Source organism: Notolepis coatsorum (genome assembly GCF_963971535.1).
Source record: "Notolepis coatsorum genome assembly, chromosome: 2".
In the NCBI taxonomy this organism is placed as follows: Eukaryota; Metazoa; Chordata; class Actinopteri; order Aulopiformes; family Paralepididae; genus Notolepis; species Notolepis coatsorum.
In genome coordinates, this window is record NC_140166.1 from 214,307,537 (window position 1) to 214,451,715 (window position 144,179).

The window sequence follows — 144,179 nt, forward strand, 5'->3', positions numbered from 1 at the left end:
GCTGGGTCCCTAAGAGTACCAGTATGTTGCCACGTGACTGGCTGGGTCCCTAAGAGTACCAGTATGTTGCCACGTGACTGGCTGGGTCCCTAAGAGTACCAGTATGTTGCCACGTGACTGGCTGGGTCCCTAAGAGTACCAGTATGTTGCCACGTGACTGGCTGGGTCCCTAAGAGTACCAGTATGTTGCCACGTGACTGGCTGGGTCCCTAAGAGTACCAGTATGTTGCCACGTGACTGGCTGGGTCCTTAAGAGTACCAGTATGTTGCCACGTGACTGGCTGGGTCCTTAAGAGTACCAGTATGTTGCCACGTGACTGGCTGGGTCCCTAAGAGTACCAGTATGTTGCCACGTGACTGGCTGGGTCCCTAAGAGTACCAGTATGTTGCCACGTGACTGGCTGGGTCCCTAAGAGTACCAGTATGTTGCCACGTGACTGGCTGGGTCCCTAAGAGTACCAGTATGTTGCCACGTGACTGGCTGAGTCCCTAAGAGTACCAGTATGTTGCCACGTGACTGGCTGAGTCCTTAAGAGTACCAGTATGGTGCCACGTGACTGGCTGAGTCCTAAGAGTACCAGTATGTTGCCACGTGACTGGCTGAGTCCCTAAGAGTACCAGTATGTTGCCACGTGACTGGCTGAGTCCTTAAGAGTACCAGTATGGTGCCACGTGACTGGCTGAGTCCTTAAGAGTACCAGTATGTTGCCACGTGACTGGCTGGGTCCCTAAGAGTACCAGTATGTTGCCACGTGACTGGCTGGGTCCCTAAGAGTACCAGTATGTTGCCACGTGACTGGCTGGGTCCCTAAGAGTACCAGTATGTTGCCACGTGACTGGCTGGGTCCCTAAGAGTACCAGTATGTTGCCACGTGACTGGCTGGGTCCCTAAGAGTACCAGTATGTTGCCACGTGACTGGCTGGGTCCCTAAGAGTACCAGTATGTTGCCACGTGACTGGCTGGGTCCCTAAGAGTACCAGTATGTTGCCACGTGACTGGCTGAGTCCCTAAGAGTACCAGTATGTTGCCACGTGACTGGCTGAGTCCCTAAGAGTACCAGTATGTTGCCACGTGACTGGCTGGGTCCCTAAGAGTACCAGTATGTTGCCACGTGACTGGCTGGGTCCCTAAGAGTACCAGTATGTTGCCACGTGACTGGCTGGGTCCCTAAGAGTACCAGTATGTTGCCACGTGACTGGCTGGGTCCCTAAGAGTACCAGTATGTTGCCACGTGACTGGCTGGGTCCCTAAGAGTACCAGTATGTTGCCACGTGACTGGCTGGGTCCCTAAGAGTACCAGTATGTTGCCACGTGACTGGCTGGGTCCCTAAGAGTACCAGTATGTTGCCACGTGACTGGCTGGGTCCCTAAGAGTACCAGTATGTTGCCACGTGACTGGCTGGGTCCCTAAGAGTACCAGTATGTTGCCACGTGACTGGCTGGGTCCTTAAGAGTACCAGTATGTTGCCACGTGACTGGCTGGGTCCCTAAGAGTACCAGTATGTTGCCACGTGACTGGCTGGGTCCTTAAGAGTACCAGTATGTTGCCACGTGACTGGCTGAGTCCCTAAGAGTACCAGTATGTTGCCACGTGACTGGCTGGGTCCCTAAGAGTACCAGTATGTTGCCACGTGACTGGCTGGGTCCTTAAGAGTACCAGTATGTTGCCACGTGACTGGCTGGGTCCCTAAGAGTACCAGTATAATAATTGTTAGACTAGAAGTCTTTATTTGTCATGCAGTTTTAACACACACACGCGAGATGGGCGACCCACAGGAACACACACACATGCACTGAGTCGCCGATGAAATGTCTCTCTGCACTTTTCCCATCCCGTTGTCCTTCCCCCCATGGGCAGCCGGGAGCAGATAGGGCGTCAACGTGAGCGGCGCCCCGGGGACCAATCCAAGTGCGCCTGTCCGTCTTCGTCAAGGACGCCACAGCGTTAGCGATCTGTTGTGCATGTTTTTCCATTGGGTTTATCTTATCGGGGGGGAAACCCTTGCGAGCATGCGGAGAACATGCAAACTCCACACAGAAAGGCCTGGGAGATACCCCACCTGGGTACCTGGCATCATGGAAACCTGGTCCCCAAGCGGGAATCGAACCTTGGACCTTCTAGCTGTGAGGCGACAGTGTTAACCACTACACCACCGTGCCGCCGTATGTTGCCACGTGACTGGCTGGGTCCCTAAGAGTACCAGTATGTTGCCACGTGAAAGGCTGGGTCCTGGGGCGAGACTACCACACTACAGAAGGTCAACCCTTTCACTACCAAACACGGTAGTAAAGGGTTAACCTTCTGTAGTGTGGTAGTGAAGGGGTTAACCCCCTTTGTCGTGTGGCAGTGAAAGGGTTAACCATTTTCGTAGTGTGGTAGTGAAAGGGTTAATAATATACTCAATTTGGGTCCCATGCTAGAAGGGTTTATGAACCAAGTGGATCCACTCGGGAGTCGGGGTCCTGAAGGCACTGAGGCCGCATGTCTCTGTAGCTCCGTCCCCCCGTGGAGCTCCAAGTCTCTAGTGCGAGTGAATGACTGGAATTCCTGGACGTTTTTACCTCAAGACTAGTCCTCTGGCATCTTGACCGGGTTGTAGTCTCCACGGTGTTACAATGGGTGGTGTGTAGAGCGTTCGTGAACACACGGAAGGAACCGGTGAGAGGAGGTGGCTTCTTTTTCCGGAATGGACTCTCCTCACCGGCTCCTTGGGTTTCCTCACCGAGGGAAGTCCCAATCGCACCGCGGTTTCCAGTCCGTCTCCTCTCCTCGCCAGCGCTCCTCCTCTCCGCGAAACCAAACTTGATTGTACTAAAAACTAAAGATGAGAAGAAGAAGATAATTAAACGCTAAAGCGATGAAGTAATAACTACGTGTATACACTTTCTTTCAGACGTGATACGTTGAGAGTAGCCGTTTTGGGTTCAGTTTGAGTTTCTTCTTTCTCTGGAGTTCATGGAACCTGGTCAGTTGAGTATTACCCTGTACTAGGGCTGACCCCTATTAATCGATTAGTCGACTAATCGGTCGAAAGGAGCCGTAGTCGACTGGCCAACCTCTTAGTCGAATATAATAAAAAAAAAATTAATAAATATTATTATTATAATTTTTTTTATCATTCTTTCCAAAAGAAAAGAGGCCTAGAAGCGTGGCTAACGCTAATGGCACGCATACCAGAGGCTAACTGCCTAAGAAAACAGGCACAGAGGCACTGAAAGAGGATTTCACCCATCTAATGAACACACTAGACTAGACAAATATCAAGATGTATCCATCAGTGGACCAATTGCATGCTTTTGCAGAGGACAAGAAGCCTTCAGTCGACTCCTTCAGACATTAAGCACCCCCACAGTCCAAATGGAATGATGATAAAAAAAAAAAAATTTTTAAATATTATATATATATATATTTTTTTTTTAAGTCGACCAATAGTCGACTAACGGCAAATTTTGGCCAATCCAAATCCTTAGTCGGGGACAGCCCTACCCTGTACAGTGTTTGTAAGATAAACATTTTGTGGATTTAGTTTTTAAGTACTACTTGTGTAAAGGTTTTCCATTCTGTCAGGATTCTGTCCGTCTTTGTTTTCAAAAGGTTTGCAGGGGTGGGTTGGTCCTGACCACAGATATAAGGGCAGCACTTTGTTTTTCAGTTTGTTAGTCCATTTTAGATCCTCTACATATTATCAATAAGCAGGTCAGTAACCGTCAACAGGGTCGTCACATGTCGGCCAAGCTGCAAAACTGTACTGTCATAATCTTATTGTTTGTTTATAAACCTCTCCCATACCTTAATCTACTTTATACCTTAACTTAATCTACTTCATACCATACCTTAATCTACTTTATACTTTACCTTAATCTACTTTATACTTGACCTTAATCTACCTTATACTTTACCTTAATTTACCTTATACTTTACCTTAATCTACTTTATACTTTACCTTAATCTACTTTATACTTTACCTTAATCTACCTTATACTTTACCTTAATTTACCTTATACTTTACCTTAATCTACTTTATACCTTACCTTAATCTACTTTATACTTTACCTTAATCTACTTTATACCTTACCTTAATCTACTTTACCTTACCTTAATCTACTTTATACCTTACCTTAATCTACTTTATACCTTAATCTACTGTATACCTTACCTTAATCTACTTTATACTTTACCTTAATCTACTTTATACTTTACCTTAATCTACCCTATACCTTACCCTAATCTACTTTATACTTTACCTTAATCTACTTTATATACCTTACCTTAATCTACTTTATACTTTACCTTAATCTACTTTATACATTACCTTAATTTACTTTAGACCTTACCTTAATTTACCTTATACCTTACCTTAATCTACTTTATACCTTACCTTAATCTACCTTATACCTTACCTTAATCTACTTTATACTTTACCTTAATCTACTTTATACTTTACCTTAATCTACTTTATACTTTACCTTAATCTACTTTATACTTTACCTTAATCTACTTTATACCGTACCATAATCTACTTTATACCTTACCTTAATCTACTTTATACCTTAATCTACTTTATACCTTACCTTAATCTACTTTATACCTTACCTTAATCTACATTATACCTTACCTTAATCTACTTCATAATTTACCTTAATCTACTTTATACTTTACATTAATATATTCTACATTAAACCCCCTTTCATGCATTCATAATGAAACATAATACCTATTATATACATTTGATTTGGAAATAGTAGCATGTCCAGGGATGAAACACCAATGATTTTAGTAGAATTCACGTAGCGCCCTATAAAGCTTTCCAGGAATTAGCCCGGATCACTCCGAAATTATACTTATATTCACCACGGGATAACGCGCGAACGTATACATGAACATTTTTTAAATGTTTTGCATCTTGGACAGAAGATAGTTACTGTCAAATGACCATAGTATTGTATCCATAGCTATAATATAGAATATAGATATAGCTCTACAAACAAGGTGACGCACCCCTATCTTTTAAGCGTGGCCTAGCTAGAACAGGATGAGGAAAATCCCCGGCGCTGAATGAGTTAAACGTTCCCACCAGCTAGAAGTTCAAAATAAATAGTCGAAACTACCCTGTTGATGGTGTGCTGATGGTCAGTTGAAAGTCAGGATTACTACCCATAGTCAACTGACGGTCTGCTGATAAGATGTAGATGGTTTGCACCGGACTATCAAAAGAAAGTGTTGCTGCACGATGTGAGAAGGACCGGGGACTCACTGTCAGACCGACTGTACAGATGTGGGACTCAGGCCTGTGTCCTTAAATTAGAGGACACATCAACACCAGGCGGCACACACCGGTTCCCCGAGCCGACCTTCCGTCCATCCCGGAGGAGTTTGTGCCGCTGCCACGGTGAGGCTCCCGTCAGTCACTGTGTTGTCAGCGTTATGAGGGTCATGCGTTTGCTGGGACAATACTCTCATGCATACACACACACATACATACATACATACTGTACATACATACATACTGTACATACATACATACACAGTTTGCCGTCTGCCACTTGCATTTCGAGAGACACGAGAGTCCGAAAGAGGGGACCAGATTTTTTCAGTGTGGTGAGGGCCAGCGTTTGAAGGAATTGAGAAGCTCAGCCTTGAAAGCCGCTAGCAGCACATACCCTGAGATCAGCACAGACCCTGAGAGCAGCACAGACCCTGAGAGCAGCACAGACCCTGAGAGCAGCACAGACCCTGAGAGCAGCACAGACCCTGAGAGCAGCACATACCCTGAGAGCAGCACAGACCCTGAGAGCAGCACAGACCCTGAGAGCAGGATGGACCCTGAGAGCAGCACAGACCCTGAGAGCAGGATGGACCCTGAGAGCAGCACATACCCTGAGAGCAGCACAGACCCTGAGAGCAGCATGGACCCTGAGAGCAGCACAGACCCTGAGAGCAGGATGGACCCTGAGAGCAAGATGGACCCTGAGAGTAGGATGGACCCTGAGAGTAGGATGGACCCTGAGAGCAGGATGGACCCTGAGAGCAGCACAGACCCTGAGAGCAGCACAGACCCTGAGAGCAGCACAGACCCTGAGAGCAGCACAGACCCTGAGAGCAGCACAGACCCTGAAATTAAAAAAAAATAAAATAATTTTTTATTAAATTTTTTGCTAAATCAACTCTGCCTCTCTTTGTTAACTACAGTACAACAAGCAATGCTGTTTGTTATTTAAGATGAGGTCGGACTCGGCACCGACAGATTTGTGTTCATTGTGCTGCTTTTCATGAAAGCAAAGTGTTTCGTTTGTCTAAGATTTAAAAAGGTTTAAACTTTACAGCACTGACAAAGTTGAACAAAGTGCTAAATTGTAATTTTTTTTATGTGTGTCTAGAAGCTTCGTATTAAAATCGAATCTCGGCCCCGGAGCTTCGGATGCCAAAAGAAATTCAAAGGTCAGCCCTAGAGAGCAGCAGCCCAGCAGTATCAACTCGGTCAGAAGCCGCTGCAGGCCTGCTGTGGTGCTTTGTGATTTGTGCTCTATAGCAAGCTGCTTAGGGGAGAAGGGGGGTGTGACATGTGGGGAGGGGTGAACAGCTGTTTCTGTGTGTTGGTATGTGCACATGTTTGTGTGTGTGTGTTTGTGTGTGTGTGTGTGAGGGGGGGGGGGGGGGGGTGCGACTTGCGTACACTTACGTTAGAGGATGAGTCCACCGGGGACAGGGGGATGAGTCCACCAACCAAAAGGCCTTCATCTCGTATTTGCCTTTGTCCCTCACGTCATTCACGTACATAACTGTCAGGGAACAGGCTGTGCTGGGAGGCCAGCTAGAGAGAGAGAGTGTGTGTGTGTGTGTGTGTGTGTGTGTGTGTGTGTGTGTGTGTGTGTGTGTGTGTGTGTGTGTGTGTGTGTGTGTGTGTGTGTGTGTGTGTGTGTGTGTGTGTGTGTGTGTGTGTGTGTGTGTGTGTGTGTGTGTGTGTGTGTGTGTGTGTGTGTGTGTGTGTGTGTGTGTGTGTGTGTGTGTGTGTGTGTGTGTGCGTGCGTGCGTGCGTGCGTGCGTGCGTGCGTGTGCGTGTGTGTGTGTGTGTGTGTGAGAGTGACACAGAGTGAGCAGGAAAGCAGCCTCCAGAGAGGCTGTGGTGTCGTGACGTCACTGTACTGCAGCCCTTGCTGCCGAGTCAGGGTGACTCGTGACCGGGGGACAGGTCACGTGTCCCTGGAACCCCATCGTCAACGGAACTGTCAATTAGTCAGTGTGTGTGGGGGGGGGGGGGGTTGCGGTCGTGCACATTTTAGGGGGACAGAGGACTGAAGACAAAACAAGCTACTCCCATAAATAACAGTGATTTAAGTGGTGATGATGATGATGATGATGGCCTTTTTCTTTTACACAATGACTCACTGAGTGAGCGGTATGAAAGGGGCAGGGCCTGGAGCCTCCTGTGGATCCGAGCTGTGCACGCGCCTGTCCGAGCTGAAGGCCGTTACGGGGCAGAGGAGATACCGTTTTAGGAGACGTTTCGGCTTTCGTTGAGGATCAACTCAGACCGTTATATACCAGGGTAGGAAATGAGCTTTGAGGAACGTATTTCAGCATTTACCCCTCGCGAAAAAGCATCATGGTAGTGTTTTAGTTTTGTTTTTACCAAGGCACCAGCCATTGTATAAATAACTTACCGTGGTAAAATGATGCATCGCAATGGCACCACTTTTGTACTACCATAACACCATGGTATAATCCAGGTTAACCTTCTGTAGTGTGGTAGTGAAAGGGTTAACCTTTTGCCGTGTGGCAGTGCAAGGGTTAACATTCTGTATTGTCGCAGTGAAAGGGTTAACCCTTTGGTGGTGTGGTAGTGAAAGGGTTAACCCTTTGTCATGTGGCAGTGCAAGGGTTAACATTCTGTATTGTCGCAGTGAAAGGGTTAACCATTTGGTAGTGTGGTAGTGAAAGGGTTATAATTAGGTTTTTCAGGGGCGTTTCTAAGCCCTGTTCATTTCCTACCCTGATGCATATCCAGACTCCTCTCCGAGATTGTTTCAACCTGCACTGTTTTGTAGTCTAGTTTCTGGGCCCGTGGGAGACATGGGTTGTCCTGGGGACTTGGGTAATGTAGTGCACAGCTATATTCCTGAAATAAAAGGGGTAGAAACACAGAAAGGGTTACAACCTGTAGGGCGTTATGTGTTAACTTGGGTATGCAAGCAAGCAAACACACACACACACACACACATGCACATATTCACACACACGTCACGTACATACACAAACATGCACATATTCACACACACACACACGCACACACACACTACATAGTTTCCCACCCCTAAACTCATGACGTTGTTTGCGGCCAAAACTCTGAAGTTTTTTTTTCTTTATAATTTTTTTCCCCCCTCCTGTTCAGGCAGATCAATCAGAGAGACAACCTATCGAAGTCATTGGTTGGTTGATGTTTCATCTGATTGGTCGGTTGTTTCCTTTGTTTTATAGTGGCGTATATTGTGTTAAGGCTGGTTTTAGGGGCGTCAGAGTGACTGAGTGAGCGGGTCTTCTGAGAACACACGGCTCAAGATAGGACTCCCGGAGCGTCTCCATATCATTCGGTGGAAACGAGTGCCCTGTAAAATTCACCTCTGATCACGTGGGGAGAGTCGAGGCTCCTCATTGGTCGGACGTCCGTATCAACCAATCGGCTCTGAGCCCCGCCTGAGACTCATCTCTTGTGTTCTGATCTCCTGTGTTTTGCATACAGTATATGTCTCTTTTTGCCTTGATTGATTATGAAGAAAATATATCTATTTTTTGTAACTGTTCTTCTCTGACGTGCCATAATTCATGTTTTCTTGCACACTGTTAATATTTGTGGATATTGCTGTTAAAAAAAGATGATATTGAGAAGTAGATAACATTAATAAAAATATGATATAACTCATGCTTTGGGTCTTTGTCTAGTAATCCCCCCCCCCCTTGATATTGTTATACTTATATTATTATTATTATATTATGTTATACTTATAATGTGCTTATATTCAGAGTTAATTATATTGTTTACACTTATTTTTATCTTTACTATAATTGTATTGCCTATATTCATGTCTTTCTACCATTACCCTGCCCATACCTCCCCTCCCCCATGCTGCTATGACACCTGCATTTCCCCAAGGGGGTATATCTTACTTCCTGCATGGCAACAAGGGAGGTAGGAGGTTCTGGCCCTGTGTCACACAGTACTGACAAACTGACTGCTCAGGTACATTACTGCACAATGATCAAACAGGTACATAATGTACTCATATGCTGAGGGCCTGACGGACAGTAACAAAACTGTTGAACAAAACACTTGACAACAAAGAGTACGTTTACTCCAGACATAAATCACCGCGAGACGAGACATTAAAACTAAGGCCCGACTGAATTCAGTCATTAAACAAATAGTAATAAATAGTAACTTGATGGAAATATATATACATGTGAACAAAGGTGGATTAGAGAACTTCCTACATTCCTAGTTAAATAAAGTGACGGATTACAACACCTGGGCCTCATTGTGCCATTATATTTCTCCTTCCATCAGGTTGAACGATGAGATAGTTGAAACACGTTGGCAAGGACAGTGCACCAAACCTTCAGTCTCCTATACCAAACCTCTGTACTCAGTAGAAAACAAGGGGGATAAATAAACTCCTATTTTCCTTCTATCAGGTTGCAACGTGTTGGAAGGACAGTGCATCCCAACTCTTCAGTCTCCTATACCAAACTAGTGTACTCCACTGGGGGAGACGTATGAATAACCCTGACCACAATACTACAACTAACTAAACCTCTAGTTGAGATATATACAGGGGCTTATTAGATAGCATTTGGGACACTAAAGTATACTACAAACTACAGTGAGTACACCACTACAACAGTTAGTAAACTACAACTACAGCTAGTACACTACAAGCCGACACTGAACCCCATGCTGAGTCTCACAGCAGTGATGTCACCAGTGCGCCCTGGTTGTGATTTGACATCACTCTTGTAAAAAAAGACATACCAAGAGCTTGACCACAGCATTTCAATGAATGATCATGGATGTTGCCCTTCAACTTAATGCAATATCTGTTATCAGACAGCTTCTTTTTGAGTCACGTAATAGTAGAAGTAGAAAGCTTTATTGTCATTGCACAATACAGTACAAGGTAAAATTTGTTTGTGCAGCACCTAAAATAACAATACCTACATACACTCCAATAGCCATCTTGAAAACTGGCGGCCATATAGGAATTAAATTGACACCATTGAGTTCTTCCAGTCAGAATATTCATTTTTTTGCATTTGCATCTTGGATTTTCAGCTGGATAACGTACACCCTGGACATAATTTGTGCCAGATTTGATGCTTGTACAACCAAGTGAAAGATTCTTATGGAATATTGACTTAATCTGCCCCACTATAAAAGAACATGCAAAAAAAAAAAAATTCCTCCCCCCTCCCACCTGCAAAATCTTGCGCCTCCAATGCAACGGACGTCATACACCTCATGAACTCCGCCTCTCTTTGTTAACTACAACAAGCACATGGAGATTCCTCATTAACTCCTCTGTGTTGAATACAACTTGCTGCTTTTATAAAGCCTCAAATGACTGCTTACAATATTTCATAAAAGCAAAGTGTTTCGTTTGTCTAAGATTTAAAAAGCTTGGACCGTATTTGAAAAAGCTTGTTAGGCCGTATTTGGCCATTGATTGATTGATTGATTGATTGAAAAGTTTATTAACAGATTGCAGAATGGGTACAGTACAGTACAGCTCTATACATACAATTGTTAAGGGGATGCAGACCAGAGAAAGACTTTCGTCTTGTTTACATCAGGGTCCCCCATTTTCAATTCATCATAACATATATGACATACATGACATACAGATAGACAGTACTGCTACATCTATACATTTATGACATATCAGATTTGCAAATACAGTACTGTTTGTGATACAAAAGTGTCCAGAAAAGGAGTGTATATACATTTGGCGTAGAAACTGTACATTGGAGGAGGTTGGATGGGTGGGGTGGGGTTGGGTGGGTTGGGTGAGGGCTGTACATTGGAGGTGGGGGTGTTTTTGAAAGTGGGTAGTGATTCACATTCCTTTACAGCTTTAGGTAGGGCGTTCCACATTGATGTGGCATAGTTGCGAAACGTGTTTAGTCCCTTGTTTGAGCCGAATCTGGGTTTTACATGATTTGTGGAGCTCCCTCTGGTGTTGTGATCGTGCAATACTGACCTTTGGGAAGTATTTTGACATGTACATGGGTACCTTGGTCGCGTAGTGTATCTTGTAGACCAGGCCCATTGCAAGTTGCTGTACTCTGTCGTCTACTCTAAGCCATCCTAGGTTGTCAAAGTGGGCAGGGGTGAGGTGGGTTCTAGGAGTCAGGTCAAGTAGTAGTCTGACTAGCTTGTTTTGAGATGTTTGTATATATTTGAACAGAACAAAGGTTATGGAGAGGGCTTCAGCGTTCTTATTTTGTTTCAGGTAGGTGCTCTTTGGATTAAATCCGGGGTAGGATTCGCTTATATAAGAAAGGTTGAGATCCAAGACAGCTCTACAGTTTTTAAAAAGCCTTTAATAAGTGGCTTACATTATTTAGAAAAATCTTTTAAAAGTCCAACATGTTTCGGCCTACATGGCCTTCTGGTACCAAAGCACCTCAAAGGCGCTAAAAACAAAATTACAAACATCTCAAAACAAACTGGTCAGACTACTGCTTGACCTTACTCCTAGAACCCACCTCACCCCTGCCCACTTTGACAACCTAGGATGGCTTAGAGTAGACGACAGAGTACAGCAACTTGCAATGGGCCTGGTCTACAAGATACACTACACGACCAAGGTACCCATGTACATGACAAAATACTTCCCAAAGGTCAGTGAATACCACGATCACAACACCAGAGGGAGCTCCACAAATCATGTTAAACCCAGATTCGGCTCAAACAAGGGACTAAACACGTTTCGCAATTATGCCACATCAATGTGGAACGCCCTACCCAAAGCTGTAAAGGAATGTGAATCACTACCCACTTTCAAAAACACTCTCAAAAAACACCTAAGGGAGACTGCAACTCGAAACTGGCCCCTGTAAATGTCCGAACACAACCCCCTCCAATGTACAGTAAATTACCAAGTATGGTCTTGTCAAAAATCCAATGTACAGTTTGTTATGGCGTTTGTATATATTATTCGTGTTATGGGCTTCTCCGGCTCGGGTTCAACCTGGTTGTCAAAGAAGTTGTCTGCGTAGTTCAGCATCTGCTCCAAGGCACTGAGAAGCAGGATGTCCATGTCCGGGTTCAACTCCAGCTCCTGGCTGTAGTTCTTCACCGGCAGGATGCAGGACAAGGGGATGCCCAGAGAAACACTCAGCTCCTGGGCCTGAAAGACAACGGCAATGTTAATTTTGTCAACGAAATTGATGACGAAAGATCTTCGTCAACAAAGCTTTTTCCCGCGACGACAACGAGATGTGACGTCACGTTATTGAAGACCATGTGACGCTAACGTCACTAAATTATTAATTAAATATCGTTGACCACAACTGAGGACACAAAAATTTAGTTTACAAAAACCATGACGAATTCTCTCTTAACCCATTCTCCGCCATTGACGGATTAAGACGTCATTCCTCGCCATGCTTAATCTGCCAATGACGGATTACGCCGTCATCGAGATCAATATTTCAACCATTTTCGTCATGGTATTCACATTTCACCCACGGAGTCATGACTGGTGCTATAGATCTCCACTCAACTCTCCAGCGCTTCAATACCGCCACCTGGTGGCCGATCGGCGAGTTGCCAAACCGGAAGTGGGGCCAGAAGTGCTTGGTGTCACCCCTATTCCGTCCGCCACTCGCTATCGCTCGCGGGACTCCATCTGGACACACTGGATAATCGATCCGTTGCCATAACTCGATAAACAACATTATTTGGACATAATAGCCATACAACATCCCATAATAGCGATCTTTTTGCTCCAGTATCATCCCCCATCGCTACGAGGAAGCTGCGGTGAGTTTCAGCGTTTTTGATTATTATTATCCATACAAACTGCTATGATCAATATATCACCCATACTACATGATTCATTTAACGTCGGTCATTGCATTATAAACCCCCCCCCCCTCCGGTCAACCGCGCATGATGAGTCATAACGTCTGGGACCTTGTACAGTTGAAATTTTTAATCTGGCGTCAATCGGTATCAAATTGCATTTGATGATGTAATATATGCATTTATGGCTATAACTCACATTCTATGAAATACTGCAGAAAACGATGAAAACATATTTATACTCTAGACTGCATTTTTTTATGAATATGTGAATGAAAAAGTAAAACTTTCCTACATCCTGAACGATAGCTAATCGATGTTGAATGGGCCATTGTAATGTCAATTTAGCAATACAATTTAAAAAGTTATAGCCCTGCAAAGTAGGTGAACATCTCCATAGACAAATAGAGCTGGCAGAGGATGGTATAAGAAGGGTACAATGCCTGGCGAAGAATGGGTTAATTTATGTTGACTAAAACAAGATGAGACAAAATAATTATAACTTTTAGAATAAGTCACGTTATTATTTCAGCATTTCCCATTTCAGTTTCCGGGTTACGCTCAGCAGTAGGAATGTCCGATATTATCGGCCTACCGATATTATCAGGCGATATCGGCATTAAAATGTGATATCGGAAAATAGCGGTATCGGTTTTCAATTTTTTTCTTTTTTTTTTATATTTATATAACCTTTATTTACCCAGGCAAGCAAGTAAGAACAAATTCTGATTTTATTTATTGTCAAAAGTATGCATAATGTTGTGTTAATTCCACAACAAGAGATATGTAATGTTAATTACCTGAAATTATTCCATTTTGGGGGGGGGGGGACCCTGCATATATCGGTATCGGTTGATATCGGTATCGGAAATTAAGAGTTGGACAATATCGGTATAGGTCAAAAAGCCAATATCGAGCATCCCTACTCAGCAGCGTTTATGGCTAAAAGCCAAGCTACATAACATACGTGAGGCTAAAAACCGCATCCCCAGGTCTCTCATGACTACAGCTTATACCAATAACCATGAACGGAATCTGCTACTCTCTCAACACTCCTGCGGCAGCCGAACAGTTCTACCAAAAGAACATAGCATTTAAGACGACAGAGGCTGAGAGGATGGCTAGGCTGCCAGAAGAGCTAATAGCTAATAGCCTGGGAGTCGGGACCTATATCCCAGACACAGACTTGCTCTCTTTCATCTGTGTACACCCACTACTATCAACATTACACATGGATACAACAAGGACAAGACCACGTTCACTTAAAAGGGTAATGTTGGTATGAAAAGAAAAGACACAGACGAGTACTAACACTGAGATTGACCCTGCTATAAGTTATGAATCCCTTTAGCGCTTGAAGTGCACTAAAACATCGTAATGACTTTTTATTTTTCATATAATGTTGGGTACATGCTCAGTAGAGTTAGAACGCTCCCAGTCTTAGGGGCTGTGATATTTTGTAACCACACTTTATGCACATAGAAGTGCGGTGGCAGGTTCGCTAAGCTAATGTTATTAGCCGAATGCTCTGATGGGGGCCGCCATTATAAGTTTAAAGTGACGTCAGCGATCTACGGTACGACTCGAGGGACAAAAGGGAATGTGTGTGTGAAATTTGTACAGTAGGTCCCAGTGAGAATTGCAATCAGTGTGTACTGTGTATTTACACTATCCTAATGTTCCTTTGTTGGTTAAAAAAAAATAAGCAATTTAAATCAGAATATGTTCCATTCCAAGTCTGACTATTTCTGAATCTATTGACCATTTCAAGGAATGTTTGGTTACTATTGGGCTTCTAGCCTTCTACTGAACTTATTGTGAATCAGCTGATAGGGTTTTGGTTAGACTATACTTAATAAATAGAATTGCATTATTTACAATATAAAAATATAAAATGCCTTTTTTTCATTAGTGAAAACTAGACAAAAATCATCAGTTTTCTGCGACTAAATCTAGACAAAAACAAAAAAGACAAAATCGAGACTAACACTGACTAAGACTAAAATGCTCAGACATTTAGTTGACTAAAACTGACTAAACGAAAAATAAATACAGATGATTAAATATGATGAAAATAAAAAAGGAGCACTTGACACATGACTAAGACTAAAACTAAAATGAAAATAGCTGCCAAAATTAACACTGGACAACGGGCGCCTTTACTAACTCCTCCATTCTACATTTAATATACACTTTAAACACTCACTTTAAACACTTTTGAAACACTACACCATATTTTATCTACTTGGCAATAAAGACCTTTCTGATTCTGACACAACACCCTCATGCACACGCTCACTTTAAACATTCACTCACTTTAGACACTTTTTAAAACACTACACCATATTTTATCTATTTATTCTAGGGCTGACCTTCGAAGCTTTTTTTGGCAATCGAAGCTTCGGGGCAGAGCTTCGATTTTAATTTGAAGCTTTGAGAAAAAAAAAAATGTATTATAATATTATTATTATTATTATTTTTTATCTTATGTTGTGGGACTTGTACAGCACTTTGGTAAACTTTGTTGTTTTTAAATGTGCTCTATAAATAAAGTGGATTGGATTAATTAATTAAGTAGCCCCTTTCGTGACTGTGACGCAGCCAACAAGGTTTCACTCGGCTGCGCTGCCTGGGTGCAGTGGGGCTGCTCTCAAAGCCAACGACATGACATTACATAATTATGTTGCAACCTTTGTCTATCAAGCAAACAATTATATAAATATTTATATGTAGTTGATAGAGACAAAGGCAGAATTCGACTTAATTAAGCACGTTTTATTAAGACATATTTTTATATGGGTCGGGACACTTTAAAAAAGCAGCACAATGAACACAAATCTGTCCGACATAGTCTTAAATAACAAACGGCATTGCTTCGCTTCTTCGTCGACATGTCTGCTGCACATGTCCTTGTTGTTTTCAACACAGATAATCTCCACATGCTTGTTGTAGAGAGGTGGAGTCGAGGCGCCGCTTACTTTCGTTTCATTGGAATGGAGGCGGGAAGGCGCCGCTTACTTTCGTTTCATTGGAATGGAGGCGGGAAGGCGCCGCTTACTTTAGTTTCATTGGAATGGAGGCGGGAAGGCGCCGCTTACTTTAGTTTCGTTGGAATGGAGGCGGGAAGGCGCCGCTTACTTTCGTTTCATTGGAATGGAGGCGCAAGATTTGAGAAAATAATATTTTTTTTTTAGCTCGTGCCATCGAACGAAGCTTTGAAGTATTTAAGACAGCCCTAATTTATTCCTAAAATATTTGCACTACCTATTCTACCTAATTTTTGCATTTAGTTTCTTTGCATTTTGTACATTTTAGTTTTGTATATTGTATATTTTGTATTTTATTTTACCAGGAAGGTCAATTAAGAACAATTTCTTATTTTCAATGATGGCCTGGCAAGAGGACAAAAGGTCCCCTCGAAGGGTAACCGGGAAAGGGGACAAATAAAATAAATAGAAAAGAGACAGATGGTACATAGTACATACATCACAGAAGTAAGGGAAATAATTAAACACATCAAACAACCACATACAATTACAAGTAGGGATGTCCGATATTATCGGCCGACCGATATTATCGGCCGATATCGGCAGTAAAATGTGATATCGGAAAATATCGGTATCGATAAAAAAAATAAAAATAAATAACAATTTTTTTTTTTTTTTTTTACATTTATTTAACCTTTATTTACCCAGGCAAGCAAGTAAGAACCAATTCTTATTTTATTTATTGTCAAAAGTATGCATGTTGGTTTAATTCAACAACAAGAGATATGTAATGTTAATTTAAACTTTTTTAATGATCATATTTTGCACAGATAATGCTTACATTTAGAAAGCCTTTTGAATGCATCCAGTGAAATTATTAGTTACCTGAAATTATTCAGTTTTTTTGGGGGGAAACCCTGCATATATCGGTATCGGTTGATATCGGTATCGGTATCGGTATCGGAAATTAAGAGTTGGACAATATCGGAATATCGGTATCGGTAAAAAAGCCAATATCGAGCATCCCTAATTACAAGGTATGTAATACATGAAATTACAGTTTAAAAACAACTGGGTGACAGTTGCAAGTGTGTGTAAGCAACTCTGCAATAGAGTCCTTAAAAGTAGTGAGGGGGATCAATGTATATTTATAAGACCAATGTATAGTGTTTGGTCTTTACTCTTTTTGACTGTATGAAGCACAATCTTAGGAGGCTCATACAGAACCAAGCATTTCACTATAATGAAACCAAACCCTGGCAGCACATCCAGGGCGGGTCTTCACGGAATGCGCGTCGTCTCTTTCAGTCCGAGTCAGAGCAGAGAGTTGACAGCGCATCTACAGTAGCCTCGCTCCCAGTTTTATCTCCGTGAGATAAATCTAGCTAGTAGCCTAGTTTCGCCAGCAGGCAGCCAGCAGAAAAATATGGCATGTTCAAAGATGGCCAGTAAAAGAAAAGTCGACTGCAATTCAAAGGTGAATGGACTGAAAAATATGCGTTCATCCTGAGTCCCAGCACCAAACCAATGTGACTAATATGCCAAGAAACGGTAGCTCTTGTGAAGAGTGGCAATTTGAAACGCCACTATGAAACAAAACACAGTTATTTTGATGCAACCTTTCCTCAAAATTCAGTGCCAAGAACCGCAAAAATAAATGGAATGAAATCATCATATCAAGCTGCAAGCAGAATTATTGTTAAATCTATGTCACAACGAGAAAAAGCAACCAAGTCCTCACTCAGTGGCATGGGTGTTGGCTAAACACAAGAAGCATTCTCTCTCTCTGATGCATACATAATAAAATAATGTATGACTGAAGTGATGGAGACCATGTTTGAAGGAAACAAAAGCAAATCCCCCTCAGATCGCACAGCAACCAGAATAACTGAAATACTGGGTGGTGATTTGATTAAACAGCTTTGTGATAGAATAAAAAAAATGCACAGTGCATTTCCATAGCTGCATGTGTGAGTCCACTGACACCACTGAGAAGCCTATGTTCTGAAGAACCGTTCATGTTCTGAAATGTTATTGCTAAAGATTGAGAAGATTGGATCAGTTGTACTTTTTTTTTGAATACTTGAAACCCTTTTTTTGTGGAATATTTGATGCGGCCCAGCCTCACCCAGACTCTACCTCCAGCGGCCCCCAGGTAAATTGAGTTTGAGACCCCTGTAGTAGAGTGTTAGCGAAAGGACCCAGTGGTTTTCAGAGGGATGATTATGTCTAGCGACTTTCAAGTTCAAGTTGTTTCATTTGTCACATATATGTACATTACAGTGAAACGCTTGGTTCTGTATGAGCCTCCTGAGAATGTGCTTCATACAGTAAAAGAATAAAAAGAATAAAGACCAAACTCTATACAAAATATACAATATACAAAACTAAAGTACAAAATGCAAAAGTGCTCAAATTAGGTAGAGATGTAGTGCAAATCTCTTAGTAATAAATAGATTAAATGTGTGTGTGTGTGTGTGTGTGTGTGTGTGTGTGTGTGTGTGTGTGTGTGTGTGTGTGTGTGTGTGTGTGTGTGTGTGTGTGTGTGTGTGTGTGTGTGTGTGTGTGCATATATCCCTCCTCCCTCATCATGTAACCACTCCCCCTTGGTAGCTTTAAATACCAGTGTGTTCCATGGCAACCTGCTTGGTTGAGTAAGGGTTAACCCTTTCACTGCCACACGACAGAAGGTTAACCCTTTACTATCACACAACCAACGGAGGGTTAACCCGGCTGTCGTGTGGCAGTGAAAGGGTTAACCTTCTGTGTATTGTCGCAGTGAAAGGGTTAACCGTCTTGGTAGTGTGGCAGTGAACGGGTTAAAGGCCCAACCCTCAACCCTCAACCCAGACATAAACAAAACTCCCCAATATGATTCTTCAAATTTAAATGAAATCATTGTCGTCATCACTTTGCGTGTGTTTATTCTGTGGGAGAGATTACCTTGCTCTTGATGTATTGGCTGTTGTAGATTTTCTTTATGTCCTCTGCCACTAGGGGGCACTTGTCAACGTTGGTCATCAGGACAAGCTGGGGAATGCCTGGGAAATATCAAGAAAGAAAGAAAAATGACAATACAACAAAACAGAATAGCAAAATGGAAGACAACACAGTGGGACGAACAGAACAGTGCAGAGCAATGCAGAACAGAACAGAGAACATAACAGAACAATGCAGAACAGAGAACAGAACAGAACAATGCTGAGCAATGCAGAACAGAACAGAGAACAGAACAATACAGAACAGAACAGAGCAATGCAGAACAGAGCAGAACAATGCAGAACAGAACAGAGAACAGAACAATACAGAACAGAACAGAGCAATGCAGAACAGAACAATGCAGAACAGAACAGAGAACAGAACAATACAGAACAGAACAGAGCAATGCAGAACAGAACAGAGCAGAACAATGCAGAACAGAACAGAGAACATAACTGTGAGGTTCGCCTGTTCCCTGGACCTTTAATTCCCTGTCTCCTCACCTCTCCAGCCCCCACCCTCGCGTTCGTTTACTCTCCTCTGCTCTTCAGCAGCCCACACCCTTGGACTACCTTTCACAGCTGTGTTAAGTTATGATTAGCGCCCCAGAGGGCTTTAAATACCTGGACTTCCCCTCCAGTCCTCGTCGGGTCGTTCCGTATCCGTATCTTATCTGTATCTGTATGCTGGTTCTTCTCCGGCGTGAGACGAGGTGCCAGCCATCGCCACCTGTCGCCGTTTGCCTGGAGTGGGACACAGCCGGTGCGCTCTCTAATTCTCTACGGGAGGTTTTCCAGTGTCCCACTCCAGACGTCTAGCCGGCGCGCTACTACTCCAGACGCGCATCGCTTCCTAATCCTCTACGGGAGGATGCGTCTCTCCGAGCCGGCGTCTCTCCGAGCCGGCGCGCTCTCCGAGCCGGCGCGCTCTTCAAGCCGACGCGCCCCACTCCAGACCCCGAGCCGGCGCGCTCTCCAAGCCGGCGCACATCGCTCCCTATCCTACGGGGGGATGCGCGCTCTTCAAGCCGACGCACCCCACTCCAGACCCCGAGCCGGCGCGCTCTCCAAGCCGGCGCACATCGCTTCCTATCCTACGGGGGGATGCGCGCTCTTCAAGCCGACGCGCCCCACTCCAGACCCCGAGCCGGCGCGCTCTCCAAGCCGGCGCACATTGCTCCCTATCCTACGGGGGGATGCGCGCTCTTCAAGTCCGACGCGCCCCACTCCAGACGTCTAGCCGGCGCGCTACTACTCCAGACGCGCATCGCTTCCTAATCCTCTACGGGAGGATGCGTCTCTCCGAGCCGGCGCGCTCTTCAAGCCGACGCGCCCCACTCCAGACGCGCATCGCTTCCTAATCCTCTACGGGAGGATGCGTCTCTTCGCTTCCAAGGAGGATCTCCTTGCCAGGCCTCCGTCGTCTGAACCCTGCCATCCCTGTAAGCAGCTCTGGCCCTCGCCCTGTCCAAGGCCTTAACCCTGTTTTTTCTGTCCCTGTCTCCAGCCCGCCTCCGCGGGCCTCTGTCCCTGTTCCCCTCTCCAGTGCCCCTGTTCCTGCCCTGTCCTTTGCCCTGGCCCTGTCCTTTAGCCTTAGCCCCTTAGCCTGCTCGCCTCTTAAAGGCACAGTGCCAATTTTCCCTAATTCTTGTTCCAGTATTTTGTGTTCTCCCTTAAAGGGACAGTGCCGCTTTTTGTTTGTATTCAATAAATGCCCTGTTCTTGGCTTACTCTCATACCGGTCTTGTGTTGTGCGATTGGGGTCGGTTATAAACCATAACAATAACAATGCATAACAGAACATAACAGAGCAATGCAGAACAGAGCAGAGAACATAACAATGCATAACAGAACATAACAGAGCAATGCAGAACAGAGCAGAACAGAACAATACAGAACAGAACAGAACAATGCATTACAGAACAATGCAGAACAGAAAAGAGAACAGAACAGAACGGAACAATGCAGAACAGAATGTAGAGCAATGCAGAACAGAACAATGCATAACATAACAGAACAATGCAGAACAGAACAGAACAATGCAGAACAGAACAATGCAGAACAGAACAGCACAATGCAGAACAGTATTAATAGTTAACTCTGATCTAATTATATTTAATTATATTTTAGTCATTTTAATTTAATATAGGTATTTGCTGTCCCATAAACATGTATTTGAAGTATTTTGCTAACATTGCTCAGACTTTGAAGATCATGTATTCCAGCATCCTCTATATACCTCTGTTTCAGTCCTGTTCTCATTCTAGCAGCCTCTCTACCTCTGTTTCAGTCCTGTTCTCATTCTAGCAGCCTCTATAACTATGTTAGTCCTGTTCTCATTCTAGCAGCCTCTATACCTCTGTTTCAGTCCTGTTCTCATTCTAGCAGCCTCTATAACTATGTTAGTCCTGTTCTCATTCTAGCAGCCTCTATAACTATGTTAGTCCTGTTCTCATTCTAGCAGCCTCTATAACTATGTTAGTCCTGTTCTCATTCTAGCAGCCTCTATAACTATGTTAGTCCTGTTCTCATTCTAGCAGCCTCTATAACTCTGTTTCAGTCCTGTTCTCATTCTAGCAGCCTCTATACCTCTCTGTTTCAGTCCTGTTCTCATTCTAGCAGCCTCTATAACTGTTTCAGTCCTGTTCTCATTCTAGCAGCCATTCTAGCAGCCTCTATACCTCTCTGTTTCAGTCCTGTTCTCATTCTAGCAGCCTCTATACCGCTCTGTTTCAGTCCTGTTCTCATTCTAGCAGCCTCTATAACTGTTTCAGTCCTGTTCTCATTCTAGCAGCCATTCTAGCAGCCTCTATACCTCTCTGTTTCAGTCCTGTTCTCATTCTAGTAGCCTCTATAACTATGTTAGTCCTGTTCTCATTCTAGCAGCCTCTATACCTCTGTTTCAGTCCTGTTCTCATTCTAGCAGCCTCTATAACTATGTTAGTCCTGTTCTCATTCTAGCAGCCTCTATAACTATGTTAGTCCTGTTCTCATTCTAGCAGCCTCTATAACTATGTTAGTCCTGTTCTCATTCTAGCAGCCTCTATAACTATGTTAGTCCTGTTCTCATTCTAGCAGCCTCTATAACTCTGTTTCAGTCCTGTTCTCATTCTAGCAGCCTCTATACCTCTCTGTTTCAGTCCTGTTCTCATTCTAGCAGCCTCTATAACTGTTTCAGTCCTGTTCTCATTCTAGCAGCCATTCTAGCAGCCTCTATACCTCTCTGTTTCAGTCCTGTTCTCATTCTAGCAGCCTCTATACCTCTCTGTTTCAGTCCTGTTCTCATTCTAGCAGCCTCTATAACTGTTTCAGTCCTGTTCTCATTCTAGCAACCTCTATACCTCTGTTTCAGTCCTGTTCTCATTCTAGCAGCCTCTATACCTCTGTTTCAGTCCTGTTCTCATTCTAGCAGCCTCTATGCCTCCGTTTCAGTCCTGTTCTCATTCTAGCAGCCTCTATACCTCTCCGTATAGAAGCTCCTTCTGAGTCTCTCTGTACTGCCCATGAGACTCCGGTATCGCTTGCCTGACCGCAGCAGTTAAAAGAGGCAGTTGTTTGGATGACTAGTCTTTGATTATTCTCTTAGCCTTGGCCCTGCAACGCTTGTTGTAAATGTCTGTGTGGAGGGAGCAGGGGGAGAGAGAAAAAACAGCAGCTTGTAGGCAGCGCTAGGGCTGCCGCGGTAGTGATTTTTTCCTTACCACACAAATTTGCGAAGCTATTCAAACTGCCGTGGTAACCGCAAAAAAAAAAGGGTACAATGTGAGGCTCACTCGAGGTAGACGGTGGACGGGTCTGTTGAGGAGCTGAGGCGCACGCCTCTCTCCCATTCCCGTCGACCAAGAGTGAATACCTGTAGTCCCCAGGGCTCTGTCCCGACCGGTGTCCGGATCCCCCCCGAAAGGATGGGTGGGCCGGGGAAGACCGGGCGAGCCCGACTTAACGAGAACCATAAAACCTGAGCGTGGGGTGGCTAACGTCGGGACCTGGCTGATGCTGGCTAACTAACGTGGCTAACGTTCTGAGAGCTAACGTCGGGACCTGGCTGATGCTGGCTAACTAACGTGGCTAACGTTCTGAGAGCTAACGTCGGGACCTGGCTGATGCTGGCTAACTAACGTGGCTAACGTTCTGAGAGCTAACGTCGGGACCTGGCTGATGCTGGCTAACTAACGTGGCTAACGTTCTGAGCGCTAACGTCGGAACCTGGCTGATGCTGGCTAACTAACGTGGCTAACGTTCTGAGAGCTAACGTCGGGACCTGGCTGATGCTGGCTAACTAACGTGGCTAACGTTCTGAGAGCTAACGTCGGGACCTGGCTGATGCTGGCTACTAACGTGGCTATCGTTCCATGATTTGTTTACTTGGTAACACAGGCTGCTAAGGAATTTAGGTTTAAGGTTGAAGAAAGTGCACTTTTAGGTTTAGGTTTTTAAATAAAATAAAAAAATAGCTGTGATGCGGTATTCAGCTTAACACTATGATCGCCGGGAACGAGTTTTCACGTCATTCCGAGCCATGCTCATTCTGCCGAAGACGCCGTAACTCGTCTTTGATGTCAATATTTCAAAAATCTGTCATCGAAATCATATTTCCTTTCCGGAGCCCTCAGACACACTGCTGATCTCCTCTCAACTCTCTAGCGGTTCAAGAGCGCCATCTGGTGGCCGATCGGCAGATCGCCAACCGGATATTAACCTTTGAACCGGTAGTACTCATCCAAATGTGGTCCGGCCACTCGCTATAGCTCCCGCGACTCCATCTTGAAACACTGGATAATAGATCGCTCGCCCTAACTCAATAAACAACGTTATTTGGACGTATATACTATTATACAACCTGGAAATGGATCGGGCATTTCTACATCCCATAATAGAAAAAAATCTGTTCCACGCTCATCTGCCAGCGGCGCGAGGAAGCCACGGTAAGATTCAGCGTTATTTTCTAACGTATTCTATACTAACTGATCTGATGAACATATGACCCACTCTGGATGAATCATCTAACGCTGCCCACGGAATTATAAACGATCCCCCGCCCATCCAGTCATCATCAGATGATGCGTAGAAACGTCTAGAACCACGTCCAGTTGAAACTTTTTATCTCGCACAGATTCCTACCAAACTGTATTTGATCATCAATATAATGCATTTAGGGCTATAAATCACGTTCTGAAGAAAGCTGCAGAAAACGATAAAAACATACTTATACTTTAGACCATATTTTAGTATGAATATGTGAATGAAAAAGTTTAACGTTGCTACACCCTGAACAATACATATAGGACATTGAATGGGCCATAATAATGGCAATGTAGCAATAGAATTTAAAAAGTTATAGCCCTGCAAAGAAGGGGAACTTCTCCATAGACAAATAGAGCTGGCGAGGGATGGTAAATTATGAATTTAACCCATGGCGATTAAAGTGTTAACTCTGCGGTGGGCGTGATGTAACAGTGATACCGCTGTAATGCGGTAACCGCGGCAGCTCTAGGCAGCGCTACAAGTGGAGGAGAGCAGAGCAGAGGTACCTGACCCAGACTGGTAGCAAGCAAGCAGGCAGGCAGACTTCGCAGTTTACCACGCCCCTTTATAGTAGTATAATAATAATAAAGGCAAGTGAGAAAAAGCTAAATTTGGGAATTTTCTTAGTCTAACTATCAATTGTTGCATGAATAGAACAAAAGACTGACCACATCATATAATAATAATAATAATAATAATAATAATAATAATAATAATAATAATAATAATAATAATAATAATAATAATAATAATAATAATAATAATAATAATAATAATAATAATAATAATAAGCTACATGTTTTATGTCTAATTTAAATATAAATATATATATATATGCATTGTGACTGGACTTGGGATTTGGATCGGCTGCTCCATTACCAGCAAGGTCTCCCCTACGGGAACATGGCATCACAACATTCTGTCTGAACGCACACACTTATACTGTCTTGCTAGGTTCAGTGTGGACAGCACTTATACTGTCTTGGTAGGTTCAGTGTGGACAACACCTATACTGTCTTGCTAGGTTCAGTGTGGACAACACTTATACTGTCTTGCTAGGTTCAGTGTGGACAACACTTATACTGTCTTGCTAGGTTCAGTGTGGACAACATTTATACTGTCTTTCTAGGTTCAGTGTGGACAACACCTATACTGTCTTGCTAGGTTCAGTGTGGACAACACTTATACTGTCTTGCTAGGTTCAGTGTGGACAACACCTATACTGTCTTGCTAGGTTCAGTGTGGATTACCCAAAGCCGGCCAATTGGGGGGGAAAAGAGAATCCATATTGTGGTATAATGCTGTGAGTTCTGTGTGAAAAGGGCTCTAAAATTGTCCCCAAACGCCTCGTAACCCCCACCCTTGGTGGCCAGTGGAAACACTCCTCACAGCCAAGCTCCTTTAACCTACATGTACTTTGCATGTGTTTCACTATTAAAATATTGATCATGAAGAGCCGTCTACGACCATAATTGATGAGTGCGGTTCCACCAAAAGTCCCTTTAAGTTTAAGTGAGAATTGTCTGTATCCTCTCACCCATCTGGTTGGTCTTCTTGCGAATGGCAGCTAACTTCTCCAGTGTGCTGGAGGACAGGAAGGAGGCACTGCAGGTGTCAATCACATATACCACACAGTGAACCTGCTCCTTCAGGCTCGCATGCTTCCTGTAGCCACGACCATCAGCCTGCAGGGGCTGGGAGGGGACAAACTGAAAAACAAACACAGCATGGTGAGGTTGAAGGCCGTTATAATGCACTGGTCTCTCTCTCTCTCTCTCTCTCTCTCTCTCTCTCTCTCTCTCTCTCTGTTTACAAATCTATGGAATGACCTTAGAAACCATGTTGGCCAACATAAACCTTAAAGGTCCCCTATCTTATAAATTGCCTTTTCCAGGGGTTTGTATTGTTTTCTAGCAATGTGGGGTTGTACCAACACTGACTAGGTGTGACACTCTCATTCAGGCGCATTCCTCCAGTTCAGCTGTGACAAGATCCTCCTCCCCCAGTGAACTACATTCAGAATTGCCTCGCTTGTCTACGTAGAGATGCTGATTTGCATATATCAGCTCCTTCTGTGGTTGTAGCCACCGCCCACAATCAACATTGACCAAAACGGAGCGAGTGAATATAATGCGGAAGTGGTTTCCTTGTCAGACACTTGCACTTCCCCAAAAGAGAGAGAGAGAGAGAGAGAGACTCATATGGGGGGGATCTCTCCTCTGTCTCTCCCCCTGCATTTGACACATCTCTCTCTCTCTCCCGCTCCCTCTCTCTCTCTCTCTCTCTCTCTCTCTCTCTCTCTCCCCCAAAGTTATCTGCGAGTATGGGCGGAGCACAGCCAAAAACAGCTTGGAATCTTGAAGTGCAGAAAGTGGTGCTCTACAGTACTTGATTAGAAATACAAAACAATGATTTTTTTTAAAATACCTTACAGATGTGTTCCATAGACTCACAGGAATTGTGTAAAATTGCCCAAATAGTGAAAGAAATAGCAAAATAGTTCCCCTTTAAACAATGCTACTATTAGGGGTCGGAATCACCAGAGGCCTCACGATACGATATTATCACGATACTTAAGTCACAATACGATAGTATTGCGATTCAAAATATATTGCGACATGCTGAGTATTGCGATATTAATATTGCGATATATTATTTATTACCTTTTTTTAAACTGCAAAGTAAAACTTTGTCAACATGTTTTATCTAATAAAATAAAGTTTTCAGTCTGTTCATCTCACTTCAATAATTTGTATTGCAGCAAATGGGATTTTCTCAAGCAGACAGATGTCAACACTGTAATCTGTGTTGCATGTACCTGACAAACTGAACTGTTTGTATTACATATTCCAACTTAACTGAATGCACACGTGTGCGTGTGTGTGGGGGGGGGGCTACTGTACTATTACAGGTATTGAAATGAACAATGCAACTTCCTTATACAAAAAATACAAATAAAAAATAATAATAATAATTTGCATAATAAAATATCGATACTTGGCGTCCTTGTATCGATACAGTATCGCCACGCAAAGTATCGCGATACTATACTGTATCGATATTTTCCCCCACCATTAGCTACTATGTACATGTTTTGTAAATGTGATAGGTAGGTAGGACACTGGATCATTCCAGATACATGATACAGTGTTCCAGGGATTCAGTTTTCCTCTTGGGACACTTTATTTATTCAGTACTAATGATATATCATAATCTATTTAATCCGAGTTGTCGAAGCAGTTTTCTTCAGTGTTGGCCTATGGCAATGGTTCCCAAACCTTTTCAATCAGGCCCCACTTGGGTAGTTGGACGTATAAGCCCCACCTACCCTGGTCCCCACCTAGATGTAGGCTAGAATGAATTTTAGGCTACAAACATGCCATTTCCCCTACTACTAAAAAGACAAGATTAACATAATACAAAAAAATGTATCCACTTTTTCTCCTCCTTTTTCTGTGTTTTTCTCCCATCCCAATTTCCTCTCATGCCAATTCTCCCTGTCCTGTCCTGATCGTTGCTCGCATGTGCCCCCCACTGGCCGGTCGTAGAGAGGGTTGATAGATACTATCGCATGTCCCCTCCGATACATGCAGAGTCAGCCAGCCACTTCTTTTCACCTGCCAGCGCGGACTCTCATTGGCGAGGTGTAACGTGTGGGAGGCTCACACTACCCTCGCCATCTCCTGTCCTTGCTGTGCAGGCGCCCTGACCAAATCAAATCAAATCAAATCAAATCAAATTTATTTATAGGGCCCGACAACACACGTTAATGTCCCCATGGGCCGTACAGGTCTTCTTTAAACAGGTCAAGAAGACAACATAACAATAAGTCAAGAACAGAACAAGAACACCATAGGGTCCAAACATTTTTTAGATGAATGCAAATAAATGAAAGAATGCAAGCACTCCCAGACATACCCCACGCGAAGGTAAGGAAAAACTCACTAAAACCTAACAATAGGGAAAAAAGCTCCACAGGCAGTGTGGAGGAGAGAAACCTTAGAAGGGCCGTTCAAGGGGGGATCTCCCTTCTTAGATGTTGGTGATAGTAGTGTTGCAGACGGACAGTTGGTAAGCATGCACTCATGTGTGTGGTGAAACAATTTGAAAAATTAAAGATAGAGCTAATAGCGATAGCAACTGAACATTTTGAAAGATTAAAGATAGAGTTGATAGCGGATCTATTTGAGGCACAGGGGCGGCGCAGAGAGGGTCACGTCCTCCCCGTCTTAGTCACGGGACATTGAACACTCCGGTCGTTGCTCAGGGACAGCCGGAGACAGGGAGATAGGGGGTGGCGCAGAGAGGGTCGCGAACTCCCCGACATCATCGCGGGACATCCGGCACTCCGGTCACCACTACGAGACCTCCGGAGACAGGGGGGCACGCAGAGGGGGTCGCAATCTCCCGGCCTTCGTCACGGGACGTCCAACACTCCGGACAACACTCCAGGACAGCAAGTCATAGGAAGACAGGGAGACGGGACAGGCGTTAGACAGCTCATGAGATTGTAGTAGGCGGACATAGCAATAGATACAAGTGGTAGGCATATATGTGAATGGAGTAGATATATGAAGTAAGCGTATTATGTGAATAGAATAGAAGTACTTAACCCAGCAATGAAACCGCGTTGACTGTTAATCTGTTAACAGTCTGTTAATCAGTTGACAGGACCACGGACAGACGGCGGAGAATAACTGATCCAAGGCCTCGGAGGTGCATGTAGAGCAGTCACTACAAGCTTGGCCAAGACCCCGAGGCATCCATCACCTTGGTCAGCGCCAGGAGACGGGTACTCAGAGAGAAGGGGGAGGGGGGGGGGGGGGGAGAGGGGGGGGGGGAAGAGTTAGAGAGTTCCCATGTTTGTGGTGCTGCAAAGGAGCAGACATGTAGTACCCTGTAGTGCCATGTAGTACCCCGTAGTGCCATGTAGTACCCTATAGTACCCCATAGTGCCATGTAGTACCCCGTAGTATCCTGTAGTACCCTGTAGTGCCATGTAGTACCCTGTGGTGCCTTGTGGTACCATGTAGTACCCCGTAGTGCCATGTAGTTCCATGTAGTGCCATGTAGAGCTATGTAAGCCATGTAGTACCCTGTAATGCCATGCAGTACCATGTAGTACTCTGTGGTACCATGTAGTACCCTGTACCCTAACTAAACTACCCTATAGTAAACTACCCAGTGGTACCATGTAGTACCCTGTACCATAACTAAACTACACAGATTAATCTAAAGGTCAGGACCAGGTGAGATCAAGGTAGGTTGAAGGAGAGAGAGAAAAGATGAGTCTTAAGCAGGGATTTAAAAGCTTCGACAGAGCAGGCGCCCCTGATGACGGCAGGTAATTTGTTCCACAGGTAGGGAGCGCGGTAGACAAAGGCTCTGTGGCCGGCGGATTTCTTTTTAACCCTAGGGGTCGATAGAAGCCCCGCATTTTGTGAGCGCAGAGCACGAGCGGGCGAGTATCGGGAGATGAGATCGGATAGATAGAGCGGTGCAAGCCCATTTAACATTTTGTAGGTGAGGAGTAGCACTTTAAAGTCAGAGCGGGCTTGGATAGGAAGCCAATGTAGGGCGGACAAAACTGGTGTGATGTGATCAAATTTTCTAGTTCTAGTTAGTATCCGTGCAGCCGCATTTTGCACGAGTTGAAGATTTTTGATGCTTGAATTAGGTAGGCCTGAAAAAAGTGCATTACAGTAGTCCAGACGTGATGAGACAAAAGCATGAATCAGGGTTTCAGCATCAGCCAGAGTTAAAATGGGGCGTATTTTTGCGATATTACGAAGATGGAAGAATGCAATTTTGGTGACATTTTTTATATGTGCATTAAATGAGAGGGAGGAATCAAAAATGACTCAGAGGTTTTTTATGGTGGAGCTCTGGGATACATGACAGGTATCAAAGTTGAGGGAGATGTCCTGAAACAGGCCTCTGTGGTTTGGGGGGCCAACAATTAACATCTCAGTTTTATCTGCATTAAGGAGTAGAAAGTTTTGCGACATCCATTTTTTGACGGCAAGCAAGCAGGCCTCAAGGTTTTGTAGTTGGGAGGAATCATTTGGCTTAATAGGTATATATAATTGGGTGTCATCAGCGTAAAAATGAAAGTTTATGCCAAATTTGCGTATGATATCGCCGAGGGGTAGCATGTAAATCGAAAATAGCAAAGGGCCCAGGACAGAGCCTTGTGGGACACCACATTGCACTGGGAGGGTCTCAGATGTTAAATCATTATAGACCACGCAGTGTGTTCTATCAGTTAAATAGGATTTAAACCAAGCTAGTGCGAGACCCCGAATGCCAACATGGTTCTCAAGCCGACCTAGAAGAATCGAGTGATCGATAGTGTCAAAGGCTGCACTGAGATCAAGCAATAAGAGCACAGAGGTGAGGTTTGAGTCAAGAGACCAACCTGTAGGAGTCGCTGTTTACAATGACCAGATTACCACCCACCGACTCCTCCCGCTGACTCTGCCAATCGAGCCAGGCCGGAGGCACCGCTGACAGCCGGATTCGATACCAGTGTCTCTCGCGTTGGTGACGAGCGCAATGTCCGCTGCGCCACCCAGCCGCCCACACAAAGACACAATTATAAGTTTTATATTTTATTTGAAAATGAACAAAAGCTTGGCAACTTATCCTGTGCCACTGTGAAATAATTAGGCCTAATTAAAAGTGTAGTTGTAGGCCTACAGTAGGATAGGGTATTTATTTTCATTCAAATAATAATAATTTGCCACCTTTTGTGGCAAAACTAATTTAGGCTTCTGAATGTGATCTGTATAAAGAATAACACATGACAGTCAGTACATTTTTGTTGACATTGGCATTTATCAGTTTTGGTAGGCTAAATTCATATTATAAATTTTCCGCGCCCCACCACGGGGCTGCGCTGCACACTTTGGCTACACACTGGTCTATGGTGATGTAATGATGCATGCTGTGGCCTCAGCCCTTAAATCCCTGGGTCCTCATTTATCAATAATGCGTAGAAAGTGTTATATTTTCGTTCCAACGCACGGAATTTAGAATGTCTCTACGCACAGAAAAATCTGGATTTATCAACCGTGCATGCACAGGTTGTACGCTCACTCCATGTTGATAAATACCAATTGTTCTTACCATCTATGCTCGTGCACGATTGTAAGCATTTGCATACAGACCACCCCTAATTAACCATATGGTAATGAAACACCCCCATGAGAAGGTTGGTTGGCCCTCTCTGACAGAGGCGCAACAAACACAATTTTGTACGTTTTTAAGGTCCTTATTGATAAGCTACCTCCTTATACTACATCATTATTGGAATGGAACCAACCTATGGAACCCGTTCTAGTGACTGGCTGGTCCTTAAAGGGGAGATGAAGCATAGCGATAAACACATAGTCATAGCATCAAATTAGTATTTAGATAAACCACAGAAAAAAATCACGTTATAAAAATAAGGCGTTTCTAAGAAAAAACTATTTGTAATGTCCATTTATGTAGCATTTATGAACATGTGCGCCGCCATTTTGTTGCTGACGTCACGGTGTTGGTTTGGTGTATACACTGCTGGTTAGCTGCATAGTAAACATGGACTGTCGGGTCAGTCAAATGTTGCCTATCAAACAACGGGACCGCGTGGTTCTTTTTGTATTGCTCCTGGCTGTTCAAACTAATTTTACCGTGTGAAAGAGAGAGGAAAGTTGGTTAATTTCCACAAACTACCAGTGAAAAAAACAGTGTTGTTGGCACGTTGGCTCAGGCTGGCTGCACTCAGGCGGCACGATCAGCCTGTTGGACAGGGAATGAAGATCTTCAGCAAACACTTCATTGCCTCGGATTATGTTGTTGGGGGTGGGAGGTTTGTCCAGAAGACCACTAATCAGCTGAAGCCTGATGCGGTTCCCTCGGTCTTCGACAGACAGACCGGCGCAGGCAGTTCAGCGTCGGGAGCATTTAGCCTGCTGGCTACCTAGCTCCAGTTCAACCAGCCGAGCGTCGGGACCATTTAGCCTGCTGGCTACCTAGCTCCAGTTCAACCAGCCGAGCGTCGGGACCATTTAGCCTGCTGGCTACCTAGCTCCAGAGGGAGCTCCACAAATCATGTTAAACCCAGATTCGGCTCAAATAAGGGACTAAACACGTTTAGCAATTATGCCACATCAATGTGGAATGCCCTACCCAAAGCTGTAAAGGAATGTGGATCACTACCCACTTTCAAAACCTCTCTCAAGGGACACCTACGGGAGACTGCAATTCAACACTGGCCCCTGTAAATATCCTAACCCAACCCCCTCCAATGTACAGTCATTTACCTAGTATGGTTTTGTCAATAGTCCAATGTACAATTTTGTTTGATTGTACAGTGTCTCCCCCCCCCCCCCCCTCAATGTACAGTTTTGCTTGTTTATACAGTGTGCCCCCCCCCCCCCCCCCAACCACCTCCAATGTAGATTACCCAGTATGGTTGTCAATATCCCAGTGTACCCAACCCCCCCCCACCCAACCTCCTCCAATGTACAGTTTCTACGTCAAATGTATATACTCCCTTTTCTTGACTCCTTCTGTATCACAAACAGTACTGTATTTGCAAATCTGGTATGTCATAAATGTATAGATGTAGCAGTACTGACTATCTGTATGTCATGTATGTCATATATGTCCTGATGAATTGAAAATGGGGGACCCTGATGTAAACAAGACGAAAGTCTTTCTCTGGTCTGCATCCCCTTAACAATTGTGTGTATTGAGCTGTACTGTATTGTACCCATTCTGCAATCTGTTAATAAAGTTTTCAATCAATCAATCAATCAATCTCCAGTTCAACCAGCCGAGCGTCGGGACCATTTAGCCTGCTGGCTACCTAGCTCCAGTTCAACCAGCCGAGCGTCGGGACCATTTAGCCTGCTGGCTACCTAGCGCCAGGTACCAGCGTTAGCTCCCGGAGCGATGGCTAGCTAGTTAGCACCAGCCGGGTACCTGCTGGTACCTGGGGATCACCACCATTGATTGTGTAGTAGGGGGTACTTTAGGTTGGCTTGAAATGCTTTGGGGGTACAGTACTCAAAAAAGGTTGGGAACCACTGCCCTAGAGGATGAACCCTATTGATTTTGGTTACCCCATGACCTTTATTCTAGTGCCGCCATCAAGCCAAACCTTCAATTTTAGAATTGGTGTATCTTGAATACCTTTTGTTCTAATCTTTTACAATTAGCTGTGGACCTTCATTACCCCTATACGATGAACTCTTATCGATTTTGGTGACCCCATCAGGCCAAACTTTCAATTGGTTTATCTTGTGATCGTTAGTCATACAGTCATGGAACTGGTATCCAGAGATGTGTCTCCTTACATCTCATAAGGACCTAGTATGAAGTCCACCGTACTGGACCATGTCCTCCTACTCCCCATGTTCACTTGATGGTCACCCGATGGTCACCTAATGGTCACCTGATGTTCACAAGATGGTCACCTGATGGTCACCTGATGTTCACCTGATGGTCACCAGATGTTCACCTGATGTTCACCTGATGTTCTCACCAAACCTGCTATGTGGAATCTGGTGACTAACATCTTCAAATGTGTCATTGAGATAATTGATTGGCCAAACCATGTGATGAACAGGAAACGATTTGTTACTTGTGAACGCTGTCTGATATCCACCAAACTTGACTAATGTGTTTGCCTTACAATAGCAAGGACTATGAGTCAAGGAGCAAGGAGGCCCCCCCCCGAAAACAAACTACATAGGACAGCTCTCATTCTGAGTTTCACTGTTTCCACATTCAAACCTCATAGCGATCTTCTATGTGGCCTTTGCAGATGTTGATGAAGTCCTCCATGTTGAGGCCAGTGTCTTCCTGTCCATCGTCTGCCAGCCCCATGGTGTCACACAGGACGAAAGGGAGGGGTTCACCGCCCTTCTTGTTCTTGATGGTAAAGGTGCGGAACTGTGAGAAAGAAGACTCAGGTGAGACGCAAGCGTGGAGGCTGAGGAAGGGCTCACTGTTTTCAGGCTTACAATCTAAAATAAATCTGACTTTTGAAGAACTGAACATTCTAACGATGACTGCCGTATCACAATGGCTACCAGTCATTAAAAGCTATGGAGTTTGAGAATTCTAAAATAGAATTCTGAGTAACATTCACCATCTTCTCCAGAGTATATATATATATATATATATATACGATGAATTGAAAATGGGGGACCCTGATGTAAACAAGACGAAAGTCTTTCTCTGGTCTGCATCCCCTTAACAATTGTATGTATTGAGCTGTACTGTACTGTACCCATTCTGCAATCTGTTAATAAAGTTTTCAATCAATCAATCAATCAATCAGTCAGACAAGAAGATATATGCCAATTTCCTCTCTGTTCATTCAGTAGAAAGCTATCTGGCTGCAAGCTAGCCTATCTTAACACAAATTAATGGAAGTGGATACAGACCACTAGTCTAGCTAGGCTAGTGGTCCGTATCCGCTTCCATTCATTTGTGGTAAGCTAGGCTAGCTTGCAGCTGGATAGCGTTCCATTGAACGCAAGACAAGACATCATAGAAACAATTGACCTCATTCTCAAAACGTTTCTTAACCTCTTAAACATCAGACGGCCTGACGACAGACCGTCACACGCGTTTTTGCCGATCAACCAATATATTGTTGGAAAGTTGAATTTGCCACCTTTCAATCGGCACCCTACTCGACCTATTGTATACTTCCAGTCTCGGGTTACAAGACCAAACATCCAACGAGTGTCATTTGACCAGCCATTCAGACAAGTGACCACAAACCAGTCACCTCTGATGGCAAAAATGATCTACAACATTTGTAGCCAATGAAATTCTGGAGCCAAGGGTTGTCATGGTCCCAGCCAGGGACCCTACCTGAACAATATGAACAGTGGTTTTCTGCCGCCCTCTGGTGGCCAAACGCAGCAGCAACTCCAGATACTGAACCTCCTAGGTTTGCTGGATAATATTAATTAATTAATTATTATTATTGCCTCTGTTCATGTTGTGTGTCCCCGTTTTAGCTTGTGTTTAAAAGGTTTATCTTTTCATGTTTCCTTTAAAGGTTAATCTCTTTTACATTATGTTTCCTTCACATATGTTTCCTTTAAGGGTTCGTCTCTTTACATATGTTTTCTGTAGGTGTTAATTTCTTTACATATGTTTACTTTAAGGGTTGTTCCTTTACATATGTTTTCCATTTAGATAATCCCTTTACACATGCCTTTATTTTTTATGTGAGTTTTCTTTTGCTAATGCTTTGTGTTCACCAGTCTTGGCCATGCCTGGTCTTAAACCAGCTGGCGCTCATTAGCAATCACGGGCAGTATTTGTACCTGCCTGTTTCTCACATTCATTGTCGCGCCATTGTTTGTCATTGTTTTGTTACCCAAGTTGTGTTCGGTCACATACTCACCTTTGTCACCTTTATTTCCCAGTGAGTCCGTTCCTTTCTTAGTCCATTTTTTCCAGCTCTGCTGAGTATTGTTTTCCGGCTTTTACAGTTAGTTTTGTTTGCTACCGTTTGTAATCATTGTTGCTTGCAAACTGTCAAGTAAAAGCCTGTTCACTTTCATTCCGTCGTCTCTGCCTCTACTCTCTCTGCTTGTGTCCTGCATTTGGGGTCTCCTCACCTATTCCCACACCCAACCCTCACAAGGGTATCCCACGTGAGGAGTGATTGAAACGAGAAAGACAAAGAAGGAGCTGGAAAAGTTCTTTGTTTTGACTAGCGTGTCAGAATCAATGGCAGCGGATGGCCACTTTGGATAATCATGCTGAATTATTCCCGGTACACACGTTACAAAAACCTTTGTAAAACACACGTTTTATGTGTGATTGTTATTAACTTTGGACCTGTTCACAAACATAGCCACAACACTGGTAAACAAACTACCCTCCCACTCAGGGCATTATGGGGTAGAACACATAGTAGCATACTACAAAAACCTAGGGGTCCACAAAGACGACTTCAAACTTGAAATGGTAACAACCGATGAGGTACTCAAAAAATTGACCGCCCTCCAACCTAACAAGGCCACTGGCCATGACAACATCCCCTCCAAATTCCTCAGAGACGCAGCAGCCGCCATCACCCCAGTCATCACACACATAATAAACCTCTCTATAAGACAGGGGCACGTCCCCAAGGACTTCAAAATTGCGAGAGTGACCCCTCTACACAAAAAGGGCAGCAAATTAGACCCAGGCAACTACCGCCCTGTTTCTATTCTTACCTCCATCTCGAAAGTCATGGAGAAAATAGTCTACGAACAGGTCGAAAAGTACCTGGCGGAAAAAAACCTAATCTACGAATTCCAATCTGGCTTCAGAACGTCCCACTCCACTGACACATGCCTCCTCTATTTGAACGACCACATCAAACAAGAGGTGGACGCGGGCAAATACTGCGGCATGGTCATGCTGGACCTACAAAAGGCCTTCGACACTGTCAATCACTCCATTCTAATGGACAAGCTAAAAGCAATTGGTTTTGATAGCCTATCAGTGAGCTGGATGCAATCCTACCTGGAGGGGAGAGAACAGATGGTAGAGGTAAACGGTACTCTATCCCCCCCCCTCACAGTGAGCTGTGGTGTTCCACAAGGAAGCATACTAGGACCGCTACTCTTCCTAATTTATGCAAATGACATGTCGTCAGCCTGTGACTGCAACTTGTTCCTGTTTGCGGACGACTCAGCCCTGCTGGTCTCTGACAAGAACAAATTGCAGGTTGAAAAAACCCTCAGCACGGAACTAGGCAAAATCTGCATATGGCTCGCTGATAACAAACTATCATTACACATGGGCAAAACAGAGTCCATTCTCTTCGGTTCAAATAACAAACTCAGCAAGACCGACGGATTCTCAGTTACAGTGGGTGACAATATTGTCACAAGGAAAGACGAAATTACCTACCTGGGTTCCATCCTAGAGGCAAATCTTTCCTGTGACAAAATGGCATCCAATGTAATAAAAAAAGTCAACCAACGAACTAGATTCTTGTACCGGATCTCCTCTCTGGTAAACAAGAATACCCTGAAGACTCTGGCAGGAGCACTCATTCAAGGGTACTATGACTATGCGTGCACCTCATGGTACCAAAGCACCTCAAAGGCGCTTAAAACAAAATTACAAACATCACAAAACAAACTGGTCAGACTACTACTTGACCTGAACCCCAGAACCCACCTCACCCCTGCCCACTTTGCCAACCTAGGATGGCTTAGAGTAGACGACAGAGTACAGCAACTTGCAATGGGCCTGGTCTACAAGATACACTATACGACCGGGGTGCCCATGTACATGTCAAAATACTTCCCAAAGGTCAGTGAATACCACAACCACTACACCAGAGGAAGCTCAACAAATCATGTTTGTAAGAGCCAATTTACATGGTTGTAGTGCCATATGTTTTATTTTATGCATTTGTTTGGATTTATGTATTTATGATAAATTCTGCCTGTAATACATTGTGCCTGCCAGCCTGCCAAATTGAGTTCGTGGCATCAGTTCCCGTTGCTCACCAGTAGGTGACATACGTAGCTACTTAATGAGTAACGGGACTGATGACAGGCAGGTGCGTTTGGTTACCGGTAGAGCCAAACAGTTTTTGACCGTCAAGTCGTCAAGTCGTCAAGTTGTCACGTCGACACGGCACGTTGTTTGTTATCGTTTTGTTTGTAGGGTAAAGTGTTTTGTTTGTTCTTTTGAAAGGTATCGTTTGGCAATTGCGTTGTATCACGTTTGTGTGGTAAATAAACCCATTTGGGGTGTTATTGGAACGAACCTTGTGGACATTCATTCCTTTCACCAGACGGTTACAACAGCGGCCACAGACGCGTCAATTATAGGTTTTTAGCCGGTAGCAGCCTCCTCAAGGGCTTATAGATTTATTGTTTTGTTAAATCAAGTTTGGCCCTTATACAAGTCAAAAACTAGTGCTCGTTGAGAACACATGAAGAGCAAGTCAAAAACTGGTGCTCTTTAGTATAAAGGTGGATTGAGAACCACACCAAGAGCAAAGCAAGTCAAAAACTTGCTCATCAGTAAAGTGGATCAGCCAGAACCACAGCAAGACGAGCAAAGTAGGTTTAAGCTTTGCGCAACAAGAAACGTTGAGGACAGCGGGGAAGCCATTCAGCCTCGCTTTGATGCGCGCGCGGAGCTGATGCGTTGAGGACTGCGTGGGATTTGCGCAGTTCCAGCTGTTGGATGTCAACATAGCCAGGAGCTGAGAAGCGCTGAACGTCAACCTACTCATCAGAGCTCCGACTACAACCAACGGTACCCAACGTCAGCTGCCAACATTTTCATTGGTAGGCTACAAGCCGAGGTAAGGTAGCGCTACCCCTTTTTTTTGGCCATGGTAAATGTGTGCACACAACTCTTACGTTTTGCGAGCATAAAGTCCAATGCATTGGTAGCTGAAAATAGACTGCGCGTACCAGTCTACCGTTAACTTTGATTTGTTTGTGCGCGCCACCGTTGGCGTTGAATGATAATCCGTTATGTGCGCCACGCACAACTATCGTTGACTGTTTGAATCCCTTCGTGCGCGCCGGGCATAACGTTATTGCTTCAATCATTGCACTGCTGATTGTCAACATGAGCGTTGCGGATGACAATCAAGACATTAATAATGAGCAACTCGTCGGTGCAGAGGCGGCTGTGAAAACTGTCACAATGGAAAAAAGGGAAATTAAACTGACCTTAAAGGCTGTAATGGAAAAATTGGGAAAATTGGAAAATAAAAGATCAGATATATTAAATAAGGCACAAAAGTTGTACAAAATGATGGAGGTATTTATGCACAATGCTGACGTGACAGGGGTACAAGATGTATTATGTGAATATGTAAGGCTGTGTGAGACAGCCAAATCTGTACAAAATGAATTTATGAATACGTCAACTATGTCCCCGGACGAAAATACATTACAAACTGCCTGGTTTGGGTCAAGAATAAACACGTTGGAAAGCTTCCACATGCTTGTTGAGAGTTGGCTGGCACAAAATATGGCAATTACAAATAGCCAGGGTGAAGTGCACTCAGAACCTGTGCACACAGAGGATGTGCACACTGTCTGTGTAGACACAGAGGCTGTGCACACAGAGGATGTGCACACAAGGGAGGTGCACACTGTCAGTGCACCCACAGAGGACGTGCGCCCAGACAACATACAAACAGTGGTTGATGATGTGAAACCAAATGACAGTATTTCAAATATCTCCTTTGGACGCTCACAAGGCAGCAGAAAGAGTGGTAGCAGTGCCAGCTCTGAACGCCTCATAGCAGAGGCTAAAAGAGCATCACTGCTGGTGAAAGCAGCATACTTAAAGGAGAGACAAGCTCTGGAGGATCAAGAGGAAGAGTTAAGGAGGAATAATGAGGAGCAAGAGCAACAGTTAAGGAGGAGCAAGGAAGTGTTAAGGAGGAAAAAGGAGCAGCTTGAAATGGAGGCTGAGTTGGCTGTATCCACTGCCCATTTGGCTGTTATGCATACTACGTCAGATGCAGGGAGACGGTCACGAACCTCTAGCCAAAGGCATGTGGGAAATCACACTGGACCCCCTCATTCAAGCCATACTGTGCTAAATCCAGCAGCACAGCAATTCAGTACTCCTATGCCAGAGCCTGTTGTCAAGCCAAAGGTTAAACCTCACCTCTTCCACATGCCCTCACAAGGTGGAGCTGCTGCACAACCACCCCTCTTCCACATGCCATCACAAGGTGGAGCTGCTGCACAACCACCCCTCTTCCACATGTCATCACAAAGTAGAGCTGCTGCACAACCACCCCTCTTTCACATGCCACCACAAAGTAGAGCTGCTGTCCAACCACAATTGTATCAACCTTTTCAAATGCCACCACAAGGTGGAGCTGCTGTGCAACCACAACTGTATCAACCTTGTCAAGTACAACTTCAAGGAGACTTGAGTACAGTCCTGCAAAGGCAGAATGAAATCACTAATGCTCTTGTGCAACAACAGCTCACAATGTCTCTACCATCCAGAGACATCCCTGCCTTTGATGGTGACCCGCTTCACTACAGGAGCTTCATAAGATCCTTTGAGCACAATATTGAAGCAAAGGCCAACAAAGCTGATTGTTTATATTTTTTGGAACAGTTCACAAAAGGACAACCACGTGAGCTGGTAAGGAGTTGTCAGCACATGATGCCAGACCGTGGTTATGACATGGCCAAAGGTCTCCTGAAAGAACATTTTGGGAATGAATTTAAGATCGCTACGTCATATATCGAAAAGGCCCTGGCCTGGCCCGCAGTTAAGGCTGAAGATGTAAAGGCACTACAGGACTATTCTCTGTTCCTGCGCAACTGTTGCAACGTGATGACAGAGATGCAACACATGCAGGAACTTGACATGCCTACCAACATGCGCATGATTATAACCAAGCTGCCCTACCGATTTAGGGAAAGATGGAGGACAACAGCTTATGAGCTACTTGAGCGACGACATCATAGAGCTGTTTTTAATGATCTGGTCACGTTCGTGGAACGTCAGGTCAGGATCCTTTCTGACCCACTTTTCGGTGACATCCAGGATAAACCAACCATAAAGGATGGATTGAGCAACAGGAGCAAGTTCCAGCCTCAGTCCAAGTTTGGCAGAGCTGAAGGCAACAGCTTTGCTACAACTGTCACACGTCTGGACTCCAAGGACCCAGACTCAGGCTCTGTCCATAGGGGACAGGATAACGGAGCATATTCAGGCTCTGTCCATAGGGGACATGATTCCAAAGCCAATTCAGGCTCTGTCCATAGGGGACAGGATAGCGGAGCATATTCAGGCTCTGTCCATAGGGGACATGATTCCAAAGCCAATTCAGGCTCTGTCCATAGGGGACATGATTCTAAACCAGACTCAGGCTCTGTCCATAGGGGACAGGATAGCGGAGCATACTCAGGCTCTGTCCATAGGGGACATGATTTCAAAGTCAATTCAGGCTCTGTCCATAGGGGGCAGGATTTTGAAATGGAGAAATCTGAGTCTTGTGTATGCTGCTTTCAGGATCACTCTCTGTCAGAGTGCCCGCGGCTGAAAGGCAGGAACCACAATGATAAAATTATCTTCATAAAGCAAAATAGGATTTGTTTCGGATGTTTGTGTTCCGGTCACATGAGTGCTGGTTGCGACAAGCGCCTAACCTGCAAGGTTTGTGAGAAAAAACATCCAACCATGCTTCACATTGACAGGCCTTACCTCAGCACATACCAGCAGCCTAATTCATCTGCAAGTGTCACTTCAGCTGTCAAGTCAAGTGTCACTATAGCCACGCAGACGTGTGGTCTTACTGGGGCCGGCGGAGGAAATTGTAAGCTGTCCATTCTGCCAGTCCAAGTCAAGTCCACAAATGGAAAGATACTGCAAACATACGCCTTTCTCGACCCTGGCAGTTCTGCAACATTTTGTTCTGAACATTTAATGAGTGCATTGGATGTGACTGGACCACAGACTAGCTTCCTTCTGCGCACTTTGAGCCAGGAGCAGGTGGTATCAAGTACCTCACTGAAAGGTTTGGAGGTCTCTGGTCTCAATGGGGACACTTTCTATAGCCTCCCAGAAGTCCTTTCACAAAGGAAAATGCCTGTGACAAGTGACAATGTTGTATCACAGGAAGATTTGCTGAAGTGGCCTTACCTGTCCCATGTCCAAATTCCCAGCATAAAGGCAAATGTTGATCTATTGATTGGTACCAATGCTCCCAGGTTATTGGAACCTTGGGAGGTGATCAACGGCCGTGGAAATGGTCCGTATGCTATGAGAACTGTTCTGGGCTGGGTGGTCAACGGCCCCCTGCAAGAAAATAACGGTCCTGAAAATGGGATTTCAGTGGCCACTGTCAATATGATTTCTGTGAGCAGATTGGAAGAGACACTGAGCAACCTGGGAACTTCGCTGAACAACCAGATTTCGGTGTGCCATCCCTTGAGTTTCCTTGGCCCAGTTACACTTCCTGCCAAGTCCATGCTGCTCAAACTGTGGAGAAGAGTGTGCAGCTGGGAAGAAAACATTCCCAATGACATTGAGCGCCAATGGACAAGATGGCGGGAGATTTTATCACTTCCTGCCAAGTCCATGCTGCTCAAACTGTGGAGAAGAGTGTGCAGCTGGGATGAAAACATTCCCAATGACATTGAGCGCCAATGGACAAGATGGCGGGAGATTTTATTGACATTTGCAACTCTGCAGCTCCTCGGCAGAGTTTTTAGAGGCCTTCCCAGACGAGAACGGCTTGGGGTGCTCGGTGCTTAAAGCCAAGACATTGATCTTGGAATGACCATTGACCGGGCTTGGTCCTAAGTTTGTTTTTCACGAGGCGATAGTCTCAAATATTTGATTTGTTTTGTGGTTATATGGCATTGATTTGTTTTGTGGTTATATGGCACACTTTGGCTCTTTTTGTTTTTCATTTTATGTTATAATTGTTATATGTTATGACATTTAACAATTAGAGGCCGGCGTGTAAGAGCCAATTTACATGGTTGTAGTGCCATATGTTTTATTTTATGCATTTGTTTGGATTTATGTATTTATGATAAATTCTGCCTGTAATACATTGTGCCTGCCAGCCTGCCAAATTGAGTTTGTGGCATCAGTTCCCGTTGCTCACCAGTAGGTGACATACGTAGCTACTTAATGAGTAACGGGACTGATGACAGGCAGGTGCGTTTGGTTACCGGTAGAGCCAAACAGTTTTTGACCGTCAAGTCGTCAAGTCGTCAAGTTGTCACGTCGACACGGCACGTTGTTTGTTATCGTTTTGTTTGTAGGGTAAAGTGTTTTGTTTGTTCTTTTGAAAGGTATCGTTTGGCAATTGCGTTGTATCACGTTTGTGTGGTAAATAAACCCATTTGGGGTGTTATTGGAACGAACCTTGTGGACATTCATTCCTTTCACCAGACGGTTACAACAGCGGCCACAGACGCGTCAATTATAGGTTTTTAGCCGGTAGCAGCCTCCTCAAGGGCTTATAGATTTATTGTTTTGTTAAATCAAGTTTGGCCCTTATAATGTTAAACCCAGATTCGGCTCAAACAAGGGACTAAACACGTTTCGCAATTATGCCACAACAATGTGGAACGCCCTACCCAAAGCTGTAAAGGAATGTGAATCCCTGCCCACATTCAAAACCGCCCTTAAAGAGCACCTACGGGAGGCTGCAATTCGAAACTGGCCACCGTAAATGCCCAAAACCCCCACCACCTCCTAATAGACAGTCTCCTCCCCACCGCATGTATATATTCCCTCCCCGCCGTATGTATATTTCCCTCCCACCCACCCACCCCCTCCTAATGTACAGTCCCCTCCCCATCATATGTATATACTCTGTCAGGATCTAGGGGTAACAGTACTGTATATTTGAATACCGCCTATGTCACAAATGTATCAGTACTAAATACCTATATGTCCCTATGCCATAAATGTCATGTATGTTGTGTATGTCATAAATGTCTATATGAATTGAAAATGGGGGACCCTGATGGAAACAAGACAAACGTCTTTCTCAGGTCTGCATCCCCTTAACAATTGTATGTATTGAGCCGTACTGTATTGTACCCATTCTGCAATCTGTTAAATAAAGTTTTCATTCATTCATTCATTCATTCATTCATTCATTCTAGATAAGACTTCAGGCTATGGAACCGTTATCTTCTCCAGCTCCTACCTCTCAGCTGGAACTTAAAAAGAGGCATCTGGCAACCAGGAAACAGAAATGTGAGTACATAAATCTTTTACTTGAGTGTGTTCAAACCTCTGTAACTCTATTTCATTAGCACTCAAAGTGATCTTTCTTTTTTTGTGTGAGAAACTTCAGAATGTTACCTTCCAAAAGAGACCAGACTCATGCATGTGCTATAAGTACAAAGTATAAAAGAAACTAGCCCCATTTTTGCCCGATGCTTAAGTGGTTAAATTAGGTATACAATATATAAATATTACTGAGTAACAGTGCTCATCAGATGTATGTACAGAGTTGTAGTATTCATCTCTTAAGCCCTAGCCATATTGTCTGAAAATTTGCCTAAAAGTACATACATTCCAAGTAAATGGAAGATTGCTCCACTTTGCATCTAGGTATCTAGGGACATCTATGGACCTCAGGGAATGTATTCCCAGTGTTAGAAATATTGTGTCTGTAAATTATAATGAACCAAAGGGGAATATCAATTATTATTATTATTTTATTAGATTCCCCCCCCCCCATCTTTGATGGTGAATAACACCATGCTAACATTGACCAGAAAATTGGCAAATTTTCAGAAAATATGGCTAGGGCTTAAGAGTTTAATCTATTTATGACGTGAAATAAATGTTGGCCCGGTCGGGTTAATATGTACAGTGATACAGGTATGAAGACCCTATGATAGTAAGTCATTCTGGCCAGCAGCATAACTAGTAAGAGTATGTAAGGGATATGTACAGAGATATAGATATAGTATCTACAGATGTGTAAAACAGATTATATGCACTTTTATGCATTATATTACTCTTACGAATGTAAGAGTAAGACAAGGAGTAGAACATAAGCGTGACATCTTATTTAGTAGTGTCAAAAAGAAGCGGCATGGGACGAGATAACAGGTGAGGTTAACGTGGTGTCAGGAAAGACGGTATATGGACTATTAATAAAAGATTGCAAATATATAGCCTACATGAAAGGAATGGGATGCTCTGAGAGCACAGTGTAGATGTGTCCATTCTATTCCACTATAGCTATATCCGGGCAATTGAGTTTAGTGCTTATTTATTTGCTAAATGTATTTTTTTTTTAATATACTTTATCGTGTCAAAGAAAGTCATTTTACATTTAGGTATAGTATGTGTACCCACATACACATACATAACTGCACATATCCATACTTACATACGTACATACACACACAAATGTACATACGCATATTTTAAATCTTGATGGGTCTTCTATTTACCTCAGCTGCAAAGAGCACCAGGCCTTTATTAGAGAGGCTTATATAAGAGGCAGGCCTTAATTTCTAAAAATTACACTCATGGACATAATCCCTTCATTTTCAGACTTTTATTGCATTATTATTATTATTTTTTTTTTTTTTTAATACGTACATTGTCTGTCTACATTTATTTAGACAGCATTGGTATTTAAATATTGAGTGCAGTTGAGTAATTGTGGGATTAACGTAATTCACACACTGAAGTTGGAACTGTCTATACTAGGTTGTGGGGTCCGGGGACGGTTTAGTGTGTGGTACCTTCTCGACTTCCTCAGTCGAATCGAGTTGTTGACATGCAGGGAATAGCTTTAGCTGACACTATCATAGCATCATGATCTGTAATGTGTCAACTGGACAACGCCAGCCTCGTCTGCCAACGTCATATAGATAGCGAACGTTAACGTTTGCAAACAAAGTCAACGTCATCCAGCTGACACCACAGATCTAGATATTATGACAACGTTAGCTAGCGCTAAAGCTAACGTTAATGTATGGTAGTCAGTGTAGCGGGAGGCAGCACTTTATTTCCATTGGCAAGAGTTTATCTCATTCTATATCACGGCACGAAAAATTCAAAAAATACTTTTTTTTGCGACCTTATATTAGAGACCGGCCTGTGTTTGTCTAAATGCATCAAACCCCCGGCCATTATAAGAGGCCCCTCCTTTATTGGAGGTCCCTCCTCTATTAGAGGATTTATGGTACATATATAAGAAAACAAATTATAATAGTAAATAAATAAAAAATGAAATAATAGAAAAAAATAAAGTAAAAAAAATTAAGATAAATAATAAGTAAAAAGGCTTGCATTTTCATTGTAGGTGTAGGCCTAAGGCAGGGAGGGGCAACTGGCGGCCTGCGGGCTGCATGCGGCCCTCACCGACGCTCCATGCGGTTGGCAGTCGACTATGGCTCCTTTAGGGGTCAGCCCTAGTGTGGACATATTCAACACTGTTGAAAGTGCCGTGCAGCAATATGGGGGGTTTGATAAACTGTCCGCTGTTGTTACCGATGGAGTCGCAATGAAAGGAAAACACACATGATTCGCCGGGCTTCTAAGGTGCACTGCATTATACATCAGGTAAGTTCGCTAACATAATTTCCATCTATTGTGGGTCACTAATAATCAGGGGTGCAGTGGTCATGCCACGCGGTACCACGCCGTCCCAGCACTTTTCTGAGCAGAAGTACGCACACAAAAATTAAACGTTATTTTATCTGATGCAGATCACATGCACAAACATTGAAGTTGACATTCCTTCTATTGTGCGCCAACAGGAGAGACCACAAGTGTCTCATTAAAGACGGAACCATTATTGACCCACTGTGGGTGAATGTCATGCCAGTTTGATAAAGGGTCAATGGGAGGCATGTAGAATTGCACAAAAAGGAATTCATTATTCTGATGAGTATTGCACTTGGCTAGTTTACTTTTGTAGTGTTCAGATAACACTGAAATGCATGTTATGGATATGAAGCACTCAGGAATGTTTTGTTTAGTAGCAGGATAAAAGTTTATACATTTAACAAAATCATTTATTATTGCACTTTTGATTTACTGTTGTAGTGAAATGCAGCAGGAATGCTGCTTTGTGTTTGTTGAGCAGTGGGCTTTAAGTTCATACATTTATTTTAATAGAAGCCTTAATTATAATTTGTCATTTTTGTATATATTTGGGTTACACAGCAATACTTTCAAATTCAGCTGTATTTATAAATTCATAAAGTTGAAATTAAGCATTACTAAATGCGTTTGAAATGGAATAAAAACAAAGTTACAACAAATTATAATAGTTTATATGCCTTATTTATCACATCTGTCACATGGGGTACTACTGGCGCGACTGCCGATAAACAATGCGGCCCCCCAGATTGAGTGTGGAAATTTAGTGGCTCTCACCATATACAAAGTTGCCCACCAATTGAGTAGTAGATCAAGATATTACTGTTTCATGTTACTTAAATCCTCTTCAAAGACTGTCTGTCATCTAGTACCTTTCCATAGTTTAAAGAGACCCCATCTTTTTCCCAGCATATTTTCATTCTTATTGATTTTGTAGGTTACCTTTTCCATACTATATCCTCTACAGTTTCTAACCATTTGTTTACTTTCGGGGGTTCAAGTTTTTTCCAAGCTCTTGTTATTTGCCTAAGTGCTGCAGCTCTCAAAATAAGAAAAAGGTATAATTCTTCTTTTTGTAGGTTTTTGGGGCGTGTTCCTAACAGTATATCATGTTTTTCTAGATACCCCACTTTCTCGAACATCTGTTCCATTATGTCTAAAATATCTGACCAGTAGATTTGTATTTTTTTACATGTGAAGAATATATGTGCATGGTCAGCATTCTTCTCCCCACATTCCCTCCAGCAGCTGGGATTCTTTTGTGCGAATTTGGACATACTCGATGGTGTTCTAAAGTACCTCATATTTATTTTCCAAGCATACTCCTGCCAAAAGGGTGATTTTATGTAATGGAAGATATCTTTAAAGCTTTGATTCCACTCCTTATCTGGTATGTTTGTTTTCAGTTCCTTCTCCCATTTATTTTTTATATAGCTTAAATCTTCAATTTTGTTTTCTTGAAGCATTCTGTAGATTTGTCCAGTTGTGTTTGTGAGGTTATGGCTTTATCATGTATTTCAGAAGGGGGTGGAGATCTTCAAGAGTTTTAATTTGGACTTTTTCTCTTAAGTAGCTTCTTACTTGCAGGTATCGCTGAAAGTGATTACTAGGACAGGCATATTTATTAGCTACATTTTCAAAAGAATCCACTCCTTCATTGTACATTTGATAGAAACATATGATGCCCTTAGCTTCCCATGTCTTAAAAAAACCATCAATACTGTTTGGAGAAAAATCTGGGTCCCATGCTATTTGTCTTAAGCAGATCATTTCTTGTTCCTTAATTTTATTTATTTTACATATTTCCCTCCAGGTGCTAAATGTATTACTTTATTTATTCACTTGCCATTTGCAGTGTTTGTGTAGTGCTTTTATTTATTTGCTAAATCCACCACAACATCCCTGGGAGGAACACTCTTTTTCTTCTTTTTTTTAGATTTATTTTAGCGTTTTTACAGCTTTTTCTGGCCATACAAGACCGACAGAGGAGAGGGAGAACGGGAGAAGATGTGGGGAGGACATGCGACAAATATAGCCGGGAGCGGGAGGTGAACCCGGGACGGCAGTGTAAGTGTGCAAGGCACTATGCGGTGCGCCACGAGGGCGCCCTGGGAGGAACACCCTTGAGGAGGTGTTACTGCAGTGCAGGGACGTGCACAGGACTTTAGAGGGGCAGGTGCTCAAAGGCTGAAAAGGGCACTACACTTGTGTGTATATATTAACCGAGCGCGCGTAGCGCGCGAGCACAATTTTTAAGGGCCCTTTTCGGGCGGGGGCCCCCTTTTTATGCTTTTTGGGGGGTTTTGGTGATCAAATATTGAATATTAATAATAATCAGTGCAGGAGCTCACTTATCCTTGAAAGACACTTTTATCACTGACTTAAAAGGCCCATACATCTCCATAAATGTTCAGGGGGGAGGGAATAAGTGCTTACCCTACAGACCCCAAGAAGTGCTGTATATTCTGTATTGTTTAATATAAATGCATTTTTTATACCTAATATTTTGATTCTATCCTGACATTTTTCAGTTGGAAGGGCAGTCTATATGCTTAATAGTAAAAAAAAACAAAAAAAACAAAAAAAATATTTTTTTTCCAAAAAGGGCACTTTTTTGATGAGGCTCAAAAAGGCAGGTGCTCAGGCACCCCTTGGCCTCTATGTGTGCACGTGCCTGCTGCAGTGCTACCATCAGTTCCAGTACCTGGCTGGTCAGACTCTCAGGTCCCCGAGAACCGGATATGGCCTGGCAGGTGATGTTGCCTCTGAACACAGAGTTGACGGAGTTGAAGAAGCTGGACTTGCCGGCTCCAACCGGCCCCACCAGCAGCACCCTGGCCTGGCTCACAGAGGGGACGTCAGGCTTGTAGGTCTGGATGGTCTGGATCAGCTGCTGCTTCCAACTGAAAAGGAGGCGATGGGTGATGATGACGACATTAAGATAAGATATTCCTTTATTGATCCCCTTTGGGAAATTCAGGCATCATCGCAGCATGGGGGAGGGGGGAGGGGAGGTACAGGTATGGGCAGGGTAATAGTAGAAGACATAAATTGGGCAATACAATATCTGCCGATTCTGGTTATTATCTGGACGTCTACCTACTTGTCCGTCCACGACACATTCTGCTGATTCTGGGTATTATCTGGGCAACTACCTACTTGTCCATCCACGACACATTCTGGTTATTATCTGGACATCTACCTACTTGACCATCTTCTCCAGCTCCTACCTCTCAGCTGGAACTTAAAGAGGCATCTGGCAACCAGGAAACAGAAATGTGAGTACATAAATCTTTTACTTGAGTGTGTTCAAACCTCCACGACACGTTCCTCCAGGGTTTGACCAGATGATTCCCCAAGTCTGCATGGGAAATAAATCATGAAAAAGGTTATCGTTTAAGAGTTGAATTAAATATCAATGACACAGCCTACTGTACAAGTAATACATACCCACTGCTATAATTGTTGATTAACTAATTATTTATTACCTAAATGTACTTGATTTGTGAAAATATGAAAATGTTTGAGCCAGGATTGCCATGTTTATGCCATTACAGGAAGCAGACACTTCTAATTATGTGTATAAAATACAGTGATATAACGTTACTATTTCTACCCTTATAACTCCCCCTCTAGGGCTGTCACTAACGATTATTTTGTTATCGATTCATCTGTTGATTATTAGTCGATTATGTTTAATATATAACGAGTATCCTCCTCCTTTTTACCTTTAAAAAACTACCACCCAGAGTTTTTTTTACTGGCTTTTTAGTATATTTAGTATAAAATGGCTTTTTAGTATATTTCCATGAATTATTATATGTATTGTGTGTCATCTCTCCACTCAACACTATGGTAGTGCGTGTGCCAGCACAGGAGATACGATTCAAATGTATTTTTTTTATATATAGGCTATACATATTTAAATCAATATCTTCCTTTTGAATAAAATAGGCTCAGGAATCAGCAGTTAAAGCTAATTAGCCTAATCCATGTCAAAAAGAGTAGCATATAGTAAATGTATACACACACACAAAGAGACAGGGAGAATAGCGTATAGCAGACTTTTACAATATGTTTGCTAATGAAGTGAAATACTGTATGTATTATCCTCAACTATCCAGTTCGTTTTTATAGTGTAACTTTTGGCTACTTCATTAATCATCATCATTGGAACGTACAGAGAGAAAGGGAGAGAGAGACGGGCTCAGCCTCCCACCCCCCCTTCCTCACTATTGGAACTTCACAAAACAGAGTTTTCCCGTGCCTGTAAGCTAGCTTAGCTTACTGTAGTTAGCGTTAGCAGCTAAAGTTAGTTAAGGTTTTTACCACGACGGGCATACAGGAATGGCGAGGATGTAAAGCATGTTGGACGCATTTATTGGACCTGTTGCTCGCAGAGTTTACATAGAAACAGCGCGACTCGTAAGAGGAGTTGTCACAGGCCCTTCCAGCTGGAGCGCACTGTGACTGTCGAATCCTGGCTCTAGGCAGAATCACGAATAGTGGTTTAAGAGAAGTCATTTATATTTTGAACGTGATTCACTGCGCATTAGTTAGATTACACGTTGCACATGTTATGACTTTGAACGACTGCCATTTCCACTGCAAAAGGCACATACAACATGGGCGATGAATCGTGACAGCCCCTCTAGAGCTTTTCATGTCATTGCGGATCTGCCACTATCTGTTGAGTTAGTGTGCAGGGGCGGACCTTCCTACAGGCGATATAGGCGGTCGCCTAGCCAAAAATGTTTTTTTTTTTTTTTCTCTGCACAGTTTTGGCGCCCCCCTCTATATCTGCAACCATTATTTTTACATAAAAACAATTCTAACATAAGGGAAAATGAGCCAAAAATCTAAAACGGTCGGTCGGTCTGAGCCTCAGCTTTAGGTGTTCACAGTCAGAACATGCTAGAGCGCTGTGCATTGATGGGTATCGGTCAAGTGTTTATAGAATTGAGCATTGAGGAAAGAAAGACTAACGTTAGAGAACTATGAAGAGGCAAAAGCCATCCGGCCATCCAGTTTAAAAAGAGAAGAAAAGAAGAAGACGAGAAACGTGCCAAGGTGAAAGGTATGCAATTTTGTACAACTTCCAAGACCTGCCACACCAAGAGCTGATGAGGCAAGCAGAGGCACTTGTACACACCTTAAACCATGGAGGGCAATCTGATTTGGATGGGAAGGAGCTGGCTGGACAATTTGATGTGATTGATGACTTTGCAGCGAGGAAGGCCAGAAGGATTGCACTGTAAATGGAAACCAGTAGGAGCTACAGGCTAACCTTGAAGTGTGATGATAGGGAGTGGAATGTAAATAGTTCTTTAGACAAAGTGAATTTGTAATTTTTTATTTATTTGTTTGTTTATTTAGCATATTATATTTTGATTATATATGTGTAACATATTTTACAATACATAATTTTCTTTTATATTTACATTTTTATTTCCAGTTTTTTGCTTTACAAACAAAACATCCACATACAATAATACAATTGGCGGTCAAAATTATAAACGACAGTACAATAGAATTCGATAGATAAGAACTAAAAGATATATCTGATATTAGAAAAATTAATATCGAAATCGAATGACAAGTTGACCTAAAATAAATTCACTAAAGGGGAAAAGGAAAAAACACAGCTAAACAAAAACAAAGAAAAGAGAGAAACAATAAATAAATACAAAAAAATACAAAAAAAGTGACATGGGTTCTTTGGTACCTTCATAGTTTATTTTCGTTTCGTTTTTTCTTCTTGTCTCCTTTTCACTCTCCTGTGATGTCGTTTCTTTTAAAGCAAATTTGCACGTTATTTTATTGTTTCTTATTATTATTATTATTATTGTGTGTTAGCTAAGTTGTTTATTTGTTTTAATTCTTTAGTGTGCCAGTTGTTGTTCAGTTCAGTTGTTGCTCTGTATGTATGTCCTGCCTTTTTAATAATTTTCCTTTGTGTTTTATTTTTTATTTATTTTATTTGATCCCCCATCCCCTTTCCCCTAGGGGACTTTTTACCCCCAAATAGGCCGTTATTGAAAATAAGAACTTGTTCTTAATTAACCTGCCTATTCAAATAAAGGTTTGATGATGATGATGATGATTCTTAGCTCTTGTTCTTGCTTGTAAAAAATAAAGGTGCAGTACTTTACTGTATAACTGTTACCCCTTTCACTGCCACACGACGGAGGGTTAACCCTTTACTATGGGTGTATTGTCGCAGTGAAAAGGGTTAACCGGTTGGTAGGGCGGCGATGTTTTGATTTTGGGGGGGTGGGGGGGGGGGGGCTCAGACCGACCGACCGTTTTAGATTTTTGGCTCATTTTCCCTTATGTTAGAATTTTTTTATGTAAAAATAATGGTTGCAGATATAGAGGGGTGCGCCAAAACTGCGCAGAGCAAAAACAAAAAATATATATATATATATATATATATATATATATATATATTTTTTTTTTTTGGGGGGGGGGGGGGCCTAGGGCGCCAAATGTGCTAGGTCCGCCCCTGTTAGTGTAAGTTAGTATGACATTTACTACATCCTCACTATACTTACCCTCCACTCTATACACTTCGAACTCAGTCAGATGATGGTCATTACCGCACATTTTTCCAGCATCAAATTTGTATTTAATTCCAGGGTTCAGCTCAACTGTGGCTGTGTCGTTGTGCAGGAAAACCAAAGCCCCAAAATCGGGACCCGTCTCTCCATCCGTGAAGCCGTACTGGCCGTCAACACTGGCCACTCTCTGCTTCAATGATGGTCTCCGTGGATCGATGAAGTAGAGGAACGCTCTGTCGTCGCTGACCTCGTCCCCGCTCTGAGTGTAGTCATTGGCGGTGTACGCGCCGAAGACAAACCCGGCCTTGTTGTAAGCCACGATCACGGTGGGCCCCTGGTAGTCGCAGTAGCGGTGGAAGGTGCTTGCTTCGTAGCCGTGGACACTGGCTTTGAAGAGCAGGTGCAGTTTGACGTGATCAAACAGAGAGAGCAGCGACATCTCCTGGCGCTCAGACAGGTGGGAGGTGATCACACTCATGATGTCTGCTACTGATAAGGAGACGTTGACATCAGCAAAAAAAAGATTAAGTGACACGCTAACTTAAAGGGACACGCCGACATTATTGGAAATGCGCTTAACCGGTCTTCTCCAGAGTCAGACAAGAAGATAGATACCAGTTTCCTCTCTGTGTGTTCATCGGGTGGCAAGCTAGCCTAGCTTAGCACAAATTAATGGAAGTGGATACAGATCAGCTAGCCTGGCTTAAAACTCTGGGAGAGGTTGGCCAACATCTACGCTAGTCAAACGCACACGAGGGGAAATTGATATGTATACCTTCTTGTCTAACTCCTTTAACATCGTAGCCAGAGCAACCTCTAGGGGGCAATGTTGCACATAGGGGAGGCTCAGGTAAGGCATTGAAAGGCCTATAGTAGTTATTGAATGGGTTCCTATAACATCCCGTTAACCTCTCGAGCTCTAGCCCTATTTTCTGAAAATCCGCCTAAAAATATATAGTAAATGGAAGATTGCTCCACTTCTACAAGGTCCATTTGCATGTTCTTGGTATCTAGGGACATCTATGGATCTCAGGGAATGTATTCCCAGTGTCAGAAATATTGTGTCTGTTACTATTGATTGAAAACTTTATTAACATATTGCAGAATGGGTACAATACAGTACGGCTCAATACAAACAACTGCTAAGAGGATTCAGACCAGAAAAGGACTTTCGTCTTGTTTACATCAGGGTCCTCCATTTTCAATTCATCAAGACATTTACCGGGGCCAATTTCTAATTGCAGCCAGAGGTTTTGAAGGAGGGTGGGGATTCACATTATTTTACGGCTGTGGGTAGGGCGTTCCACATTATTGTGGCATAATTGTGAAATGTGTTTAGTCCCTTGTTTGAGCCGAATCTGGGTTGAACATGATTTGTGAAACTCCCTCTGGAGGGAGCTCCACAAATCATGTTAAACCCAGATTCGGCTCAAACAAGGGACTAAACACGTTTCACAATTATGCCACATCAATGTGGAACGCCCTACCCAAAGCTGTAAAGGAATGTGAATCACTACCCACTTTCAAAAACACTCTCAAAAAACACCTAAGGGAGACTGCAACTCGAAACTGGCCCCTGTAAATGTCCGAACACAACCCCCTCCAATGTACAGTAAATTACCAAGTATGGTCTTGTCAATATTCCAATGTACAGTTTTGTTTGTACAGTTGTACAGTGTCCCCCACCCACCCCTCCTACCCAACCCCCCCCCCCCCACTCCTACCCAACCCCCCCCCCCCCCAACCACCTCCAATGTACAGTCCCCCCCCACCTACCCAATCCAATGTACAGTTTCTACGTCAAATGTATATACTCTTTTTTCTGGACTCTTTTTGTATCACAAACAGTACTGTATTTGCAAATCTGGTATGTCATAAATGTATAGATGTAGCAGTACTGTCTATCTGTATGTCATGTATGTCATATATGTTACGATGAATTGAAAATGGGGGACCCTGATGTAAACAAGACGAAAGTCTTTCTCTGGTCTGCATCCCCTTAACAATTGTATGTATTGAGCTGTACTGTACTGTACCCATTCTGCAATCTGTTAATAAAGTTTTCAATCAATCAATCAATCAATCAATTGTGGTTGTGGAATTCAATGACCTTTGGGAAGTATTTTGACATGTACATCGGTATCTTAGTGGTGTATCTTGTAGACCAGGCCCATTGCAAGTTGCTGTACTCTGCCATCTACTCTAAGCCATCCTAGGTTGTCAAAATGGGCAGGGGTAAGGTGGGTTCGGAGTAGGAGTGGCCTAGGAGTAAGGCCAAGCAGTAGTCTGACCAGTTTGTTTTGTGATGTTTGTAGCCTTGTTTTTAGGGCCTTTGAGGTGCTTTGGTACCATGAGGTGCAAGCATAGTCGTAGTACCCTTGAATGAGTGCTCCTGTTAGAGTCTTCAGGGTATTCTTGTTTACCAGAGAAGAGATCCGGTACAAGAATCTTGTTCGTTGGTTGACTTTTTTGATTACATTGGTTGCCATTTTGTCACAGGAAAGATTTGGACCCAGGTAGGTAATTTCATAAATATATCATATAAGTTTCAGATTTCTCTCCCAAAGCTGCATAGTGCACCTTTAACTCATTAGCGTTTTCAAACTGAAGGTGAAGCTATTATCATATAACGGTTTTGGTAAGCAATTAAATACACAAATAAATACATTTCAACCCTGTCCAAATGCCACCGCATTTGTATGATTATGATGATGACTGTGTTCAATTTGATACCGTTGCCTTGCAGTAGAAAGCAGATAACATGTTGAAGAACAGTTTGCGTTGAGTGAATGAATGAATGAATGAAAACTTTATTTAACAGATTGCAGAATGGGTACAATACAGTACGGCTCAATACATACAATTGTTAAGGGGATGCAGACCTGAGAAAGACGTTTGTCTTGTTTCCATCAGGGTCCCCCATTTTCAATTCATATAGACATATATGACATACATGACATACAGATAGTCAGTACTGCTACATCTATACATTTATGACATACCAGATTTGCAAATACAGTACTGTTTGTGATACAGAAGGAGTCAAGAAAAGGGAGTATATACATTTGACGTAGAAACTGTACATTGGAGGAGGTTGGGTGGGGGGGGGTTGGGTACATTGGGATATTGACAACCATACTGGGTAATTTACATTGGAGGTGGTTGGGGGGGGGGGGCGGGGGGCACACTGTATAAACAAGTAACACTGTACATTGAGGGGGGGGGGGGGAGGAGACACTGTACAAACAAACACAATTGTACATTGAACTATTGACAAAACCATACTAGGTAAATGACTGTACATTGGAGGGGGTTGGGTTAGGATATTTACAGGGGCCAGTGTTGAATTGCAGTCTCCCGTAGGTGTCCCTTGAGAGAGGTTTTGAAAGTGGGTAGTGATCCACATTCCTTTACAGCTTTGGGTAGGGCGTTCCACATTGATGTGGCATAATTGCGAAACGTGTTTAGTCCCTTATTTGAGCCGAATCTGGGTTTAACATGATTTGTGGAGCTCCCTCTGGTGTTGTGATCGTGGTATTCACTGACCTTTGGGAAGTATTTTGACATGTACATGGGTACCTTGGTCGTGTAGTGTATCTTGTAGACCAGGCCCATTGCAAGTTGTTGTACTCTGTCGTCTACTCTAAGCCATCCTAGGTTGTCGAAGTGGGCAGGGGTGAGGTGGGTTCTAGGAGTAAGGTCAAGCAGTAGTCTGACCAGTTTGTTTTGAGATGTTTGTAATTTTGTTTTTAGCGCCTTTGAGGTGCTTTGGTACCATGAGGTGCAAGCATAGTCGTAGTACCCCTGAATGAGTGCTCCTGCCAGAGTCTTCAGGGTGTTCTTGTTTACCAGAGAGGAGATCCGGTACAAGAATCGAGTTCGTTGGTTGACTTTTTTTATTACATTGGATGCCATTTTGTCACAGGAGAGATTAGCCTCTAGGATGGAACCCAGGTAGGTAATTTCATCTTTCCTTGTGACAATATTGTCACCGACTGTAACTGAGAAGCCGTCGGTCTTGCTGAGTTTGTTATTTGTAACGATTTCCTTAGATGGAACACACTAGTGAAAGTTGCATATCATTGGCTAATGGTCGACGTGCTCCTCAGCGCGCCATGATCTTATAAAATCACACCCGTCTTTGAGTAAGCTACTATTTGATATGAAGATACATGTTGCAGCATGTAACTATGGAATGACAATACGGAAGCGTATTGCTGCCACACCAGAAACAGAAAAAAAAATCAGTATCACGTTATAACGTGATAACTTATTGTTTTAACATAAAACGTTTGACGTTATAGCGTGATAACTTATTTTTTAACATAAAACGTTATAACTTATTGTTTTAACATAAAACGTTTGACGTTACATTTTCAGCTTCTTTCAGAGTAAACTGGATCAATTCTCAAAGTGCGCCTGGGATGTTTCCTGGAAAACGAAACCTACCACCAGTCACTGCAAAATACAATAGACACTATGAGATTAATTGAAAATGGGGGACCCTGATGTAAACAAGACCAAAGTCTTTCTCTGGTCTGCATCCCCTTAACAATTGTATGTATTGAGCCGTACTGTAGGCCTACCCATTCTGCAATCTGTTAATAAAGTTTTCATTCAATCAATCAATAACGTGATAACTTATTGTTTCAACATAACGTTTGACGTTATTATAACGTGATAACTTATTGTTTTAACATATAACGTTTGACGTTATGACGTGATAAGTTGTTTTGTATTAAAACATTAAAAACAATAAGTTATCAAGTTATAACGTGAAACGTTTTATGTTAAAACAATAACAAGTCATCACGTTATAACGTGATACTAATCTTGTTTCCGTTTCTGGTGTGGCAGCAATACGCTTCCCGCGTCCATAGTACGAGGTTCACGCCTGGTATCAAATCAAACTCACCTGCTTGTTTCAGAGTCTGTTCCCTCGCCGGCAGAAAGTAGAAGTGCGTGTTTTGGGCAATGGAGCTTTTAGTGATGTGTCTGGGTGTGTCGTTCGCGAACGGGGAAGGGCAGAGTCTTCAGCCGCTACTGCTCAATGCGAGGGTTAATTAAAAAGCATGGAAATACAGAATTAATGCCAATGGCATTCATTTAACAAAACTTATCTTTGTGTAAGAAATTATTGTTTTGATGCAATATTTGCTTTTGTGGCATGTATTCAAAATGTTCAGACTACTGTATTACAGCATTTTGCAGATGAAATGTGCCATTATAAATAAACATCATGCATTTGAGTGAATTTGTGTTAATCACCATTAAACTCAATTAATCTGCATGTATTTAATTTAAGCAATAGCACACACCACACATTCTGCGCTCTCTCACACACAAACACACCACAGGTCAACACATAAGAAAAGGTCACTTTAAAGGAAAGGAAAAAAAAAGTCACTTTAAAGGAGAAAAACATAACTGGATGTTTTTGTATAGTAGTTAGGATGGCATAGTGACAGAGTATAACTGTATATTGTATAGTAGTGTACATAGGACTCATTACCTTTTGTATTTTATCTTAGTACTTTTATTTTTATTCTATTATTGTTTGTATTTTTTTGCACAACCGAAGCGGGCATGGCCACCTTCATTTCACTATTATGTCTCGTGTGTGTGTATGTGTGTGTGATGAATAAACCTCTTGAATCTTGAGACGACAGGGAGGTCCTATATCGATTACATCAGCCCGGCTGTTGCGTCATGGGCACAACGCAAAGCCGATGATGAACCAGCACGGCCGTGGTGGTGGTGGGGGCCTGTGCGGCCAGTAGTGCCTAAAGTCTAGTGACGCCCCTACCATCACCTAGGGGTGCATCTGCATCAACTGAACCGTTCACCTAGGGGTGCATGAAGAATTCAGATTTCCTGACCATCTGTGGTCTAGATCCAATCTTCTCATTGCTGTGTAAACAGGTGGAATTCAATATTTTTCTAATTAGTATGTGATGGCAGTAGGCTTGTCTAGGTCTGGATTCCCAGGACCATCAGTGTGTCGCTACAGGTAAACCATTCAGCTCCGTTAGGAACAAACAAAGCAAGACAACATGTGGTTTATTTCAAATCAGGCATTTTATGGCAACAGAGAAATTACTTTTACATACTTTGTTCCGTCGATGGTAAAGTTCAGGGTAGAGCTCTTAATCCACACTTGCACATCTTTAATCCAGTACAGGGCAGAGTCTACACACATCTTTAATCCACATAGACTTAAAGGTTCCTCTTCCATATGTGAAATATTGCTTTTAAAAGTGACATTTTGATTGTAAATGCCTGATCTCAATAATAACAATTATCTTAAAAGATGAGACTTTCACACACGCTCGCACACGCCCCTAAGTAAGAAACTCAAACAACACTGAATACACAATGATGATGTAGCAGCTGGGCTACTTAGTCAGCAGTAAAAATAAAAAAGAATTGTATCTATTGTTTCCATGTTCTGAGCAGCCAGGTGAAGGAGGAGAGTAATGAATATAATAACTATTTACACCAGGCGTTAGAATCCCAATTCAGATGAGACACAGCCACGTGGGGGGGGGGGGGTTTAAAGGTGCTATAGATAACATTCAGCCACTAGATGTCCCACTAGAGCACCAACATGTCATTTATCCAATTAGGTGCATTCCACATGGGGAAGTAGGAAAGGAATACATGTAACCAACATTAACCCTTTCACTGCCAAACTACCAAATGGTTAATAATAATAATTTATTTATTTTGTATAGCGCTTTTCAATGACCCAAAGTCGCTGACAATAGGCAAAAAACAAAGAAACATAGAACCACAGGGAACCGGAGAACAATATGAATACACAAGAACATAAAACCATGAGTAACGGATAACAAATACAGGAGTCAGTAGGGGAGACAGTCGGGAAGTGAGTAAGGGAAACCGAGGGGAATGGGGGGGGGGGGGGGGGGAGGAGAGAACGTAGGGCAGGGGAAAAGGGGGTGGTAGGTTGGAGGAGGGTGGTTATGGGTAGGAAAGGTTGAATGCTAGGGAGAACAGGTAGGTTGAGTCTGGATTTGAAGGTGGAGAGTGAGGGAGTCTCTGATGGTCTGAGGGAGGGTGTTCCAGAGTCGGGGTGCAGCTCGTGAAAATGCCCGGTCACCAAAACGTTTACGTTTGGATGACGGGACAGTGAGGGAAAGAGTGGAAGAGGACCGGAGGGAACAGGTGGGGCGGTAGGGGAGAAAGAGGTCAGTCAGGTAGGGGGGGGTTAACCCTTTCACTGCAACAATACAGAAGGTTAACCCTTTCACTGCCACACAACAAAGGGTTAACCCTTTCACTACCACACTACAGAAGGTTAACCCTTTACTATGACACTACAGACGGTTAAGCTATGGATGTATTATTTTTTTTTAATTTAATGACTACTCTACATACATATGTTATCTGTAGCACCTTTAAACTTTTACTGCCCCAAGACCCACATTGAGTCTTGGCCTGCGCCCAGGCGCACTTAAACATACCAGTCCTCTTGCCCCACAAAGATCCATCAGAAATGGGCAAGATAAAGCTGACCTGGATGGGGAACCAAGCCGGCATTTAAACACAAATCAGATTGTGATGAAGAGCCGCTGCGGGAAGGTCCTCGACCGGCTGTTGTGGTGGGCGCTTTCTGAATGGAGTTTGCATGTTCTGACCAGACTACCAACATGGGCAGAACAGGCAAACTCCACACAGAAAAGCTCCCACCACCAGGACTTTCTCGCTGCGAGGCATCTGGTGGTGTTGAACCCGGGTCGTCGTCCTGCAGAGACACTCTACTGCGTTGGGATTCCAACACCAGGGATATACATGCAACAGAGTTCTGTGACGACGCACACGTGAGGAACGTACCGTGTAAACTGACAAAACCAGTAAAAAAATAAAAGAGACAAGTATAATATCAACCGCTTTCACACATACACACCGTTTGTTTGAGGCACCGGTTTACATCACAAAGTATACATGGGAGCGAACACGCCCCAAAGCTAGTCGTCCTGCACCTCTTCTGTGTGATGACGACTTATGGTCGAGTCAGGATTCATGAAGATTTACAGCGGTGTGTAAAAATGACGTAAGAGAAGAGGGGTGAGTGTATCACTCCGTTTTAGAATTGATGCGTTATTCCCTGTGGTCTGAGACAGTTAAAGCAATCATTTATAGTCAGTTGTGTGTCAAAGTTCACCGTTCCGCCTGCGGTTGATACTGTATGTAGGGGGGGGGGGTGGTGTCGAACAGGCGTCGTTTTGTAGGGGTTGTGAACCGCTGTCCCCGACCACAGGAATCACGTGAAGTCTTAAAATCCAGAGTTTTTCCCTTTGAACAGTTAAGATACAATCTGAAGAGAGACGACTGACCCAACAACCAAACAACCGAAGAAAGTGCAGTGTCGTAGCAGAGAGTAGTGGAAACGCTGCCTGCATTTCAAATCCCTTGATCAGTGTCTTAGAAGAGGAGTGCTGGTCCGAGACCCATTTTCACCTTCAAGTCGTAGTGAAGTCCGTACTGGTAACGTGGCCTGACTGGTGATCCTAGATCAGGGCTAAATTCCTGTTGAGCCACTTGGAAGGTTAGAAAAAGGAAACTACACTGTACATTACTACTGTAGCGTCTAGGAAGTGTGCTTTTCAGAGATATATAGGATTAAAAAAAACACTGGGGTTTGTTATCAGTGCCAAGAACTGTTCACTTGCCAAAAAAACAAGACCAAGCACGTCTAGTAAAGCCAGACCCAGATACATGCCAGTGCATGCACATTGGAACAATGGGGGAGTCGGTCAACCAGTAACCAACATTGCCTCGTATTAGGTATATATATATATATATATACTTGGCTTGGCTTGATATGCAGCATGTAGACCATAGAACTTAAATGTTGTAGTAAAGTTGTTTACAGTTCTGTGGAGCATACGTAACGATTTGGGATTTGCCTGATTTAGGCTCCATCTGGCAGGCACCGTTGGGAGTGCATCGATAGGACACCGTTGAGGAGATTCTGGTAGCTTGTAGAAGGTCTGATCAGTCAGAGACTTAGCGGCCGTACCGCGGGGGTCTGGTGATCAGCATCCAACGATACACTCAGTCCCGCTGACCCGAGGAACGGAAGAACCAAGACCTCCACAAGCCACCCCCTCCGTACGGTGCCTGCCGGGTGGAGCGCAACCAGGCCTTTAGACACTTTCTGAGTGCAAGCCCAGATTCCACATTGCCGAGTGCTTTCTGGGGGAGACTTATGGTTATCGTACTTCCAAGTCTCATGAGAAGTGATGAGAAGGCTGGAGACGGGGGAGGGGGAAAATACATCTGTTATGTTTTCTCTAGACTAGAGTTTCTTAACGTTCCTAAGCACAGGACCCAAAACACTTAACTGTAAAGTCTCACGCAGGGACCCAGACCCGTGGTTTAAGAAGCCAGGCTCTAGATGAAAACAACAGGTGATGAAAACAAGAGGGATGACACAACACTTCAAAAGCCCCACCTCGTTTTAAGCAACAGGAAATTACATCAGAGCAGGTGGAGACTGTGAGGTCATACAGGGTGTCGTTTTTTTTTAATATTTTTTTTTACATATCATCTCCTTTAGCTCCCATTCAGACTGTGTCTAGTTGTGAGCAGTGGGTTGGGATCCTTCCAGCACTGATCTCTCATAATAACCGTTGATCAGACGCACTTGGAGACGTCTCCTTTCCTGATACAGGGGTTCATTCGCTCATGCAGTCTAGTAAAAAAAGAAATCCAAGTTTAACATCCCTTCTCGTGTGCAAGGTAGACGGACAGGCAAGCTGGCGGCTGGATGGACAGACAGGCGTGGGGAGAGACGTCAGGCACAGAAGCATCGATGGACAGGGTTTGGTTAGTCGGTCGTTATTTAGCTCTGGAGATTAGGTAGCAACAACCCGACCAAACCTCTTTCAGGGATGTGAGGTTTTTTTTCAGGCAAAACATTCCGATTAATTCCTGTGTGATGATTTCCCACGTTCCTGAACACTTCCCTGTTCCAACTCCCTAGCTGGTTAACCAGCTAGTTAACCATCCAGGTTAGAAATAACCAGTTCCCCAACCTGTATCTGCCAAACCAGCTATACCACATACAGTCCTGACCTCTGAATCAGTCGCTGGATGGTCGTCTCCTCGACGCAGGTCAGTCCCGTCCAAAACGAGACAAAGACCGAGATCAGACTGGTCCAATCCAATACAGCCCAAGCAGCATGATCCATTTTAATTCCAAACCAGGCCCACTCCACTCCAAGTCCAGTGTCCGGCTGGCTCCCAGGGTCAGCGCTGGCCAGTGTAGGCCCGGAACCAGGAGGTGACCGAGGCGGCGGCAGAGGAGATCATCCCCCCGGCGTTGGCTGTGGGCTGGGACGCCAGCATGGTGCTCTGGGACAGATCCATGGGCTGGAGGACGAAGCAGAACAGGAGCCACGTCAGCGTAGAATGCAGTTTTAAAGGGGAACTACACCCAATTTAAGCATTCATACAAGTTATCTCTGCGGTCTGAGACGGTGTGAAAACAAACAACTCTAATCCAAAAAGTTAAAACTCTAAATTTGTAAATTTGATGTCATAGTTATACTGTGTGTATATATATATATATTAATCTACTACTTTTATATCTGCATATATCCCTGTTCACATACCTGTATATATTATATCTATATCCCATACATACTCTTAATACGTAGTTATACCACTGGCCAGTATGGCTTACTACCATAGTATATTTATACCGGTTCCACCTTTTATACCTATTTATAGCTGTATCGCTGTATAGCATAAACTTATTTTCGTTGTGCTGTACGATGACAATACATTTGAATGTAATATAATCGGGTATAAAGTCTGAATGTATTGGTAGAGATGGTGACGGACCACAGGAGACTAGGCTGGTAAAGATATGCCTCCTAAAGTGTGTAAACGGAAGTACAGGCTACAGGCTTTCCGGTTTCGACAAAACAATTATAGAAACGTGTGAAGTGCACAATATTTCCTCGTTTAAGCCACTGCAACGGCTTTGCCTGAAGAATTTACTACATGACCGGGACGTTGTAGCTTGTTTGCCGACAGGATTCGGGAAACGTTTAGTCCGTTCGGAGGCAGCTTCCAGGGGAAGTACATACACCGGAAATTCTACCCCATACACACTTTCGGCAGTAGTTCTTTACCAGGCTTTATCTCACAGAGGAGATAAAACTGGGAACGAGGTTAACAGGAGACAGACCTGAGAGGGCATGTCACAGAAGCGAGGGCTGGGCACTGTCTCCCAGTCCGTCCCCAGGTCCGTCTCCTCGTCCGTCACGGCCTCGTCTCCGCTCTCCTCCGCCGGGCTCGCCTCCTCTGGCTCCACGAACTCCATCGACTCCTCCAGGTCGGCGCTCACCTGGAACGGCCCCGTCCTGAGGAGTCATCAGCTGTTAGTAGGGCTGGGCGATTAATCGAAATAAAATTGTGATCTCGACTCAGACCTATGCAATCTCATTTCTAACTTATGACCATTTCTTTTATAATAAATTTTTTTTTAAACTTTTTACTTAACTTTTTTAAATGATGCCGATTCTGACTAGAGTTATTTTGTATGTTACAAGAGATTGTTTGTTTAAGTCAAGCACTTTAATATATGTTATGTTTAAGTTTAAGTCAAGCACTTTGATATGTTATGTTGTCTGCAATAAATGATTTTATTGAAAAAATAAGAATCGTGAGAGAATCGTGATCTCAATTCTTAGAGAAAAATCGTGATTGACATTTGAGCAAGAATCGCCCATGGAGCGTTACTCCTCCTGGCATCAGCACAGCATGAGTTAGTGTTCAATACGTGGAGCGTTACTCCTCCTGGTGAAACCGGTCTTATTTGACATGCCCTAAGTGGGAGTCGAACCCGGGCGACATCGCAGACCACTATACCAAGAGGTGAATTCACTTCTAAGGGCCTTTTCTCACTCAACCTATTCGTTTCTATTTCGTTCCGTTCTGCCCGTTCCGAGATCTGATGCGAACTCCCCCCCCCCCCCCTCTAGTTTGTGTACACACTTCAGTCTGGGTGCGCTCTGGGTTTTGTTTACGGTTTGCGTTTTGAGCTTGTAAGCTTGCCGTAGTCGATGATGTCACGCTCGAAATGTAAACACAGGAAGTGTTAACACGGAGACTGGAGAATGGATGTTGATATAAAGAAACAAATAACTAATAAATATGAAGTTATATTTGAACCTCTGTTGTCAAGCCTCGTCAATATAACCCACCCCCCTTTTCTCACGAATGGAACTCTGTTGTAGAGTCCGCTTTTGATCGTTTTGCAGGGTTAACAATAACGCTAAGCTAACGGCTACCGCTAGTTAGCTTTATAACCTTTTACTAGTAACATTGCTCGCATCGATTATATTGAATGTCATTGATCTACTGGTCGACCGAAAATGTAAACGGGAATGTCTTAACACGACTGCGGACTCTGGATGTTGATATAAAATGAACAAATTGCCAATAAATATGAAGTTATATTTGAACCTCTGTTGTCAAGCCTTGTCAATATAACCCACCCCATTTTATCACGAATGGATGGTGTTGTAGAGTCCGCTTTTGAGCGTTTTGAGCGATCTACTGGTCGACCACGGCCGACTGGTTGGGCACCACTGGTCTAATAGAAATAAATGCATTCGAACAAGAAAGTATAGTATACAGCAATGGCTAACGGCTAACGCTAGTTAACTAGCCTGTTCAGAAGCTAACATTATCCCATCGCTTGTGGCAATTATATTGCATGTCATTGATCTACTGGTCGACCACGGCCGACTGGTTGGGCACCACTGGTCTAATAGAAATAAATGCATTCGAACAATGTATAGACATAGCAATGGCAAACAAAATTTATGACGTTATGTCAGCACCAGGCGCCACGCCCGTGAAAAGGTACAAGCTTGCAAAGCCACACCCCCCGTTCTCCCGGGGCCGAACCCGAGACCACCTCTGCCAGCTGATCCCGTTCAGCGGGGGGTGAAACGAATCAGCACCGTTTCGCACCCCAAAAGGGGTGAGTGAGAACACTCCCCCCCCGTGCTCCGGGACGGTGATTCGATACAAAAGGCTGAGTGTGAAAGCCCCCTAAGTAATGGGTCTGGATGCCTTTTAAGGGGAGTGAGTTTACTTGCAGTACCGCTACGTGCCACAGTCACTTCACAACACATGAAGTCCATCGTGACTGTGGATATAGTATACTCACGGACCTCCGTTACACTGGCATCAGCACAGCATGAGTTAGTGTTCGATACGTGGAGCGTTACTCCTCCTGGCATCAGCACAACATGAGTTAGTGTTCGATACGTGGAGCGTTACTCCTCCTGGCATCAGCACAACATGAGTTAGTGTTCGATACGTGGAGCGTTACTCCTCCTGGCATCAGCACAACATGAGTTAGTGTTCGATACGTGGAGCGTTACTCCTCCTGGCATCAGCACAACATGAGTTAGTGTTCGATACGTGGAGCGTTACTCCTCCTGGCATCAGCACAACATGAGTTAGTGTTCGATACGTGGAGCGTTACTCCTCCTGGCATCAGCACAACATGAGTTAGTGTTCGATACGTGGAGCGTTACTCCTCCTGGCATCAGCACAACATGAGTTAGTGTTCGATACGTGGAGCGTTACTCCTCCTGGCATCAGCACAACATGAGTTAGTGTTCGATACGTGGAGCGTTACTCCTCCTGGCATCAGCACAACATGAGTTAGTGTTCGATACGTGGAGCGTTACTCCTCCTGGCATCAGCACAGCATGAGTTAGTGTTCGATACGTGGAGCATCAGCACAGCATGAGTTAGTGTTCGATACGTGGAGCGTTACTGCTCCTGGCATCAGCACAGCATGAGTTAGTGTTCGATACACTAGAGAAAGAGACAGTGAAATAGAGACACTAGAGAACTAGAGAGAGACAGACAATGAAATAGAAACACTAGAGAACGAGAGAGACAGACAGTGATATAGAGACACTAGAGAACTAGAGAGACAGTGATATAGAGACACTAGAGAACTAGAGAGACAGTGATATAGAGACACTAGAGAACTAGAGAGAGACAGTGAAATAGAGACACTAGAGAACTAGAGAGACAGACAGAGATATAGAGAGACATTAGAGAGACAGTGAAAGAGACACTAGAGAGAGAGACAGACAGTGAAATAGAGACACTAGAAAACTAGAGACAGACAGTGATATAGAGACACTAGAGAACTAGAGAGACAGACAGTGATATAGAGAGACAATAGAGAGAGACTTCTTCTTTCGTGTATCATCAGATGGCCAACTCCGTGTCCTGCAGCCACGCCCTCGTCTCTGGTCCTACGTCGAAAAGACCAGCTTCTGAGGGCGGGCTGTAGAGGGGACAGGCGGTGATTATATGCTCGGCAGTCTGTTCAGGCTCGCCACACTCGCATGCCGCACTGTCCGTGAGGCCCCACTTCTTCATGGAAGACTTGATGCGCCCGACTCCGTATCGCTGGATACAGGAGGGCCCAGCCGACTCCCTCCAGGATGCTGCCAGCCAGGCGTCTCTGGACAAGTCCTCAGATATAGACTGTAGCATTTCGTGTGCTGCCTTGTTGTAGGGATGGCGAGAGTTTAGCCTGCCTGGTGGTGCCGGTGTTGTTGTGGCTTTGTGCAGGATGTGCCAGTCGTACTTCTGGGCTTTTCTTGCCAGGGTGAGGGTAGCCGCATCATGTCAGAGACTGGCTGGGGCGATTCCAGCTAGGACTGGCAGGTAGGACACAGGGGTGGGTTTCAGGCAACCAGTTACTGTCCGGAGGGCGCTGTTGATGACAGTATCTACCTTGTTGACGTGGGGACTTCTGCTCCAGACAGGGGCGGAGTATTCTGCTACGGGCAGGACCAGGGCTTGCGTGGATATGCGCAAGGTCTGGGGGGAAGCTCCCCAAGTAGAACCCGCTAGGCGGCGGATGAGCGAGACCCTTGCTGTTGTTTTGGCCCTCACTTCATCTAGGTGTTGCTTGTAGGAGTGTCCGATCCAAGCGTACGCCGTGGTACTTGGGGGCTTGCTGGAACTCCAGGCGGTGGTTGCCCACATGCACATCCAGTTCCCTCCTTGCTTCCCGATTAAAGAGGTGGTAAGCTGCAGACACTGTTTTGCCCATGTTGAGCTGAAGATGCCACTTCTGGAGGTAGTTTGCCATCTTCCATCGCGTTCCATGTTAGGCGTCGAAGCATGATGGCCAAGTCGTCCGCATAGCCATACTTAGTAGATGTTGTTAATGGCAGGTCATGAATGTAGATGTTAAACAACATTGGAGAAAGGACGGAGCCTTGCAGGACACCGTTCTTCAGCCTTCTGAGCCTGCTGGTCTGGCCATCGCTGGTCTGTAGGATGAAGCTCCGGCTGGATATCATCTCCATGATAAACCTCACCATGTGCCGGTCCGGGATTGTCCTTGGAGGAGATGGACGACAACCTTCACGCGGTCTCTTCTGTGAGTAGCAAGGTCAGGGTGCAAGACGCGCTTGTGAAACTAATGTCGCCAAATAATCATCGAGCTGATAAGAGCAGGGCTGTACGTTAACTTTTTTTGCACATAGCACTGGTGCTACAGAGGTTGATAGTTTTGTAGCACAGGCCAAAATCTTGTAGCACAAGTATAAAACGTGTTATATTTGTAACAGTCACAAATGTGCCTATTGTATTTGTGTTATTTAGTTGCAGTGTCATGTTTGGCTGTCATTTTCATGCTGACAAGTTGACGTCACACAGCCAGACACGTTACGTGTAAGGAATTATGGGATTTGGTGTTGGGTGTATGGACTCTACTAGGGGTGGGAATCACCAGTTTCATCACGATACGATATTGATTCTTTGGACAACGATACGAATACGATATTTGCCGATATCTGCCACGATACGATACAATGCAGGTGCCTGCAATCGATATGAGATGATATCATAAGCCCATTTAACACAATCAGTAACATTTAGATCAACTCAAAAGGTAACAAATATAATTTGGAAAATAGTTTTTTTTAGCTCTTCCAGACATTTAAATTAAAAACTATTTATTGTTTTTAATACAAATAGACCTCCTGTTGACTACGTTTTGATATATTGAGCTTTAAACTTTAAGTAAATTTTTTTTGGAACACGCAACCTAAAACCCCTTCCTCTCCCAAACCGTTCCTGCAATTGTTTTATGTTGCATGATGATCATGCATACATTTATTATGTATTGTTTTTTTTTTTTTTTTTTTAACATAACATCAAATTAGACACACAAGCATTAACAGTAAACATCCAATGAAATCACCATTTGAATCATTATAAATGTAGTATACGAGATGTATACCTAATACTTGCCATCTAATACCCTACATACATATGCTCCTGCTCGCTCACCCCCCCCCCGGACCCCCACTTGGATAATCCATCCATGTATTGTATTTTTTATGTTTAAATATCAACATCATCTGTCCACCCTCAGTACATTTACTATCAATATAATATACTCGTCTGACTTCATGATCATATCTTTTCAAACGCGCACACACACCGAAGGGAGAATGCCCCCCCCACCCCCCCCCCTCCTTCCCAGTCCCCACTCTGCTGTTCTGCGTTATTTCTAAACCTAGCCGCATTTCTGGCAGACGCTCTCTGATTGGCCACTGACGCGTTTGCCCAATCGCGTGACGAGCTGTGTCTTTGCCCATTTCCACGTCAAACAGCCTGTAAACTACCTGGCGTTCTATCGCCATGCTCTAAGACAAACTCTAACCTTAACACTTTGGTCGCCAAAAACGCCTTACCACGTCATTCCCAGCCATGCTCATTCTGCCAAAGATGCCGTACCACGTCTTTGATATCAATATTTCAAAAACCTGTGATCGCAATCATATTTCTCCCCCGGAGACTTGAGATCTACTGTTGATCCCCTCTCAACTTTCCAACGGTTCAAGAGCGCCATCTGGTGGCCGAACGGCGGATCGCCCAAACCGGAAACAGGAAACGGAAGCTGGTGCTCATTCCAATTCGGTCCGATCACTCGCTAATAGTCCCAGGACTCGAGCTCGACACAATGGATAGCAATCCGTTACCAATAACTCGATAAACAACATGATTTGGACGTATATACTATTATACAACCTGGAGATGGATCGCATATTTCTACATCCCATAATAGGAATATTTCTGCTCCATGCTCATCGCCCAACGCTACGAGGAAGCTACGGTAAGTTTCAGCGTTATTTTTTAACGTGTTCAATACAAACTGCTCTAATGATCATATCACCCACACTAGATGAATCATCTAACGTTGGCCACGGAATTATAAACGACCCCCCCCCATCCGGTCAACATCAGATGATAAGTAGTAACTTCTAGAAGCACGTCCATTTGAAATGTTGTATCTCGCGCAGATCGCTATCAAACTGTATTTGATCATCAATATAATGCATTTAGGGCTATAAATCACGTTCTGGAGAAAGCTGCAGAAAACGATAAAAACATACTTATACTTTAGACCGTATTTTAGTATGAATATGTGAATGAAAAAGTATAACGTTGCTACACCCTGAACAATAGATAATTGACGTTGAATGGGCCATAGTAATGTCAATTTAGCAATACAATTTAAAAAGTTATAGCCCTGCAAAGAAGGGGAACTTATCCATAGACAAATAGAGCTGGCGTGGGATGGTTTATTATGAATATAAGCCTGGCGACCAAAGTGTTACCCAACTTCGAAAGAGTGCCTAAGCTTAACCGTCGAAAGAACTTGCCGTCACGCTCTAAGACAAACTCTAACCTTAACCAACTTCGAAAGAGTGCCTAAGCTTAACCAGTGTAGAAACAGGCGTCGGCCAATCGGAGCGTCTTGCCAGAAATGCGGCTAGGTTTAGAAATAACGCTGCTGTTCTGTCGCTCTGAACAGGGATTTAAGCTTGTTGTTAGCTTATGCTAACGAAACGTTAATTCCGGTCTTAAACACGACGTGGTCATAAAGGAATGGCGAGGATTGCAAAGCATGTTATATGCATTTGACCCGTTGCGGAATAAAACAGCAGGGATTTGTTTTGGGTCGCGAAATAAGCAAACTAGCCCTGCTCTGTTGCAATGTCCGCGTTCCAGACGCTACTGAGACGAGTACTGTGGTGTGCTGTGGAGCGGATATGAGTCACGAGTACGACACACAGGATTTTCAAAATAAGAGTATCGAAACGAACTGAGCGTTGCTAGCTGTCGGAGCCATAGTTATTATAGCTGGAGCTGCGCTTAGGCGGAAATGAGACCCGCGACAGGATTTTCAAAATAAGAGTATCAATATGAACCAAATGCCTATCGCACCAGTGCTACTGAATTAAATCCATTCATCGCACAGACCGCTGTTGCTGTAGCACGTGCGATATATATCTTGCACTGTACAGCCCTGTGATAGAGAGAGACAGACACAGTGAAATAGAGACACTAGAAAACTAGAGACAGACAGTGATATAGAGACAGTAGAAAACTAGAGACAGACAATGAAATAGAGACACTAGAGAACTAGAGAGATAGACAGTGAAATAGAGACACTAGAGAGAGACAGTGAAATAGAGACACTAGAGAACTAGAGAGAGAGACAGTGACATAGAGACACTAGAGAACTAGAGACAGTGAAATAGAGACACTAGAGAACTAGAGACAGTGAAATAGAGACACTAGAGAACTAGAGACAGTGAAATAGAGAGACACTAGAGAACTAGAGAGAGTGAAATAGAGAGACACTAGAGAACTAGAGACAGTGAAATAGAGACACTAGAGAACTAGAGACAGTGAAATAGAGACACTAGAGAACTAGGGAGACAGACAGACAGTGAAATAGAGAGACACTAGAGAACTAGAGACAGTGAAATAGAGAGACACTAGAGAACTAGAGATAGTGAAATAGAGACACTAGAGAACTAGAGACAGTGAAATAGAGAGACACTAGAGAACTAGGGAGACAGACAGACAGTGAAATAGAGAGACACTAGAGAACTAGAGACAGTGAAATAGACACTAGAGAACGAGAGAGTGAAATAGACACTAGAGAACGAGAGAGACAGTGAAATAGAGACACTAGAGAACTAGAGAGAGAGACAGTGAAATAGAGACACTAGAGAGAGAGACAGTGAAATAGAGACACTAGAGAGAGAGACAGTGAAATAGAGACACTAGAGAGAGAGACAGTGAAATAGAGACACTAGAGAGAGAGACAGTGAAATAGAGACACTAGAGAGAGAGACAGTGAAATAGAGACACTAGAGAGAGAGACAGTGAAATAGAGACACTAGAGAGAGATCCTCTGACCTGCCCAGGTTCTTGTTGTCAGGAGACACCAGGAACGTGACGTTCCTCAACGTGTGGTGAGGATGGAGCCTCTCACTGTCCACATGCTGCAAGCACACACACACACACACACACACACACACACACGAGAGACAGACGTACACAGACACAATGACACCACACACACACACACACACCACACACCACACACAGGTTAACACATGATAATATTGTAGCTTGCCGTAACATGTTAGTTTTCTAACCAGGAATACACTCACAGAATATACACTGTGCTTATGACATGTACATAATGAGTAGGTGTCAAAGCTGTCAAACTATATGTTTATGAACATGACAATCACATGATAGGCTGTGATTAACTGCAATTAATACAGATGAAAATGTATCCAGAGGTTGTGGGGTCATGAAGAGAAAAAAAAAGTTTCAAAAAGATTGTGATTCTATTTCTACCGTTTCAAAATCAATTTACAAATTCCAAAAATCAATTTGAATAATTATTTTCAGTGCGATTGTTTTCTTTGATAGCTATGAAAATCTCCCGCAGTCAATTTGGGAGAGAAGTAACTGAAACTATGCATGTATTGAATCAAGAATCAACTTCGAATCGAATCCTGACCTCGAGAATCTAATTGTGAGATTTCCTGAATCGTGCTCCCCTATGACGAGATGTGTGACGGAACACTTGGGGGAAGTGATCAGAGTGTTACGTAGACGTGCTTCCAGTAGCAGCAGCAGCACATACCTGTGAGAAGCAGAGGTGGAGGATGTTGGTGTTGAGTTTGATCAGAGCTCTGGTGAACCGGTACCTGCTCAGGTTCTCTCCACAGAACTCACTGAGGAACGTACAAGTTTATTAAAGATGAAACTTCGTATTTTGTAAGTATCAGTATCACACAGTAATAAAAAAATAAAGTGCCCACAAAAAGCCATTAAGAATCCAAACAAATCCTTTTGGTTGCAAACAGTAGCTTAGTTCACACCTAAGTGAGAGGCCAGGGGCTACGGCTACACCCCTCTCTCTCTACTGAATCTTGTTGTCTCCTTCTCTTCCTCAGTGTCTCCTAGTTATGAGAGCACTCCTCTCAGCCAAAGCTCATTTAACCTACATGTACTTTGTACCATTTGTTCTTACTATTAAACCTGTTTTGATCAGAAGACCCGCCTACGATATAATTGATAAGAGTCCGGATCCACCACAGTTGCTTTAACATTAGCCTTTAAAAAATATATATATAATAATATTAATGATTCACTTACATCTTCAGAATATGTTCATTAAGATACAAAATATATATTCCCCTTGGGGAAATTCGGGCGTCATAGCAGCATGGGGGAGGTACAGGTATGGGCAGGGTAATAGTAGAAAGACTAAATAAATATAGGCAGTAAAATTATAGTAAAGATACAAATAAACAGTGTAAACAATATAATTAACTCTGAATATAAGAATATGAGCAAGTAAAGAGTGTAATCAAAGGTGCAGATGATGATGCCCTATCAGTTATATTATACATTACAATAGATATGGTCAATAACACTTAGAATCTGAATATATACTATGATTAAGTAAAGTATACAGCAGGGGTCTCAAACTCGCGGGCCATTTGCGGCCCGCAGGATGATATTTTGCGGCCCCCTACTTGACATCAAAGTTTAGTGTTAGTGCGGCCCGCGCGCAACCTTTTGCCGACCCGTTGCGCGAGTTGGGCGTTTTATTTATTTTATCACTTGTAGGCTACCATAGCGCAGGCTCATGGCAGCAATGTTAGTGATTCCGGAGTGATACCAAGTGGAAGGAAATATATCCTGTCATCAGTGAGTATAGCAGGTATCCTCGAAATTCTCCCCCATCTCCTCTGCAAGCTCCTGTCCGGCTGCACTGCTCCAACTGTCTGTGTCTGTCTACTGCTTTGGTCCAATCATATTCAGCGTCCCGTCACCATTCCCCTCCCCCCCACCCACAGTCTGCGAATCAGAGGCAGAGTAGGGCGGGTCTTCACGGAATGCATGTTGTTGTCTCTTTCAACGGGTCGGAGTCAGAGCGAGAGTTGACAGCGCATCTACAGTAGTCTAATCTGCAGGTACTGTAGCTAGTAGCATAGTTTTGCCAGCAGGCAGCTAGTAGAAAAATATGGCATGTTCAAAGATGGCCAGTAAAATAAAAGTCAACAGTGAAAATCGCTGCAATTCAAAGGTGAATGGACTGAAAAATATGCGTTCATCCTCCCTCCAACCAGCACAATGTGCCAAGAAACGGTAGCTCTTGTGAAGAGTGGCAATTTGAAACGCCAATACGAAACAAAAGTTATTTTGATGCAACCTTTCAGCACTAAGAACCACAAAAATAAATGGAATGAAATCATCACATCAAGCTGCAAGCAGAATTATTGTTAAAGTTATGTCACAACGATAAAAAGCAACCAAGTCCTCACTCAGTGGCATGGGTGTTGGCTAAACACAAGAAGCCATTCTCTGATGCATACATAATAAAATAATGTATGACTGAAGTGATGGAGACCATGTTTGAAGGCAAACAAAAGCAAATCCTCCTCAGATAGCACAGCAACCAGAATAACTGAAATACTGGCTGATGATTTCATTAAACAGCTTTGTGATAGAATAAAAAAAATGCAGTGCATTTCCATAGCTGTGGATGAGTCCACTGACACCACTGAGAATGCTCAGTTGCTGGTGTTTGTGAGGTTTTATGATGAGGCAAAGGGGTAGTTTGTTGATGTATTAATACATTTTTGGAATACTTGAAACCCTTTTTTTGTGGAATATTTGATGCGGCCCAGCCTCACCCAGACTCTACCTCCAGCGGCCCCCAGGTAAATTGAGTTTGAGACCCCTGGTATACAGTATACACTAGGGGTGGGAATCACCCCGAGGCACTCCTCATCTCCTTCCCAGCCCTTCCCAGGACAATCTTTCCACCCTCCCTCCCGCCACCTGGCGCAACGACACCCCGGTGTTGTCGCAGCCGACTATCGCATATGGTGTCTCAGGCATTCTGTAGTCGACATGTGTCAACAAATGTACATGTCTGTTTGAATTTATGTTGTGCCGTTGTTACTGTAAAAATGTAATGATTGTGATATGTTGTTGTTAATGAGACGATGAGCTGTATGTGTGTGTCACTGGAATTTCCCCAAGGGGATCAATAAAGGAATATCTTATCTTATCTTATCTCACAATATGATATTATCACGATACTTGAGTATAAAATATATTGCGCCGATATGCTGAGTATGGCGATTAATATTGCGATATATTGCGATTTATTACCTTTTTTCAACTGCAAAGTAAAACTTTGTCAACATGTTTTATCTAATAAAAATAAAGTTTTCAGTCTGTTCATCTCACTTCAATAATTTGTATTGCAGCAAATGGGATTTTCTCAAGCAGACAGATGTCAACACTGTAATCTGTGTTGCATGTACCTGACAAACTGAACTTTTTGTATTACAGTCATATTCCAACTGAACCCTTTTCTCGCCAATGACGTGTTACGACGTCATTCTCTGCCATGCGTAATCTGCCAATGACGTCGTACAGCGTCTTTGAGATCAATATTTCAAATTTCTGTCATGGCAATCATATTTCACCCACGGAGACTTGACGGGTGCTGTAGATCTCCTCTCAACTCTCCAACGGTTCAAGACCGCCACCTGGTGGCCGATCGGCGAGTTGCCAAAACCGGAAGTGAGCGGCCGGAAGTGGTGCTCACCCATATTTCGTCCGGCCACTCGCTATCGCTCACGGGACTCCATCTCGACACACTGGACATGGATCCGTTGCCATAACTCGATAAACAACATGATTGGAGGTATATTAGTATTATACAACCTGGAACTGGACCAACTAGATCGACATCCCATAATAACGATCTTTTTGCTCCAGTAGCATCCCCCATCGCTACGAGGAAGCTGCGGTGAGTTTCAGCGTGTTTGATTATTATTATCCATACAAACTGCTCTGATCTATATATCACCCATACTACATAAATGATTTAACGTCGGCCACAGACTTATAACCCCCCCCCCCCCCCCCCCCACTCCGGGCACCAGCAGACGATAAATCATAACGTCTAGGACCACGTACAGTTGAAATTTTTAATCTGGCGTCAATCGGTATCAAACTACATTTGATGATCTAATATATGTATTTATGGCTATAACTCACGTTCTATGGAATGCTGCAGAAAACGATAAAAACATATTTATACTTTAGACCGTATTTTAGTATGAATGTGTGAATGAAAAAGTAGAACGTTGCTACATCCTAAACGATAGATACTTGATGTTGAATGGGCCATAGTAATGTCAATTTAGCAATACAATTTAAAAAGTTATAGCCCTGCAAAGAAGGGGAACATCTCCATAGATTTACAGTACTGGCAGAGAAGGGATTAAGATGAGAATAATCTCCGGCAGATAAAGGGTTAACTGAATGCACATTAAACAGAAGGTAAACAATGTATTTCCTGTACCTGTTGCAGAGCTTCATGGGCAGGTTGACGTCCAGGATGTGAGACAGGATGTTGGCGAGCTGCGTGGCGTAGCAGAGAGCAGCGCTGATGGTGTGGGCCGGGTTGATGTGGTCCAGCTCTGCAGCAGACACACACAGTACACGCATAAACAACCAACGCCTGCCTCTACCTCTCTCTCACTGATGGTGTGGGCCGGGTTGATGTGGTCCAGCTCTGCAGCAGAGACACACAGTACACACATAAACAACCAACGCCTCTTCCTCTCTCTCACTGATGGTGTGGGCCGGGTTGATGTGGTCCAGCTCTGCAGCAGACACACAGTACACACAGCACAGATAAACAACCAATGTCTCTACCTCTTTCACTGGGGTGAATGGGGCTTTAGGGTGTCTTCTCATTAGGAACGGGTGCTCCGCTCCGTCCTCGCTCCGTCCTTGAGTGCGAACTCCGCCCCCCTCCCTCTCCCCCCTCTGGTTTGCGTACACACTGCAGTCTTGGTTCGCTCCCAGCCAGGCACAATTGAGAAGAGCAACTCTCTAGTCTATATATTTCTGAATTAACCAAAACAGTTACACGGGACATTTTCGCTCTACCTCAGGAAGTAATGTACCAGCTAAACCTACACAATGGGTTAGTTACAGGCGGGATTTTGGATACTTTTCCTACACTAAAAACATTATGGCCATGCCGTGCGCTAACCACATAGATTACAGACAGACAAAACATATAACGAACAACATAAAAGATAATATGCATATATACTTGATCGCTATAGTCCCGCTGAACACAACTAGTCACAACGTTGGACTCCCTTGGACGGGCTAACCGGCCACATTACTGTGGACAACGGAGGGATCACTGGTTGGTTTTGGCCGATTATGCTGTCCACTGCATCAAACCACGGAAAAGGTATTGAAGCCTCATCTTCTTCACTTTTAGCTCGACATTGTTGACTGATCTGTTGTACCCACGCGCGTGCACATTTTCTAATAACAGCATTATTAGACATGCCAATCCAACGAAAGACGTGCTGGTGGTTGCGCTGGAGAAAAAGCCAAATTGGATGTTGCGTCTTTTACGTGTTATTTGTTATTCTAAGATGCTAATTCATCTGTATCTGGATAACCAATGAACGGATTTTGTCGAGGCAGGTAGCGTTATTTCGAGGAAATTGATATCTATAGTCTGGTGTAGTTTTCGTCCACGAAAAATGGAGGCTCTAATATGAATAATAATAATTAGAGCCTCCATTCTTCGTGGACGAAAACTATACCAGACTATAGATATCAATTTTCCCGAAATAACGCTACCTGCCTCGACAAAATCCGTGCATTGGTTATCCAGATACATGAATTATCATCTCAGAATAAGTGGCTTTGTACGCGTTTTAGCGTATCTTTTACAGCTACGTTTTGGGCAATTATTAGAGGCTCCATTTTTCGTGGCAGAAAAATACATCAGTCTATAGAAATAAATGCATTCGAACAAGAAACCAATGTATAGACATAGCAATGGTAAAAAAATTGCCAGGCCTAATGCGAGCCAGGGAAGTCTTGGGCTTGTAACGTGGCTTCATCTCGAAGTTTTCATCCACTGAGCCGTGAGGCTCAACATGCTTGTTTGGTTGAGGTCTGAACTCGCCAAATTGCCCATAAATATCGTTTTTGTGGGTATTGTCCAGTTGTTGCTGTATGTTTTTATCTGCCCAAAATTCAAGCAAGCATGAAAGTATTACAGTAAGCTTGCACACCACGCCCCGCTCCGTCGTCGGGGACGCTGGTTCGCACCCGAGACCACCTACTCCAGCGGTCTAGGTTTGGAGCGAATCAGCGTCCCCGGTGACAGGGGGAGCGTTCTCATCACACCCTATTTTGGTGCGATCGCGCTCCGATTCAACCCCGAATGGCTAGTGTGAAAGCCCCCTTAGTCTCTTAACACTTTGAGTGCCAGCGACGAGATTTATCGTTAGTTCATGTCAACCGTTGAGTGCCAGCCGACGAGAGATCTCATTTTTAATCGTTATTTTTTTTATTATCGATTTGAATTCATATTTCATCAATCTAGTTTCACGTTAGTGCTGCAAACTCTCTCTGAGCTCCAATGGGAAAATACCGCCCCCTATCGTTTCTCCCTGTTGTACTGCACCCAATTGGATTAGACTGAATGAAACACATGGGGGGGGGGGGGAATCCAGCTTCCTCATTTTACTTCTCGGGCAAGCCACCCAAGAGGATCCAAGTCATTTCCGAGCCCCAAAACAGCGTGGAATACAGTATTTCCAGTATCCAGCGTTGGATCAATAAATGCGATCGATATTTGGAATGGCGATCAAGAATTGGAATAATCTTTTTGGAGAACATCTGATCTGAGGTAAGGAATCTATTTTACCAGTCTTAGGATAATCAGAACTTTTTTCACAGAGATATCAGCACGTGCCATATGTGTGTGTGTGTGTGTGTGTGTGTGCTGATCAGGAAATAAGAGATTCGATTTTTCAGCCCGCTTATATAGCGTGCATAAGTACACATATACTATCGATAATCTAGCGTTTATTTGAAAACGATTCATAAATAGGCCGAAAATTTTTAATGTTTTGTGTATTCCAGAATATTCCAGTTAAAGGGCGTTTATCACAGAATCTTTATATTTTCCTGAAACTTTAAAAAAAAAGTTTTTCAAAATGGTATAAAACGGAAATTAACCGATTAAAAAACAATCCGTTTCGACAATGTTGACTGCAAACAAGTCATTGATAAGCGACGGCCAGATTAGACGCATAGCCATAATTTAAGACATAGTTTATGCGTACACAATGAGAGCGCTATCATTGAAGTGGGTGGTGGCATTCAAGGGGGGTAAGGCGCACCGCATGGCTGGTAATGGAAGTGTTAAAGGTGTGTGGGGAGGGAAGGGGGGGCAGTAAGCCATGTGTAGGTCATGTGACCCATTACAGGAAGTGAGAAGGACTTGATTAGTCTCCGAACAGTTGACATGTTATAGACTTGGGGCCCAACTTGCCCAAGCTGTTCCCTAGCGGCTAGCCACACAATTCCACTGAAAAGGCACATACATCACACAGACATGATACAAATAGAGTAGAAAGCTATCTGGCTGCACGTTAGCCTAGCTTAGCACAATGAATGGAAGCGGTCAGTGCCGGTTAGCCTTCGGGAGAGGTGTTAGTTGGACAATGCCTAGGCTAACCGGCACTTTCCGCTTCCATTCATTGTGCTAAGCTAGGCTAACATGCAGCCAGATAGTATCTTATCTTCTTGTCTCTCTCTGGAGAAGACCGTAAGCTAATTTCCCAAACTGTTGGCGTGTTCCTTTAACCCCTAACTGCTCCCGATGAGCAGGTTGGCACCTTGCATGGTCGCCTCCACAGTCGGTGTGTGTGAACGTGTGAGTAAAATGTGAAGAATAAATTGTAAAGTGCTATATAAATGCACCATTTACATCGCATGGGTACAGAAGACATGTGAAACATCTCCGCCACACTGGCTGGCTCTCCGTTGTAGAGGAGATCAAACTAATCCTTCCAGCTGCTCGGTTCTGTCCAACAGACCTGCAGTCATCAAGCCACAAGTCTGTGGACATGTCCAGGGCTGCCAGATATTGTGACCATTAGACTACAGCTATAGCCAAGTCCTCGCAATTAGGAGTCAAGTGTTTTGCTCAAGGACACTTCCAATGCGCTGCCCGGGAGGAGCAGGAATCGAACCGGGAACCTTCCGATGACCAGACAACCGCTCTAGCTCCTGAGCCACCGTCGCAAATGTTCACATTCCCGACACTTCCCAAACACATTTCCGCACGACCAAAGATGTGATGTGTAGCTATGTCCCGCCTTCCAACCGCCTTACCTGGCCCCTGATTGGTGCTCTTCTCCTCTACCCAGTTGTAGTAGGCGGAACAGTCTCCGGTGCTAGGCAGCGTGACGGGCGGCCCGGTGATGCTGATGCTGGTCTCTCCGTTCTGGTCGTCCCAGACCCAGCGGCCGGACAGGTAGGTGGTGCCCCGGGCTTCCGCCAGCTCGCTCACCGTGTCGCACTCCGCCACCACATCACCGGACAGGTAGGTGGTCCGCCGGGCCTCGGCCAGCTCGCTCTCTGTGTCATCCTCTGCTACCATGTCAGCGGGGTCTCTGAGGGACAAACGCAGGGGCAGAGTGCTATTCAAGCACATCATCGGGATGTCGAATAATAGTATCTAGTAGTATCCTGGCTCTAGCTAGTAGCTACCAGAGTTAGTATCCAGTATCCTGGCTCTAGCTAGTAGCTACCAGAGTTAGTATCCATAATCCTGGCTCTAGCTAGTAGCTACCAGAGTTAGTATCCAGTATCCTGGCTCTAGCTAGTAGCTACCTGAGTTAGTATCCAGTATCCTGGCTCTAGCTAGTAGCTACCTGAGTTAGTATCCAGTATTCTGGCTCTACCTAGTAGCTACCAGAGTTAGTATCCAGTATCCTGGCTCTAGCTAGTAGCTACCAGAGTTAGTATCCAGTATCCTGGCTCTAGCTAGTAGCTACCTGAGTTAGTATCCAGTATTCTGGCTCTACCTAGTAGCTACCAGAGTTAGTATCCAGTATCCTGGCTCTAGCTAGTAGCTACCAGAGTTAGTATCCATAATCCTGGCTCTAGCTAGTAGCTACCAGAGTTAGTATCCAGTATCCTGGCTCTAGCTAGTAGCTACCAGAGTTAGTATCCATAATCCTGGCTCTAGCTAGTAGCTACCAGAGTTAGTATCCAGTATTCTGGCTCTACCTAGTAGCTACCAGAGTTAGTATCCAGTATCCTGGCTCTAGCTAGTAGCTACCAGAGTTAGTATCCATAATCCTGGCTCTAGCTAGTAGCTACCAGAGTTAGTATCCAGTATCCTGGCTCTAGCTAGTAGCTACCAGAGTTAGTATCCAGTATTCTGGCTCTACCTAGTAGCTACCAGAGTTAGTATCCAGTATCCAGTATCCTGGCTCTAGCTAGTAGCTACCAGAGTTAGTATCCATAATCCTGGCTCTAGCTAGTAGCTACCAGAGTTACCGGTAGTATCCATGGGGTGGGCAATTAACTTTTACAAGGGGCCACATGAGAAACCTGAACTGTGTTGGAGGGCCGAACCAATGAATATTTGAACTTAATTCTGCTCAATATTCATTATCTCCCATTGTAAAAAAAAATCGCGGGCCGGACACGGACGCCCAAAAGGCCGGAAGTGGCCCGTGGGCCATAATTGCCCAGGTCTCTAGCTAGTAGCTACCAGAGTTAGTATCCATAATCCTGGCTCTAGCTAGTAGCTCCCCATGGGTTTGGTCATGTTAGCTCCATAACTTTGCTCCATGGTCATTCTTTCTAAGTAACTTGTGCTTCTATGCCGGTAGATGATCACAATGTTGAGCGTCTCGCTGTAGCAATGCTACAAAGTTCTTCGCTACATATTTGCAGCCAGCACTTGTAAGGGCTAGCAACCTGTGGCCAATAGTGCAACCTAGCCTAACAATCTCTCTCTGGCTACGGGCAGTGTGTGGGCCTGTTCCACTTTGAACCGTAAACAGTTCTAAAATGAGTCAGACCATCGTCTGCTTTTTATTTGCCGATCTGGCCAAACATTCTCCCAAGGCCGTGACACACATGCCGCACGTGGGCTGTTTGTTTTGCATAGCACACAAGGTCAGTCTCCCTCCACCCCTCTGACCTGCTGCCCTGCTTCTCCTCCTGCGTGGGGAAGATGTGATTGGCCAGCTCCAGGATGTGGCCCCTCCGGACCTCGGCCAGCTGCTCAAGGTCGGCCTGCAGCTTGCGCCCAATCTTCTCCAGCTCCTCGCCCAGGCGCCGGTTGTGCCGCTCGATCTTGTCCCGCTTCTCCTGGTGCCGGCCGGCGCGGCGCTGCAGCCTCTGACTCTCCTCGTGGGAGCTCAGCAGGAGGTCCTGGCCTGGAGAGGAGGAGGACGAAAAGAGAGGAAGGCAGGGATGTGATCGATACAAGAAGAATCCATTAACCCTTTCACAAGCACACTACAGAAGGTTAACCCTTTCACTACCACACTACAGACGGCTGTTAACCTTCTGCAGTGTGACAGTGAAAGGGTTAACCCTTTGGTAGAGTGGTAGTGAAAGGGTTAACACTGCAAACTCATACCAACAGGAGGCTACTGCCAATTTCTCGACAACTTTTTTTTCTCCATTAGTGATTCATCTATAATTCTAGAAGTGTCACTTCATTATTCCACACAGCATTTCCTCGGTTCAGTGACTCACCGCTCTTCACCTCCTCGTTCCCACAGCAGACGGCTTCCTTCAGCTGTTCAATCTTCATCTTACATGACATGATCTTCCATTTCTGGAAGAAGATGAGATACAGGGCTTAAATTAAAAACACCAGACATCAGACACCAACACACTGGTACATTTTGGTTGTGGCTACTAAGTCTGACAATTCAGTACTGGTCAATCTGGCAGAAGGTCCACCAAGTCTATTCTAAGAACCTTTGTTTGGCCTCTGCCAAGATATTCAACGGATGGTGGAGCTCTGAATCCTCTAACACTGCGTTTTAGTTGAAGAAGAACTACATGTCCTGCCCTGAAGACGTTGTTTGATATGCTACATGGACAACAAAACTCAAATGTAAAAGACGCATTCTTAAGCAATATTTCACTTGAATTGACACGTATGAAGAGTCAGTAAAAAATGTACACGTTCCACCAGTGGAACTTTTAAAAAGGTGCTGTATATAACATTCAGCCACTAGATGTCGCACTAGAGCACCAGCATGTCATTTATCCAATCGGGTGCATTCCACGTGGGGCAATGGGAAGTAAGGATGGGCTACATGCAACATGTAAACAACATTCATTTTGGACTGGCAAAAACTGTTTTAATTATAAATTCATTCATCAATATTTTCTTGGGGGGGGGATACTCTGGATGTATTATTATTAATTTATTTATTTCTTTTATTTTTAAGATTACTCTACATAAAAAATATTATCTATTGCACCTTTAACACTTTCAATGCCAGAGCTCGGTGCACAATTTAGTGCTTCCTTGCCACCACCCACTTCAATGATAGAGCTCTCATATTTGCAACCGCATAAACTGTCTTAAATTATGGCTGTGTGTCTAATCTGGCCGTCGCTTATCAATGACTTGTTTGCAGTCAACATTGTCGAAACGGATTTTTTTTTTTAATCGGTTCATTTCCGTTTTATACCATTTTGAAAAACGCTAGTTTTTTGAAAGTTTCAGGAAAATATAAGGAGTGTGATAATCGCCCTTTACTGGAATATTCTGGAATACACAAAAAAACGTAATTTTTCGGCCTATTAAATTTTATGAATAGTTTTCAAATAAACGCTAGATTATCGATAGTATATGTGTACTTATGCACGCTAGAGAAGCAAGCTGAAAAATCGAATCTCTTATTTCCTGATCGCACACAAACACACACAGGGTGCAGTACCACAGGGAGACGATAGGGGGGCGGTATTTTCCCAATGGAGCTCAGAGAGAGTTTGCAGCACTAACGTGAGACTAGATAAACACTAATAAAAAAACAAACGACTGACATGAGAGAAATACTCCTTGAGGATTTTTACTGCAACCAGTTAGCGGCTCTGCTACATGTAAAGCCTATATTATATAAGCAGCATGAGGGTAATAAACACCAGAGTAAATACCTGGACGTGTTTTATAACGGCAACAAGGTGAAGCTCTGCATACCACTGGTTTAACTCACCATCTGGTCAGCCTGAAGCTTCTTGTCCATGGCTTTGATCACCCTATGGAAAAGTTATTAAACGTTTTTTATTACAGTATGCAGATATATATACTTTTTTTTTTTACTACCAAGTGTTTACACATAATCCTTTCTATATTTGGTATCGTCTATACACCCTGTGTCACAGTACCCCTTCAACTCCTCAGCTGGAACTGATCGAATGGTTCTTATTCTATTGATACCACCTGCTGCACTGGTCTGATGCACTACTGGAACTGATCGAATGGTTCTTATTCTATTGATACCACCTGCTGCACTGGTCTGATGCACTACTGGAACTGATCGAATGGTTCCTATTCTATTGATACCACCTGCTGCACTGGTCTGATGCACTACTGGAACTGATCGAATGGTTCCTATTCTACCACCTGCTGCACTGGTCTGATGCACTACTGGAACTGATCGAATGGTTCCTATTCTATTGATACCACCTGCTGCACTGGTCTGATGCACTACAGGAACTGATCGAATGGTTCTTATTCTATTGATACAACCTGCTGCACTGGTCTGATGCACTACTGGACACCAACAGCTCAAACACAATGGAAGGTGAATGAAAGCGGAACAGATGCTGAACCCTCTTCCCTTTGGTGCTCATGTTAATGAGGATTCCGTCTGCACCACTCATGGAGGGTACTAGGGATAAAACCCACGCCAGACGCTCTGCTCATGGAGGGTACTAGGGATAAAACCCAAGCCAGACGCTCTGCTCATGGAGGGTACTAGGGCTATTTTCTCAGTGACCCCAGAATACATTGAAAATTCTTGGTGCGTTTGCTCTAGCGGCAGCATATCAGCATATATATACCTCTTGCACCCGGCCGCTCTATTGCAGGGGTAACATCTAGGGAGGCACCAATATGTTTTTTTTTTATTTTTTTTATCTTTCTTCCCCTCCTTTTTCCCGATTTTTCTCCCATCCCACCCTTCCTGGTTGTTGCGTACTTTCCCCTACTGTTGGTCCGGGAGACCGGAGACTGTCACATGCTTTCCTCCGACGCATGTGCAGCCTGGGGCAGGCCAACCTGGCCGTGCAGGTTCTCACCGGGGAGAGTGTAGCGTGTGGGAGGCCACACTATCTCTCCTTAGTTCCAACCCTCGCTGAGCAGGCGCCCCGACCGAACTGTAGGGGTCGCTGTCCACAACGCCCAGGACCCACCCTTCAGCTTTCCCACCCCCTGATACAGCCAATTGTATCAGCGTGAGAGGCCAGCCAAGCTGATAGCAACGCCGGGAGCTGGATTCGAACAGGCGAATCCTAGTGTCTCCCGGTGTTGGTGACGAACGTAATCTCCGTGCGCCACCTGCCCCCCCACCAATATGGGTTTTTGAAGCTGCATCCTGCCTGCATCAACCTGTATCAGCCCGTACCAACCTGTTCAACACAGGTCTGTCCTCTGATAATTAATAGCTATCCTGGCTGCTGCTGGGTGGGCGGGGTCAAGGTCCGGGAAATAAAGTCAAATTAAAGGTGAAATTAAATGAAATCTCCGAGTTTTATTATTTTGTTCACTTGGAAAACTCTACCTATATAAAGGCCACAAACATGTCAATTCTACATTTGAACCCTTGCACTGAAGAACAATATAAGACTTTTTAAAAGCTTTGGACAGCCCGTTGTACTAGCAGATTCTAAAAGTTAATCAAAATTACCTGAGAGTGTGAATGTGATATATCACAAGAAAATAGGCAACCTCTGCTGTCTTTAACTATGAATGAACACAACACAATAACTTAACCATCTTTAGATAATAAAGTACTCAACCTCTATTGTCTTTAACTATGAATGAACACAACACAATAACTTAACCATCTTTAGATAAGAAAGTGCTCAGACTCTATTGTCTTTAACTATGAATGAACACAACACAATAACTTAACCATCTTTAGATAAGAAAGTGCTCAGCCTCTATCGTCTTTAACTATGAATGAACACAACACAATAACTTAACCATCTTTAGATCTTTAGGATGGGTTAATCGCAGAGACTAATCTCGCATGCATGCCGATCGATGACTGTAACTGAGGGGTACAATTCCCTGACTGTATTGTTAGATATGATATTTAATACCACTACCTCATGTACTTTAACTTCTGGCCACCCAGTACAAGATATAAGTATGATGAACACTTTCCCACCTGATGAAACGAATCCACACAAATGTACCAAATCGAAGGTTTAATACAGCAAAAGGTGTATACAACGATCACTTAATTACATTTATGATTTGAAATATGAAATATGCACTTTTATGGCAAATGAGTATTCGTAGGTAAATCAACATTGAATGTCCAATCTCTGGTTACGCAGGGAGTAAGTATACAACCTGGAATATTTAGGAAACGATAGCGATGGTACTTAAATGATTATAACTGGATACACTAAGGGGGGGGGGGGGGGTCCCGCTGGTTGTAAGACAGTAGGAGGGGGGGGTTAGAGAAGCCGCTGGCGGTATCCCATCTGGCCGACGACCTCGGACCGCAGACGAATACAGCTGGACCCTCTGTGGACGGTAGCTGCCGGTCCACAATGGAGAGACGTGAGGCGACCTCACTGGTGTAGAGCGCCGTCTCACCTGGAGTCCTCTCCGGGGGGTAGTTCCAACACTCCGCAGTGTTGGCCTTTATCCATGGAATAATCAAAGCAGCCAAAGCATAATCCAAGCCGTGGAAGGCTCGCCGTCGTCCGGGTAGAGTAATCCAATATACAGGTCCAGTCGCTCTTGGCCCGGAGCTCCTCGGATGCAAGCACCACTAGGGGTCTGACCAGCCTGGTTAAGCGTCCAGATAACGTCAGGAACGATGGGGGTACTGATAACTTTAGAACTCTAACCGAATGATGCACCATACATAAATAGACTATTATTAGCTTAATAGAATACGTCCAACTCGACGGTATAGTGCCAAACTATGACTATTCAACTATTAATCTACACGATATCTCAATGCCTATTCTGGGCCAAGTAGGCCTTACTACACCACACGGGCGTCGTGGGGAGGCTTTGCGTCTGTCACTCTGTTGGAGGGTAAAGAACTGGACTAAAAAAAAGTTCTACTTTACTTGCGCCATATATATATGCGCTATGAACAAATAGTACCATTCGTATTTCGCCCGACATATTCCTGCGCGGAACCGGGGCTTGCCACGACATGTTAGGCGGCACGATTGAACTTGGACCTAGGGGTATGGCAACCTGGCGCCAGGTTCTCGTCCAATGGTAGAATGAAACTATTATGGGCTGTTTAGTAGACTAAAGGGATATTCAATGCATATTGTACAAGGAATATACAGGGGATATCAAACGATATACAAATACAATTAAATATATATATATAAATAAATATACATATTCGGTTTAATCTGATCCTTCACAACAATGACCTCTGAGCAGGTCCTAAATTATTATTATTTTTATTATAATAAAAGTACTCAACATCTACTGTCTGTAACTATGAATGAACACAACACTCCAACTTACTATCTCCAGATAATAAAGTTTGAAAACATTGTTCCCCTGAAAACTAAAAAGTATCAACTGCAGTCAAGATAAAACCAGGTCGATACCAATTGTGCTTTTTAAAACCTATATTAGCATGTACAATCTGTCTGCCGATATATCTGCATCACTAGTACCATCACTTCCCCCTCACAACCATATATGCCTGCGGCCTGCCTATGCTGCACTACAGTATAGCACTAAAAAGTGTCTATGGAGTGAAACAGTCTACCTTCTGTCCATTGTTTATAAAAAATAAAATAAAAAGAGATCATTGATCTCAAGTGACTACCTGGTAGGGGTGGACGGTATGGTCTAAAATTTATATCACGGTATAATTTGAAGCATAGACGGTAACGGTATATATCACGGTATCATCGTTTTTGATAAAAAAAAATTTTTATTTTATATAATTTTTTTTTTTTTTTTATAAAATATATATATTATATAATTAGACTTGTACTTGTATTATCTGCGAGACATCGCCACCACGCAACAAGCTCCACTGTCTGTGTGTACTCTAGTAGCCTCCAGCTACGGCCAGGATTCTCCAGAGCTGCACCTGGACCTATACTCTAGTAGCCTCGAGCAGAGCTACGGCCAGGATTCTCCGGCGCTGCACCTGGACCCTATTGTATTGGTACTATAACGTTAGCAAGCCCTCAGCTCGAATACGCATCGAATCAGTGTTATAAGACATTGATATCAGGAGCTATCTGTAGCTACTGCTAGCCGGATATATAACGTTAATACAACGCCTCAGTGAATTATTTAGTTCAATGGGACATTTCGTTTTGAACGGTGAACTAATTTGCGTTAACGTGAGCTAACGGCTAACGGAGCTATCATACACGTCTACTCTACTAGACTTGATGGAGCGTTTGTTGATGTCAGGAGCTATCGGTAGCTGGCCGACTAGATACCGTTCGGTTAGACAATGCCTCATCATGTATTAAACTAAAAGTGAATAGTTGACTGGGTCATTTTGTAACGGTAGCTAAGCTAACGTTAGCTCAGGGAGACGTCCCGTCCCACTAGACTACTAGTAGACCCGTGTTTACATGCGTGCGGGAGGGGCTGGCACGCCCACTGCGCGAAGCCTCCTAAATAACTTTTTCTAGTTCGCACATATCTATTATCTATGACTAATTCTATCTATTTTTAGGGGCAAATGCGAGTGAAATAGTCACGCTGTGGTTACATGACGTCATTGCTATTTTAGAGCTGCACTACCGGTTATACGGTATAGTCAAAATCCATACCGTAGAGCAAATTCATACCGTTTATACCGTATACCGTTTATACCGTCCACCCCTACTACCTGGTAAAATAAAAATAATAAAATAATGGTTAGACCTTTACCTCTGTTGAAGCTGCTCCTTCTCTTCCTTCATCTGTTTAAGCTTCTCCAACTTCTCAGTGTATCTGAGGACAAAGTGCAACCAGACTTGTCTCTGACCTTTTTTTGACTTAACAAGTCAGTAGTGTGTCACCAATCTCGACATGATGTGCGCATTCGAAATGTAATTAGCAGACTGTGGTGTTGAAGGAAGTCATTTATCAACGAGCCTGGAGGAGGTGGTACTTGTCAACTTGTGTACAGCGTGAGACACACGATCAACCACAGTGACATTATTACAATGCTATGACACAGTGATACTTTCGGTTTCTAAATGATGTGACGTTAGCTTTAGCAGTCAGCTAGCCGGGGGATGAAAGTTCTCTCGAGTCATCATGACAACAACACAAACGTATATGACGTTAGATTAGTCAAACTCTCTGGGTCATAATAACTGTAACGTAGCCCTAACTCAAATGGCCCTGGTTGTTGTTGTGTTATATTATACCCTACAGTAAGGCCTGATTGATTGAAAACTTTATTAACAGATTGCAGAATGGGTACAGTACAGTAATGTACAGTTTCTATGCCAAATGTATATACACTCCTTTTCTGGACACTTTTGTATCACAAACAGTACTGTATTTGCAAATCTGATATGTCATAAATGTATAGATGTAGCAGTACTGTCTATCTGTATGTCATGTATGTCATATGTTATGATGAATTGAAAATGGGGGACCCTGATGTAAACAAGTCGAAAGTCTTTCTCTGGTCTGCATCCCCTTAACAATTGTATGTATTGAGCTGTACTGTACTGTACCCATTCTGCAATCTGTTAATAAACTTTTCAATCAATCAATCAAGTACAATACACACAATTGTTAAGGGGATGCAGACCAGAGAAAGACTTTCGTCTTGTTTACATATCAGGGTCCCCCATTTTCAATTCATCATAGGCTATATTAAATATGTCGTGTAAACAAGTTAAACGGTTGTGGTGGGGGGGGGAGCACAAAGGAAATATCAGCTCAAACGGGCTAAGAAGGAGCAACATTATGTAGCTAATGGGGGACACTGATGTAAACAAGACAAACGTCTTTCTCTGGTCTGCATCCCCTTAGCTGTACTGTATTTTACCCATTCTGCAATCTGTTAAAGTTTTCAATCAATCAATCAAAGCTAACGTTAGCTAGTAGCTGGATCGCTGTGTTGTTGTTGTCATTATTGATGTTGTCGTCGGACAGTCGACTGGAATTGTGTTGTGAAAATGCCCCCCCCCCCCATCCATGCCCGAAGGGAGGCCGTTTCCATTGCACAGACGAGAACAAAACAACGTTATACCTCTCGGGGTTCCTGCCGTCGATGTACACGAAGTCCCCCACCTGGATGCAGCGGGCGCAGGTCAGCCTCCGCCGGGAGGTGTTGCACAGCGGGCAGCGCTCCACCGCCACGTACAGACCCTCCGCGTCGTCCACCGACTCCGCCATCATCACCACCACACGTCCCCCGGGGGTCGGGGCCACCGGGGCCGGGGAGGAGGCATGGAGGAGGTGGTGAGAGCGAAGAGGTGGCCGTCCTCCTCCAGTCACCTGCAGCAGGCCGGGCCCCGGGGGGGAGGAGGAGGAAGCCCCCGTCTCGGCCGTCGGACGGAGCGACCTGCCGGGAGCGGAGGAGGACGCCATGGTGGGGAGAGTTAGCGAGCTAGCTCACTGCTAAGCTAGCGAGGCTAACGAGTTAGCCAAGTCAAGTAGCTATATAACGTTAGCGCTGTTTTTTTACGCTACCGACTTGCAGTTTTCATGTCTTCACGTTGACACTTTGCTTATGAGTGCCACGGTGTCGCTGTCCCCGATTTCAAATGGTCGTATCGACTGTAAATAACAGCCCGAAATAGTTGTTTTTGTCTCTCTGGACCAACACGGTGTCTTGTTGTCACCAGCAGCGTTGTTGCACAGTGTCTGTTTCTCTTATGATGATGACCACGTGACGTGGTTTGTTTATGTAGTGACGTAAATAGCGAGGGGGCGGAGTCGAAGCCATGCCCCAAAATGTATGCTGCAGCTTTTCACACATCATCATCAGTGCACCCACAGAAGTCTAAAATCTTGGAACATTTCCAACTTTATTTCCTTTTTAGGATGGAGCACTCATTCAAGGGTACTACGACACTATGCTTGCACCTCAAAGGCCCTAAAAACAAGGCTACAAACATCACAAAACAAACTGGTCAGACTAAGGCTGGGCCTTACTCATAAAACCCACCTTACCCCTGCACATTTTGACAACCTAGGATGGCTTAGAGCAGTAGACAACCGAGTACAGCAACTTGCAATGGGCCTGGTCTACAAGATACACTACACCACTGGGATACCCATGTACATGTCGAAATACTTCCCAAAGGTCAGTGAATTCCATGACCACAACACCAGAGGGAGTTCCACAAATCATGTTCAACCCAGATTCGGCTCAAACAAGGGACTAAACACATTTAGCAATTATGCCACAATAATGTGGAACGCCCTACCCACAACCGTGAAGGAATGTGAATCATCACTACCCACCTTCAAAACCGCTCTCAAAGAGCACCTACGGGTGGCTGCAATTCATAACGTTATTTTGCGCGACTGTACATTGTAACGTTAACACAGCCCAGCTGTCAACTGTACTTTGTAACGTTGTTATTTCTGGGCTGTGTTAACGTTACAATGTACAGTCGCGCGGAATAACGTTATGAATGCCCGAAATAACATAACGTTACAAAGTACAGTTGACAGCTTTTTAAATAAATGCCCAGTGCTTTGTCACCACCTGTCAATCTGTTCTGTTATTCTATAGCAAAACCATTACATATGTGTTGGCGGAATAGCGTCAATGTTTGTTATGGATAAAACGCCAGAAATAACATAACGTTACAAAGTACAGTTGACAACTGGGCTGTGTTAATGTTACAATGTACAGTCGCACGAAATAACGTTATGAATACCCGAAATAACATAACGTTACAAAGTACAGTTGACAGCTGGGCTGTGTTAATGTTACAACAGTCGCGCGAAATAACGTTATGAATAAAACGCCCGAAATAACATAACGTTACAATGTACAGTTTCTGACAGCTGGGCTCGCGAAATAACGTTATGGCGTTATGAGTGAATCTGGTCCTCGTTTGGATAATATGTATTCCATTTCCGCGAGTGAGTGGCAAAAAAGAAAATGCGCATTGCATTGCGTTACCGGGGCCAATCAGGCGAATGCGGAAGCACTCTTGGGCTGGCTTTAATATAGACGCGGCCCAGACAGCATCACCCAAGACTCCGTGGGTGAAATATGAATACCATGACGAAAATATGAAATATTGATCTAAAAAACGCCGTACGGAGTTATTGGCAGACAACGCATGGCAGAGAAACCCGCCTTAACACGTGAATGGCGGAGAATGGGTTAACAATTGTGTGTATTGAGCTGTACTGTATTGTACCCATTCTGCAATCTGCTAATAAAGTTTTCAATAAATCAAAAGAGTGGCCAGTTTCCAAAAAATCCCTGCTCCTTTTCTAGAAAGAGATATCGCGTCTTTTGTGAAGCATGCGCAGTTCGTGCTTGTTGCTTGTCTGACACTTATACATTTCCAGGTCAAATGGCTCATGTTGATACATATTATTGTTCTATTCACAAAACCACCATGGGGGGGGGGGGGCTACAATTACACACACTTCTGCAGTCCCTCCCGCCGTCCCTCTCTCTCTCTCTCCCTCCCTCTCCTCGCTAGTTCTCTGCCTGTCAAACCCTGTTTGAGGAAGTGTCGGGTTACACTATGCCTACATCCCCGACACACACGCAGTCAAGTTTGTGTATGTGTGTGTGTCCGACGAGGGAGAGAGATGGCGCACACACATTACACACACTTCTGCAGTCCCTCCCGCCATCCCTCTCTCTCTCTCTCTCTCTCCCTCTCGCTCGTTCTCTGCCTGTGAAAACCTATTTGAGGAAGTGTCGGGTTACACTGCACTACAACCATAGAGGGGGCGTTACTGCAGATCAATGCTATGTCGACGTCACAGAAACGGTCAAATCAGAACAGTTTAGTTGAGTGAGGGAAGATCTCGTGAACTCGAGACTAGACTGATGAGTCAATATGGTAATTAGAGACACAGACCCATTGATACTAACCTGTATTACTATAAAACCATGCTAAACACAGAAAAAGGCATTTATAATGCATGTCCCCTTTAAATCAACTTTCCAGCCCCCTGTCAACTGTCAAATGATGTCAACTGTCAACCTGAATTAACATTCAGTATTCAATATGGTCTGATATTAACATTCAGTATTCAATATTGTCTGATTCAATATTAACATTCAGTATTCAAGTAGAACAGCTAGCTAGCCGTTGTGGACACTCACCTTTCCACAACAAAACGGTAGGCAAGGCACCTTGGTTGAGAAATGCAGGCTTCAATCTATGTTGTTTAGTCTATCTGTTCAGTACTGTTTCAAGATGCACAATGAGATCTTTTGAGAGAATTGTTGAATAGATACACAAATGTTCTAGAATGTTTGATTATGACATCATAATGTGACATCACAACATTTCTAGAATGTGCTATTATGACATCATACTGTGACATCACAAATGTTCTAGAATGTTTGATTTATGACATCATACTGTGACATCACAAATGTTCTATAATGTACTATTATGACATCATACTGTGACATCACAACGGAACATGTTTGAGTGTAATTTGAATAATATAAATAATGTTTGGTAAGGCTGTCCCCGAAGCCTGTTTTTGGGATTCAAACTTCGTCAGGGTTCTTAGAACGGACGTTCGAACCTTCGTTTTTAATTTAAAAAGGCAAATAAAAAAATATTAATTTAATACATTTTTATTTTATTTTATTTTTTATCCTCAAACTAAATCCTCAATTTTAATAAAGTGATTCAAACTTTGTCAGGGTTTTTCGTAACGTTCGAACCTTCGTTTTTTAATTAAAACATTTAAATTAAAAAAAAAGAATTTTTATAAAAAAAGATTTATTTTATTTTTTATCCTCAAACTAAATCCTCAATTTGAATAAAGTGATTCAAACTTCGTCAGAGTTTTTCGAACGGACGTTCGAACATTCGTTTTTAATAAAAAAATGTAAATAAAAAAAATTATTCTAATTTTTTTAATACATTTGTTTTTTATAATTTCTTTTATATCCTCAAACTAAATGCTCAATTTGAATAAAGTGATCTGATTAAATTAGTATTTTTTCTTTTATTATTTTGTTAGTGATGTTACAGAAGCATATTGCTGCCACACCAGAAAAAGAAAAAAAGATCCGTATCACGTTATAACAAACGTTTCATGTTATAACGTGATAACTTCTTGTTTTAACATAAAACGGTTCACGTTATAACGTGATAACTTCTTGTTATAACATAAAACGTTTCACGTTATAACGTGATAACTTCTTGTTATAACATAAAGGTTTCACGTTATAACTTCTTGTTTTAACATAAAACGTTTCACGTTATAAACCTTTATGTTATAACAAGAAGTTATCACGTTATAACGTGAAAAATTTTATGTTAAAACAAGAAGTTATCACGTTATAACGTGAAACCTTTATGTTATAACGTGATACAGATATTTTACGTTATAACGTGAAACGTTGTGTGGGCCGGTTTCGAGGCCGGTGCGTGGGCCGGTGTGTGGGCTGGTGCGTCTGAATGTCCCATGGCTGAATTTGTGTCCCAGTCCGCCCCTGGGCTACATAACAATAACACATTTATACTGCTGTAGAATGAAAGACAGATGATATTCAATTCAAATGAACATTTATTACAAGACAACATAAAATACAAAATAAATCACACCACATAAGGACAGTATACATCACATAGTTGCGACAACTACGGCACGGTGAGACACTCCGAGAAGACCGGCGATCATTCACCCCACTCTGGTACAGTAGTTGGTCAGATACGTAGCCATTTTCTCACATATTTTAAATAAACAGTCTACTGTTCTTCACATCCACAATCTTTTGTAACACAAAATAAACACACAAAGACCATAATGTTTATTACAGTTCAATACATTACTAACATTAAGTGCTTTACATGTTCACATTATTATTACGATTGATACATCTTTACATCACTGTCTTCATTGCTTTCTGAATCCCTTCAGAATCGGGTAAATGTTCTCAAAAGCTTCATAGATCTCACCACGTTCTTTAGCCCCTAAAGATTCAAAAATTCAAATGTATTTGTATTAAGTACAGTACAATGTTAAGTCAACTGTTAAGCAACAATAAGTTGCCATCTAACCAGAGTGCAAGGTAACAGTAAAGTGCATTAACAATATACAGTGTAACAAGTAATTACATGGTATATATATTTAATATATATATAAATTATATATATAATGAAGCTACTGAGTAAATATGCTAATCTGATGTATGTATAGTATTATTATGTACAGTAATACAAGTATAAATACACTACGGTAGTAAGCCATACTGGCCAGTGGTATAACTAATAGAGTAGGTAAGTGATATATATAGTATATACAGTGTACAGAGTGGGTGTGTATACAGGTATGTAAACAAGAATATATGCAGATATAGATCAATCTATATACGGTATATACAGTATTATTGTACATGGCTATCATACAGTGTTATATGGGTAGACTATAGGTTGAGGTAGGTAGTTATGATTACAGTGTATAGGGCAGTTGTAGACAGTGAAGGCAGTAGATGGGTATAAACTGAGTATAGAGTTCAGAGTTCGTACAGTATGGGCAACAGAGCCTAGAAGATAGTCACTGGAGTTCAGAATGCAGCATTCAGAGCAGCTGATTGTAAATCATGGTATAGTGGAGTAAAATCTGAGACCCTTTCTCCCCTTATATCAAACACATACATACACACTAGGGGTGTAAAGGTACACGTATCCGTACCGAACCAAACCGTTTCAGTGTGTACCGTACCGTACCGAACGGTTGTGTAGTGTACCGAACGAATACAACGGTATGTTACCCACTAACGACCGCCCACCGGGGGCTGTTTTTTTCACAATCTAATATAATTATTATTATTTAAAAAAGAAATTACAAGTAGATTATTAATTTCAATAAAGAATATTCGTTGGCAGCCCTACAAGTACAATTAGTTACTGCACACTACATCACCCCTGAAGCCAAACTTTCCCCCACTGTACCGAAAACCCGTACCGAACCTTGACTTCAAAACCGAGGTACGTACCGTACCGTGGTTTTTGTGTACCGTTACACCCCTAAATTACACACACATGTATGTGTGAGGACATTCTGTTGATCAACATTCTTTTTCTAACCTTAATCTTCGCTGCTACATACCCAACGTTAACCCTTAACCTAAAACTATTATTTTCCAAATGAGGTCTGAACGAGCATGGATTCACAGTGTGTGCGCATGCATCTACATGTATATGCATTCACATTCTCACACACACAACCAAATGTCAGCTTCCTGGGGTGAAACGTCTGGCTGCTCTCAATCAACACATACCTATCAATATCACCACACACACACACCTGTCAATACAACCTTGCCAGAGACGAAGATCAATAGGACGATGCGTGGCTTCACCATCCGGTAGATCAGACCTGGGAACAGCTCCGGCTCGTAGCTACAAGGAGTGAAACCCAGACACACAAAAACATTAAAAGCCAGTCACACAAAAACATTAAAAGCCAGACACACAAAAACATTAAAAGCCAGGCACACAAAAACATTAAAAGCCAGGCACACAAAAACATTAAAAGCCAGACACACAAAAACATTCAAACCCAGACACACAAAAACATTGAAAACCAGACACACAAAAACATTGAAGCCCAGACACACAAAAACATTGAAACCCAGACACACAAAAACATTGAAACCCGGCAGACACACAAAAACACAATGTTCTTTTAAATAGTATTATGCTGTGTTATGTTATTCTGATGATCACTGGAGTGTGATCATACACAATGTTCTTTATCATTTATTTTTATAACTTTCTTTATTGATCACACAATGTTCTTCTAAACAGCATTATGCTGCGTTATGTTGCGTTATGTTATTCTGATGATCGTCCGCATGTACCGACAATAAAGTGTCATCTTTGTCCCCGCAAGGACAGAAATACCAGAGCGTGCACGCACGCACGCACACACACACGCACACGCACACACACACACAGTCCGTCCACCTGCTGAACTGCTGGTGGGTGACGACCAGCCCCTCCAGCCGGATGGGGAAGCAGACGTCACAGCTGCCCACCATGTTCTGGATCCTGAAGTCCAGGAAGCGGGCAGGGAAGCCCAGCTTCTGGACCACGCGGGCATACTTCCTGGCTGCCAGGCGGGACTGCTCCTCACTGCAGGGTGACACACACACAGGCAGGCAGCACTGACACACAGGCTGGGGGAGCAGGCAGCACTGACACACAGGCTGGGGGAGCAGGCAGCACTGACACACAGGCTGGGGGAGCAGGCAGCACTGACACACAGGCTGGGGGAGCAGGCAGCACTGACACACAGGCTGGGGGAGCAGGCAGCACTGATGGAACTGTGGAGTGTTGTTCTGATCTTTTGGCTCCAGCACACGCCATCATATTTGCTGACTTAGCAAGGTGGACAGACAGACAGACAGACAGACAGACAGACAGACAGACAGACAGACAGACAGACAGACAGACAGACAGACAGACAGACAGACAGACAGACAGACAGACAGACAGACAGACAGACAGACAGACAGACAGACAGACAGACAGACAGACAGACGGACGGACAGACGGACAGACGGACAGAGGACTGTTGTTCTGATCTCTTGGCTCCAGCACAAACTACCATCTTTGCCGACTTGGCAAGGTGGATACAGAAATGGTGACAGACAGACGGCCGGGGGACTGTTGTTAGCACTTTTCCTGACTGACCCAAGGTGGAAAAGGAGACAGACAGACAGAACTATAATAGTAGTGTAGTATCTATCCTGACCTCTTGGCACCAGCGCAGACCATCTTCCTGACTAACCTCTTGGCACCAGCGCAGACCATCTTCCTGACTAACCACTTGGCACCAGTGCAGACCATCTTCCAGACTAACCTCTTGGCACCAGTGCAGACCATCTTCCAGACTAACCTCTTGGCACCAGCGCAGACCATCTTCCTGACTAACCTCTTGGCACCAGTGCAGACCATCTTCCAGACTAACCTCTTGGCACCAGCGCAGACCATCTTCCTGACTAACCTCTTGGCACCAGCGCAGACCATCTTCCTGATTAACCTCTTGGCACCAGCGCAGACCATCTTCCAGACTAACCTCTTGGCACCAGTGCAGACCATCTTCCTGACTAACCTCTTGGCACCAGTGCAGACCATCTTCCTGACTAACCTCTTGGCACCAGTGCAGACCATCTTCCAGACTAACCTCTTGGCACCAGTGCAGACCATCTTCCAGACTAATCTCTTGGCACCAGTGCAGACCATCTTCCTGACTAACCTCTTGGCACCAGTGCAGACCATCTTCCTGACTATCCTCTTGGCACCAGCGCAGACCATCTTCCTGACTATCCTCTTGGCACCAGCGCAGACCATCTTCCAGACTAACCTCTTGGCACCAGTGCAGACCATCTTCCTGACTAACCTCTTGGCACCAGTGCAGACCATCTTCCCGGAGCTGAAGATCAGAGCTGTGGTCCTGGGGTCTCGGATCCGCATGATCACCGCAGCAAAGCGCTGCAGAAATCCAAATAGTGTTATTTTATAGGAGTGTGACCATAGTAAGTGTGTAATCTAACAGACCCACTGGCTTTAGGAACAGTCCATTTTGGACCCTTCACTTTAGTCATAGGACATTTCTCCCAGATGAAGGCTTTCATAATGAAGTAAGAAGAAGAAAGAAGTAATTTGAATGGAAGAATCTTAGTGACCAAAAAGTATAATCTGATTACATTCATTGTTGTTGTCGTCTATATCATATGAATAAAGTTTACGGTACCCTAGGATTGTACTCTGAATTCCTGGCTTGGAGTGCGATGAACTTAAGATCCAGAGGACATCCCAGGTTCACTGTGGACACAATATTCCTACACACACACACACACACACACACACACACACACACACACACACACACACACACACACACACACACACACACACACACACACACACACACACACACACACACACACACACACACACACACACACACACACACACACACACACACACACACACACACACACACACACACACACACACACACACACACACACACACACACACACAATCATACCTGAAAACTAGTCGCATAATGTTTTACGCATTTCAGACTGAACAATTAGGTGTAATCTATGGGAACCCATCTCTTTCCTGTGCTTATGTGCAAATCCCTCCATGTGAACCACACCTTCCAGACTAAACAATTATCTTCTCACAGACCCCCCTGTAATAAAGCTTTATTTGTGCCTTGCTCTAATTTTTACAATAAACGTTAACTTTGGAATACATTTTCAGTGTCTATTCTTTGTATAATCACTGCAGTTATTCATGTTAACCACTAGTTTGAGACATTGTTTGCGGCTTAAAAAGGTGTTAAATAAAATGCGGTGATGATTCATGGTTTCTGTGTTAATGTAAGAGCACTTAAAACAGACTGGGAACACCCACCAAAGAAAGGGGGGGGGGGGGGGGCGAACACAACAGGAGGGTTAACCACCTCATGGTCGTCTGAAAGGTCAAAGCGCCCATGTTTAAAACCTACAGTGGGACGTCTTGATGGTTCAGTTAGTCACGGACCATCTGCTCAATGTTGTCACTTCAAATACAACTCATACATGTTGGGACACGCCCTTCCTGTCACTCTACTATTGCCCTAGTGAGGCAGAAATGTCATAATAATAATAATAATAATAATGATAATAGCCGGCGTATTTCACTATGACGTTATTATGGAAACATTCTGGTGGAGTGGGGGTTGGCTAGTCAAAATTAATGAAGGATTTAGTTTATTTTTAGGTATTACAACTGAATTCAAAGACGAGATGTAGACATGAGGCACGGAATGTTTGTGTAGTTCTACTTCTTCCAGCATGGCTGCCTGTAACCGTTGGTAACCACTTTCGAAAAAGAAAATGCCTGATCATTTCTGTGCAATGATAGAAAGTTGGAGAAAGCATATTACTGTTCCACTGAGTCTCGTTTACAAGATCCTGTAATAAGACGCCAAATGATATACACATATATACATATACATTATATATTATCAACACATAGCAACCACTGAGTTGCACATAGCAACATACATGGAGATTAATGTTCTACACATTCTGTGAAAGTCTCCATTCGTTTTACAGTCACTACAACTGAAGTAAGGGATATTTGTTTGTGATTTGACGTAGTCACGGTCGTTTTCCACACGGCTCTTGTTTTCAAGGAAAGACAGTTGCATTTTCCCCCAATTCTCGTGAGACGACGGCGTGCGTTCGCAGGGAATCATAGTGAAAATGGGACAATTGAAAAAAAAAAAAAAAATTGTGAAAAAAGTGACCCACTGTAATATTGGGATGATTCCAGAGCTCTCTGTCACCGGGGTCATGGGGGTCATGGGGGTCATAGGGAAGAAGGGCATGGCCCCGGGCCCCGAAATGGACCCCATTGGAATCTTGGTAGTAGTGGAACTCTGGGTACTGTAGTCCGGGTAAATGCCACTGTCCTGGGACACGTTGGCAGCACTGTCTTCACCAGTTTCACCTGAAGGGTCAGAGAAATGACGCAATGAATCAGCTGTATACAAGCTTTTAATCTCCTATTGTAGAGGAAGATATAATATTAATACATGTCCCTAGTGGAAAATATAATATTAATACATGTCCCTAGAGGAAAATATAATTTGTATACATGTCCCTAGAGGAAAATATAATATTAATACATCTCCCTAGAGGAACATTTAATATTAATATTAATACATGTCCCTAGAGGAAAATATTATATTAATACATCTCCCTAGAGGAAAATGTAATACATGTCCCTAGAGGAAAATATTATTTTAATACATCTCCCTATAGGAAAATGTAATATTAATACATCTCCCTATAGGAAAATGTAATATTAATACATCTCCCTAGAGGAAAATCTGTCCATCCATCCATCCGTCTATCATGTATCCATCTATCTATCATCTATCAATCAATCCATCCAACCACCGCCAACCCACCCTCCATCCATCCATCTATCCATCCACCCCTCCCTCCCTCCCTCCCATCCATGCATCCATCCACCCCTCCATCCATCCATCCATCCATCCATCCATCCACCCACCCACTCCTCCATCCACCCACCCATCCATCCCTCCAGCCATCCCTCCCTCCCTCAGACAGGACCTGAGGTCCTCTGACTGGCTTCTTCCTGAGTGCTGATGTCATCCGGGAGGAAGCTGAGATCCAGGTCGTCCGCCTGCGGGGGCGCCACCGAGGAGGAGAGGAAGGTGGGGTCCTGCAGCTGGGGAGCCCCGTCCAGGTCCCCGTCAAACATGAAGTCGGCGGCATCCTACAGGAAAACACAGGAGAGAGGTTCCATCCGCCCGCTTTGTTCTGGGTCAGTCAGTGGCTCTCAGCCTCTCACATCAAGGACCCCCCAAACGTGTACACATTAGGCCATGGGCACGGACCCCCATTTGGTAAGACGTTGTCTCGTGGATCCCCGTCTTAGGAGTGTTTTTGTTGTTCGAGATTTGAGGCCTGAACTCCACAGTAGTGGAGGAGGACAGTGAGTGGAGAAAGTGAAACTTAAAACCTCTCATTAGTCAAATGTCTAGTAGTGAATCAAACAGTGGAACTGAATTATTCCCCATTTTTCTGGAGACCCCATGGACCTCCTTGAAGGACCCACTGGGGGTCCCCGGACTGCACATTGAGAACCACTGCTTTAGGTCATGTGAGGTTCAATTCAAGTTCAGTTCAATACAGTTTCTTTCTCATGAAAAGTCAGACTCATTCTACTGGACAAAGTGGACATGGGACACGAGAGGTTAATTTACATACTGGGCATGGCACACAAGATGTTAATTTACATACTGGACATGGCACACGATAGATTAATTTACATACTGGACATCACATGGCACATGAGAGGTTAATTTACATACTGGACATGGCACACAAGAGGTTAATTTACATACTGGACATGGCACACAAGAGGTTAATTTATTTACATACTGGACATGGCACACGAGGGGTTAATTTACATACTGGACATGGCACACAAGAGGTTAATTTACATACTGGACATGGCACACAAGAGGTTAATTTACATACTGGACATGGCACACAAGAGGTTAATTTACATACTGGACATGGCACACAAGAGGTTAATTTACATACTGGACATGGCACACGAGGGGTTAATTTACATACTGGACATGGCACACAAGAGGTTAATTTACATACTGGACATGGCACACAAGAGGTTAATTTACATACTGGACATGGCACACAAGAGGTTAATTTACATACTGGACATGGCACACAAGAGGTTAATTTACATACTGGACATGGCACACAAGAGGTTAATTTACATACTGGACATGGCACACAAGAGGTTAATTTACATACTGGACATGGCACACAAGAGGTTAATTTACATACTGGACATGGCACACAAGAGGTTAATTTACATACTGGACATGGCACACAAGGGGTTAATTTACATACTGGACATGGCACACAAGAGGTTAATTTACATACTGGACATGGCACACAAGAGGTTAATTTACATACTGGACATGGCACACAAGAGGTTAATTTACATACTGGACATGGCACATGAGGCTAAAATGCTACAAATTTGTATATAATGTAAATTCTGACAAATTCTATGGGACAACAGTGATGAATTTCAATTCCTGACTATTGTTTATTTTGTGTGCAGTCAGAGGCGTCCCAGTCCCACAGAGCACAAGAGGGATAGTTCTCATGTTTGGATCCCTATAGCCCCTCTAACCAATGATGATCAGTAGAATCCTCTCTCAGCACAATCCATGGTGTTCCTCACTCTAGCTCTGGATGGTTAGCCACAAACCCATGCAAAGTCAATGGGGTCAAGCTCCCGTCTGTACAAGCTGACTGAAGCGCACTGAAATCTACTTTGTGTTCACTGTGGAATACGTTTCAGCGACCCGTCAGTCAGTTTGTACAGACAGGAGCTTGACCCCATTGACTTTGCATTCGTTTGTGGTCAACTAGCCGGAGCTGGTATGAGGATTAACTAATTGACAACATCAGTGCTGAGTAGGAAATAGGACAAGGGTTCCAAAAATGTGATCAATCATTTTAACTTTGAATGAATGAGTTTATTTCTAACAAATTAAAAAGTTAAAATAAAACAAGAAAGTAATAAACAGATTAAAAAACAAACAAGCAAAACAGTAAAGGATGAAGTGTAAACTTATGTATTCCTACCCCCTTCACACTCTATTATCTTATGCAACTCATTAACTCATATACAACCCAAATCTCCACACTATGAAAAAAAAAAGTATTATGAAAAGAAAATATCAGTAATAATAATACTAATGATAATCCCGCCGAGCACTATAGCCCCTGGACAGGACTTTAATTCAATACAACATTTTCAGATGTCTAAAGTCTAGAGGTATCCTTTGGGAGAAACCCTTGTAGGTCCCCAAAAGGCAATCATTCCTAAATTAAGAAGATATCTAAAATGATTTATGTTTTGAAAGGGTTTCATGGACACCTGCACCATGAATCTTTGTCAACACATAAGAGGACTAGTCTCTTCTCAGTCAATGAACATACTAATAATCACTAGAACGTGAGTGTCTTGGGATTCACACAGTAACTGGCTGCCCAGCCCAGCCAGAAAACACTCATTCTACTAGCAGTCACAGGCCCACTTACATCTGCAATGGAAGTATCAAAGTAGCACTCCAGCGCTGACTCATCCATGATGGACAAACCATTTAAATAAGGTCCTGACCACCAAAAACAAACACTCTAGTCCACTGACTCACATCGATCAAGCTAGATTGACAACAGGTGTGATGCTTTGTTCTCAGCTGAGGTTGTAGGTTGAGGTTGAAAATGGGGGATCCTGATGTAAACAAGACGAAAGTCTTTCTCTGGTCTGCATCTCCTTAACAATTGTGTGTATTGAGCTGTACTGTATTGTACCCATTCTTCAATCTGTTAATACAATTTTCAATCAATCAATTCAATCAGTGTACAGTACAGAGAGAAGAACTTGCTAAAAATATACCTCTATATTAAACCTTTTCCCTTTAAAAAAAAAAGTAGTAATAACAGAAGGGCTGTGATAGAGCAATATTCTTGATGTGAGTATTCAATATTCTTAGTTTTACATTTATATTTTGACCAAGGTTTGGACCAATTTACACGGTCATCTTCAAACGCGTCTGGTGTAGTTGAATTCCCGGCCGGTAGAGGGAGCTGTTACTTTTGTCTTCGCCCATTTCCTATAAGCGTAGATGAAAAAGTTACTGTGCTTTGCGCATGTGTCGAGGATGTAAACAAAGAAGCATGGCACCATGGGCTTGGATGGTTGTTAATTATAGCTCCAGTAGCATATAGGTCAGTTCCTTAGTAGATCCTGTTCTGCTAATGTTAACCGCGACTCTTTAGAGTACAGAATAGTTTTAACATAACTATATTTTCCCTGGTTATTATCACACACAGTAGTAGTATGTATATTTGTATGTTTTGGTTTAGTCTCTGGAAAGCTTGAAAGTTCAATGTTATGGCAGAACAAATAGATGCACTTAGAAAGTGTTTTAAAGACTTTTCGCAGGAGGCGAGCGGTGAGTATGTTCTGGTGCTACAGGAATGCATGAGAGATCGTGATTAGTCAAATGTATATTGTTATTAGTTCTTTCACGCTGTTAGGATATTAAAGTCGAACTTTGCGGTAACATTTTGAAGCTAGCAACTATAGCAACAGGCATGATGAATGAATGAAAACTTTATTAACAGATTGCAGAATGGGTACAGTACAGTACAGCTCAATACATACAATTGTTAAGGGGATGCAGACCAGAGAAAGACTTTCGTCTTGTTTACATCAGGGTCCCCCATTTTCAATTAATCGTAACATATATGACATACATGACATACAGATAGACAGTACTGCTACATCTATACATTTATGACATACCAGATTTGCAATTACAGTACTGTTTGTGATACAAAAAGATTCCAGAAATAACATATATACATATATACATTAGGCGTAGAAACTGTACATTGGATTGGGTAGGTGGGGGTGGGGGGGGACTGTACATTGGAGGTGGTTGGGTGGGTGGGGGGGGGTTGGGTAGGAGTGGGGGGGGGGGGACACTGTACAACTGTACAAACAACACTGTACATTGGATTATTGACAAGACCATACTTGGTAATTTACTGTACATTGGAGGGGGTTGTGTTCGGACATTTACAGGGGTCAGTTTCGAGTTGCAGTCTCCCTTAGGTGTTTTTTGAGAGTGTTTTTGAAAGTGGGTAGTGATTCACATTCCTTTACAGCTTGATATACTACAGGCTTGTGTGTGTCAGGGTTGTGCTCAATAAACATGCAGTTAAATCAATTCAAAACGTCAAATGTACTGCAATTCTTTGGCTAATGGTAAAGCATGCATTCTCATTTATTTCTTGATAGGTTGGATATGACATTCTTCCCATAGTGCATGTTTTTCTATATTAGAATTCTTAAGAAAACACACTTTCAGAATGCATTGAATTGAACACAACCGTGTGTGTGTGTGAAATCAAACCTACTGAGAATTCATGTGTGTGTGTGTGTGTGTGTGTGTGTGTGTGTGTGTGTGTGTGTGTGTGTGTGTGTGTGTGTGTGTGTGTGTGTGTGTGTGTGTGTGTGTGTGTGTGTGTGTGTGTGTGTGTGTGTGTGTGTGTGAAATCAAGCCTACTGAGAGGAAGGTTGATACCTTATACCTAGTAGATTATATCCTCAGTAATGGTAATTAGGGATGGTACTGTCTTTCAGAGCTCTACCTGAGTGAATCGGTGCCTTACCTGGAGGAGGCACCTGATCCCCTGGACTTCTACCGTGAGTGGGTTGGTCCCAATAAGCCCTGCATCATCCAGAACGCCCTCAGCCATTGGCCGGCCCTGACGCGATGGAAGCCATCGTATCTCAGGTATGGAGGGGTCACCGGGCAGGTTAGACGCGAGGCTTCACACTTCACAGGCTTCACACGCGAGGCTGTGATTCTCACACTTGTCGTGCTTGCGAACCGGCAAACGGTTGACTGATCCGACTAACCAGTTTGGTCTCGCATGGCTGCCATCGCCTGTATCGTCTCTATTTAGTTTAGTTTAGTTTATTTGACAATTATTCAAATGCATTACATGTTACAACAAGTCAGGCATCCTAAAATTATCAAAAAAGTCACAGACCTATTTCCATTGTGGTCCTTGGTCCCTTGTCTATATGTGAGACATGAGTTGTAAAGAACATTAAATGGTTGGAAGACTCATGAAAGTGCCGTCCATTTACCGTTTACCACATATCACCTCCGTGGCAGGCAGGCGGTGGGGAAGAAGGTGGTCAGCGTGGCGGTGACCCCTAACGGCTACGCCGACGCCGTGATCGGAGAACGCTTTGTGATGCCGGAGGAGCGACGGATGACCTTCAACGCTCTGTTGGACGTGATTGAAAGAAATGTACACCATCAGCATCAGCTAGGGCAATATATTTATATATAACCATCAGCATCAGCTAGGGCAATATATTTATATATAACCATCAGCATCAGCTAGGGCAATATATTTATATATAACCATCAGCTAGGGCAATATATTTATATATAACCATCAGCTAGGGCAATATTTATATATAACCATCAGCTAGGGCTGGGCAATATATTTTATATATAACCATCAGCTATGGCTGGATAATATATCTATATATAACCATCAGCTAGGGCAATATATTTATATATAACTATCAGCTAGGGCTGGGCATTATATTTATATATAACCATTAGCTAGGGCTGGACAATATATCCATATAAATTACCTAGGGCTGTACAATATATCAAATGGCATCTAACTGTGATATTGTATCGTGGAATCTTTTTAATATAGAGAATAAACAACTTGTTTCAATTGATTGTATCACACATCCCATTACCATGCAGGACCATAGATGCCCCCTGGTGGGATAGAGGAGAAGGAGAACACGTTCATTGATGTTCATGGTCATGACAAAGATACATGATCGCACCGCTCATTGTAATTCTTCTGGGTGTTGTTCAGGTGAATACAAGAGGCGTGTTCTACGTCCAGAAGCAGTGCTCCAACCTCCTGGAGGAGCTGCCCGAGCTGACGGAGGACGTGGAGCCTCACATTCCCTGGATGAGCGAAGCTCTGGGTGGATGCGATACCTAGCATGACTATACCTTGTGCATTACATTGTATAGTTACATTGTATATACTGTACATACATTATATGTCGAAATACTTCCCAAAGGTCAGTGAATACCACGACCACAACACCAGAGGGAGTTCCACAAATCATGTTCAACCCAGATTCGGCTCAAACGAGGGACTAAACACGTTTCGCAATTATGCCACATCAATGTGGAACGCCCTACCCACAGCCGTAAAATAATGTGAATCCCTACCCACCTTCAAAACCGCTCTCAAAGAGCACCTATGGGAGGCTGCAACGAAACTGGCCCCTGTAAATGTCCAAAGCCCCCCGCCCCCCCCCCCCCCACCCAATGTACAGTTTCTTCCCCCTCAAATGTATATACTCTCTTTTAGAAACTCTGTCTCTTAAACAGTACTGTATATTTTTTATATCTTGTTGTATGTCATAAATGTCTGGATGTAACAGTACTGTTTATCTGTATGTCGTGTATGTCATAAATGTTATGATGAATTGAAAATGGGGGACCCTGATGTAAACAAGATGAAAGTCTTTCTCTGGCCTGCATCCCCTTACCAATTGTGTGTATTGAGCCGTACTGTATTGTACCCATTCTGCAATCTGTTAATAAAGTTTTCAATCAATCAATCAATTCAATATACATTACAGAGTTTTATGCCAATATCAAATGCACATGTTGTCCAGTACTGCTTTACATACAGGTCTAACAATGCAGATTATTATTCCCTCAATCACTCACTTACAACTTCCTATAATAATTCTCATGATTCAATTCAGGTGCTTCACCCTCAATCGCTTGAATTGAATCATAGAATTATGGAATTTGGAAAAGGGCAGAATTGCCCCGTCTACGTATATACTCCATAAAGTGTTTATGTATTCAACTCCTTAATGCACTTGAATCTGTGTCAAGCTTATTGAGTTATTTTGCATGAAATGTAAACTCTATATAAATAAAATTGTATTTAATCCCCCCCCCAGGAAAACTACCAGATGCAGTGAATTTCTGGCTGGGAGAAGCTAAAGCAGTCACATCAAGTAAGCAATCCATCAGCAAGTTAGCACTAGCCACCTGCAAGTTAGCACTAGCCACCTGCAAGTTAGCACTCTGCAAGTTAGCACTAGCCACCTGCAAGTTAGCACCAGCCACCGGTAAGTTAGCACTAGCCACCTGCAAGTTAGCACTAGCCAGCCACCTGCAAATTAGCACTAGCCACCTGCAAATTAGCACTAGCCACCTGTAAGTTAGCACTAGCCACCTGCAAGTTAGCACTAGCCACCTGCAAGTTAGCACTAGCCACCTGCAAGTTAGCACTAGCCACCTGTAAGTTAGCACTAGCCACCTGCTAATTAGCACTAGCCACCTGCAAGTTAGCACTAGCCACCTAAGTTAGCAACAGCCACCTGCAAGTTAGCACTAGCCACCTGCAAATTAGCACTAGCCACCTGCAAATTAGCACTAGCCACCTGCAAATTAGCACTAGCCACCTGTAAGTTAGCGCTAGCCACCTGCAAATTAGCACTAGCCACCTGTAAGTTAGCGCTAGCCACCTGCAAGTTAGCGCTAGCCACCTGCAAATTAGCACTAGCCACCTGTAAGTTAGCGCTAGCCACCTGTAAGTTAGCGCTAGCCACCTGCAAGTTAGCACTAGCCACCTGCAAGTTAGCGCTAGCCACCTGTAAGTTAGCACTAGCCACCTGCAAGTTAGCACTAGCCACCTGCTAATTAGCGCTAGCCACCTGCAAGTTAGCGCTAGCCATCTGCAAGTTAGCACTAGCCACCTGTAAATTGGCACAAGCCACCTGCAAGTTAGCACTAGCCACCTGTAAGTTAGCACTAGCCACCTGCAAGTTAGCGCTAGCCACCTGCAAGTTAGCGCTAGCCACCTGCAAGTTAGCCCTAGCCACCTGCAAGTTAGCGCTAGCCACCTGTAAGTTAGCACTAGCCACCTGCAAGTTAGCACTAGCCACCTGCTAATTAGCGCTAGCCACCTGCAAGTTAGCGCTAGCCATCTGCAAGTTAGCACTAGCCACCTGTAAATTGGCACAAGCCACCTGCAAGTTAGCACTAGCCACCTGTAAGTTAGCACTAGCCACCTGCAAGTTAGCGCTAGCCACCTGCAAGTTAGCACTAGCCACCTGCAAGTTAGCGCTAGCCACCTGCAAGTTAGCACTAGCCACCTGCAAATTAACACCAGCCACCTGCAAATTAACACCAGCCACCTGCAAATTGAGTTAAGACATGTAATCTTCCTGCTGACTTGTTGTACACAATTTGTAAGTCACTTTAAATAAAAACGTCAACTAAATTACTAAATGTATATAATACAAAATGTACTGTGGCAGCTGAGTGTTTAAAGGATGTCTCTGCTTCTCGTTCCAGTGCACAAGGACCACTACGAGAACCTGTTCTGTGTGATCTCTGGGGAGAAGCACTTCATCCTCCTGCCTCCCACCGACCGACCGCTCATCCCTTACGGTACTGAAGTCACACCTAGGATGATACCTTTTTAAAGGGATAGCTGTGGTTCTATTGCTTACTTACCAGTGATGTTGTAGAGTCCTCGCTCAGCCCAATCCATGCTGGTCCTCGCACCAGCTCCGGCTGGTTAGCCGCAAACCAATACAAAGTGAATGGGGTCAAGCTCCTGTCTGTACAAGCCGTCTGGTAGTCTGATTCCCGTGCAGCGTGTCGATGTGTCCTTGAGCAAGACACTTAAAACCCTTAGGGGTCTAGCTGGAGAGCTTCTCCTTTTTGAACCCGTCGGCGGAGAACAAATGAATTAGAATCTCTCTTAAATGCTCAAAGTACATCTTTTCAGAAATCGATAAAAATAGAAAAATGACCATTTCTAGTGCTTTGACATGTAATGTATACGTCTCCTTACTTGCTAAACGTAATACGACTTGTAAATACGTTTAATTCTTGCTAGATGGTATGATTGTAATTATCTCCGTTTGCGAGAAGAACTACAGCACGTCACGACGCACATACATGGACGCGCACACACACACAATAGCGCTGTGAATAGGTGTTACACCCCCGCAGAGGCGTGAGACTGAAAGAGGTATCAGAGCCTACCCCCCCCATCCAAATTCTAAACAAAAGATTGGCTTTTCATAATATGTATGAATTATCTCTTGCAATAATATCCACCTCGTCGTTTCTCCTGCGTGAGGAGTCTGACTTTCGTCTTGTTTACATCAGGGCCCCGCATCTCGAGCTGCTTTTATGTGCAACATTGTACTTTTTTTTGAATACTTGATGTGGCCATGGAACATTATGAATTAAAAGTAGTCTTTGCAAACCTCACCACCAGTGTATGACGTCGCGCTAAAACATTAACTACTTGCTTTTTATGTGCAAGGAAGGAAGGAGGGAAGAGGTGGACTGCATTATTATTATTTTCATTCTCGAGAATACACAGACCCGACCGAACGTTATGAATTAAAAGTAGTCGCCCGTGTTTAAAGCTTCGCGCTAAAACATTAACTACTGTCTGTATGGCAGAGACAAAGTGCGTGTATGTACGAGTTATGAATTATCTCTCGCAGTTCATTCAGGCTGGCTACGTGATGACAGCTCTCTCTTTGTTATTTTTCAACCTCGCCGTGAGAGAAATAGAAAGGAGCGCTCATTAGCGGGCAATTCCAGCGTTATGGATGTTACATTCAGAGAGAACATTGGAAACTTAACTTAACATTGACAAGGCATCAATTTGAATTGGAAGTATAATTTACACATTTTAGTTACACTTATTGAGATAAAGATGAGCCTGCAGTAAGAAATGTTTTGACCTTTTGGATTTTGAGATAGGTGACAAAATACACAGCGTTATGGATGTTAAGGAAATGGACAAGCTTTTCGGACTCACTGAACACATGATGAAAACTCTGAATATCTTTTTCAAAGAATAACATGTTTACTATCACTTTGTAGGGAAGGGTTTGAGGTACCCAAAAAGCACATTCAGGAAAACCTGCCATTTCCTCTCAAGGAATGAATCACAAAAAAGTGCTGTTATGGATGTTACATTTTTGTGTTATGGATGTTGCACATCTGAAATAGACAAAAAAACACTATCAAAAATAGAGCTTTACCCACATGTGTTTGACTTCGGTGGACCATTTTGAGGGTCAAACCAGTCTGGATTGATGTTGTAGTCTGAAAAAATGCCAGGAAATGCTTCTTCTTCTTCTTTAGAATTTCCGGCAGTGTAGACGCATCGTGGCGTATTATAATAATATAATTATAAATATAATAATTTAGGACCTGCTCCGAGGCTTCTTATACTACGCTAGTGGTGTGCCATAGTTAGGCCTTTGATTGTTTACCCTCTTCTTCTTCTTCTCATCAGAGAATTGTTGCATAATAGAACACAAATGTTCAAGTTCAAGTTCTTTAATAGTTGTCATACAGAAGTACAGAATACTTTCATACAAAATGCTTCTTACTGTTACGCTCCAGAGACTGTGCTATGTTCTAGAATGTTCGATTATGACATCATACTGTGACATCACAAATGTTCTAGAATGTTCTATTATGACATCATACTGTGACATCACAAATGTTCTAGAATGTTCTATTATGACATCATACTGTGACATCACAAAAATCAAACAAATTTTTTTTTTTTTTTTTTTTTTGTCAAACAAAGGGGTCATAATCGGACTTAACAACACACATTCGCAATGTAACATCCGTCACTTGCAATGTAACATCCATAACGGTAACATCCATAACACTTGTAAAGAATACAAAAAATAAGACCAGAATGACTAATTGTTGCTAATATGTCATCTTTATAAAAGTTAGCTTTGTTTAGGATGTTTGGTTGACATTGCATTCCAGATGCATGTTTTATGACAACTTTTCCTGGAAAACTTTATGGATGTTACATTCGCTGTCCCATAAAGGGGCATTATAACAGCATGCTTCACCTGCCAATGGAAAGACACAAAGTACATAATTGATTCACATATTGATACAACAGCCCTTCATGACCAAAGGTGAGGTTAGAAAAATATCTGTTGATATTTTATTTGCCATTCTGGCCATTCAGAAAGTCATGCAATTAGGTTAATCGAAAAATTTATTTTTACATCATTGTGTCTCCTGTAGTGTGAAAAACATGCATTTTCATAAATATTACGATCAAATCTATTTTGTACTTGATGATACATTTGAAATTGGTTTGGTTATGATCATGTTATTTAAATGTTTTCATGGTGAGGTTGACATTTGCATGGAATTGCCTTAGTGCATGAATCTCCACCAGGCCACAGCCACACTCTCTCTCTCTCTCTCTATACAGACAGCACTATACACTATTTGCACAGCCATTTGAAATCTACAGTTACACATTGCTGTATTTAGTGAGGTAAATGAGTACAAGACACGTATGTTTCACATCTTTACTGCATATGCTCTTTGTAATTTTTATTTGTTCACAGCATTGTGGCCACATATTTTCATATTCTCTCTCTCTCTCTCTCTCTCTCTCTGTCTGAGAACCCAGGTCGCTTTCTAACCTACTAAAGACATGCCTGTGAATCAATCACTATGGCAAGCGCACATCCGTGGACATGTACACACATGCACACACACACACACATACGTACGCACGTATGCACGCACACACACACACACACACAAAGAAATCAGTACATTACAGAAGGAATTTCTTGTACAGTCTTCTTGTACAGTGGGTGACAATATTGCTATATAAATATAAATGGATTGACATCACTGACTGACATCAACACCAATGAGGTGTACACATTTTTCGGACTGATTTTCTACATGGCACTTCTGAAACTGCCAGGAGTACAACAGTACTGGAAAAAGAACACCATTTTCAGCATATCATTTCCACCCACTGTCATGGCAAGGGACAGGTTCCGAACGATATCTTGGAACGTCCACATGAGTGATCCGGACGAGGATGTTGTGAATGACAGAAAGAAGAAGCCCCTGGTGCGTGACTCCCTCGACCCCCTGCAGTTTGCATACCAGGCAAACATCGGGGTGGAGGATGCCATCATCTACATGCTCCACAGAGCGTACACGCACCTGGAGAAGCCGCGCAGCTCAGTGAGGATTATGTTCTTTGATTTCTCCAGCGCCTTCAACACCATCCAGCCGTCACTGCTAGCGGAGAAGCTCTCCACGATGCAGCTGGAGCATGGCTTGGTGGCCTGGATCAAGGACTACCTCACTGAGAGGCCGCAGTACGTCAGACTAAAGGACAGTCAGTCTGACGTACTGGTGAGCAACACCGGCGCCCCCCAAGGAACTGTGCTGTCACCCTTCCTCTTCACCCTCTACACCTCAGACTTCTGCCGCAACTCAAGCGGGTGCCACCTGCAGAAGTTCTCAGACGACTCCTCCATCGTAAGCTACATCACCGACGATGATGAGGAGGAGTACAGAGCCCTGGTGGAGAGCTTCGTGGGGTGGAGCGACAGCAACCACCTCCAACTCAACACCAGTAAGACCAAGGAGCTGGTGGTGGACTTCCGGAGGGGCAAGAAGAGGCCCCCCCGATTCCCATCTCCATCCGAGGGGTGGATGTGGAGATGGTGGACTCATATAAGTTCCTTGGGGTACACCTGAACAATAAACTGGACTGGTCGGATAACACAGAGGCCCTCTACAGGAAGGGACAGAGCAGGCTGTTCTTCCTGAGGAGACTCTGGTCCTTCAATGTGTGCAACAGACTGCTGCAGTCTTTTTACCAGTCTGTAGTGGCCAGCATCCTCTTCTATGCTGGGGAGGCTACATCAACTCAAGGGACACCAACAAGCTCAACAAGCTGGTGAGGAAGGCTAGCTCCGTGGTGGGAGTCGAGCTACCTAGACTTGAGGTGATGGCAGAGAGGGGGATGATAAGAAAGCTGGCTGCCATCATGGAGAACCCCTACCACCCCCTCTACGACGAGCTAGTCAAGATGAGAAGCTCGTTCAGCCACAGACTCATTCCCCCCCGACACTCAACTAACCGCCTCGGACAGTCCTTCATACCAGCGGCCATCAGGCTCCACAACAGTGGGCAGCGACTAGCAGCCTCCAGGCTCCACAACAGGGGGCAGCGACAGCGACTGCTACCAGACATTGACCTGGGTCTTATAGGAACCCAAGGAGGACAACCTACACTACCTTAGGCTTACTGCACCTTATGTGGATACTGTGATACTGTGATACTGTGAATAATGTATATTTCAGTGGATACTGTGAATAATGTATACTCAGTAGATAGTAAATTATAACACTACCTTATGCATACTGCACCTTATGTGACACTGTGAATAATGTGAATATTTTCTTCAGCTAGTCGGATAGTAAATTATATTGACCAAATTGTTTACACTGCCTGTGTTGTTTTACTACCTGTACCCCTCCCCCCCCCCTCCCCCCCATGCTGCTATGATGCCTGAATTTCCCCAAGGGGATCAATAAAGGAATATCTTATCTTATCTTATCTTAATTGCTCCCGATGTGCAGGTTGGCACCAGGCAAGCGTTCTTCATGGGACGGGGGTGCACTATGTGCAAGCCCAGATAAGTACTCGCTATTGCATGCATATCAATAGCGCCGGTCGTCAGGTGTGTTAAATACGTTCTCCGATACATTCACACCTAACTTGTTGTGAATGACATGTGTTACATTCCATTCGTAGAGGCAATTAGGCACTGTCTGTAGTCTGTGCTCAAGCGAGGGGACATTAAATGCGCATTCGCGGGAGCGCTCGTGCACGTGGCGCCATTAGGTGCGTGCAATCCCAGTTGATTTCAATAACGCACCACTGGTTGGCACCATGCATGGTTGCCTCCGCCATCGGTGAGTGAGTGAATGGGTAAAATGTGAGGAACAAAATTGTAAAGCGCTTTGGATAAAAGCATTATATAAATGCACCATTTATTTTATTTTATTTATGCTGAAAGTATCCTCCTCACCCCTGCCCTCTCTCTCTCTCTCTCTCTCTGTGTTCCAGGGCTCTACCAGCCAGCCGTGTACAAATGCAACAGGAAGGGTGACTTTGAGGTGGTGGATAAGGAGGGCGCTGAGAAGGTACCTTCATTCTTTATCGACACTCCTCTACCTTTTCTTTTCTCCTCTCTGATCTAGAGTCGGCTTCAATCTGTTCGTTTGAATACGGTCTTGAGTACAAGAGGACCCGGTCACTGATCCCAGATCTCCCTCTCTCTCCCCCCAGGTTCCCTGGATCTCCCTGGACCCACTGAACCCAGACTTTGAGCTCTACCCGGACTACAGACACGCCCGCCCGGTCCACTGCACGGTGAAGGCGGGAGAGATGCTGTACCTGCCGTCTCTCTGGTTCCACCACGTCAGACAGTCGCACGGCTGCATCGCAGGTACCTGTCTGCCTGCCTGCCTGTCTGCCTGTCTGTCTCCCTGTTTGTCTCCCTGTCTGTCTGCCTGCCTGTCTGTCTCCCTGTCTGTCTGCCTGCCTGTCTACCTGCCTGACTGTCTCCCTGTCTGTCTGTCTCTGTCTGCCTGCCTGCCTGCCTGTCTACCGGTCTGTCTGTCTGTCTCTGTCTGCCTGTCTACCTGTCTGTCTGTCTGTCTCTGTCTGCCTGTCTACCTGTCTGTCTGTCTGTCTCTGTCTACCTGCCTGACTGTCTCCCTGTCTGTCTGTCTCTGTCTACCTGCCTGACTGTCTACCTGCCTGTCTGTCTCTGTCTCCCTGTCTGTCTGTCTACCTGTCTGCCTGTCTACCTGCCTGTCTGTCTCTGTCTCCCTGTCTGTCTCTGTCTCCCTGTCTGTCTGTCTGTCTGTCTCCCTGTCTGTCTCTGTCTCCCTGTCTGTCTGTCTGTCTGTCTGTCTACCTGCCTGTCTGTCTCTGTCTCCCTGTCTGTCTACCTGCCTGCCTGTCTACCTGTCTGCCTGTCTGTCTGTCTGTCTGTCTACCTGCCTGTCTGTCTCTGTCTCCCTGTCTGTCTACCTGCCTGCCTGTCTACCTGTCTGCCTGTCTGTCTCTGTCTCCCTGTCTGTCTGTCTGCCTGTCTGTCGACGATGACGTTTTGACGATACCGCTTCTAAAACGATACCACGACAAAAACCTAAAACACCAGGATGTAATGGAATATAATATTAGACGACGGAACATGGAAAATTCTTGAAATAACAGAAAATATTTTGACGCTGTTGAAACGTAAACAGTTTCAATAAAAAAAAGTGTTATTCTGTTACAGCTGCTGAGCTATATAGCTAATCTCCGTTTGGCTACGTGAAATCAGCTGACACTGTTGACACGCCCACTACGCAAAGTTTGCGCTGACGCACACACACACGCACTGCTCCTACACTACACACAGGGCGGCACGGTGGGTCCTAGAAGGTCATGGGTTCGATTCCCGCTTGGGGACCAGGTTGCAGTGTTGCCAGTTACCCAGGTGGGGTATCTCCCGGGCCTTTCTGTGTGGAGTTTGCATGTTCTCCCCGTGCTCGCAAGGGTTTCCCCTCCCGATAAGATAAAACCCAATGGAAAAACATGCAGAACAGATCGCTAACGCTGTCCTGACGAAGACGGACAGGAGCACTTGGATTGGTCCCCGGGCGCAGCGCACAGTTGTCTGCTCCCGGCGGCCCTTGGTATACGTGTAACGGATGGTATCGTGAAGCACAGTCAAGAAGGGCTGGGGTGAGTAGCACAGTGCTATGGGTTAAACTCACTCTCGCATCCTCAAAGACAGATAGACACATTGCGAAGTGGTGGATTCACCTCTTGGTATAGCCGTCTGTGTTGTTGCCTGCGACGTGGGAGACCGGGGTTCGACTCCCACTCGAAGTTTAAGGTGACGTTGTCACAACCGTTACATAAGTATGAAATATAAAACAGTGGCATACTGGGTACAGCTATAGTGAGTATGCCCAGTGGTAGTGTGCAAGGCAGTTAAAAGTCAAGGTTAAAAAAAAAAAAAGTGTGTGTGTGTTCGTAACATGTGTTAAAAAATCTGCATGACAAATAAAGACTTCTGCTCCAGTCACTCAACTCATAGAAAATATGTATTGTATTGGACCATTTTTAACGGCTGGGTATCACGATACTTTACTACTATCCGTGTATCGTGCAACCCTACTGTCTGTCTGTCTGTCTGTCTGTCTGTCTGTCTGTCTGTCTGTCTGTCTGTCTGTCTGTCTCGCTCTCTCTTTACTATCTCTGTCTTGTTGTCTGTCTGTCTGTCCGTCTATCTGTCTGTCTGTCTGTCTGTCTGTCTGTCTGTCTGTCTGTCTGTCTGTCTGTCTGTCTGTCTGTCTGTCTGTCTGTCTGTCTGTCTGTCTGTCTGTCTGTCTGTCTGTCTTGTCTGTCTGTCCAGTCCCAAGGCTGCATAGCAGGTACAACACTGAGTAACTTGATTCCGTCTGTCGTGTTTATTTATTTAACAGTGCAAGTTTATTGAGGACAAAGTGTTGTTTGCAGTTAATTTCCTTTCAGTTAAATTATTTCCGTTTAGGTCACAACCGTATCAATCCTCACCTTTCCATCTGTCACTCACCTGCAGCCCTCTGCATTTTTAATCAGTCCAAGCTATTCCTCACGACTGCCGTCTGCTGCTTTGAGTCCACTGTAACCTGTGTTTATTGTATTTGTGTGCTCTAATTTAAATGTATTAAAGGAACAAGCCGTCATTTTGGGAAATTAGCTTATCGTCTTCTCCAGAGAGAGACAAGAAGATGGATACCAGTTTCCTCTCTGTGCGTTCAGTAGAAAGCTATCTGGCTGCACGTTAGCCTAGCTTAGCACAATGAATGGAAGCGGACAGTGCCGGTTAGCCTTCAGGAGAGGTGTTAGTTGGACAATGCCTAGGCTAACCGGCACTGTCCGCTTCCATTCATTGTGCTAAGCTAGGCTAACATGCAGCCAGATAGTATCTTATCTTGTCTCTCTCTGGAGAAGACGGTAAGCTAATTTCCCAAAATGTTGGCGTCTTCCTTTAAGCTTCCAGGATCAATAAAGTCTAATTTGATCAAAATGTTTCTTGTGTCTCCCCCTGCAGTGAACTTCTGGTATGACATGGAGTACGACATCAAGTACAACTACTTTCAACTGCTGGAGTCCCTGGCTGGGATCATGAAGTCACCGACACCGTGACATCACAGAAGATGCTCCGCCCCCACACCGTGACATCATTCATCTCACGTCACGTGGCACACTGGGACTAGGATCATAAGAAGAGGACGGGTCGGTGTCATCATGGAAACGTTAGAAGTAGCGTTGTGTCCCGACATCTAATCTCTGTGAGAATATTATAATTATTCATATAATATCCTCCTCTTATAGTTCTAGCTCTGGACCCAGAAAAGCCCCCCCCCCCCCCCCCCCATTCTCTGAATCCAATCCGAACCTGTATCGCATCAAAGTCCAACTTCTGGAATAGCAACAACACTACTTAAAGGGGAATACGGCTCATTTTAAGAATAAAATGTGTGAGCTCTTGCACCCAAATTTTTTTTTTGTATTTTTTTTTTTGTATTATTTTTTAAACAAACACATAAACAAACATGACAACACACGATTAGATATACAAGCATTGTAAAACAGTGTACATCAGTTAACTCATCGTTTGGATGAATGTCTTATACAAGATATACCCCTAATACCTGCTATCTATTCCCCTACACACATATGCTCTTGCTCGCACCCCCCGCCCTGGACCCCCCCATGGATAATCCGTCCATTATCCTTCGCTCCTAACCAGACACCACCATTAAATGCTAGCTTTTATTCTCTCCACCACTTCTAACCACATTGTCAATTTGGATTCATTGAGACCCAAAATTCTTGCTGTAGATATTTCTAGATAAATCACATCGAGATATGTAAGAATCCAGACCTTTCGGCACATTTTTTCCGGTTGAAACCATCGTGATGCTATCAGTTTTTTAGCCACTGTAATAGCAGATAAAACCAATCTCTTTTGTTGTATAGGTACTGCATATTCTTGCACCCAAATTATGTTTTTAGTTCTGGTTTAGACCTTCTCACAACGCTAGACTATAAATCTCATTTGGGTGAAGAATCACATTTCTGGCCTCGTAAAGTCTGAGCCCCATTCGTTGTCTATGGAGCACGAGCAGCCCCCAGGTTTTACATAGAATAGAATAGAAATACTTTTATTATCCCGAGGGAAATTTGACACTGCAAATCGCTCACATTAAACATTTAGACAAACCGAGTCACGAATAAGAATAACAAAACAAAACAACCTAAGAATAAGAATAGAATAAAATAAAATAGAATAAAAGATACAGTAAATAAATACAGTAAAAATATACTTAAGTCTACAGTAGGTGTAATATTGCACAGTGCTGTTTCAAAAGTAAGAGTCCAGGAAGATGGTAACTGTCACTCTGTGCTCAGTGATGCAGTGAGGCACAGTGATGCAGTGTATAGTCTGATGGCTGTCGGAATGAAGGACTTCCTGTGCCGTTCAGTGCTGCATTTAGGTAGGTACATCCCAGTGCATCCCAGTGACATCACAGATGTGGAGGGTTCTCTCTCTCTGATCTCTAGCTTTAGGAGAGTGGTGCGTGTTCACAAATACTGACTGAACGGTCCTAGGACACAGGAAGAACACATGTGAATTCTTAAAATTGGTGGTATTCCCCCTTTTATAACTATCATTATCAATAATCCTCGCCAGCTTCTAACCAGTTGCTGCTCCTACCATCACATAACATTGGCGTTTTGTCTTGACGTCGACCGGTCCTGCAGGGCTGTGTCGTAGGTAATATACCTGGCTGTCACGTACACCGTCTTTAAACCTGCACTATGTAACTTTGTCATGGGAAAATATCACTTATTTAGTCTCATCTTAGTCACAGAGCTGGTCCGAACAGGAGAGAACACTCCCATCAGTGATACGTGAGACCCAGCGGACAGGCCCAGCGGACGAGCCCTCCTGGTCCGGCACGCCTGACGGAGCGAAATCTCCCCCCGCCAACAGGAAGTAGAACCACGTAAAATAATACAGTCTTCGTTTCTAGAGCAGGAGTGTGAGTGACACATGAAAGGTGGTGAACAGGGCATCCTGGTGGATCGCCACAGTAAAACAGGACGCCATGTAATAATCACAACGTCGCGGTGGATCGCCGCAGTAAAACGGGACGCCATGTAATAATCACAATGTCCTGGGGTTGAAATCCGTCCTTTATCGCACGTCGTCCCCCTTTTCTCTCTCTCTCTCTCTCTCTCTCTCCCCCTGATTTCCTGCCATTCACTTGTCCAACGAAGGAGAAATCCCCTGAATCATATATATATATCTATAAAATGAAATAAAAACGAACAAAAGAAAATGGTGCGGTTATCTTGAAGAATTGTCTCTCTCCCTTTTCTTTCATCCTCATTTGTTGTGAAAGTTACATAGTGCATCTTTAATGTATTTATGCGTTTTTGACGTTATCAAGTGCTGTTACACACGATATTCGACCGTTTGTATCGCCTCAGACTACTCCGGGCTGGTTGAATGTGCGGAAGGGTTTAGAAACCCATGTTCGTCAAATTGCTATATGTTGAAAATGAATAGGGAAAATGTTTTTTGTTACTATGGCGACATATGGAGTACCATGTGACTGATGCTCTCCAATGAAAGTTACTGCTTGGGTTGGTGTTATTGTTGACCAGTTGGTTTTAGTGAACTAAACCATTGTCACTGAATATGAAGAGGTATTGGTCCCTGGAATTCTACCTTGGAAATGTGCTAGTAATATAAATTATAAATATAATTTAAGTTTGTTGTTTTTTGTTCCTAAAACAAGCATGCTAAGCTGCAAGGAACCACCCACTCAGGGACATTCTGGGTGCTCATCTCTATGTGAGGTTGGGGGGGGTGGGGGGTGGTATGAGGTCTCCCATAAAGTTAAGTTAAGGGCTGGGTTTCTAAACAGTGAGATTAAGGTAAGGGTTGGGTTTATAAACCGTGAGGTAAGGGTTGGGTTTATAAACTGAGGTTAAGGTAATAATTAGGTTTATAAACGTTAAGGTAAGAGTTAGGTTTATAAATGTTAAGGTAAGAGGTTTATACACAGGTTAAGGTAAGAGTTAGGTTTCTAAACAGTAAGGTAAGGGTTAGGTTTATAAACTGTAAGGGTTAGGTTTATAAACAGTAAGGTAAGAGTTAGGTTTATTAACATTAAGGTTAAGGTAAGGGTTAGGTTTATAAACGGTAGGGTTAAGGTAAGAGTTAGGTTTATTAACAGGGTGAAATGGTGTAACAGTAAGGTGTCCCGATGTTCAAACAGCCATCCAGAATGTCCCTGGATTCTCCCATCTCGTACATTGTATAACCCTAGCGTTGTAAAAGGATAATACATGTGCTAAGTGTCACTGTGTGGCCCCCCTTCTGATGGATAAGCATAAAATCTTATACTGTGCACACGTTTCCTTCATGTGACACAGATTCAGAGCTCCGTGATGATTGGATGAACGGTCTTGCAGTTATGTGGACGCGGGCAAATACTGCGGCATGGTCATGCTGGACCTACAAAAGGCCTTCGACACTGTCAATCACACCATTCTGATTGACAAGCTAAAAGCAATTGGTTTTGATAGTTTATCAGTGAGCTGGATACAATCCTACCTGGAGGGGAGGGAACAGATGGTGGAAGTAAACGGTACCCTATCCCCCCCCCTCACAGTGAGCTGTGGTGTTCCACAAGGAAGCATACTAGGACCGCTACTATTCCTAATTTATGCAAATGACATGTCGTCAGCTTGTGACTGCAACTTGTTCCTGTTTGCGGACGACTCAGCCCTGCTGGTCTCTGACAAGAACAAGTTACAGGTTGAAAAAGCCCTCAGCTCGGAACTAGGCAAAATCTGCATATGGCTCGCCGACAACAAACTATCATTACACATGGGCAAAACAGAGTCCATTCTCTTCGGTTCAAATAACAAACTCAGCAAGACCGACGGCTTCTCGGTTACAGTGGGTGACAATATTATCACAAGGAAAGATGAAATTACCTACCTGGGTTCCATCCTAGAGGCTAATCTTTCCTGTGACAAAATGGCATCCAATGTAATAAAAAAAGTCAACCAACGAACGCGATTCTTGTACCGGATCTCCTCTCTGGTAAACAAGAATACCCTGAAGACTCTAGCAGGAGCACTCATTCAAGGGTACTACGACTATGCTTGCACCTCATGGTACCAAAGCACCTCAAAGGCACTAAAAAACAAATTACAAACATCTCAAAACAAGCTAGTCAGACTACTACTTGACCTGACTCCTAGAACCCACCTCACCCCTGCCCACTTTGACAACCTAGGATGGCTTAGAGTAGACGACAGAGTACAGCAACTTGCAATGGGCCTGGTCTACAAGATACACTACGCGACCAAGGTACCCATGTACATGTCAAAATACTTCCCAAAGGTCAGTGAATACCACGATCACAACACCAGAGGGAGCTCCACAAATCATGTAAAACCCAGATTCGGCTCAAACAAGGGACTAAACACGTTTCGCAATTATGCCACATCAATGTGGAACGCCCTGCCTAAAGCTGTAAAGGAATGTGAATCACTACCCACCTTCAAAAACACTCTCAAAAAACACCTACGTGAGACTGCAATTCGAAACTGGCCCCTACAAATGTCCTAACCTAGTTGTACAGTAAATGACCAAGTAAGGCTTTGTCAATATTCCAATGTACAGTGTAAAATGTGTGTGTGTCCCCTACCCAACCCCCCCCCCCCCCACCTCCAATGTACAGCCCTCACCCAACCCCACCCCACCAACCTCCTCCAATGTACAGTTTCTACGCCAAATGTATATACACTCCTTTTCTGGACACTTTTGTATCACAAACAGTACTGTATTTGCAAATCTGATATGTCATAAATGTATAGATGTAGCAGTACTGTCTATCTGTATGTCATGTATGTCATATATGTTATGATGAATTGAAAATGGGGGACCCTGGTGTAAACAAGACGAAAGTCTTTCTCTGGTCTGCATCCCCTTAACAATTGTATGTATTGAGGAGATGTACTGTACTGTACCCATTCTGCAATCTGTTAATAAACTTTTCAATCAATCAATCAATGTTCTTTACATGGTTAACCCTTTCACTGCCGCACGACAGAAGGTTAACCCTTTACTATCACACTACCGACCCGCTGTCGTGTGGCAGTGAAAGGGTTAACCTTCTGTGTATTGTCGCAGTGAAAGGGTTAACCGTTTGGTAGTGCGGCGGTGAAAGGGTTGAAGTCAGCAATGTAGAAAAAGTTTGCGCTCTCGACTCGGGGCTTAGCAATAACATTTGTTATTCTCTTAAGCCACACCCGCTCTCGATCAATAATAATAATAATAAACGCGGTGCATGATTACAACCGATGGCGTACCTTGTTCCCAAGTCATCAACCTCTCCGTGTGCCTTATTTGGAACCACTAATCCGAATAAGCTGAATAAATGCTGAAATGGAGTTTCAGGATGATAATAGTAGAACTTGAGACCCACAATGTGCATGTGACTCTCAGAGTGGAGTAGCGGTCAGTCTAGAGTGCGTGAGAGCGTGCCAAAGATTAGCCCGACTAGCAATGCATGGTATGCCACACAGGGGATGGTGAAACACGACGTCTGTATGTTGATTGTGTAAAGTCTCACGGTAGACCGGATTGGATAACTCCTTTCTTTTTTAATATGAGAAAAATAAATGTGTGTTGTTTCAGAAAGTTTCATATTCACCTCAAGTGGATGTTATGCGCCAGCAAGTTTGTAATAAGTTCTTGTACTTTCCCCAATTTTTTTATTGCTTGGATAAACCACTGCACGGTGCCCCCAAAGAAGCTTAGAAGGGCTGCAAGAGAACTTAAGACTTATTTCAGTTCAGAGTTTCACTTTTATTAAATGCACTACTGAGCCCCCGTCTGTCAGAGTGACCCAAGTTTAATTTCTACAACCGCTGCTCTACCTTCCCACAGTGGACTAGCAGGCCTGCGTCCCCGCGGTGCAAGGCGGTGTCGAGGAAACCACGGTTTACGCCGGAGCAGAGCTTGTTTTCATCTCTGTTCATTGTTTTTGCTTTGCTTTCACCGAGAGATTAGGGTTGAAGTAGTGATGCGTGTGGCGTATAAGGAGCTGGACTGAGCTCCAGGAGGTCCTGCTCTCAGAATGAGGGGTGCCGTCGCTCTGCTCCTGATGCTGTTCTGTCTCCCGGCCGGAACACGGGCCCAGCAGGGGGAGGCGGCGGACGTTGTCCCCCAGGACGGTGCCGTCACCTCGGGGGACGGCGGCGTTCGCGCGGACTGTCGCGGGGACGAGGCCAGCGGCCTGTCCCCCCCGACGATGCCCGCCGTCTGGGACGAGCTGAGGGGCCTGAGGATCCTGGTGCTGAACATGAGGACCACGTTGGTGGAGCAGAGGCTGACGCTGAGGAACATGGAGTCCAGACTGAAGGACCACGAGGTGGGAGCCCAGGAGCAGCGGGACAGGATCCACACCCTGGAGGAGCAGGGAGACAGGGTCCACACCCTGGGGACGACCGTGGAGAAGCAGGGAGACAGGATCCACACCCTGGGGACGACCGTGGAGAAGCAGGGAGACTGGATCCACAGCCTGGTGACGACCGTGGAGAAGCAGGGAGACAGGATCCACAGCCTGGTGACGACCGTGGAGAAGCAGGGAGACAGGATCCACACCCTGGAGGAGCAGGGAGACGGGATCCACACCCTGGGGACGACCGTTGAGAAGCAGGGAGACAGGATCCACACCCTGGAGATGACCCTGGGGATGACCCTGGAGGAGCAGGGCGCGGAGCTGAGGAACATGGAGGCCGCGCTGAACGGCACTCGGGTCACGGTGGTGGATCTCGGGATGGCACAGCGAGTCACCGGTGGCAAGATGGAGGAGCTGGCAGAAGAGAATTCAGGTAGAAGGAGATGATGATACTCTACATTACTACTTAATACTTAATTGACACATTTACAAGGGATATTTGACTGACAGCTGTTTTAAAAGGATGGGCTACTTACTTGATTGACAGCTGTCATGAAGCAACACTTACTTGATTGACAGCTGTCATGAAGCAACACTTACTTGATCGACAGCTGCCATGAAGCAACACTTACTTGATTGACAGCTGACATAAAGCAACACTTACTTGATTGACAGCTGACATAAAGCAATACTTGACTAATCAAGTCGGTGTTTGTGAACGCACACAACATTCCTAAAGCCAGAAATCAGAGAGAACCCTAGAATCTGTGATGTCACCTGGATGTAAATGTTGAATAAATAGAGCACTGACTTTGTGGGCACATAAAATGACGAATATAGTGAATAGTGAAGAATATCATATATAAACTCGTAAAACACATGGCACCTTTGACTACTTTCTTAGAGGGATAATTGTCAACTATCTTAAAGGTGCACTATGCAGTTTTGGGGGGGGGGGGGGGGGGGTTGTTGACATTTGCACAACCAGCGATTATTATACAAAACATATTTACTCTACATGTAATCCTTAGAATTATGGTAATGAAAATTAGATGAAATCAAATCAAAATCCTCCTTGAGGCACTGTGAACCTTTGTAAACAGAATTGCTGTCATTGTAAACAAACTGCAAACACTGTTCCAGGGACCCGACCTCCTCCAACAGTTTGTCACATTCAGTTATGAAAAACATACCACATAGTTTAAAAACGTTCTCCCAAAGCTGCATAGTGCACCTTTCTAAAGGCACACTGTACCAGCTGACAGCACCCATCAAGAGACTGCAGTTAGTAACTATGGTAACAAGTTAAGAGGCACAAATGATCACAAATAGCCATGGAACTGATGAAGAAGTCAGTCTGAGTCCGATTAAACATGTTGTGTTGCTTTGTTGTTATATTACAGCTGATGCAATACTTTCCTTTACCATGCGTTGTAAATATATATATATATATATATATATATATATATATATATATATATATATATATTTGAAATATATAGTGCATCAACATTTCAAAATAACACGTTTGTTTCCTCTCTTAGAGGAGAGGGAATCAAAGCCTTGTTTTCCTGCTTTTGTATTTTAGCCAATACAAACAAAACAGATTAATAGGATTGACAACAACACTTGTGGATCTGAGCTCATTCCACAGACCGACCCTAACCGGTCCTCTGATCTGGTTCAAATTTCAGCCCAAGCAGCTGAACTGTCAGCCTTGGTGGCCAGACTGGCTGTGAGTGAGAGCAAGATGGACGAGCTGAAGACATGGAATGCAGGTGACCTATAGACCACTGCACTTCCACGTTACATTGAGCTCATGGAGGAGAGAGCGGGGGGAGAAAATGAATGAATGTGGATGAGAGCCTTGACATTAAGACACGATCCAATAGACTTTTAAACGCCTGAGTCTCCTGGGCGGCGCAGCGGAGATTGCGCTCATCACCAACGCAAGAGACTCCGGTCTCTAATCCGGGTGTCAGCATTGCCTCCGGCTTGGGCCAGCCGTCATACTAACTCATTGGCAGAGTTAGCGGGTGGAAGTCGATGGGTGGGGATTTGGACGTTGTGGACAGCGACTCCTACAGGTCGGTTGGGGGACGCCTGCACAGCAGAGACAGGAAGTAGCGGGGGTAGTGTGAGCCTCCCATGCGTTACACCTCGCCACTGAGTCCGTGCTGGCAGGTGAAAAGATGTGACAGGCTGCCTCCTTGTGTACCGGAGGGGACACGTGATGCAAGGCTTCTATCCTCCCTACAACCGGCCAGTGGGGGGCATAGTCGAGCAACGTTCAAGACAGGGGAGGTGATAATTGGAAACTCGAAATTGGGATGGGAGAAAAATTGAAAAATAAGGAGAAAAAGTGGGTAAAGAAAACGCCTGAGTCTCCTGAACACAGAGAGACCAATCCCAAGTCGATCGGCACTTTCTCGGCAGAGCTAAGTCACTTTTCCGCACCCACTCCTGAACTCCACATGCGCAGATTGATAAACCTAGATCTCTGGACAATCCAGAGAGACTCCGTGGGAAATCTGCTATGTACTATATTACTATCTACTATGTACTATGCTTATACTAACTATTACCTACTATACTAATATGTCTATACTACTAGGCACTCAACACTCAAGTTCAACACTGTCTGACGAACAATATCACTGACCCTTAGCTGCCAGAGACGTACCCCTCCCGGTGACTTGTTGTTCACAATCTGTAAGTGGCTTTATATGAAAGCGTTCAGCTAAAAGACTACATTGTGAACCGTCAGGTGTCCCCTCTCTGAGTACAGTACGTAGCAACATTGGACCAGCCACAGTGGACAGACCAGATGTGTTGTTTTGCATGTTTATAGCACGCAAGTGCTAGTTTTCAACACTAGTCCATTGAGGCTTTTCAAAAAAGATAGAATAAAACAGTAAAAACAGTAAAATACAGCATTAAAAAACACAAATCAGAACAAATAGTTACCAGAGCACGAGTCCATGATCAAAATAACCAAACCAGTCGGCGTCTACACATGTGTCTCCAGCCCAGGCAGCTGAGCAGTCATTCCTGAACACCAGGCTGAGAGCCAGTGAGAGCCAGCTGGAGCAGCTGAAGAGATGGAACACAGGTGACTCTATAGTTAAAATCAAATCAAATGTATTTGTAGAGCCCGAGATCACATGGAAGATCCCCCATGTTTCAAGTTCAAGTTCAAGTTTCTTTATTAGTTGTCATACAAAAATACAGAATACTTTTATATGAAATGCTTCTTTCTGTTTTGCTCCTGAGAGTGTGCTAGATAAAAATAGATAAGTATAAAATAAGAAGTCAAAAGTACGTAAACAAAAGTGTTCAATATACATATATACAATATACAATGCCGAGTAGAAAAAGTAACTGAGTTACAATACAATATACAGTACAATGCAGAAATGGGATGAGGTACAATTTAGGGTAAGGTGTAATGAGGTATGAGTTGTAGTGCAAATCTCTTTACCAATAAATATAAAGTGTGTTAAAGTGTCTAAAGTGGGTAAAGTGGGTGCTGCAGTGAGTTGTTTATTTAAAGTGAGTGTGTGCGTGTGGATGTGTGTGCTGTGAGTGTATTTGATGGTTTGTTACATAGTGTTATTGTCATTGACCATGGGCTGTACAAGTCAAGAAGAAGCATCACAATAGATCAAGAACAAAAACCAACATAAAATCCAAATATGCGACACTCCCAGACTTTCCCCAATGAAGATAAAAACCTAGCGATGGGGGGGGGGGCACCACAGGCGGCGTGGAGGAGAGAAACCTCAGATGGGCTGTCCAAAGGGGATCCCCCAACTGGATGTCGGTGATGATAATATACTGTAGTGTTGCTATGGATGATAGATGGATGGAAAATAGAACAGGCGAATAATTGGTATGTATGTGTACATGTAAGGAAACATACATACATCTAAGGTGCCTAAGAATTTTTTTTTTATAAAAATTGAATAGAGCTAAGAACAACAACAACAACAAAAAAAGCATAGGAAAACGAGTGCTGTGTATGAAAATAAGATAAAGGCTAAAAGTCAAGGCTCGGAGCTCAAAGTATCAGAGTCATTATTCCCCAGGGGGCAGGAGAACCGCTCAGATCCAGTTGAAGTTGAGCGGTCTTGGTTAGATGCCGGTCAACCGAGGGTGACGTACTGTGTACTGTAGGGTGGATCCATCACGCCTGTGGTCGTCAGAACCGGTTTGAGGAAGAATAGCCGCTGCAGTCGATGCTGTTAGCCACATCATCAAGGACGGCACAGGGAAGATCACACCACCTTGACCATCACCTCGAGACATCCACTCACCTCGAGACAGGGACAGGGGTTAGAGAGCTCCCGTGTTCGCAGTAGGCAGACATAGGAGCAATACATTCATGTAATAAGCATATATATATATATATACCGTAATTCCTCTAATAGTAACCCCGGCTTGTATTTGTTTCAACTGTAGCGGGTACCAGGCTTGTATTAGGAGGAGGCCTGTATAAGAGGGAGGCCTATATTTCAAATTTTCAAACGGATCATAATGAATAAATCAACATTTTGTGTCAGTTTGAACCCAGTAAAATGTACTGGGTTCATTTATTGAAACCAAGTACTGTATAAAATAGTAAACAGTGCAATTACAGGTGGTCACTGGTCATTTCAACGTTTTCAAAGTGAAATCAAGTAACTAGCTCAGTATGCAGCTCAGTATATTAGTAACCCGGCTTGTATTAGGAGGCCGGCTTATAATTGCTTAGCTCAAGAGCGCACCCGGCCATTAATAGAGACCCGGCTTGTATTTGAGACCCGGTTACTATTAGAGGAATTACGGTATATGCATACATAGTAGCAATAGAATCAAAGTATATAAGAGAATTATGAAATTACAGTAGTAAATAGAACTAAGAACAAAGAGGCATAGGACTACAGGCGCTAGTATACAGGATGAGATACAAGACGGTGGCTCAGGGCCATTTGCCCTGGGGGGCAGAAGAACCACTCGGAACAGGTTGAAGTAGAGCAGGCATGGTTAGACGCTGTAGGTCAGACAGAAGGCGGCATGAAGCGGATCCATGGCGCCAGTGGTGCTCATATCCAGTATGAGGTAGAACAGTCACTGCAATCTGTATATCGACACACTAACACTCGAGACATCCACTCACAGAGAGACAAGCAGACATGGGAGCAAATAAATAGACATCCTAACTGAACTAACCAGATTAAACTAAGGGTCTATCCCCGACCAGGTGAGACCAGGGTAGGCTGAATGAGAGAGAGAAAAGATGGGTCTTAAGCGAAGATAAAAAAACTTCGACAGAGCAGGCGCACCTCACGACGGCGGGTCATTTATTCCATAGGTAGGGAGCGTGGTAGGCAAAGGCTCTGTGGCCAGCGGATTTCTTTTTTACCTCAGGAATCGATAGGAGCCCCACATTTTGTGAACACAGAGCATGAGCGGGCGAGTATCGTATAATGAGATTGGATAGATAGAGCGGTGTGAGCCCATTTAGAATCTTTTGTCAATTTTGTAAGTGAAAAAGCAAATTACAGTAATCTGAACCTGATGAGACAAATGCCAAAGTTAAAATAGGGCAAATTTTTTTCCGATATTACGGAGATGGAAGAAGGCAATTTTGGTGACATTTCTAATATGTGCATTAAATGAGAGGGATGAATAAAAAATTACTCCAAGGTTTTTTATGGTGGAACTCTGAGAGACATGATGATGAAGTATCAAATTTGACGGAGATGTCCTCAAACAGGCTTCTCTGGTTTGGGGGGCCAACTACTAGCATCTCGGTTTTATCTGCGTTAAGGAGCAGAACATTTGCGACATCCAGTTTAGAACTTTCTGAAACTCACTTGAGTTTGCTCTCACTTGGTCTCACAGTTTCCATCCACTGGCATTTTGCATCCCCTTTTAGTAAACCTTCTGTAGTGTGGTAGTGAAAGGGTTAACCTTCTGTAGTGTGGTAGTGAAAGCGTTAACCTTCTGTAGTGTGGTAGTGAAAGGGTTAACCTTCTGTATTGTGGTAGTGAAAGGTTAACCTTCTGTAGTGTGGTAGTGAAAGGTTAACCTTCTGTAGTGTGGTAGTGAAAGGGTTAACCTTCTGTATTGTGGTAGTGAAAGGTTAACCGTCTGTAGTTTGGTAGTGAAAGGTTAACCTTCTGTAGTGTGGTAGTGAAAGGTTAACCGTCTGTAGTGTGGTAGTGAAAGGGTTATCTTTCTGCAGTGAAAGGGTTAATTGTCCTACTTCACTACGAGGTTGCTATGGAAACGGTATGTATTGCAGATGCCATTCATTCACAAAAGAACAAAAGAAGCTGTATTGATTTCATGCCTTTCAACTAACATTACCTTACCTTCTCTAATTATGTTTCCGGCTCCCTCAATACCCACTGTTGAAGTGCCCTTGGGCAAGGCAGTTAACCCCACACTGTTCAGGAGTGAGGAGGGTGTGTGTGTGTGTGTGTGTTGTGTGTGTGTCTCCTCGCCTTCCTATATGTCTCCACAAGGAAGTTCTTCTGTTCTTGTGGACACATTTTCTGGACCCCACAAGGACAAGGGGCTACATGAGGGTTAGGGTACTGGGTAGGTTAAGTTAGGGTATTGGGTAGGTTAAGTTAGGGTACTGGGTAGGTTAAGTTAGGGTACTGGGTAGGTTAAGTTAGGGTACTGGGTAGGTTAAGTTAGGGTAAGGTGTTAGAGAATTAATTAAATGTCCCCACAAGGCATAAACGTGTGTGTGTGTGTGTGTGTGTGTGTGCGTGTGTACATACTTGCATGCATGCGTGTTTGCGTGCATCCTTTTAAACGTGTGTGTGTGTGTGTGTGTGTGTGTGCGTGTGTGTGTGTGTGTGTGTGTGTGTGTGTGTGTTTATGTTTGAACTAACATGTCTGTGTTTTCCAGTCTTGGCAACCAGGATGTGTAACAGTGAGAGTCTGATGGAGGAGCTGGTGAAACAGAACACAGGTGAACTAAGAATTCATTCTCTCCCATACCCCAGTTGGGAAGGACCTCCTAAGTACCTCAGACAAAGAACCATATAACTCTCTTTTAAGTATTCAGAGGAACAATGTATTTAAACATTATTATCTAAAGAGAGTGCTGTGTTTATTATCTAAAGATGGTAAGTTTGAGTGTTGTGTTCACTCATAGTTAAAGACAGTAGAGGTTGAGTACTTTATTATATAAAGATGGTGAGTTAGAGTGTTGTGTTCACTCATAGTTAAAGACAGTAGAGGTTGAATACTTTATCATCTAAAGATGGTAAGTTAGAGTGTTGTGTTGATTCATACTTAGACAGTAGAGGTTGAGTACTTTATTATCTAAAGATGGTGAGTTAGTGTTGTGTTCATTCATAGTTAAAGACAGTAGAGGTTGAGTACTTTATTATCTAAAGATGGTAAGTTAGTGTTGTGTTCATTCATAGTTAAAGACAGTAGAGGTTGAGTACTTTATTATCTAAAGATGGTAAGTTAGAGTGTTGTGTTCATTCATAGTTAAAGACAGTAGAGGTTGAGTACTTTATTATCTAAAGATGGTGAGTTAGAGTGTTGTGTTCATTCATAGTTAAAGACAGTAGAGGTTGAGTACTTTATTATCTAAAGATGGTTGTGAGTGTTGTGTTCATTCATAGTTAAAGACAGTAGAGGTTGAGTACTTTATTATCTAAAGATGGTTGTGAGTGTTGTGTTCATTCACACGTTCCTGGCCAAATTCCCAATCAGGTCTGACATCAAGGCCACCTAATCATCCCTCCCCCTTAATTGGCTGATATCAATCCCTGTCTCCTGAGCCGTTCAGCCATTGTGTAGTGTGATGTGTGCCGGGTGCCATTGTATGGCAGCCATTGAGCCTGCGTAGCCCAAGATTGGGTGCTACCAGTGGTGGTGAAGGAGGCAATTTCCACTCTACATTGTAAAGCGCTTTGAGTGTCTAGAGAAGCGCTATATTACGGAAGCGTATTGCTGCCACACCAGAAAGAGAAAAAAATGATCAGTATCACGTTATAACTGACGCTGTGTGGGTTCATCCAGAAGGTCCCTGGAAGTCTCCAGTTCGCAGTTTGGTTTCAGACGCAGAGTAATGTCTAAAATGACATTGATGAAAACTCAGGAAACCCCCAAAAAACAATAAAAGAGATCATAATAAATGTGTTGTTCTCCCCTCTCCCTCCTTCAGCTCTCCACTCTAACACCAGTTGTTCTCCCCTCTCCCTCCTCCATCTCTCCACCCTAACACCAGTTGTTCTCCCCTCTCCCTCCTCCACCTCCCTCAACACCTGTTGTTCTCCCCTTTCTATCTCTCCACCCTAACACCTGTTGTTCTCCCCTCTCCCTCCTCCACCTCCCCCAACACCTGTTGTTCTCCCCTCTCCATCTCTCCACCCTAACACCAGTTGTTCTCCCCTCTCCCTCCTCCACCTCCCTCAACACCTGTTGTTCTCCCCTCTCCTTCATTCAGCTCTCCACCCTAACATCTGTTGTTCTCCCCTCTCCATCTCTCCACCCTAACACCTGTTGTTCTCCCCTCTCCCTCCTCCACCTCCCTCAACACCTGTTGTTCTCCCCTCTCCCTCCTCCACCTCCCTCAACACCTGTTGTTCTCCCCTCTCCATCTCTCCACCCTAACACCAGTTGTTCTCCCCTCTCCCTCCTCCACCTCCCTCAACACCAGTTGTTCTCCCCTCTCCATCTCTCCACCCTAACATCTGTTGTTCTCCCCTCTCCATCTCTCCACCCTAACACCTGTTGTTCTCCCCTCTCCCTCCTCCACCTCACTCAACACCTGTTGTTCTCCCCTCTCCATCTCTCCACCCTAACACCTGTTGTTCTCCCCTCTCCCTCCTCCACCTCCCTCAACACCTGTTGTTCTCCCCTCTCCCTCCTCCACCTCCCTCAACACCTGTTGTTCTCCCCTCTCCCTCCTTCAGCTCTCCTCCCTGACACCTGTTGTTCTCCCCTCTCCTTCCTCCAGCTCTCCCCCCTGACACCTGTTGTTCTCCCCTCTCCTTCCTCCAGCTCTCCCCCCTGACACCTGTTGTTCTCCCCTCTCCCTCCTCCAGCTCTCCTCCAGCTCCTCCCCCCTGAACACTCTTGTTCTCCCCTCTCCCTCCTCCAGCTGGGCAGCTCTCCAACAGCTCCTCCCCCCTGACACCTGTTGTTCTCCCCTCTCCCTCCTCCAGCTGGGCAGCTCTCCAACAGCTCCTCCCCCCTGAACACTGTTGTTCTCCCCTCTCCCTCCTCCAGCTGGGCAGCTCTCCAACAGCTCCTCCCCCCTGACACCTGTTGTTCTCCCCTCTCCCTCCTCCAGCTGGGCAGCTCTCCAACAGCTCCTCCCCCCTGAACACTGTTGTTCTCCCCTCTCCCTCCTCCAGCTGGGCAGCTCTCCAACAGCTCCTCCCCCCTGAACACTGTTGTTCTCCCCTCTCCCTCCTCCAGCTGGGCAGCTCTCCAACAGCTCCTCCCCCCTGAACACCCACCTGGAGGCCCTGGAGGTCAGACTGAACGTCAGCGAGAGCCGAGTGCAGGAGCTGAGGAGGGCGACTACAGGTGATTGTACTTTTTATTTTAAATATATATAAAAACTAAAAACAACAGAACAGAAAATGAAATATACATATATATTTTTTATTTATTTATTTAGACACAAAAAAATGTATATAGACAATTATACATATAAACCCACAACACTCCTGCCCTTCCCCATCCTATCCTAATTTAAAATCTCGACAGGCACAGAAAAAACTTTTAAAATGAACCTTTTAGTCTAGACTCTGAGGGCCCTCGTCCAGCATGGGGCCCTAGCTTGGGGGTCTGTTTTGGATTATGGACACGTAGTTTGTAGACAGGCTTCTACTCTAAAGCCTCTGGATATCATTCTGCCCTTAGATGTGTCACTGGTGACCGTTATGGTACCATCATTGTATCCTGTATGTTGGGTGGTCCTTATCCTTAACCTCATCATACTCACTCTGGTGATTGGTTTATTATACGCTTATGGTCGCCAGAGTTTGCACTGAATTAGGAAAATCTGCTTTCAGCTCCTGTGCCCCCGACACGTGGAACGTTCTGCAAAGCACCTTAAAACTCAATACTTTAGTATTCGTTGGTCAGTCTAAAAAGTTATAATAGCAACAAAAAAATTTATTAATTCAAAATGTTTAATTGATTGACTTTTCCGTTTTAATTGTTTTTGTATTATGTGTTGTTCCTCTCGACGTCATTGTAAATGAGAGCTTGCTCTCAATGATCTTTCCAGATTACATAAAGATTGAATGAATTCACACACAGCGGTGATATGTGTACATGACAGAGGGCCTTTAACCCTTTCACTGCCACACTACAGAAGGTTAACCCTTTACTGTCACACTACCGACGGTTACCGTCGGTAGTGTGACAGTAAAGGGTTAACCTTCTGTAGTGTGGCAGTGAAAGGGTTAACCTGCTGTTGTGTGTGAAAGGGTTAACCTTCTGTCTATTGTCACAGTGAAAGGGCTAACCGTTTGGTAATGCGGCAGTGAAAGGGCTAATGATGGCTGTTGACTGTTCCTCAGCTCAGGCCGGGGGGCTGTCAGCCCTGGAGAGCAGGCTGAGTGTCAGAGAGAGCCAGGCGGACGAGCTGAGCACAGAGCACACAGGTGATCCTCTCTGATGTACAGTGAATTAAAAGACACACAGTCATAGAGAGAGCCAGGCGGACGAGCTGAGCACAGAGCACACAGGTGATCCTCTCTGATGTACAGTGAATAAAAAGACACACACACATAGAGAGAGCCAGGCGGACGAGCTGAGCACAGAGCACAAAGGTGATCCTCTCTGATGTACAGTGAATACAAAGACACACACACACACACACACACACACACACACACACACACACACACACACACACACACACACACACACACACACACACACACACACACACACACACACACACACACACACACACACACACACACACACACACACACACACACACACACACACACACACACACACACACACACACACACACACACACACACACACACACAGGTAATTCATAGAGCCCAGATGACTTGTATTTCCAAACAAGGCTTAGCAGACTGTTGATCCTTTCTGCGCCCGAATTCCCTAGTAATAGGCAATAGATCTTTAAATACTTGACCTGCAAACATTTCACCTGCTTAGTTCACACAATCTACACAGGCAGAGTACGCCTGGTGAATAGTTATTCCGCTCATTTCTGGACTCAAATGCTGCTACAATGCTCAGCCACTTTACTGCACCCTTGTGCATCAATATATTAATGTGCAATTATTTTTTACTTGTCTAAATGTGTACTTATTTTTATTTACTTATTTGTACTTGTGTTATTGCACATACCGCAGACAGTTTAAGATATTTGCTGGAAATAATAATCGCTTTTGTAGAGTAGATCACTAGATTTATCAGTTTATAATATACGCATTTCACATTTGCATTTCCTGGTTGAAAGCGGAGGATATTGGCAAAATGTACATAAAATGTATCATTAAATACTTGAGCTACAAACGTAGGATTGTTCTGACAGCACAATATTGATGTAACTATTCTAATGAGATTTGCTGAAGAAAGTAGTTTTTGTGCATCGATCACTAGATTGAGCTCTGCAAGGTAGTGGAAAAGCCCCAAGAACGTCCGCCCATCAGGTCCAAACCGAGCACCGCCTTGCTGTGAGGCCTTATTACAATTGTTTACTTTTCAAAATGTTGTATTCAGAGAGACAATACAATTTTCTTTTTCTCTGCTGTCTCTTTAAGAAGTAGTATCCTATTCATTTCATAATCAAATTACCATCTTCTTTGTTTAATTTCAGCCCAAGAAACTGAGTTATCAGCCCTGACGAGCCGCTTCGACATCCGGGAAGAAGAGACGAATTATGCTGCTGAGATAATCAAGTTCACCTTGTACCTGAGTAAGAAGAACTGTTGGTTAAGAACCTACAATGTACTAGGAACAATATCAATGATGGCTATAATTCTAATATATTATATGTCTATACATTGTAGTCAAATGCACAAAACTACTTTTCTTTTTTTTTTTTTCTTATTGGTCTTTTTCCCCCTCCATTTTCCTCCGATTTTCTCCCATCCCAATGTTAGTCGTATGCCAATTCCCAGTCCCTTCCTGATCGCTGCGCACTTACCCCCCACAGTCAGATCATCTGGGAGAGTGGAGGCTACCACGTGCTTCCTCCGACACACGTCCAGCCAATCACCGCTTCTTTTCACCTGGCAGCGCGGATTGTCATTGAGAGGGCGTAGCGTGTGGGAGGACCACACTATCCCCCTCACGTCCAATCCGCGCTTAGCAGGCGCCCCGACCGAACTGTAGGAGTCGCTGTTTACAACGACCCGGACCCACCCCGCCAGCTTCTCCCACCCTCTGATACAGCCAATTGTATCAGTGCAGACGGCCAGCCAAGCTGGTGACAACCCCGGAGCTGTGAGCTGGATTCGAACAGGCGAATCCAGCTCACAGCTCCGGGGCTGGTGACGAACGCAATCTCCGCTCGGCCACCTAACCGCACAAAACTACTTTTCTTAATTTTTTTACAAACTTGAAGCAGTGACATGTAATTGTGGCGCCTGCTGGCCGTGAGTGGTACTGCCTTAGAATACTTTTATACAAAATGCTTCTTTCTGTTACGCTCCAGAGACTGTGCTAGACAAAAGATAAGTATGAAATAAAATAGTATAGCATGTAAAAATAGAAGTAAAAAATAGAAGTCACGTACGTAGACACAGTGTTCAGTATATACATATGTACAATGTTCAATGCAGAATAGAAGTAACTGAGTTACCATACAATATACAATATACTATGCAATATACTAATGTACAATATACTATATAGTGCAAAGCAGAAATGGGATGAGGTACAATTTAGGTCAAATTTACAGTAAGGTGTACTGAGGTATGGGTTGTAGTGCAAATCCTTTACCAATAAATATAAAGTGTGTTTAGGTGTTCTAAATCTAAAGTGTGGAGAGTGGGTGCTGCAGTGTGTTGTTTGTTTAAAGTGAGTGTGTGCATGTGGATGTGTGTGTTGTGAGTGCATTTGATGGTTGTTGCATAGTGTAACTGAGGGGTACAATTCCCTGACTGTATTGATAAGTATGGTATCATTAAACCACTACCTGCTTTATGTACTTTAAATACTGGCCACACAGTACATGATGTAGATATGATGAACACTTTCCCACCTGATGAAACGAAGTCCACACAAATGTATAAATCGAATATTTTATATAGCAAAGGGTATATACAACGTTCACTTAATGACATTTATGATTTGAATGCACTTGTAAGGCAAATGAGTATTCGTAGGCAAATCAACATTGAATGTCCAATCTCTGGTTACGCAGGGAGCAAGTATACAACCTGGTTCTTTAGGGAACTATAGCGATGGTACTTAAATGATTATAGCTGGATACACTAAAGGGGGGTCCCGCTGGTTGTAAGTCAGTAGGGGGGGGGGGGGTTAGGAGAGCCGCTGGCGATATCCCATCTGGCCGACGATTTCTTGGGAGAATTCAGAGTGCTGAACACGGTGCCCACAGAACCTCGGTCCGCAGATGAATACAGCTGGGCCCTCTTGTAGACGGTAGCTGCCGGTCCACAACGAAGAGACGTGAGGCGACCTCACTCGGGGTAGAGCGCCGTCTCACCTGGACTCCTCTCGGGGGGGTAGTTCCAACACTCAGCAGTGTTGGCCGTTATCCATGGCATAATCAAAGCACCCAAAGCACGTAGATAATCCAAGCCGTGTAGGGCTCGCCGTCGTCCGGGTAAAGTAATCCAATGTACAGGTCCACTCGTCCCGGCCCAGAACTCCTCGGATGAAAGCACCACACGTGGTCTGCTCAGCCTGGTTAAGACTCCAGATAACGCCAGGAACGATGGGGGGTACTGCTCACTTTATAACTCTAACCGAACGATGCACCATACATAATAGACTATTATTAACTTAATAGAAATACGTCCCACTCGACGGTATAGTGCCAAACTATGACAATTCAACTATTAATCCACACGATGTCTCAATGCCTATTCTGAGGCCAAGTAGGCCATACTGCACCACACGTGGGTCGTGGGTGAGGCTTCACGTCTGTTACTAGGTTGGAGGGTAAAGGACTAATGGACTAAAAAGAAAGTTCTACTTTACTTGCGCCATATATATATGCGCTGTGAACAAATAGTACCATTCGTATTTCGCCAGACGTATTCCTACGCGGAACCGGGCTTGTAACGACATGTTCGTCCGCACGATTGAACTTGAACCAAGGGGCTTGGCTGCTGGCGCCAGGTTCTTGTCCAATGGTAGAATGAAACTATTATGGGCTGTTAGTAGACTAAAGGGATATTCAGTGTATATGTACAAGGAATATACAGGGGATATCAAACGATATACAAATACTATTAAATATATATCCATAAATAAATATATATATTCGGTTTAATCTGATCCTTCACAACACATAGTGTTATTGTTCGTTGAGCAACCTGATGGCCTGGTGACTGGTAAAGTGACTGTTAGTGTGTGAGCGTATACAGTATGTGTGATGTGTGTGTGCTCATGTGTGCTTGTGTGTGGAGAGTTCAGTGTTCAAGACTCTGATGGCCTCGGGGAAGAAGCTGAGCCGAAGTCTCTCTGTCCTAGTTGCTGGTGTGCACAGGCGTTTGCCTGACCGCAGCAGCTTGAACAGGCTGTTGTTGGGGTGGTGAGGGTCTTTCATTATTCTGCAGGCTCTGGATTTGCACCTCTTGTTATATAAGTCCTGCAGGGGTGGTAGTGCAATACCCGTAGTACGCTCAGCTGAGCGCACCACTCTCTGTAGGGCCTTCTTGTCCTGTGCCGTGCTGTTTCCATACCAGGCAGTGATGTTTCCAGTCAAGATGCTCTCTACAGCTCCGGAGTAGAAGGACTGGAGTATCTTCCCCGATACTCTGACCTTCCTTAACTGTCTCAGGTGGTAGAGGCGCTGCTTCGCCTTCTTTACGACTGAGTCTATGTGTGTTGTCCATGTCAGATCCTCTGAGATGTGGACTCCCAGGTACTTAAAGCTGCTCACCCTGTCCACGGTAGCCCCGTTTATCCACAGTGGTGTGTGGCAGGGGGGAGAACAGCTGGTGTCCCGGGTGGTTGTGGTCCTGGATGATGGAGATGGCTTTGTAGTGCTGACATTCAAATAATACACATTCCTTTCTGATTTCAGCCCAAATGTCTGAGCTGACGAGCCTGGACAGCCGACTGAACGCCAGTGAGAAGCACGTAGAGGATCTGAAGACGGGAGTAACAGGTGGGGAACCAGAGGGATGTTTCACAAAGCAGAGACACATGTAATATATCTGATTGATCTGTAGGTTCAGGATTGGTATTCAATCATACATTTGAATGGAATTTTGGAAACCATTCTAGTGACTGGCTGGTCCCTCTAGTTTACTCAGAACAGGGTAAATCTTATGGAATTAACTCCAACAGTCCTTAAAAAGTTTGAGATTCTCCCCTCTGTTGCAGAGTTTAAAACCTTGATCTCCAACCTTTGTCAATCAAGTTGTACGAGTTTTAATTGATTGTTATGCTTACTTGTCTTATTGTTATGATTTTATATGCTGTGTGATTTTATATGCCTTTTTTTGCTTAACTCTGTATGTACACTCAACGTGACTGTAAATGAGGGAAACCTCAGTTGCCTTTCGAGTTTAAATAAAGGTTTGAAATTAAATGAAATGGGACATATTGAGGATTGTTAATTATCAGAGGATATTCTATGATGTTTTTGGAAAGTTACCTGGCTAGCTGTATAATCCAGCTTTGTAAAACACCCCATGGTGAAACATACTCAGTCTGGGATGGGATCCAAAAGAGACTTTTAGTCTAGCCAGCCTCCATAGCACACATTAACACATATTGTTACTCTTGCTACTGGTGACCTATTTTGGGTCCTGATCTATAATTGAACCCTGGTACTCTACGTATAAGGGCTTAACACTAGCACAGCCATGGATAAAAAGGGGACTGATTCCCGCCGGGAACGGGTCAGATGACCCGACAGCTTATATGAGAAAAATAAACAGTGTAAACTATATAATTACCTCTGAATATAAAAATATGAGGTTTACCACAATGAAATGTAGGTTTGAGTGTAGGTTAATGTTCCAACGGCCCATTATGTGGAATAACGTTCTAATTACATTTTCCTGAAGTCATTTAGAAATTTCAGAAACCGTGCCAGATAAAACAGGTACTTTTAGGAAAAGTCATTGAGTGACAGAGCTGGAGCTCGACCGAGTGACGAGGATACATTTATTGAAAATGCCTAGGGGTCATTTGACCCCTTGTCGGCTGTGCTAGTGTTAAAGGGGCATATTTCCAGTGTTCCTTTAATAGTGGTTTTCAAACGTGCGTCCTTATTTATAGTTTGACCGCTGTAGCATAAATAAGTATAAAGTATAAACATGTTCTTCTCTGTATTCTCTCAGCCCTCGGGGGTCGACTCAGCTCCGGTGAGGGTCGGCTTCAACAGCTGAGAGCTGAAAATGCAGGTAAAGTGTTTTAAGAGCAAACTTTGTTAATACACAAAGTTGTATGGGTTGACAGATGTTTTAAAAAAAAATATGGAGAATTAAAGCGGTTTTGTGGTTATTTCAGGTCAGCTGAGGTCCCTGGAGGGACGGCTGACCGCCACCGCGGGTCAGGTGACGGAGCTGAAGAGCGAGACTTCAGGTGACCAATAATCTCTCACATACTTACGTACAACTTAATGCCATCAGTGTTGCGCTTTCATCCAGGCCTGGATTACCAACCAGGCATACTGGGTGAGTGCCCTGGGGATCCAAAGGCCTCGAGTGCCCCAGGCTTGTGTGTGTAGATTAATTGCACCATTTCACTTCATTCCAATTCAAATATGTGCCCATGCAAGCATGATTTTAATTCAAATCATGGAAACCAGACTTACTACCATACTGTCTTTATACCTGTATCACTGTACATAATAATAATAATATAACGCTGTACATACATCAGATTAGCACTATTACTCTAGTAGTCACTAGTACTCATTTATATATTTTATATCGAGTTTAATCACCTGTACATTGTATATTACTACTGTACTTTACTTTACTTACATTTGCACTTCTTTTCTTGTACTGTACATAACACAAACAATTGTCTTTATAATAATTTCAGCCAAAACAGCTGAACTGTCAGCAGGGCTGTCCAGTGTGGAAACCAGGACAGCTGAACTGTCAACAGGGCTGTCCAGTGTGGAAACCAGGACAGCTGAACTGTCAACAGGGCTGTCCAGTGTGGAAACCAGGACAGCTGAACTGTCAACAGGGCTGTCCAGTGTGGAAACCAGGACAGCTGAACTGTCAACAGGGCTGTCCAGTGTGGAAACCAGGACAGCTGAACTGTCAGCAGGGCTGTCCAGTGTGGAAACCAGGACAGCTGAACTGTCAACAGGGCTGTCCAGTGTGGAAACCAGACAGACGGCCAGTGAGATTGAAAATGCAGGTAAGATGATTGGTTAGATGATTGATTAGCCTAAATATTCTGCTGCATCACAGACTTGCTGGATTGTTTTATGGCTTGATATTTTGGTGGAACCGAACTCATCAATTATGTCGTAGACGGATCTTCATCATCAATATAGGTTTAATAGTGAAAACACAAATCTATTTCGGCAAGACGAATGACGAGAGACAAATAATGTTTGGACCCCGTTTGAATTGTGCCATGAATTACACATAATGACGTTTGTCGATTTAAAAGTAATTGTGAGCTAGCTAATGCTACGTTACAGTATCAAAAGCTATCGATAATCTTATCTAATTTTAGCCAACATTACGTTATGGCATCAAAAGCTATGGATAATTTTAGCTAACTTTGCTTGTCGATCAACTTTCTTGACTTGGAAAAAGAAAACATCCTGTGTATTTCATGGCACAACTCAAATGAGATCAAAAAGTCTCTCACCGTTGACTACCGTACACTACCATTTTTCTTCCTGAAAATAGGGTCCCGTGGTGTTTAGCCTAAGGGAAGGGACTTCGCCTCTCTATACATTAGTAATGTTGGAAGTCTGGGTGGGTTACTTTAATGCACAGTTGGAGCAGTGCGCATCTTTTCTTTGGGTAACGTATACTATATATATTAGTAATGTTGGAAAGGTGGATGGGTTACTGCCTTGGGGGAAGAGTACAGTTCATTTCTTTAAGTAACTTAACTCAGACAGCACTGGCTGCCTCACCTCTCACTCTTGCATTAGTTATCAGCAAAGATGAGCCTCTACCCCTCCTTATTCCAGACTACAATCAGATTTCTCCAATTTACTCAGAACTCTTTGAATTTACTGCACAACAACTCTTTTACCAGTTTTTCTACTGTCAACCTTAGCTTTGCACAATACTGCACAATTGCACAGCCCTGCACATTTTTCTATTCTAATTTAGTGTATATACTCTACTACATCCTGCACAACTGTACAACCCTGTCCTATATTCTATTCTATTGTTCTTGTTGTGAAGGATCAGATTAAACCGAATATATATATTTATTTATGGATATATATTTAATAGTATTTGTATATCGTTTGATATCCCTTGTATATTCCTTGTACATATACACTGAATATCCCTTTATTCTACTACAGCCCATAATAGTTCATTCTCTTATTGGACAAAAGGACCAGGCGCCAGGGACAAGCCCCTGGCGTTCAAGTTCAAAGGTACCGACGAGACATGCCTTTACTAGCCTCAGCTCCGCGCAGGAATACGGCTACCGAAAGCAGAGCGGCACTACTTGTCCACTGTGCATATAAATATGGCGCAAGAAATGTAGAATTCCTCTTAGTCCTTTACCCTTCTACCCAACTAAGTAACAAGACGTGAAGCCTCACCCCACGATACCGCGTGCGGTGTAGTACGGCCTGTTTGGCCTTAGAATAGCAGTGAGACCTCGTGCGAATTAATAGCTGAATTGCCAGAGTTTGGCACCGTATTTCTATTAAGTAATAATAGTCTATTATGTATGGTGCATCGTTCGGTTAGAGTTCT

At 43.7% G+C, this 144,179-nt stretch overlaps 4 protein-coding genes across 6 annotated transcripts; 1 reads left to right on the forward strand and 3 right to left on the reverse strand.

The window, feature by feature from the left end:
- Positions 1-11,992: 11,992 nt before the first annotated feature.
- On the reverse strand, positions 11,993-57,748 carry LOC311223199 (interferon-induced protein 44-like). Of its 3 annotated transcripts, none has more exons than XM_084307961.1 (8): positions 57,662-57,748; positions 52,741-53,235; positions 49,501-49,547; positions 48,891-49,085; positions 33,854-34,012; positions 25,608-25,779; positions 19,011-19,108; positions 11,993-12,403 (listed from the first exon to the last, which is right to left on the reverse strand). In XM_084307961.1, the coding sequence occupies exons 2-8, from the start codon at positions 53,222-53,224 to the stop codon at positions 12,167-12,169; spliced, it is 1,392 nt and encodes a 463-aa protein (XP_084164087.1). In that variant the 5' UTR covers positions 53,225-53,235; positions 57,662-57,748; the 3' UTR covers positions 11,993-12,166. The 3 variants fall into 3 exon arrangements, with proteins under 3 accessions (XP_084164087.1, XP_084164085.1, XP_084164086.1); XM_084307959.1 differs by having other exon boundaries at positions 11,994-12,403; positions 48,891-49,089; positions 49,502-49,547; XM_084307960.1 differs by having other exon boundaries at positions 11,994-12,403; positions 48,891-49,089; positions 49,502-49,547; positions 52,741-53,232; positions 57,662-57,727.
- Positions 57,749-58,836: 1,088 nt separating this feature from the next.
- Positions 58,837-91,120, reverse strand: atg14 (autophagy related 14). Its single transcript, XM_084307678.1, has 11 exons — positions 90,498-91,120; positions 89,177-89,239; positions 84,276-84,318; positions 82,798-82,879; positions 82,235-82,472; positions 80,410-80,690; positions 76,547-76,664; positions 72,797-72,887; positions 72,055-72,140; positions 63,968-64,142; positions 58,837-63,144 (listed from the first exon to the last, which is right to left on the reverse strand). Exons 1-11 carry the CDS (start codon positions 90,836-90,838, stop codon positions 63,022-63,024), a joined length of 1,641 nt encoding a protein of 546 aa, XP_084163804.1. The 5' UTR covers positions 90,839-91,120; the 3' UTR covers positions 58,837-63,021.
- Positions 91,121-95,314: 4,194 nt separating this feature from the next.
- Positions 95,315-104,150, reverse strand: tbpl2 (TATA box binding protein like 2; the record flags this gene model as incomplete). Its single annotated transcript, XM_084308517.1, has 8 exons — positions 95,315-95,391; positions 96,728-96,822; positions 97,390-97,557; positions 98,828-98,919; positions 99,182-99,269; positions 100,740-100,938; positions 101,568-101,733; positions 104,103-104,150. 8 exons carry the CDS (start codon positions 104,148-104,150, stop codon positions 95,315-95,317), a joined length of 933 nt encoding a protein of 310 aa, XP_084164643.1.
- A 598-nt stretch (positions 104,151-104,748) lies between these two features.
- jmjd7 (jumonji domain containing 7) lies at positions 104,749-120,858 on the forward strand. Its single transcript, XM_084307390.1, has 9 exons — positions 104,749-105,019; positions 106,216-106,369; positions 106,757-106,895; positions 107,490-107,604; positions 108,607-108,663; positions 110,009-110,104; positions 115,619-115,695; positions 115,841-116,000; positions 118,647-120,858. Exons 1-9 carry the CDS (start codon positions 104,959-104,961, stop codon positions 118,739-118,741), a joined length of 954 nt encoding a protein of 317 aa, XP_084163516.1. The 5' UTR covers positions 104,749-104,958; the 3' UTR covers positions 118,742-120,858.
- Positions 120,859-144,179: the final 23,321 nt, after the last annotated feature.

Coding starts and splice junctions, on each gene's coding strand:
- jmjd7 (XM_084307390.1), top strand. CDS start 104,959: ATGGCAGAACAAATAGATGCACTTAGAAAGTGTTTTAAAGACTTTTCG. Junction 110,105..115,618: donor CCGACCGCTCATCCCTTACG/GTACTGAAGTCA, acceptor TCTGTGTTCCAG/GGCTCTACCAGCCAGCCGTG. Junction 115,696..115,840: donor ATAAGGAGGGCGCTGAGAAG/GTACCTTCATTC, acceptor CTCTCCCCCCAG/GTTCCCTGGATCTCCCTGGA.
- atg14 (XM_084307678.1), bottom strand. CDS start 90,838: ATGGCGTCCTCCTCCGCTCCCGGCAGGTCGCTCCGTCCGACGGCCGAG. Junction 80,691..82,234: donor GAGGAGAAGCAGGGCAGCAG/GTCAGAGGGGTG, acceptor TTTGTCCCTCAG/AGACCCCGCTGACATGGTAG. Junction 63,145..63,967: donor TCTGTGACATGCCCTCTCAG/GTCTGTCTCCTG, acceptor TTCGTCCTCCAG/CCCATGGATCTGTCCCAGAG.
- LOC311223199 (XM_084307959.1), bottom strand. CDS start 53,224: ATGAGTGTGATCACCTCCCACCTGTCTGAGCGCCAGGAGATGTCGCTG. Junction 25,780..33,853: donor ACATAGAAGATCGCTATGAG/GTTTGAATGTGG, acceptor TTTGTTTTTCAG/TTTGTCCCCTCCCAGCCCCT. Junction 12,404..19,010: donor GCCAATACATCAAGAGCAAG/GTAATCTCTCCC, acceptor GTTGTCTTTCAG/GCCCAGGAGCTGAGTGTTTC.